This window comes from Schistocerca piceifrons, chromosome 1 (genome assembly GCF_021461385.2).
Source record: "Schistocerca piceifrons isolate TAMUIC-IGC-003096 chromosome 1, iqSchPice1.1, whole genome shotgun sequence".
Classification (NCBI taxonomy): Eukaryota; Metazoa; Arthropoda; class Insecta; order Orthoptera; family Acrididae; genus Schistocerca; species Schistocerca piceifrons.
The window spans coordinates 855,087,348-855,231,526 of NC_060138.1; the positions used below are offsets into that span (position 1 = coordinate 855,087,348).

The window sequence follows — 144,179 nt, forward strand, 5'->3', positions numbered from 1 at the left end:
ATTCACCTTTGGAGCTTCTGGAGGGGGCGCTAGCCAGCGCTTCGAAAAGGCAGAATGTTGTTAGATCCGTTCTTTTGCTGTTCTTGCAACAGGAAAGAGATGTTTTGTTCCAAGAGTATATTACTCGCCCATACACAGACCGCGAAACTCAACGTGCTCCGCAAGACGTGCTGCAATTTTCCTTGCCAACACGATCTCTTGCTGTCTCCATTCCAGAACGTGTGGGATATCATAGAACGAGAAGTGCCTTGTGTCACTCGTCAGCCAACAACTCTTACAGAACTACTTGAACACGTCTAGCAGGCGTGGCATGACGTTTACCAGGACAGTATTCACCATCTGTACGATCGACTGGATCGCAGGGTCAGCAGCTGCATTGCCGCCCATGGAGATTACACCACGTACTAATATGAGTGTTTCAGCGTGGGCCAACACCTGGTACCTCAGAACCGCTTGCGCTGTTAGTTTGTAAATAAAATCATTTCATGCACTCCATATGCACTGTTGCAACAATAAATCTTGACTGAATTGGAAACCTCTAAAAGGTGCAATAATCTTTTTCCCGAAGTGTATAAGTCAAATCATCTATTTAAATACGATTCTTCTATAGCAGACCCTTCTCGCTATCAAGAGAATTTGGGTGTAGACTGTTGAGTTACGTTCGTGGGAAATGTTTGCGATATAGTGAAACAAACGAAGACTCCATGCATGGATCTTCCAACAACACGATAATCTCTGGTGTAATGTCCTCTTTCATACACTTTTATAACGAAAGTATTTAACGACATGTCTTTTCTTCAGTACGTAAGCGTTTGATTAGCTCAATTCAAGTTATATCATTAGCTGCAGGTCGTTATTAGAATTTCAATATCAGTGTTTTCGTCAGCTATGAATTGCAATCAGAGATAACACACTTATTAGTATTCATAATAATTTGTAAAAAAATATCACTATACCGAGCGAGGTAGCGCAATGGCTGGCACACTGGACTCACATTCGGGAGGACGACGGTTCAATCCCGCGTCTGGCCATCCTGTTTTAGGTTTTCCACGATTTCCCTAAATCGATCCAGGCAAATGCCGGGATGGTCCCTTTGAAAGGGCACGGCCGACTTCCTTTCCTGTCCTTCCCTAATCCTATGAGACAGATGATCTCGCAGTCTGGCCCCCTCCTCCAAACAGCCCAACCCCAAAATATCACCCCTATATTAATTATAACAAGCGTGCAAGACACCAGTAAACTACAAACTCACAAATAGATCGTAAGAGTTCTTCAACAAAGCCTAAGCGACGTTGATAATTATGTTCAGCTCATTCGGCGCATCTTACACGCACATAATTCACAACCGTTGTAATACACGGTTCATTGATTTCTATTTAACTGTCTACCCCTGTGACGCTCGTTAATCGAGCATTAACAGCTCAGGAAGTTCCGTAAACAATGATTTATGGAATGCAAAATAATCATTCTAAATCTTCACATATTGACTATCAGTGATATACTCACACTTCTGATGATATACCACGCGTAAGAACATTTATTGTCATTTAAACTACAATTTAGACTTCTATTCACTTCCTCTGAGCTATAAGAATCTCCATTTAAAGTTGCTTGGCTAATGTACCTCTCACAGTTAAAAATTGTCGTATTAAATAATTCTCACAACTGAGATATCTTAACTCGTCTTCTGAACTCTTGTTACGTACATCACAAACAGACACATATCTGTTAGTACACAACTTTTAACGTTCACAGTGAGACATCAAGTAGAATAGTGAATAGAATTCATCATTACATTCATTAGTAAGACATTTTTAATAATAAAATTTCAGTCTCGACAATGTTATCCAGGACTTCAATAACACCCGGTACACCCGCTGCCGCGTCGTCAAAACAGCGTTGGAACATCATACCGAACTCGTTTGTAGGTCACGAAACAAATACAAAACGAATATTTTTAGTACATCAATTCATATAAAATCTATAATACAAACTACAACAGTTAATTAGATTGAGGTGACAAAAGACGTCGGATACCTCCCAACATCGTATCGGACCTCATTTTGCCCTGCGTACTGCAGCAACTCGACGTGGTATGGAGTCAACAAATCGTAGGAACTCCCCTGCAGGAATACTGTGCCATGCTGCCTCTTTAGCCGTCCATAATTGCGAATTTGTTACTGGTGCAGGATGTTAAGCACGAACTAACTCTCGATTATGTTCCATAAATATTCGATGGGGTTCTTGTCTGGCGATACGGATGGCCAAATCATTCGCTCGAACTGTCCAGAATGTTCTTCAAACCAATCACGAATAATTGTGGCCCAGTGACACGGCACACTGTCATCCAAGACAAATCCATTGTTGTTTGGGAGCGTGAAGTCCATGAATGGTTGCAAATGTTCTCCAAGTAGCCGAACATAACCATTTCTAGTCAATGATCGGTCTAGTTGGACCAGAGGACCCAGTCCATTCCGTGTTAACACCATTATGGAGCCATCACCAGCTTGCAAAGTGCCTTGTTGACAACTTGGATCCATGGCTTCCTGGAGTCTGCGTCACACTCAAACCTACTATCAGCTCTTGCCAATTGAAACTGGCCTGGGTTTTCCAGTCGTCTAGGATCCAACTGATATGGTCATGAGCCCAGGAGAAGCTCTGCAGGTGATGTCGTGCCGTTAGCAATGGCACTCGCTTTGGTCGTCTGCTGCCATAGCGCATTAATGCCAAATTTCGCCGCACTGTCCTAACGGATACGGTCGTAGTATGTCTCACATTGATTTCAGCGGTTATTTCACGCAGTGTTGATTGTCTGTCAGCACTGACAAATGTACGTAAATGCCGCTGCTCTCGGTCGTTAAGTGAAGGCCGTCGGCCACTGTGTTGTCCTTGGTGAGAGGGGATGCATGAAAAGTGGTATTCTCGCTCCACTCTTGACACTGTGGATCTCGGACTACTGTATTCCTTGACAATTTCCGAAATCAAATATTCCATGCTTGTAGCTCCAACTACCATTCTGCTTTCAACGTCTGTTAAATCCCGTCATGTGGCCATAATCACGTCGGACACCTTTTCACATGAAGCACCTGAGTACAAATGACAGCTCCGCCAATGCACTGGCCGTTTATACCTTCTGTGTGCGATATTAGCGCCATCTGTATATGTGCATATCACTATCTCTAAGTTTGCACTTGCCTGGCGTAGCTCAGCGGGACCTATCAGTTTTTGCCACTGATTATGATAAACACTACACAGTGAAATAAATATGAAAGTGGAATACTCTAAGGGTAGACAAAGATTAAAATCTGTGGCATAGATTACTGAATGTGCTGGTGACAGCAGGTGCACAGGAAGAGTTTAGCCAAAACAAGAGACGGTGCACGTCATCGCACCAATAAAGAGACGTAATGACCGTCCCCCGTCACCCACGCAATTGAAGGAAAAACATGTGAGTATCTGGTAGCTTATTTGTGTTGGTAGCAACTTTTGTTGCTTCTTGCAACCCTCCCCTCCGCTACTTGGGGACGGGCACAGGAAAGTGATGTGTTAGGAGGAAGTCTGCAGAGATCAGTGAGCTACCCAAGGACGTGCCAAGGACGGCGAGCAGTGGGGAAAGCAGCCGCGTTACACTTTGGACCGGTCCTGTGGGAGGCTGGCGGTAGCGGTGGCGGTGTGCTGTCTCCCAAGGACGCGCTGGTAAAACATGCAGGCGACGAGAACGTACTTCAAGAGTTCACAAGAGTACCAACGGGCAAACCAGTGAGGCCGTACTTTGAGTAACATATAAGCAGTTGATCTTACAGCAGTGTCAAAGGGGAGAGTCCCTAGTTCTTTGACACCAGATTCTATCGTTGTTCGCCCCCCACGCAATGTCATAGGCCGTCCAGACGCAGACTCTGGACATGAAGATTATTTTTAATTACTAGTCTTCTGACTGGTTTCATGTGGCCCGCCACGCACTACTCTCCTGTGTCAACCGCTTCATCTCAGACTAGCACTTCCAACCTACGTTCTGTATTATTTGCTGGATATATTCGAATCTCTGTCTTCCTCCACGGGTTTTGCCCTCTACAGCTCTGTCTAGTACCATGGAAGTTATTCCCTGATGCCTTAACTGATGACCTACTACCCTGTCCCTTCTTCTTGTCCGTGTTCTCCACAGCTTCCTTTCCTCTCAGATTCTGCGCAGCACCTCCTCATTCCTTACTTTATCTGTCCACCTAATTTTCAACATTCGTCTGTAGCACCACATCTCGAGTACTTCGATTCTCTTCTGTTCCGCTTTTCCCACAATCCATGTTTCACAACCATACATTTCTGTGCTCCAAACGTATATTCTGACATTTCTTTGACAAATTAAGGCCTATGTTTGATACTAGTAGACTTCTCTTGCCCAGGAACGCCCTCTTTGCCAGCGCTAGTCTGCTGTTGATGTCCTCCTTGATTTGTCTGTCATTGGTTATTTTGCTGCCTGCATAGTTAAATTCCTTAACTTCATCTACTTCGTGACTATCAATCCTGATGTTAAGTTTCTCGCTGTTCTCATTACAGCTACTTCTTATTACTTCCGTCTTTCTTTGATTTACTCTCATCATTATTCTTTCCTCGTTAGAAAGTTCCTTCCATTCAGCAGATAATGTAATTCTTCTTCACTTTCTCTGAGGATAGCAGTGTCGTTAGCGAAACGTATCATTGATATCCTTTCACCTTGAATTTTAATTCCACTCTTGAACCTTTCTTTTATTACCATCATTACTTATGCGATGTATACATTGAAAAGTAGGGGCGAAAGACTTACACCCTTTTTAATCCGAGCACTTCGTTCCTAGTCTTCCACTCTTATTATTCCCTCTTGGCTGTTGCACATGTTGTATATTACCCGTCTCTCCCTATAGCTTACATCCAACATTCTACATAACACCTTCACATGTTTTTTCCCTTCTTTTTTCCTTTCTAGAAATATTTACCCCCTAGCTATGCATAGCACAGTATTAACACCTTTTCCTCCTTCTGAGCTCAACATCTGACTCATTATGGAGGGATGCTGGCTCAGTTTTTCAGGATAGCAAATGGGAAGCAGCGGTACAAAAAATGGCCCAGAGATCACTAGTGTGTGTGTGTGTGTGTGTGTGTGTGTGTGTGTGTGTGTGAGTCTGTCTGTCTGTATGTGTAGAGAGTGAAGTGTTATGAAACAATGTGTGTATAGTGTGTGCAGTGACTGATACTGAGATATGAGTGAACAGGGTGGCATTACATTATTTAATAAGTTACTTGTAAAAAAAAGGAACTGTATACCAGGAGTAAATCTAATGATTGTCTCTAACTGGAAGTCTGTAAATATATGTGTATACGAAATAGCTTCTTTTAAATTGATGTAAACTTATAAATACTTCCTATATCCTAGTAAAAAGAGATCTACGGGTGAATAAAGCTTCTACTACTACCTATTTTCCTCAGTATTTCGAAAATCTAACACCACCTCACATTGTCGAACACCTTTTCCAGGTCGACACATCCTATGAATGTATCTTGATTTTTCTTTAGTCTTGCTTCTATTATCAACCGAAACGTCAGGACTGCCTTTTGGTGCCTTTGCCTTTCCTAGAGCCAAACTGATCGTCATCTAACACATCCACGAAGAATCTTAAGTAATAGTAACTCATCCATGAGGGAAGCGGCTTACAAGGCGCTTATTCGACGGATTCTTCAGTACCGTTCATCAGTCTGAGTCCCTTAACAGATGAGACTGATAGAAGAGTTATAGCAGGTCCTACGAACAGCGGCATGTTTCGTCACGGGTTCGTTCCGTTGGCGCGGGAGCGTTACAGAGGTGCTCAACAAACTCCAGTGGAAGACATTACAAAAGAGGCGTTGTGCATCACAGACAGGTTTAGTATTGAAATTTCGAATGGTAACTTTCCGGGAAGAGTCAGACAACACACTACTTTTTCCCACATGTACCTCACGAAATGAGCACGAATAGAAAATTCGAGAAATGTGAGACAATACAGAGGTTTCCCACGCGTCATTCGCGAGTGGAAGAGAGAAGGGAGATCAGTTATTAGTACCGGAAGTACCCTCCACCACAAACCGTTGGGTGGCTTGTGGAGTATGGTGTAGATATGAATGTCCAACCTGCGACCCGTAGGCTGCATACGGCCCAAACCAAATATAAAACTAGCCCAAGAAGTGAACACATACCACATGACCGACAAAATTAAAAATAATTCCACATAATTACATTTATGTGAAGGTACGATACCGAATGTTTTCAACTCGAAACTGTCACCAAACGATGCTATTCTCTCACTGGCTCATCCCCTTCACTTTTTGTTAAGTGCATATTACGTGTGGCCCAAAAATACTCGTCTTATTTCAATGTTGCCCATGTAAGCTAAGAGACTGGACAAATCTGATATACAGTAGATGTAGATGTAGCTGTAGCCTCGTTTCGTCCAAGCCCTCTGACGTTCGTCTTGAACCGTATTCTCTATGGCTCTCCTAATGCATCTTCTCAGTTCTTACAATGCCTTGTCGTATTTGTTAGATGCTTCTCACCATGCATGGTGTGATACGACTGATCGAAGTGGGCAGTAGAAATGATACAATCGTATAGGAGCCACCTAGTAGTTTTACGTGCCCTCCATGAGATGGGTACTAACCAGACTGTACACAGTGCGACTCTTCGCTTCAATCTGGTCTTCTCGAATAAATGTCGCTAATATCTCCAAGATCGATGGATCAGGTGGGGCAAGCTCTCCCTGTTGTTGTGATGTTTGGAGCTGAGCTTTAATGTACATAACTGCTGAGTCAGTTTGTAATATCTCTAACTCTCTAATAAATGAATAACCTGCTTCAAGGAAGCTGTGATTATTGGTGAGTGAGAAAGCAATACACATTCGTAATTGCATTTCAAAAAATATTTTAATTGGTTTGTTTTACTCGATCTTGTAACACCTCCAAAGAATGAGCAAATTTGAGAGGATGTGATGTGCTCTTTGATATTGCGGTATTTGAATTCTACTAAATTAGTTGTATTCCATGAATCCAGGAGACAGGGTTTTTTCGGGGTGTGTAAAGAAGTCGAAGGTGAGCATGTTATTTATGTGTAACAGACTTAGTCCACAGCTCGTGGTCGTGCGGTAGCGTTCTCGCTTCCCACGCCCGGGTTCCCGGGTTCGATTCCCGGCGAGTTCAGGGATTTTCTCTGCCTCGTGATGACTGGGTGTTGTGTGATGTTCTTAGGTTAAATAGGTTTAAGTAGTTCTAAGTTCTAGGGGACTGATGACCATAGATGTTAAGTTCCATAGTGCTCAGAGCCATTTGAACCATTTTTTGTAATAGACTTAAAAGTAAATGATATTATTGTATTACAGTGCTAGTATCAATTTAAATAGAACCTACAAAATTTACAAATTTATATTGACCTAGCCTTGATGCAAGTAATACGTAGACAACTTGTGTGAGCTGACATGACTACACCCAAAGTAATGCAACTGACTTAACTTTAATTTAATCGGTTTGGAAGCGTATGGGGCAGAACGTAGTGGCAGTTACGATATGCCAATGGTGAGCTTAGGCTGGGAGACGCTAACATAGTTCAAATGGTTCAAATGGCTCTGAGCGCTATGGGACTTAACATCTATGGTCATCAGTCCCCTAGAACTTAGAACTACTTAAACCTAACTAACCTAAGGACAGCACACAACACCCAGTCATCGCGAGGCAGAGAAAATCCCTGACCCCGCCGGGAATCGAACCCGGGAGCTAACATAGTTGACTTAATTTAGAATTTCCTGTGGTATTAATTTGTAGTGATTGGGTTGAAGGTGAAGGAGCAGGACATTCGCGTGAAATCGTAAGTTGTGATAGGGAGAACCTAATACAGTTGACTTACCGTTAACTTAGAAATGCCGCCATCTGAATTTAAAGTAATTGGTTCGTCGACTATTTTCATGTGGACATGACGAAAACAAAAAATGGCTCAGAGCACTATGGGACTTAACATCTGTGGTCATCAGTCCCCTAGAACTTAGAACTACTTAAACCTAACGAACCTAAGGACATCACACACATCCATGCCCGAGGCAGGATTCGAACCTGCGACCGTAGCAGTTGCGCGGTTCCGGACTGAGCGCCTAGAACCGCTAGACCACCGCGGCCGGCCTGAGGAAAACAGCATTAACATGTTGTTACATCATGTCATGCGAATTGAAATGGCTTCATTGATGAACTGTCCTCACCACAACCTGAAGTCAGGGCCATCAGACAGAAAGTCGGGTACAGAGACGTACAAGTACATAACACTGCTCTTTTACTCTCTGCCCAGCAAGACATTAGGTTCCAAATTACATACTTCATGTGCTAAAATAAAGACAGGGTGTCCCAGAAGGAATGTTCGATATTCAGGTATATGACAGAGGGGTCCCCAGGATCTCGGTGTCCTCAAATGTCTGTGTAAGAGCTTTGTAGATTATTGTGGCGGACGTAGCGTACAGTGGACTGTGGGGCACAGCAAGGTAATTAAAAACATTACCAAGAGCTGTCGTTAAGGCTCCATGAGTGGTCCATTGTTCTGTTATCTTAGTATTGAATTCTTATTACATCTGTTAGACGTGGCAGGCGCTATTGAAGGGTTTGTTGCATGCGACTGCTGACTATAAGTTACGAGAGATTACTGGTCATTCTTGGGATACGTGCGATGGATATCGTGGTACGTTACAGGGAAGCGCTGTTTTGGTTGGGGCGTGGACGATATGATCATGGTTACGATCACAGGAAATCATATTAGTGATAAAAGACGCTCACGATCCTGGAAGTTAGATGACTGGCAGCGTGACAGGAACATTAGAAACACTGCAAGGCGGATTTACTATGTATCCCTTAGCATCAGATACAGGCTCAAATTGTGCGACATTGCCCCTACTCGGGGTATGGCGCTCCTATTAACAGGTCACGGCCCATACCCCAAACATTTGCGTCGAGTGGGGTGCAGTAACACCTATCTGTGAATGTGAAGAGGGAGGCTCCGCTGATCAGGTCATTCAGTTGTCCCCTTTTTCAGCTAGAGACAGACTGTAGACAGTTTGGTAGCGATCTGCAAACAGTTGTAAGTGACGAGAAGTTGTGAACAACGGTAAATATAATTGTGCATAGAATAGCTAAAAGCAGCTGCTTAACTTTCAATCTACAAGAGAAATTGGACGATCTGAATATCAAAGTAACGTCAACAGGTCACAAGCAACAATTCCTCCATTATAGATAATTAATAAATTTAATTAAGAGAAATTTTAAAGTATAGATATACATAAATAAAAAAGAAACATTTTTAAAAAAGAAAGAAAATACTGTTATGACTGTCCACACAGGTTTGCGTAGACTCGAGGATTGCTGAGGCACACACGTACTGTGGGGCGGCGGGTGGAATAATAGTTAAATGTTCCTATTATTTATTTAATGCTGTTGTTTGCCGTTCTCAACAATGACTCTCTAACTACAATATTGGCAACCAGAAAGTGATTAGCAAAACGTGAAGCCTGTAATTAGAATTTCTAGTGCCCACTTCATCTGAGAAATACATTTATAGCTACAGCTTATGGCTCTGAGGAATTAGGAGATTGTCTGGGATTCATAATCAAAAATCATTCTCTCTAAAATGTTCACTATATTCTGAAAGTCACAGACCAAAAAGAATCCACACAATCCAACAACCAGAGCAGTTCAGAGTCTAATGCGCTGATGCAATTATAACTGTTCAAATTAAATGTTTAAGTGAATGCTCGCCATAATTTGATGATAATGTTCATCAAACGCCACGCTATTAATGGTAGAATGTCTGTCCTGCGGCGGCATGTGAAAATACGACATACGCAAACTAAAGATAAATCATTAACGTCATCCCAAAATTAACACTTCACTCGAAAACGATTTCATGGTTACACATATCCCGAGTAACTTATTACTGCATCCGAGGCTGTTTATATCAACGATACCGACGCGACGTGTGACTCCCGGCACAGGTGGTGGGCTAATCAGTGTCTGGAGAGAACTGGGGCCTTCCTCTCCTTTTTTCACGCAACTTTCTTACATATAAAGCCGCGGTGCGGACGGCTAAGGGAACGCCTGATCAAATCTGCTCTTCCAACTAGCCGCTGGGCTAGTAATGCACCACTTTAAGTTATCGAATAAATCATTGCTTCCTTTGCTGATGGCCGATGAAGCTCTCAATTTAAATGTGCAATCAGCACACAGGTAAGTAATCATAATAAAAGTCTGACGTGGTTAAGTCAAATATTTTGGGTGAGATAATTAATTTAATTACACTACACGCAGTAGATGAGCTCTGAACTTGCCCTTTGGAGATACGCTATCGCTATAGTTTTATAGTTATCCAGTTGAAACTTCTCACATCTTTATGATTATAACGGATCTCCCTTCTACTTAAATTTATACATCCTAGCTTTATTTATTCGCCTACTTAATCTATCTTGCTTCCTTAATTTTTAAGATAAAAACCAGTAAAATCATGAATTTCAACTAAAATTTTAATTTGTGAGATCCAGAATACTGTTTCTACTAAATTATTATGCAAAAGAATCTAAATATAAATTTTTAAGTTTCTAGCTCTTTTCTGTCGCGCCAATGATTTTTACAGAAAAACGTCCAAATTTCGAAAATGGTTAAAGTTATTGAATTGATATTCAACACAGATTGATTTAGTATTACACCGGACATGTTAGAAACGTTTCAGGTTATTTACTTGATTTTTAAAGTATTGCACAACATTTATGATGTCAGAGCTAGTTACAGCGGACTGGCTGGCACACAATGGAAATACTGATGTGAATTTTATAAGGCGTGAGTAGGCTGCTTCCCTACAGTACCTGTGTGGGCAATGTGGAATAGTGTAACAGCAATAGGTTTTTAAGTATGTATAATTGTAGTTAGTCGGGAAATGAGCTATTCCGAAGCTGCCAGTAACATATCTAATAATGTAACCTGTAAGTTATTCGCTTGGAACTTGAGTAAATTCCTTTCACTTGATGTTGTTTAACTGATTCTTATTTTTGATTTTCTGTTTTATTTATACATTAATATTACCAATGGTCGCTATTAACATAATGTATTACGATGCACAAAATATAAATCATTCAATGTTACCATTATTAGGGACTGGGTGTTGTGTTGTCCTAATCATCATCATTTCATCCCCATCGACGCGCAGGTCGCCGAAGTGGCGTCAAATCGAAAGACCTGCACCAGGCGAACGGTCTACCCGACGGGAGGCCCTAGCCACACGACATTTCCATTTCCATTTACTGAATATGTACAACCTGTTTAGATAAAAAATGCAAAAATTGAAATTAAGGCTGGAATTGAATGGATATGACAGGAATGATCATTCGAACCAAAAAATTCTAGTACACATGGACTCTAAAATGTATATTTTAAGATTTATGGGCACTTCATCTTCGATACTGTGAAACAAACCTCTTCTACGGCAAGCTCTTTGCTTTCCATACTTTGAGAAGAGGTTTTATAGACCAAAAGAAGAAAAAATTTTCTAGTGACTATGGGCTCGAAAGAGAATACCTTAAGAGCTATTAGCACTTGATGAGTCGTAAGGACCGGCGGCGGTGGCCGAGCGGTTCTAGGCGCTTCAGTCCGGAACCGCGCGACTGTTACGGACGCAGATTCGAATCCTGCCTTGTGCATGGATGTGTGTGATGTCCTTAGGTTAGTTAGGTTTAAGTAGTTCTAAGTTATAGGGGATTGATGACCTCAGATGTTAAGTCCCATAGTGCTCAGAGCCATTTGAACCATTTGAGTCGTAAGGAGAGTCCCCGAAGCCGACGAAAAACACGTGAAATTTACACCACTCTCTACGGAGAATGGAGTAAACTTTCGGGCGCCGTGCTATTCAAACCCCAGAAGAAACAGTGCAAAAGTCCCCCGTAGTCAGCGTACGAAGGGCGTTCAATAAGTAATGCAACACTTTTTTGATCTGCCAATATCGGTTGAAAAAATGTGGAATTTGTTGTGGACATTACGGAATATTCGCGCTTCATCCTTTATAGTTTCATGAAATTCCAGTAAGTGGCGACGCTATATGTAGTCTTCAAAATGGTGTCCGTAGCTCATTTGCGTTCCAAGCAGAGAGCTGTCACTGAGTTTCTTTTGGCGCAAAGTCAGAGCATCGCAGATATTCATAGGCCCTTGCAGAATGTCCACGGAGACCTGGCAGCGAACAAAATCACGGTGAGTCGTTGGGCGAGGGGTCTGTCATCATCGAAACGAGGTCGCGCAGTCCTGTCCGATATCCTGCGTGCCGGCTGGCACCCATCGCCACAAAAATGCAAACGAACTTCTTCTTCTCCCTGACAACGAAAGGCCTTACACAACTCTGAGCATCCGAGAGGAGCTCACAAAACTTCTTTGTGTTGTTCTTCCTCGTCCACCCTACAGCCCGGATCTCGCACCTACCGACTTACATCTGTTTGGCCCGATGAAGGATGCACTCCGCGGGAAGCAGTACTACACGTGCAAACAGAGTTGACACTCGGCGCGGTGGCTGATGGGAACGATAGTAAAGGCAATTCTCATTTGCAGTCGCTCCCGTCAGCCACCGCGTTGAGTGCCAACTTTGTTTCCGCGAATATTACGTGGATGATGACGAGGAGGTTATTGAAACAGCAAGACCTTGGCTCCGACGTCTACCAGTAGAGTGGGACCATGCAGGTATATACAGGCCCTCTCAGTAAGGTTGCGTAAGGCCGTTGCATTGAACGGAGATTATGCTGAGAAATAGAATTTTGTAGCCAAAAGTGTGGGGAATAATATGTTGTATTGGAATCGTGAATAAAACCAACATGCTTTCAGAAAAAAAATGTGTTGCATTACTTACTGAACGCCCCTCGTATTATTACTGCGAAATAAATCTACAAAATATTTACAAAACTGAACTGTTTTTTGTTCTGCTATTCTGACACAAAAAGTAATGTACAACCATTATAAAAAATACTAATTTTTCGTTGTATTTTTGGGAATCGGTCTCTCAAATGATTTCCTCTAGCGTAATCAAATAGTTAAGAACCAAATATCCTTTGCGTGAACCATTTTGCCATCCGTTGTGGCCGAGCTGTTCTAGGCGCTGCAGTTTGGAACAGCGCGACCGCTACGGTCGCATGTTCAAATCCTGCCTCGGGCATGGATGTGTGTGATGTCCTTAGGTTAGTTAGGTTTAAGTAGTTTTAAGTTCTAGGGGACTGATGACCTCAAAAGTTAAGTCCCATAGTGCTACAGCTACATCTACATCTCCACCTACATTTATACTCCGAAAGCCACCCAACAGTGTGTGGCGGGGGGCACTTTACGTGCCACTGTCATTACCTCCCTTTCCTGTTCCAGTCGCGTATGGTTCGCGGGAAGAACGACTGCCGGAAAGCCTCCGTGCGCGCTCGAATCTCTCTAATTTTACATTCGTGATCTCCTCGGGATGTATAAGTAGGGGGAAGCAATATATTCGATACCTCTTCCAGAAACCCACCCTAGCCGCGTGGGATTAGCCGAGCGGTCTTGGGTGCTTCAGTCATGGACTGTGCGGCTGGTCCCGGCGGAGGTTCGAGTCCTCCCTCGGGCATGGGTGTGTGTGTTTGTCCTTAGGATAATTTAGGGACCTTAGCAGTTAAGTCCCATAAGATTTCACACACATTTGAACATTTTTTTGAAACGCACCCTCTCGAAACCTGGACAGCAAGCTACACCGCGATGCAGAGCGCCTCTCTTGCAGAGTCTGCCACTTGAGTTTACTAAACATCTCCATAACGCTATCACGCTTACCAAATAACCCTGTGACGAAACGTGACGCTCTTCTTTGGATCTTCTCTATCTCCCCTGTCAACCCGACCTGGTACGGATCCCACACTGATGATCAATACTCAATACAGGTCGAACGAGTGGCTCAGAGCCATTTGAACCATTTTGTGAACCATTTTCTTGTACATCAAATTTAATATAGATTTTGCAAATACCAGAGTTAGTGGGCGCATCCTGCATATCGGGAATACTGAAGTCCTGTAACGCTCCCTAAGGTAACGCCCGAAGCTACTTTTCTGTACGTCAGTTTCGTCCCATTACGAACGGGTTTGAGTCCTTTCTGGTAGCAAGTCCTGAAACCATTCGCAAAGCGTATACCATTCGCGGTAAGCTCGCGTTTTGTCTACTATGCAACAGCCTGGATCTATATCGAATGCCTTCCCGCAGCCAAAGAACACTGTATAATAAGCTGCTACCTACAGCCCTGTGAGTCTAAAGGACGAACAGGGCGATCTGAGTTCCACAAGATCTCTCTCTGTTTGCAGGATCCACACTGCTTCCTTTACGGAAGATCTGTGTTCTTCCAAAAATTCATAATACGAGAGCATAAAAGATCATAATTCTACAACAGGCTGACGTCAGTGATTAAGGCCTGTAATTATTTGCATCTATCTGACGTTCCTTCTTGGAAACGGGAATAACCCGCGCCTTTTCCCCAATTACTTGTTATTCTTCGTTGCTCCTGCGACCTACGAGAAACTGCTGCTATAGTGGGACCAAGTTCTTGCACCAAATTTGTATAGAATCGTACAGTACCTCTTCAGGACCAAATGTCTTTCCTCTATTGAGCAATTTTAGATGATTTCAGTCCCGCAATCGCTTTTCCCAGTATCTGTCGTTTCGCGTTTCATGCGATGATTGAAAGGACATACCACACTCCCCTTTGCCTCATAAAACAGTTTCGAAACCCATAATTCAGTATTCCGGCTTTGTTCCAATATAATCTTTGAGCTACTGGATAAACGATTTTAATCCTTTCACTAAATTTAAATTACGCCAAAACTTCTTGTGATTTTTCATCAGTTAAGATTTGCTTTCGAATTCATTGGGCGCACCTCACATTACTCTTTAAACGCTCATTTTACCTTTATTCAGCTTTTGATGAGATCGGTAATAAAGCTCTCTGTAATTTTGTTCGAACTTCTTAATAAAACCTCTGAATCATCCGCTACAACCTTGTTCGGCATATACCGGAAAATGTCTAAAGCATAATGTACAAAACCTCTAAATTTTTCCCTGTTGACGTTCCATATCTTCGTCCCTAGGGATAAATGTTTGTTACTAACGCTCAGACAATCGGCACTGACTTCCTATCACACCTGCTAAGCAAAAACATTTTGCAATATTCACAGCTATAATTTCTTTTTTTCTTTATTCGGTCTAAAATAGTTCTACGGGTAAAGCCTCGTTAATAAGCGCCTTGCATAAAAAGTATGTAAAAAGTAAATTCCAGTTAAACTTAAAGACGCACGATTGTGAGAAAATAATTAAACTAAAGCACTTATTTCGTGTCATATAGTCGTATAGGTATAGAGAACACGAAATATGAAACGAAGGCAAAATTATTTCTGGAGCACATATTTATTTTGACTTCTGTGGTCATTGATGCTGCAATAGGCATTGTCATTGATTCCCTTCTCAATGTTAGTTGATTCGAAATGTTATTTAGGACATTACCATAATTTATAGTCAAGTGGCGGTCGAGTAGCACACTTGCATTCATGTTCACCCAAGTGTTCGAAAACTTTTAGCGTAAAGTGATAACTAGCTTTGTAAAGATGATAAGCTGCAACCCAAAAATAGCGTCTCCCCTTCCCCCTCTGGTGCAATGTGCTCCTATTGGTCCTTTCCCCACCATCAATCCCCTTAGTGATCCCAGCATTCTGAGAGGGAACTAGGCATTTTCAGTCCGTACCTCTCTCAAGCAACAGCAGCTGTAAATTTAGGTGATATTCGCGAATTTCCGGCAGAATATGGTACTAGCTTAGTTTCCGGAAATGTTTTAAAGAGCATCGCATCCAACGCTGTTTCCTGCAACATGCGACACTATTCACGGTTTCGCAGAAAATTTTACCGATTTTTAAGAAAACACTCGTAAATACAGGTTTCGTTGCCAGTTTATCAGTTTGTCTCCAGCTCTTAAGAACATATATGTAAAGATAGTTTTCGTTTCTGTTTCCCTCTGGTTTTTAAGAAACATGGGTTCCATGGTAATTTTACCGACTTTTTTTAGAAGACGCATCAAATACAGCCTTCGTGGACATTTTACTGATTTTCCAAAAAGCTGAATGTGAATTTGAGTTTATAAACACCACCACTATACATGCCCAGCAGGTACCTTAATGTATGGCGCTATTTACGGTTTTGGGGTAATTTTTTCCGATTTTTGAAGACGACATACGTAAATACTTTACTGTGAATGTTTAAAAAAAATTCACAATCTACTTTCTGCAAGCACACCGTAGTTCAATTTACATTGATCAGCCAGAACGTTATGAACACCAGCCTAATAGCTGGTATGTCCACCTTTGCTACAGATAACAGCGGCGATGCGTCGTGGCATGGAGCCAGTGAGGTCTTGATAGATCGCTGGAGGGAGTTGGCACCACATCTGCACACTCACGTCACCTAATTCCCAATGAGCTCTGATGTCACGTTCAGTCACATCCCAGATGTGTTCGATCAGGTTATGCAGTCAGCAAATCAGCTGGAACTCACCACAGTGTTCCTCAAACAACTCCATTACTCTCCTGGCCTTGTGATATGGTGCATTATCTTGTCAAAAATGTCATTTCCGTTGGAAAACATGATCCTCATGAAGGGTCTGCAACAAGGGTTGGATACCTGTTGGCCATCTTGATGCCATGCACAAGCTCCACTGGACCCTCTGATGCCCACGTGAATGTTGCCCAGAGCATAATTCAGCTGCCACCACCTTGTCTCCATCCTGCAGTACAGGTGTCAAGAAGCTGTTCCCCTGGATGACGACAGATTCGCGCCCTCCAATCGGTATGATGAAGAACATATCAAGACCATCTGACCATGCAATGCTCTCCCACTGCACGAACGTCCAGTGCTGATGATCAAGTGTCCATTTCAGTCATAGTTGCTGACATCATGGTTTTAACATTGGCACATGCATTGGTCATCGGCTGCAGAGGCCCAGCGTTAGGAGTGTTCGGAGCATGGTGTGTTCAGACACACATGTACACTGCCCACCATTAAAGTCTGAAGTTAGTTCCATCACAGTTCGCCACCTGTCCTGTTTTATCAGTCTACCCATCCTAAGACATCCAACACTTGTAATGAGGGACGACTGCCTAAACTCATGACATCTGCACATGGTGTCACATTGGTTTTGCCACATGTTGAAGACATTCACCACAGCACTCCTCAAACACCTGGTAAGTCATGCAGTTCCCAAGGTGCTCATGCCAAGCCTCTGAGTCATCACAATCTGCCCTAGGTCAAACTCAAACAGATTACGAACCTTCCCATTCTCCACATGGATAGCAGACTTACTGATCTTACATACACCATGCCTGTGTCTGACTAGCAGCGATTCCTCACCAGGTGAGGCTGCTATCATCTGGATGGATTTGTATCGATAGTAAGTCAGTGGTCATAATGCTCTGGCTGATCAGTATAGTTATACAAATTTATTTCACAGTAGTCCACAAAAGCCACATTTTTTGACACATGTAAAAAATCAGGCGTTAAGCAATCACCTTTAAGAAATTATGCAGATCTACTAAAAATCCTCCCTTCATCCACTGGACAGACGTGTGGGACAGCGCTGTCGACAACAGTCCTCTGTGCACTATAACCAGTCCCCACCCCGCCACCCACACACTCACCACATGCAGACCTGTCTCTGCAGGCTACAGGTTGCAGTGGCATCATTTCTTCAAACAAACTTTGAAAGTAATTAGGAAATTAATTCAGCCATAGCGCGAACCTGCAACATGCAATTTGTATTCTACAGACTCTCTCTGGTCAAACGTTTCTCGAGACCTAATGATAATAACAACAATAGTAACTCCTAAGAGTAATGCATGTTATTATTATTAACAAGAGGAGCAAACATTTTCCATTAACTCATGGCTCTGAGCACTACGGTGCTTAACATCTGATGTCATCAGTCCCCTAGAACTTTGAACTATTTAAACCTAACTAACCTAAGGACGTCACACCCATCCATGCCTGAGGCAGGATTCGAACCTGCGACCGTAACGGTCGCGCAGTTCCTGACTGAAGCACCTACATTAACTTACGTTATTTGCTATTTTCAGCAGTAAAGACGACCTAATAATCTTTGCTGCTACGAGGGCTATCCACAAAGTACATTACGTTTTGGAATTAAAAATAAATAAAGTGTTGGAAATTTTTTTATTATATACAGATGAAAGCCACACTTAAATACTACTTTTCTACATAGTTGCCATTTAAATTAAGGCACTTATCGTAGCGATGGACGAGCTTAGAAATTCCTTTGCCGTAAAATTCGCCGGTCGGACCTTCAACCACGTGGTTACCTCTTCTTGAAGCTGTGCGTCGTCATCAAAACGCTGCATAGCCAACCACTTCTTCATTGCTGGGAATAAGTGGAAGTCGCTCAGTGCCAGGTCGGGACTGTACGGCGGATGAGGAAACAACTCCCACTTAAAAGATTCGAGAACTTCACGAGTGGCATTTGCCGTGTGGGCCCGGGCGTTGTCGTGAATCAGCAAGATCTTTGAGCCCAACTTTCCCCTGCACTTGTTTTGTATTGCTCTTCTGAGGTTGTGCAGAGTTTGGCAATACCTTTGAGAGTTTATTGTAGTGCCTCTTTCCAGGAAATCGTCAAAAATCACACCTTTTCTGTCCCAAAAGACAGTCGCCATCACCTTCCTTGCCGACATTGTCTGCATGCATTTCTTGGGTTTTTGGGGGGAATTTGTGTTCCCCCACTGCATTGACTGCAATTTTGTCTCGCAGTTCACATTCTTAACCCATGTTTCGTGACCAGTAACGATGCGATCGAGTAATGAGTCGCCATCTTTCTTGTAAGCGTCCAAAAACGTTAACGCTGCAGCCATTCGCTGATTTTTGTGAATCTCTGTCAAGATTTATGGTATCCATCTTGTACAAAACTTGTGGTAACCAAGCTTTTCTGTAATGATTTCGTACAACAAACTTCGTGAAATTTGTGGAAAACTCATAGAGAGTTCCGTCATTGTGAAATTACGGTTTTCACGGACCGCGGCATCGACTTTTTCGACAAGTCCGGCAGTCACTATGCCAGGTCTTCAACTTCGCTCTTCGTTGTAAACGTTAGTTCGGTCATTTTTAAATTTTATGACCCATTGACGCACTCCACCTTCAGTGATTATGTTGTCCCCATACACTTCACAAAGCTGCCGATAGATTTCTATCGGTGTACAGTTTTTTGCAGTCAGAAACCTTATTACAGTACGCACTTCACACTTCACGGCATTTTCAATTAACGCTGACATTTCAAACTGTCACAGTAACTCAACGGAGTACAACACGAACCTCTCACTAACGCGGCAGGATGCCGACTGAGCGGCGGAATGCCATGACACCAAGATGGCCGCGCTAGCCCCGCCCCTAACGGACACAAACGAAAACATAATGTACTTTGTGGATAGTCCTCGTACATGAATGTCGTGAACGATCTCTCTGTCTATTTATATGCAGCAGGTTACAGTATGTTCTGACCAGTTACCAGTCCTCACGTAATTTTTATGGTGTTAAGGTATCTGGCAATGGTGCAGAGGATGTCTAGCCATTTTGTGGTGCAAGACTTATATTTATTTACATTCGGGTAACTACTAGACCGTGGGCTGATCCCCCAGAGGTCTTCTTGCAGTTCACAGCAGCGTTCTTCCTTTATCTAATTAGAGATGACTGTCTCAAGGAGTATGACTAAATGTAAGTTTTTCAAATTTATTTAACTTCAGTGCAATGGTCAAACCATAGTCGCATCAAATTTTACATGGCTACTTTTGGTGAACCTCTGTTGTCACTGTCAAATGTAACAAGTATGAAGTAAGCCTGCTATTAATTACGAGAATACGAAATATAAGAAACATCTAACCACAATACCTTAGTCATAGGAAGCAACACTATGAATTTATCATGTTAAATTAAATCTCATTATGCAGTAATGCCCAAAGTAGCAACATTATTGCAATTGATTGCTGTGGAGCCTTTACCTATACAGAACATTAAAATCCTACAGCCCGCATCACATAGCATGGCACTTCTGAGCATAGAGGCACAGCGATAAGGAAGCGTGAAGGTATGAGAACTGCGCATGCATGGCAGCGAGGAGTGGGTGGACAAAGTCCAAGTTGGTGAACTGTGTTGTTGCAGACAACAGCCAGGCTCATATTTTGCCTGTGGCACGTAGTATCATATGTTCAAATCTATGAGGGGAATAGGATCTTTCAAATTCTCACTTGAAATGCTGTAAATGATCCCCCTTGCCTGTTTGTGAAGCACCTCACATCTATTGCTGTCATGTGACCTTTTTTTAATCTCACTTAAACATTTACAGATATGCATTCACAGCTATACTACTACAAGAAAAAAAAAGGAAACAAAAAACTGGCAGTTGAATGAATAATTCGGTTGTCGCGAAGTACGGCAACAGGGCAACATTTAGGGGCGAGATTCTCGCTGTCTAGCTGTAACTCGCTGTTAGTCACTCGGAAAGAGAATGAATGCCAGTGGCGAGTGCAGGGGGATGCGCAGAACGGCTGAAAATTGGGCCGCCTTACTATAAGACGCGGACTTTTAACATCGTATATGTTGGATTAGGATCGACGTTGTCCAACTACTTACATAACGAACATGACAAGTGAAAATTCATGCCTTATTAATCTTAGCAGCTCTGGTGGATTTCTGAAATATATATTTCCCAAGTATGAGACCGAAACTGTTAACTGAAGTATCAGATGAAATTAATGAAATAACAACATCCATGCATGAATACTGTATATTACTATCTGTATATATTGTCTGCAAACCAATTGGTCAAATCTGAGAAAAAAATCTCGACATCTCAAAGTCTTAAAGCTGAAAATACAGGGCTATTACAAATGATTGAAGCGATTTCATAAATTCACTGTAGCTTCATTGACTGACATATGGTCACGACACACTACAGATACGTAGAAAAACTCATAAAGTTTAGTTTGGCTGAAGCCGCACTTCAGGTTTCTGCCGCCAGAGCGCTCGAGAGCGCAGTGAGACAAAATGGCGACAAGAGCCGAGAATGCGTATGTCGTGCTCGAAATGCACTCACATCAGTCAGTCATAACAGTGCAACGACACTTCAGGACGAACAAAGATCCACCAACTGCTAACTCCATTCGGCGATGGTATGCGTAGTTTAAAGCTTCTGGATGCCTCTGTAAGGGGAAATCAATGGGTCGGCCTGCAGTGAGCGAAGAAACGGTTGAACACGTGTGGGCAAGTTTTACGCGTAGCCCACGCAAGTTGACGAATAAAGCAAGCAGGGAGCTAAAGCAGAAGCCTTACCGTTTACAATTGCTACAAGCCCTGACACCCGATGACAAAGTCAAACGCTTTGAATTTTCGGCGCGGTTGCAACAGCTCATGGAAGAGGATGCGTTCAGTGCGAAACTTGTTTTCAGTGATGAAGCAACATTTTTTCTTAATGGTGAAGTAAACAGACACAGTGTGCGAATCTGGACGGTAGAGAATCCTCACACATTCGTGCAGCAAATTCGCAATTCACCAAAAGTTAACGTGTCTTGTGCAATCTCACGGTTTAAAGTTTACGGCCTCTTTTTCTTCTGCAAAAAATACGTTACAGGACACGTGTATCTGGACATGCTGGAAAATTGGCTCATGCCACAACTGGAGACCGACAGCGCCGACTTCATCTTTCAACAGGATGGTGCTCCACCGCACTTCCATCATGATGTTCGGCATTTCTTAAACAGGAGATTGGGAAACCGATGGATCGGTCGTGGTGGGGATCATGATCAGCAATTCATGTCATGGCCTCCACGCTCTCCCGACTTAACCCCATGCAATTTCTTTCTGTGGGGTTATGTGAAAGATTCAGTGTTTAAACCTCCTCTACAAAGAAACGTGCCAGAACTGCGAGCTCGCATCAACGATGCTTTCGAACTCATTGATGGGGACATGCTGCGCCGAGTGTGGAAGGAACTTGATTAGCGGCTTGCTGTCTGCCGAATCACTAAAGGGGCACATATCGAATATTTGTGAATGCCTAAAAAAACTTTTTGAGTTTTTGTATGTGTGTGCAAAGCATTGTGAAAATATCTCAAACAATAAAGTTATTGTAGAACTGTGAAATCGCCTGAATCATTTGTAATAACCCTGTACATCCCTTGTAACCTTGAACACAGCACTCAATATCACTATCTCCAAGATACAACTGTTTGCTTGCACGACACGTATACAGTCAAGGTTGACAAATAATTGATTAATACGATGGATGCAGCTCTCACTGCGCTCAGTAGCACTGTATCCAAGAAATAACTGTTTCCTTGGACGACACATATACAGCCAAGATTACCATATGAGTCAAGGCTACGATATGATAACCTAATACAGACACACTTTGCTACTAAACTTTGAGAACAGTAGACTTCTTCACAATGAAGACTTGGGAACTATGACGCCCACTGCTTAGGTCATGAGTCTCTAAAAGAAGTATTTGCTGACTTTACCCCACTGATTAAACAATTTTTTACTACCCCTCTCACCAAACGTTGTAGAGAAAAGAATTATTTTGTTGCGGAAGAAAACTAAAAATTTCTAGTTACAGTCATTTCGTGAGATGTATGTGGTAGCGAGTAATATCTTGCTCACAACACAAGAACAACTACTCCTTACAGCAGTCATAGATCACATGCATGTCTTCCTATAAATCGCTGCTGGTGCTGCAACCATCCTGTATAGACAAAAACCTACATCTAAGCCCACATTCCACAAGCCACTGTACAATGCAATTTGGGTCTATGCGATAGCAATATTACCGATCGCTATTTAACGAATTGTAGGTCGGATGTGTACTTTGTTTGGCCGGCCACGGTGGCCGTGCGGTTCTAGGCGCTGCAGTCCGGAGCCGCGGGACTGCTACAGTCGCAGGTTCGAATCATGCCTCGGGCATGGATGTGTGTGATGTCCTTAGGTTAGTTAGGTTTAAGTAGTTCTAAGTTCTAGGCGACTGATGACCTAAGATGTTAAGTCCCATAGTGCTCAGAGCCATTTGAACCATTTTGTACTTTGTTTACCTGGTATACATGCAGTCCACCACAGATTTATTAGAATATTCACACACTATTTGATCAAATCCCGTAGCCCTGGGAGTAGACAACATTCCATTAGAACTACTGACAGCCTTGGGAGAGCCAGTTCTGCCGAAACTTTACCATCTGGTGAGCAAGATGTATGAGACAGGCGACATACCCTCAGACTTCAAGAAGAATATAATAATTCCAATCCCAAAGAAAGCAGGCGTTGACAGATGTTAAAATTACCGAACTATCAGTTTAATAAGTCACAGCTGCAAAATACTAACGCGAATTCTTTACAGACGAATGAAAAAAGTGGTAGAAACCGACCTCGGGGAAGATCCGTTTGGATTCCGTAGAAATGTTGGAATACGTGAGGCAATACTGCCCCTACGACTTATCTTAGAAAATAGATTAAGGAAAGGCAAACCTATGTTTCTAGCATTGTAGTCTTCGAGAAAGCTTTTGACAATGTTGACTGGAATACTCTCTTTCAAATTCTGAAGGTGGCAGGGGTAAAATACAGGGAGCGAAAGGCTATTTACAATTTGTACAGAAACCAGGTGGCAGTTTAAGAGTCGAGAGACATGAAAGGGAAGCAGTGGTTGGGAAGACAGTGAGACAGGGTTGTGGCCTAAAATGGTTCAAATGGCTCTGAGCACTATGGGACTTAACATCTATGGTCATCAGTCCCCTAGAACTTAGAACTACTTAAACCTAACTAACCTAAGGACATCACACAACACCCAGTCATCACGAGGCAGAGAAAATCCCTGACCCCACCGGGAATCGAACCCGGGAACCCGGGTGCGGGGTTTGTAGCCTCTCCCTGATGTTATTCGGTATGTATATTGAGCAGGCAGTAAAGGAAACAAAAGAAAAATTTGGAGGAGGAATTAAAATCCACGAAGAAGAAATAAAAACTTTGATGTTCGCCGATGACATTGCAACTCTGTCAGAGACAGCAAAGGACTTGGAAGAGCAGCTGAACGGAATGAACATGGTCTTGAAAGGAGGATATAAGGTGAACATCAACAAAAGCAAAACGAGAATAATGGAATGTAGTCGAATTAAATAGGGTGATGCTGCGGGAATTAGATAAGGAAATGAGACGCTTAAAGTAGTAAATGAGTATTGCTAGTTGGGAAGCAAAATAACTGATGATGGTAGAAGTAAAGAGGATATAAAATGTAGACTGGAGATGGAAAGGAAAGCATTTCTGAAGAAGAGAAATTTATTAACATCGACTATAGATTTAAGTGTAAGGAAGTCGTTTCTTAAAGTATTTGTATGGAGCGTAGCCATGTATGGAAGTGAAACATGGGCGATAAATAGTTTAGACAAGAAGAGAATAGAAGCTTTCGAAATGTAGTGCTACAGAAGAATGCTGAAGATTAGATGGGTAGATCACATAACTAATGAGGAGGTACTGAATAGGATTGGAGAGAAGAGAAATTTGTGGCACAACTTGACTAGAAGAAGGGATCGGTTGGTAGGACATGTTCTGACGCATCAAGGGATCACCAATTTAATATTGGAGGCCAGCGTGCAGGGTAAAAATCGCAGAGGGAGACCAAGAGATGAATACACTACACAGATTCAGAAGGATGTAGGTTCCAGTAGGTACTGGGAGATGAAGAACCTTACACAGAATAGAGTAGCATGGAGAGCTGCATCAAACCAGTCTCTGGACTGAAGACGACAACAACAACAACATGCGATCAAAAGTATCCGGACAGTCCCAAAAAACATTCGTTTTTCATATTAGATGCTTTGTGCTGCCACCTACTGACAGGTCCACCGTACAAGCGCTCTCAGTAGTCATCAGACATCGTGTGAGAGCAGAATGGGACGCTCCGCGGAACTCACGGACTTCGAACGTGGTCAGATGATTGGGTGTCACTTGTGTCATACGTCTGTACGCGAGATTTCCACACTCCTAAACATCCCTAGGTCCACTGTTTCCGATGTGATATTGAAGTGGAAACGTGAAGGGACACACCCAGTGTACAGGCCGACCTCATCTGTTGACTGGCTGAGACCGCCAACAGTTGAAGAGGATCGTACTGTGTAATAGGCACACACCCATCCAGACCATCACACAGGAATTCCAAACTGCTTCAGGATCCACTGCAAGTACTATGACAGTTAGGTGGGAGGTGAGAAAACTTGGATTTCATGGTCAAACGGCTGCTCATAAGCCACGCTTCACGCTGGTAAATGCTAAACGATGCCTCGCTTGGTGTAAAAAGCGTAAACATTGGGCTATTGCACAATGGAAAAAGTTGTGTGGAGTGACGAATCACGGTACACAATGTGGCGATCCGATGGCACGGTGTGGGTACGGTGAATGCCCGGTGAACGTCATCTACCAGCGTGTCTAGTGCCAACAATAAAATTCGGAGGCGGCGGTGTTATAGTGTGTTAGCGTTTTTCATGTTGCTGTTTTGCGAGGCACTATCAGAGCACAGGCCTACACATTTGTTTTAAGCACCTTATTGCTTCCCACTGTTGAACAGCAATTCAGGGAAGGCGATTGCATCTTTCAACACGATCGAGCACCTGTTCATAACGCACAGCCTATGGCGGAGTGGTTACTCGACAATAACATCCCTGTAATGGACTGACCTGCACAGACTGCTGATCTGACTCCTAAAGAACACCTTTGGAATGTTTGGAACGCCGACTTCGTGTCAGGCCTCACCGACCGACTTCGATACCTCTCCTCGGTGCAGCACTCCGTGAAGAATGGGCGGCCATTCCCCAAGAAACCTTCCAGCACCTGACTGAACATATGCCTGCGAGAGAGGAAGCTGTCATCAAGGCTAAGGGTGGGCCAAAACAATATTGAATTCCAGCATTACCGATGAAGATCGCCACGAAAGTTTAAGTAATTTTCAGCCAGGTATCCGGATAGTTTTGATCACATAATGTATGTTACCTGGGGGTGACACATCAAGCGAAAGTTGCTTTCGTCCTTAACTTTTGCTCACCAGTGAATTTCTGGGGTGAGCGTACCCTGCTGAGTACATCATCAACATCATGCTGTAGTAGTTACATGACTTCGGCATAGTGTGATATGTCTACACTTGATGTAATATTTAAACTACATATTATATGCATCTCTCCTGTATTAGCATTTGTTTGTTTGTAACTGCTATGGTGAACTACTGTTTCTGTGACTTTTCATAGTAAGGTATTGCAAAGGATTGGTCGTAGGTATAATACCAATTAGTGGGCTTTTATATGTTGAAATACATCGAGACACAGTGAAATAAGACGCAGTATCAAAGGGCTTATTGTTGTGTTTTTATGACCCTGAATTTATTATTCGAGAGACAGATTCGTGCGAGAGAGAGAGTCACTTAGTGATTTACGTACATAATTCGATTCGCGGTACTAACAGAAATTAGACAAGAACATTACACATACTGCGAGATCATTTTAGAGCTTTGGTGTATCGTTCGTTCAGATTATTGTCTTCACCTTTTGATTAATATGTTAGTAAATAAGATACCATCTAACTCTTAAATAAGCTTCATTTTGCTCATTCTCCTCTGTTTTTGTCACATTGACCTTTTCTTTGGCGGATGACACTGTAGGACCGTAATAAATTTTTATGTTATATGGCTTTATAATGCATATAATCAATGATAAACAGCTCATCTTAAAATGTTGAATATTACTGTTTGCTTGACCAAAAAATCGAGATGAATGAATAAAGAAAAATAAAAAAAATGGGCAAGCATATTGCATAAATTATAAAATTTTTGTACGCCTTAACTCCAAATTCGTTTTTTCTAGGGACCCTTTCAGCTGCAGCGGCGTATCTGGAAGCTATTTCACAGTACCGCCGCAGCATAACTTACTAGAGCAGGGACGCAGAAATATGATCAAGAGCAAAACAAAGCAAAAAAATAGAAATCGCAGTAACAGCAACATTCGCGCTGTGAAAGTCGTCGCAAACAAACGAAATGCGCTTTAATTTCGCTCTTAAAGTCTTTATCTAAGTGTATTCCAGATACAAAATTCAAATTATTAAAATGCTTATGAAATGACGTGTACAAAATACGCAATAGAGCTAAGCAGGGTTATCAGCAAATGAATGACGTTTAAAAACAGCAGAGTGCTTACGGACAAACGTTCCGACACATTGAAGTCAGGTGACTGGGAGACAGTACCATGGAGGTAAAAAAAGGAGGGAGGTGGCATTACCTCACAAACTGTAAACCGATATCCGCCACCTTAGTTAGCCGAAAACATTAGGTTCACCGCCTTTACAACCCCATAGTTCACCGCGGTGATACTTCCCTGTGACGTCACTCTGTCTCTGCCGTATTACTAGCACAAATACACATTCAACAACAGAGGATCTTTTGAAAGTGCCTTCCTGACACTATGTTATTCATGTAAGCCCTATAAATTTTAGAGTATAAAACAGAATTTAAAACAGCACTCAACAGAAATAATGAACAAGAAGAACTCGTAAACAATAGTCTTCTAATGTTTTGGGCTACTTAAAATGGCGGCAGGCCCACCCACTCTGGCTTCAAAACAACGTTCAGTGGAAGTCTGTAGTGCCACCTTCCTTTATTTTTTACCTCCTTGGGCAACACGTATGTTGACAAAAATCCAATTCTGCTAATCTAAGTTTACTCCAGAGGTACAGCTACTCCATGACGTTAACGAGACGACAAAAGCCTATGAGTAATGTTATATTCGGTGACTCAGCGCTGTTCTTAGAGCTTTCCAATGAAACGGATACGTATTAGCCGATTCATAGGAAGATTTTTTCATATCTATCTCTGATACCGTCTATATTTGAAAATGGGAAACAAAATAACTGCTTTCTTCCAGCGAGTGTGTGATTATCCGATAAAGAGGAAGCCCATATGTTTCCTGAGACAGGAAGATTACTCCTCAACAGGTAAGCATCGACCGCTTGCATTTCTTCACTAACAACACAAAATGCTTTTAGTCGTTTCGAACATTTGTGTAGGTGTACACTTGACAACAAAGAAGGTTTTCTTCTTTCGATGTGTATAATCTCTCATAAAATTTTGGTATAAAATTTTTGTTCACGGTGCTTACAAATACAGGGTGAACCAGAACACTGCGGACAAAATTTCGGAGATTTTTTAGGGATATGTTCTGAATATTTTGATACAACGGATCCGTGGTCTGTTACAAATTAATTGCATTTTTTACACACATACTTAGCTGTTTATTTCTCAATTAGCCCGATTTATAAGGATAAGATTAAGCTGGAACTTTAGAGCAATAGTTAAATTTCTGCAAGTGAAGCGATTAGTAATTATAAAAATAATGTTGTTTCCTACAATTTTTTGGCTGTTTTTGTAATGTGGCAAGCTTTTTCAGGATGAAGTTAGCGAGGTGGGTAAGTCCGTTGCTTATATGGTCGTGAGTAAAATGAGCTGTTATGCTATTCATAATTTTGGTTTTTGCTATAATTTGCTTTTCTTCAAAGGTGACGTTGTTGAGTCGCTGCGTATTTAAAATCGATTGTTATATTACATGGAGTGTTGTTGTTAGCAGCGGCTCACTCTTGTAGCTGGTGTTTTCTTGATGATATGGTTCATAGTAATGACTTAGTTAAGTCGTTGAGCTTTTAGTATACATTGCTTACTTTTTTCTTTATGGTTATTGAGTTGTTAATTTTCGTTTGTATTGCGATTTCAAGTTTTACATGTATTTTGTTTCTTTTTATTGAGGAGGAAATTTTTTTGTGTCTCTGATTAAGTAGTTGTTTTCTAGTGGTGTGTATGGTATCCCTTTTTTCCTTTCAGCTATACGTCAAGCCAAGAATGCATTGCAACTGTGCGATTTTTTCCGTTTTATTTTAGAGGCATTCGTTGGTTCAGTTTCTCGTTTACATAGCTTTTTTGTTGGAGGGGGGGGGGGGGGGGGAGAAGCTGACGGACCTCTACCGCTGTCTCCGACAGACATACACTGTATATAGATCTATATAGGTCAAGAGAAATATTTTATTTTAGTAGTTTGTTTATTGCATTTTTTTCGGTATTTATTCTGAAGGAATTTGCGCATTTTTTTCGATCTTATAATGCCTTTGCTGTGTAGATGTCTGGTAGCGTTGTCGTCATTTGATTTACGTAGGTCCAGAGTACCCTGCGGTTCCAATTTTTTGTTCCATATTTCGGAGTTTTATTATGGAGGAATCACTTTGTGTTGTTATGCGATTAAGTCGTGTCTGGTGCTCGTGGGTCCTAGAGCTGTCTTCGTTTGACTGTATAGGTCTGCACAAAATTATTCGATTCCAATTGTGTATTATCTCTATATTTTCTTTCCGTTTACATTCACATGCCCTATTTTTGATGTCTTGGTTGCTCTGAAATTATCTTTATTAACCTTTTCTTTAAGTTTGCCCCCGCCCACAACTCCCTCATTTCTTCGGTTGTCCCGTTAATTTTATTTTCTTTGCTGGTTGATAAAATGTGTATTTTCTACGTTTGTTTACGAACAGAATGGTCTGGGTCAATTCTAGTCTGTCTTGTCACCGCCGTTTTGAAGAATGTAGTTGGCCTGTTACTACATGTTGTCTGTGGTTGCCTCAGTAACTAAAGCAAACTATCCTCTTTACGCGTAGTATGACGTCATTGATCAAAGGAGACGAATGTAACAGGACTTGACCATGGAGTTAAAAAAAGAAGGGAGATGGTGCTACAGACTTACGCTGTACTTCATTTTGAAGACAGTGTGCGGGTGTGGTGGGAAGGGGGGGGAGGGGGAGGGGAAGGTCTGGCACCAACTTATACAGCCCAAAACATTAGCAGACTACTGTTTACAATTGCTTCTTATTCATTATTTCTCAACAACTGTTTTAAACACTAAAGATTACGACTTTTACATGAAGTACACAGTGTCAGAAAGGTAATTTCGAACGTTTTCCTGCTCTTGAATGTGTATGTGCTCTAGTAATCCGCCACATTTGACCTCGTAATGTAATTTGTTTTCTGTTGATATATTTTGAATAAGAGAAGGAAGTGATGCGAAAAGCATGCTTTCGTAATCCATTTAATTCAACTTTTACTATATTTGTATCGATCGCAAATGAAGCTGGAACTCCGAAACTAACCATATTGACCTGCTTCTTGTTAGTTTCATTTTTCAGCTCTCGTCTCATACACACAACATTTTTGATGTTCACGTTTGCAAAAGAAACTTACCTACGTGTTCTCTGCTAATCCATAAGCGTGGTAATGATGAAATATCGTATCATGTGCATGTCAGCAAAGTAAGCAATTACTTAAATGTCAAAGAAACAGAACTGCATAGTGGTATACCTTCATACGGAACAGAGTTCTTGTGCATTAATTTCACTGTGCGTCTTCTCACTTCAAAATCTTACCTATCTGCGTCATTCCGCGTGTGACCAATAATAGCAATTTACAAGGTAAAAACACGATATAATTCTTTAAAATATGTTCCAGCACTGCGTAATGCTGTAAATGTGATTGAGGAAATGCACTAAAGCGCTTAGATCGCCTAAAATGGATGTTTTGTTTTAAGATGTACGTAAGTCAATTTTTAGTAAAGATAGCCTAACCTGCGTACCACGTAGGCCTACCTTTTCAACAGGCTTATTCGCTTCTATTCTCGGAATATTTCTCGTCAGTAACTCTGCCAGTTTTTCAAGAATAACCAAACATATCACTATTGGATTCTACATGTACTTTCATCATACGCTTCTTTTTACTTCTAAATTTAATTTTGAGACTTTCAAAGTATGTAAGTCTGTACCACGCTTTGTGATGTACCAATAGTTAGTTAGTTTCATATTCAGCGTATCATTTGAATGATAAATCGTAATGCTGCGGAACGAGTCATTTTATATTAAGATCACCTTTTTGTAAATATGCCTCCATGCTGAGCATTATCATTTTTTTGTTTATAAATTAAAGACAGATGTTAGTAATTCCTACTCGACACCATCCACACGTTACAGTAATAGATTTCTGCGGAATAGAACGAGTTATCAAAGAGAAATGTTTTCAGTTTAGTTTCAAATTTTTCTTTCATGTCTTTCAGGCAATTTGTGTCACTGGGTAAGTGATCAAAACTTTTCGCAGCAGAATTGCGAATCCCTGTTTGTGCTACAGATGGCCATAATGTGGCATAACGAATGGCACTTTTTTCTTCTGGTGCTGTAATTCTGTACATCATTGTGCCTGTTGAAGGGCAGTGGATTCTTTACAAGCTTCATGAGGCAATAACTATACTGTGAAGTGGATGGAATGCTACTCACTCGCCGAGCTGCAGGCAGGCACGGCGAAAAGATTGTTCACATAAGTTTTCGGCCGAAGCCTCCTTCAAAAAGGAACCAGACAACACACAAACACACACACACACACACACACACACACACACACATATATATATATATATATATATATATATATATATATATATATATATATATATATATATATATATAGTGTGCTACAAAAAGGTACGGCCAAACTTTCAGGAAACATTCCTCACACACAAAGAAAGAAAATATGTTACTTGGACATGTGTCCGGAAACGCTTAGTTCCCATGTTAGAGCTCATTTTACTACTTCTCTTCAAATCACATTAATCATGGAATGGAAACACAAAGCAACAGAACGTACCAGCGTGACTTCAAACACTTTGTTACAAGAAATGTTCAAAATGTCCTCCGTTAGCGAGGATACATGCATCCACCCTCGTCGCATGGAATTGCTGATGCGCTGATGCAACCCTGGAGAATGGCGCTTGTATCACAGCCGTCCACAATACGAGCACGAAGAGTCTCTACATATGGTGCCTGGGCTGCGTAGACAAGAGCTTTCAAATGCCCCCATAAATGAAAGTCAAGAGGGTTGAGGTCAGGAGAGGTGGAGGCCATGGAATTGGTCCGCCTCTACCAATCCATCGGTCACCGAATCTGTTGTTGAGAAGCGTATGAACACTCCGACTGAAATATGCAGGAGCTCCATCGTGCATGAACCACATGTTGTGTCGTACATGTAAAGGCACATGTTCTAGCAGCACAGGTAGAGTATCCCGTATGAAATCATGATAACGAACGTGCTCCATTGAGTGTAGGTGGAAGTACATACTGACGAAACTAAAATGAGCTCTAACATGAAAATTGAACGTTTCCGGACACATGTCCACATAACATCTTTTCTTGATTTGTGTATGAGGAATGTTTCCTGAAAGTTTGGCCGTACCTTTTTGTAACACCCTATTATTATTATTATAACGATTGTTCCCCTTTAGGAGAGCGATTGAACTTGAATTCATAATTTCATCTTCGGATGTTTTTCTTCTTTGCTTCCCAAAACCTCCTCATCGTCTCAGAATGCTCCTTCTTCCGTTCCTCTGTCCATTTTTTACCAGGCTGACGCGATGTTCTTTCCCCAAACTTCACACTTGTGATTTTATGCCGGCACTCGGTGCGATCTTCGAGATTTTTTATGTTGATCTGCTGTAGATCCCTCTGGACTTCTTTCAACCATTCCGTGCCACATTTACTCCTTGTTATAATATTGAATAATTTCTTTGCTGTTCTGGAGTCTTCCATCCTGTAGATGTGTGTATAAAATTTGGCTCGGCGCTTTCTGATTTCATCTGTTACTTTGCTGATCTTTCTATAGAGTTCGTTTTGTGGTCTCTTCATCCAAATGCCATTTTTGTTGATTGGACCGTAAATCTTCCTGAGAATTTTTCTTTCCTGCTTTTCTATTTCCTTAATTTTAGAATGACCATCAATCACCATTGTTTCAGCTGCATAGATTGCTTCTGGAAGAATCACTGTTGTATAATGCCTTAATTTTGCGTCTGTCGAAATGCACTTCTTGTTGTAATGCGTCCATGTTAGCTTGTAGGCTTTCTGGAGCTTGGTGATTCTTTGTTCATTGGCAATTCGCTTTAATCCTGAGGACTGTATAGTTTCACCGAGATATTTAAAATGGCAGACTTGTGCAATTTTACCATATTTTGTTATTAAAGGGGATTTATTTTCTGACTGCCTTTCCATATATTGGGTTTTTTCATAAGATATCTGTAGTCCGGTTTTTTGTGAAATTTCATGTAGTTTTTCCACTGCGTGAATCGCTTCTGTTCTGTTATTGGTGATAATTGCAATATCGTCAGCGAAAGCAAGGCACTTGACTTTAATTCGGTTCTCTTTCTTGATACCAATTTGGATACCCTTTACGTGAGGTTCCCATTCCCTGATTATCTTTTCTAGAACAATATTGAAAAGGATTGGGGATAGTCCGTCCCCCTGTCGGACTCCAGAGTTGATTTCGAAGGGTTCTCATACTTCGCCCATGAATTTCACTTTGGCCGTTGTTCCTGTAAGTGTCTGTTCTGTGATTTTTCGTGTCTTTCGGTCGATCCCAAATTCTTCCATGATTTTAAACAGGGTTCCACGGTCCACTGAATCATATGCTTTCCTGAAGTCGATGAATGTAACTACTGTGTTTCTGCATTTCCTCATTTGTAATATTGTCTTTAAGCACCAGATCTGTTCCGCACATGACCGTCCTTTTCTGAATCCGGCCTGGTATTCACCAATTAGTGTATCTGCTTGGGATTCTATCCTGTTTAAAAGCGCTTTGGAAAGGATTTTGTAAGCGACTGGGAGCAGGGAAATTCCTCTGTAATTGTTCATGTCTGTCTTGTCGCCCTTTTTGTGTAGCGGGTGAATTAGAGCGCATTTCCAGTCCTCTGGTATCTGCTCCGTTATCCATATGTCCGATATTATACGGTGTAATTTCTGCATAAGTATAGGATCGTTTAGTTTCCAGAACTCAGCAATGATCCCATCTTCTCCTGGTGCTTTGTTATTTTTCAACCGCTTGACTATCTCCATAATTTCTTCAAGATCCGGGGCATGTGAGTCTGGGTGTGTGAATACTAGAGAAGAGAAGACAAGTTTTTCTTGGGGTGGTTCGCAGTTGAGGATGGAACTGAAATATTGGGCTAAGATTTTGCAGTTATTTTTCGTGTTGGTTTCCAAAGAGCCATCGGGTTTCTTGAAGCACAAGTTAGGCGCTTGATATCCCTGTAAGTTTTCTCTGAAAGTCTTATAAAAATTTCTTGTATTATTTTTGATGAAATCCTGCTGGATTTCAGAGAGTCTGTTGTTGTCATATCCCCGTTTTTCTTTTCTAATTATTTTTGAGGTCTGTTTTTGGGTTTTAAGAAAGTTCTCCCAGTTTTCTTCAGTTTTGTGACTGCTAAATTATTTCCATGCAGTTATTCGGTTGTCAGCAGCCTCATCACAGGTTGCATTCCACCAGCGATGTTTCCTGTTGCGAGGGGCTTATCCTAATTTGAGGGCTTCCTGAATTTTCTCTGTTAGTTTCTTCCAGTCTGTTGATTTTTCCTGATTAATTTGCATGATGATTTTTTCTTTGTTCAGTTGCAGATATTCCGGATCTGGTTTGGTACTTTTGGGTGGCCTTTTTAGCGTTCTGTTGGGTTGAAATTTTGTTTTTATTTGGAGAAGATGATAATCTGATTCAAAGACACCTTTGCGGGTTTTGATGTTTTGAATTTCTTTTATGTTTTCTTTGGAAATTGCGACATGGTCTATTTGGTATCCACCCTGTCTAAGACTGGGTGATCTCCATGTGGTTAATTTATGTGCAGGTTTTTGAAACTGGGTACTCATTATTTTAAGTCCAAAGTTTCTGCAGAAGTCGATTAGTTTTTCACCATTCTTGTTGGTACGTTTGCGTTTTGTGTGGGGTCCAGTGGTATCTCTGAATTTTTTTTCCGTCCCTAATTGTGCATTAAAATCGCCTACTAAGATTTTCACATGGTGCTTAGGTACTATATTTGTTGTTTCTTCTAGTGTTTCCCAGAAATTGTCCACTGTTTCAGGGTAGATTTTATTGTGGTGATTTGTGGGGGCGTGCACATTGATAAGAGTGTATGCTTTATTAGCTGATTTTACTGATAACAGGGAGACTCTTTCATTGGGAGACGTGAAGTCAATAACTGAGTCGAGTACGGAAGTGTGTACGGCAAATCCTGTTCCGAAAAGTGGTAGTTTGTCTCTTACTTTTATGGCAGGTTTGCCCTTGTAGATCCTGTAATTCTCTGTGTTAAAGTGTCCTTCATCTGTGAATCTTGTGTCTTGCAGTGCAGTGATTTTCAGGTTAAATTTTCCCATTGCGTTGGTGAGTTGCTTTAACTTGCCTGTTTTAGTGAGGGTGTTCACATTAATTGTTTTGAGAGTGTGACGAGTTTTTGAGAAGCTCCGATTCTTCTTCGCATGGTGTCCCTGATCCCCCAGAATCCGATGATCAGGTGAATCCAGTCTATCGGCTGGTGCCTGGGGTAGTGACTCTGTGGTCGTCTTTTCCATCACGCGTTCAAGTTGAATTTTAGTTTTTGTGGTGATCTCTGTTGAGACCACAGGTATACGACTCGATTTTTGAGTTCGAGAAGATTTTGTGCAGCCGCCTCAACTAGAGGAACAGACGCTGACCACTGGCCGCCAGATGCTGAACAGACACCACTGGGTTTATTGGTTTTTGGTCCGCCCTGGGTATTTCATTTCCCCAGTACCACCTATATATATATATATATATATATATATATATGGTGTTACAAAAAGGTACGGCCAAACTTTCAGGAAACATTCTTCACACACAAATAAAGAAAAGATGATATGTGGACATGTGTCCGGAAACGCTTAATTTCCATGTTAGAGCTCATTTTAGTTTCGTCACTATGTACTGTACTTCCTCGATTCACTGCCGGTTGGCCAAATTGAAGGAAGGTAATGTTGACTTCGGTGCTCGTGTTGACATGCGACTCATTGCTCTACAGTACTAGCATCAAGCACATCAGTACGTAGCATCAACAGGTTAGTGTTCATCACGAATGTGGTTTTGCAGTCAGTGCAATGTTTACAAATGCGGAGTTGGCAGATGCCCATTTGATGTATGGATTAGCACGGGGCAATATCCGTGGCGCGGTACGTTTGTATCGAGACAGATTTCCAGAACGAAGGTGTCTTGACAGGAAGACGTTCGAAGCAATAGATCGGCGTCTTAGGATGCACGGAACATTCCAGCCTATGACTCACGACTGGGGAAGACCTAGAACGACGAGGACACCTGCAATGGACGAGGCAATTCTTCGTGCAGTTGACGATAACCCTAATGTCAGCGTCAGAGAAGTTGCTCTTATACAAGGTAACGTTGACCACGTCACAGTATGGAGAGTGCTACGGGAGAACCAGTTGTTTCCGTACCATGTACAGCGTGTGCAGGCACTATCAGCAGCTGGTTGGCCTCCACGGGTACACTTCTGCGAATGGTTCATCCAACAATGTGTCAATCCTCATTTCAGTGCAAATGTTCTCTTTACGGATGAGGCTTCATTCCAACGTGGTCAAATTGTAAATTTTCACAATCAACATGTGTGGGCTGACGAGAATCCGCACGCAATTGTGCAATCACGTCATCAACACAGATTTTCTGTGAACGTTTGGGCAGGCATTGTTGGTGATGTCTTCATTGGGCCCCATGTTCTTCCACCTACGCTCAATGGAGCACGTTATTATGATTTCATACGGGATAATCTACCTGTGCTGCTAGAACATGTGCCTTTACAAGTACGACATACTTAACAAGTCGGACATTTTGAACAATTCCTGTAATAAAGTGTTTGAAGTCACGCTGGTACGTTCTGTTGTTGTGTGTTGCCATTCCATGATTAATGTGATTTGAAGAGAAGTAATAAAATGAGCTCTAACATGGAAAGTAAGCGTTTCCGGACACATGTTCACATAACATATTTTCTTTCTTTGTGTGTGAGGAATGTTTCCTGAAAGTTTGGCCGTACCTTTTTGTAACACCCTATATATATATATATATATATATAACTCACTAACATATGACCGCTGTCTCTGGCTCTTCTAGCCAGAATCTTTTTTAAACGAAGGAAATGTGAAAAATGAATAATTACACTGATTTCATTGCATGGAACTTCTGAACGTTTTTAGGGTGAAATTTAGAATCCAGATTTGAACTCATGTTTCCTCAGAAATTACAATTTATGGATTTCAGTTACGTACAGTTTTCCGAAAACCCTTGTTTTCAATACTTGCAAATTTATGTTATTTTTAAGTCTAATTTTGTGTGTTATTTTGCTTTGAGATTTGCCAACGTTGTACGACCTTGAAGCAGTTGAGTTCCAGTGATTAATTCAAAATGTCGCATTGTGGGTGTAAAAACAGTCCTGACAATTTTTGTTATGTGTGCGGACAGTTTACTCCTACGAAGCAGCGACGGAACGTAACTACATTTTTGAAGAAAGCATATTATACTTATTTTGGCGTACAGGTTGGCGGCCAGAACTAACTGCGGTTGCTGCTGCTTGACCTCAGTCCGTTGTGGATGGAGGCTAAGCCCGGACTGCTATTCCTCCTAATTGCTTGCTGGTCGATTTGTAAGGCACCTCTCGTTATGGACTGGCTTAAAACTGGAACTGGAACATAAGATACAGGACTGCTATCAAGCTAGCGATTAAAAAGCCGAAAGGGAGCTGGAAAGGCCTCTTCCTTACCGTCTGGTATTCCTTCTTCAGCCGGCCGCGGTGGTCTTGCGGTTCTAGGCGCTACAGTCCGGAACCGCGGGACTGCTACGGTCGCAGGTTCGAATCCTGCCTCGGGCATGGATGTGTGTGATGTCCTTAGGTTAGTTAGGTTTAAGTAGTTCTAAGTTCTAGGGGACTGATGACCTAAGATGTTAAGTCCCATAGTGCTCAGAGCCATTTTTCCTTCTTCACCAACTTGACGGAGACCTCGATGATATAATCCCAGTCGGCGTGGGTGAAGACAAGATGGGCGTTGATAATCCTGAGTTCCTTCCTGGAGATGACGTCACGCATGACCCCATAATTTCTGGTGAGATTGTATGACTTCTGGGTAGCGGTACGCTCGGAAACGTCACGAGGGGTAACGCAGCGTTTCCACTACAGTGGAAAATTTCCCTTTTTAGGGAAATTGCGAGGTTCAAAGGGGAAAAAAGGGAAATAGTTCATGGAGACAGAAAAAATGCCGTGCAACAGCATACAATCTAATCCAATATTTATTTATTTCTTAACCTAAAAATTATCAATCTACTTAATTGAAAAGAGATATGACAGTGGAAGCTAAAGTACATGTCAAAACTATATGTATTGTAGTCGACAATGCAGTTCCCAGTTATGTTATAGAATAGTAGAGCGGTCTGCGTAGTTGATAATGAATTCATCAACATAGTACCGCTCGGTAGTAATCGCTGTACGTCATAATCGTTCCTTCCTCCACTGTCGCCAATCTTTGCGATGTACAGAGATTGATACCAAGTATTTCAGTTTTCGCTCGAACTCTGTAGCATGAAAAGTAAGTTTCCGCTTCTGTACACGGTGCTTCTGAGGCATCGCCACTTAGCCTTGAAAGACAGGATGCTTCTTCCTTCCTCCTCTCAAAACCTCTTGAGGTGACCTATTATTGTGGGCGCAGTGGTATCACCTGTTCGAACTTTATTGCAGCATTGTCAAATAATGCCAGCTATAGTTTACCCCTCTCTAAATATACCATATCGTGCTGTTTCGGCACAAGTTGGAACACTAAGGGTTGTCTGTCATCTGTTTCCGATTGCTGACAGCATTAACGTTCTGTAGGCAGTGGCCAACACACACACACACACACACACACACACACACACATCTGCTGAGAATAGACCGGGAGGGCTTTCTTCCCCGTACTAACAATAGTAACAACCTCTGAGGCCCTCCACAGATATTGGAAACGCAAAACAAAGTGCCTCGTTCTCAAAAGCTCTCGGATGACGTCGGACCTTGTCGGAAACGTTCGAGCACAAAAGTGTCAATGATCACTTAACAATTTACATATGATAATAAAACTAAAATGGATACCGGAATGTTTCCTCTCAAGCCACAGCCTGGCGATATTAATATTTAATGGAACGAATTTTAATTAGAGAATTTAATATACGGGAGACTGCAGAGTACATTGACACACTCCCTTAGTTCTCTAGTGCTCCTCTGCAAGAATGAGTACTGCTGTACATAATTGTCAAATCTTCTGTGGAGATAGAGTTGGTGGCGGTGCAGTTGTCGTATACACTATGTGATCAATTATCGGGATACGCCCAAAAACATGTGTTTTTCATATTAGGTGCTTTTTACTGCCACCCACTGACAGGTACTACTCCATACCAGCGACCTCAGTAGTCATTAGACATCGTGAGACAGCATAATGGGGCGTTCCGCGGAACTCTCGGACTTTGAACGTGGTCAGGTGATTGCGTGTCAATTGTGTCATACGTCTGTACGCGAGATTTCCACACTCCTAAACATCCCTAGGTCCACTGTTTCCGATGTGATAGTGAAGTGGAAACGTAAAGGGACACGTACAGTACAAAAGCGTACATGCCGACCTCGTATTTTGACTAACAGAGTCCGCCGACAGTTGAAGAGGGTCGTAATGTGCAATAGGCAGACATCTATCCAGACCATCACACAGGAATTCCAAACAGCATCAAGGTCCACTGCAAGAACTACGACAGTTAGGCGGGAGGTGAGAAAACTTGGATTTCATGGTCGAGCGGCTGCTCATAATCCACACATCAGTCCAGTAAATACCAAACGACGCCTCGCTTGGTATAAGGAGCATAAACATTGGACGATTGATTAGTGGGAAAACGTTGTACGGGGCGACAATCACGGTACACAATGTGGCGATCCGATGACATGGTGTGAGTACGGGGAATGCCCTGTGAACGTCATCTGCCAGCGTGTGTAATAGAAACAGTAAAATTCGGAGGCGGTAGTGTTATGGTGTGGTCGTGTTTTTGATGGAGAATGGATTGTATCCCTTGTTGTTTGCGTGGAACTATCGCAGCACGGGCCTACACTGATGTTTTAAGCACCTTCTTGCTTCCCACTGTTGAAGAGCAATTCGGGGATGGCGATTGCATCTTTCAACACTACCGAGCACCTGTTCATAATCGTGGACTGTGGCGGAGTAGTTACACGACAATACCATCACTGTAATCGACTGGCCTGCACAGAGTGCTGACCTGAATTCTATAGAACACCTTTGGGATGTTTTGGAACGGCAACTTCGTGACAGGTCTCAACGACCGACATCGATACCTCTCCTCAGTGCGGTACTCCGTGAAGAATGGGCTGCCATTCCCCAAGAAACCATCCAACACCTGATTGAACGTATGCCTGCGAGAGTGGAAGCTGTTACGGCTGTAGGTGAGCCAACTCCATATTGAATTCCAACTCTACCGATGGAGGGCGCCACGAACTTGTAAGGCATTTCAGCCAGGTGTCCGGATACTTTTGATCACATAGTCTATGACTGCTTCTTTTGTGAATTAGACGGATGCTGTGAAAGTTTAATGCGGCGTCTGGATTTTACTTCTTTACAAGGTAGGCCTATACACATGGTAAATTTTTGTAATTACATCTAACTCCTTAGCAGGTGGTTAAAAATAGAAAGGACCTGCCAAGTTCCATTACACGGACTGCAATAAGTGCATTTTCATGACAGGTAAAATTCAATTTCTAGAAACATTTACAAATTAAAAGCCTGATATAATTATATGTAATTTAGCGTACATGGAGCCCGCCCCTCCCCCCCCCCCCCCCAAATAATCAAGTGCACGTGACGCCCGTGGATGCAGAATTAGTTTGTTGATCGACAAGAAACAGTAAATAGCCTGCTAGACACTGTGAAGTTCTTTTTTTTTTTTTTGTCTGCCATATTACTCCGAAGCTAGGCGTTTAATCATAAACGATAAACTGTCAGCGAAGTAGAGCCTTAAGCTCTGTGTCTATTCAAACCAATAATTTCCATTATTGATCAAGCGATCATACTATAAAACTATTTCAGAGAACCTCAGTTTCTACAGTTTTCGAAAACTCTCGGTAATCGTTTGCTATACGTGTACATTTCGTACCAGACAAGTAGCCCCATGCTCTCTAGTGCCAAATGGCACGATTTCGAACATTTCGTGCCGATTCTCTTCTGTTTGCAATGTCTGTCACCCTGAACAACCTAACGGAAATAGCTCCTTAGTAATCATTGTTGCCATACTCATTGCACCGCATTGAAACACTCTTAATCTAATTTCATAACCTGTGTTAGAAATAAATACCGCATATCTAGACAACGTTTCTATAATGTGCTTCCACGAGCCTTGTTAAATCTGTGTTTAAGGTCTACTACATCTGCTTGTCTCCTGCCTCAAGTGAACCGTCGTAGCATCCTGGGCTGTGATTTAAAGGCACAAGCAAAAAACGGTGTTCAGCTTGGCGGGACTGCTGTGTGCATTCACTCACGTTAACCTGAGAATCAACAACGCTGAGTTCCAACGGCCCGCTCAAACAATGGAATGATTTAAAGACTGATCTTGAAAGCAATGCGTCTCAAAATATCATAACTGCAGTGTTTAAGTGACAAGACCCAGCTAAAACATAAATGAGTCAAATTCGCCAAATATGACAAAGAACATTGAATAATAAGAACAATGCATGGTATAAGCCAAAATAAATGTAAGGATAATGATTAGTACCTAATATTAAGTATTTTCTTTCACTGTATGCAGTTCTTCTTGTAATATTATGTATATAGAAAGTAAGTTACAGTTTTCAACTGGGCAAACACGCAGCTCTCAGGAGAAGGAAAGTGAAATAGATCTCTCACACCCTTTCCTGTCCTCTGGTCTTAAAATGAAAGGTACTTCCTTGGACCACATACATATATTACTCATAGAAAATACCTATATTTTCAAAACTGTAATTTTTATAATCACGGTAACAACTACTACTGTCTGCTGTCATAAGCAAGAACTGAAGCATGTACTTCCAGCAGACAGGGATGGCAAATGTGATGTTACTTAGTAGATGAAAAAAATTTTGTGGCAAAAAATAACCGTTCTAATAATTTGTGAAAGAAGTAGGAATTTATTCGAGAAACATTACTGCGACTTTATGTAATAAATACAGTGTGAGTACTGGTACTATCCGAGAATCATTACTGGAGAAGAAAAAGTGAATCATTACTATTTTTGTTACCTTTTTAAGATAGTCTCATCTCTTGTTCTCACGAATGTGATAGCTGTGCAAACATCTTGATTTGTATGGGAAGATGAAGCAGTATTTTTTTTGTAATCTACGTGCTAACTATACAGTATAAAATATACAAATGTTAGTGAATTAATCCCTCATAGAATATTGCAACCAGAGTCAGTCTTAAACCAAAAAGCCTTAGCAACATTAATGTCGGATTCGTCACCATTACAGCTAACATGGTAATGACTATTAAAAGGAGTGGCGACATAATAGACCTTAACAAAGAACACAACAAACAAAAAAGGTAAAAAGTCGAACTTCATAATATTTATGAACACTGCACTGCGTGACCCCGTCGAAGAACTGATACACGGAGCTTCTTAAGAGAACCGAGCGAGGTGGCGCAGTGGTTAGCACACTGGACTCGCATTCGGGAGGGCGACGGTTCAATCCCGTCTCCGGCCGTCCTTATTTAGGTTTTCCGTGATTTCCCTAAATCGTTTCAGGCAAATGCCGGGATGGTTCCTTTGAAAGGGCACGGCCGATTTCCTTCCCAATCCTTCCCTAACCCGAGCTGTCGCTCCTTCTCTAATGACCCCGTTGTCGACGGGACGTTAAACACTACCCACCACCACTTCTCAAGAGAGACGACTCACCATGGTCTCATAATATTACATAAAAATAACATTTCAACTAATAGCCTACGATTTAAAGTTATAAATATAAATATTTTCCTTGCAAGGTTGTCCACAACCATCTCTATTATTTTATTAATTTAACATTTATGTTACATACTGACTTGCACTTTAACACAAACCTAATTAGTATTCTTACGATGTACGGGTTAATACACATGTGGCACCACGTAGGAAGTAACAGTGTAACTCATATCATTATCTCAAAAGATGTTTTCTTCCGTTACTGGTATTATTTGCACCTCTCAACTAAAAATGTAAATGTCGTGTGACTAGCGCCTCCCGTCAGGTAGACCGTTCGCCGGGTGCAGGTCTTTCGATTTGACACCATTTCGGCGACTTGCACGTCGATGGGGATGAAATGATAATGATTAGGACAACACAACACCCAGTCCCTGAGCGAAGAAAATCTCCGACCCAGCCGGGAATCGAACCCGGGCCGTTAGCATTGACATTCTGTCGCGCTCACCACTCAGCTACCGGGGGTGGACACCTCTCAACTTAAATATTTTTACGAGGTGTTAATATATGATGCTCATGTAATGGTTTTATTTATCTTTTATTAATTATTCTTATAACAAAGAATATTCATCTCGCTTGTTCTTCTTCCTTATGTCATGAGTACTAATGCATTGATTTCAAATATGTGCAATACAGAGTATTTTATTTCATATCTGTGTTGTAATACTTAAAATGTAATTTTGCATAAGCATTTGACAATCTACTAGTAGTCCCATCTGCTAAGCTTTTGTGAAATGTTGATGACTACATCAGTTATGGGAGAAAACATGAAGGTTAACCATTTCTTTGCTGCGAAATGCGTTACTATAATCAGCGAAAGCGTAAGTTGTCAAACGTTGAGTAGCCAGATGCTTCAGTTATTCATACGCAACTCACTGCAGATGTGTCAGAACTAGTATGTTTTCCTACAGTATGTTCTTAACTATTTTCATATTCACAGTAATGAGCGTTCATGGATTTTTCAGTGCTTTGCATATAATTTGTCATCACACACACTGACACATTCATACATAATTATATTCTCTACAAATGGAATCCTCACATTGCCTACCACTCTATACATAAATTCTCTTCTATCATCTGGGCCGTCCACTGGCATCATTACCATGTAACTAATACTATATAAACTATTTAGTTGCTCAGTTACCCATAGTATAGCCAGCTCGTCACCCATACCTAAGCACAACATTTGTAGAGTAATTAAAGAGCGCACTGTTCTCCATTTTTGCGAAACATTATTCTTATGTCTTGTACAGTCCATAAGTACTAAATCTGAGTCCATTCAGACGAGATTCTGGCTAGGGAAGATACGTACTTGTCTTTCGTGTGTTAGCAACCTGGTGTTGCAACACGTTGCATTACCAGACAGTAAAAAACCAGCCTTTTAAGCATTTCAAGCCTTTTAAGGATGAGGGCTTACGTAAAACTTAATTTAATGTTTATCTCCTGAAAATCGCATTTATTTCTTCCCACTTTAGTCGTAGCGCTTAGTCATATTACCTTTTATTGATCGCAGTTACTCACTGTTGTTGTTAGTGTAAATATTGTAAACAATAAACTTTTAGATAGGTAGTGGTGTAGTGTAGTTCCTCTTTTGTACGTATTTGTTATCTTCTTTCTTTCTCTGTGGTTTACTGCCTTATCCTAAGTCTAAAAATTAATATTTAAGATGTGCAGGTTTTTACTTTCTTTTTGTAATTTCTAACTATTATTTGAACCTGGCAATAGGATATTTTATCCTACCCCTGTCGACTTTAGCACACAAACTTCTTTATGTCTCTAGGTGGGTATAATCCGCGTATTTTTCCTGAATAGGGTTGACCCGTAAGACAACATCCAGAGTGTAGGATGTTGACTACCGTGCATGGCCCTGCATAGAGTACTTGCCGCTTACAGTTCAGTTCCTTTAGTTTGCTGGATTTAGAGTATCTCCTCTTCGACTAGAAAAATACTCATACGCCCTAATCTTTAATCAGGCTTTTGTTTTCTCTTTTCTGGCAGTGCATTAACGGTTGTTAATGCCTGCCAGGCCTTTTCTTCTAAAAACATTACATTTTGGGGCATTCGCGGTAGTGATTTAACCCCCTCATCAGTTACAGTCTCTCCACTCATCAACTATGTCGGTGTGAATCCCGTGGAGGCGTGTGTAGGATTATTTACTATTTTCTGAAATGCGGCCAGATATTCTATCCATTTAGTTTATTTATGAGACGCATATGTCCTAATGACCCTGTTAAACTCTTTGAATACCATCTCTATCGAACTTGCTTCTGTGTGGAAGTGTGAAACCAGAATGTGTTTCATCTCATGTTCTTTCAAAAAATCTCTCCGCTTGTAAAGTTGGAAGCGTTATGTGTTAATATTGCGAACGGTTTAACCAACTCTCGGTAAATAATCATTTGCAGTTCTCCTGATAACAGATGCGGAAGTCCTGTTTTAACAGCATACATGTGAAAGTAGGTAGTGAAAACATCATTTAACTCAATTATATATTTTAACCCGAGCCTTGCTCGTGATAGGGACCAGCTGCGGCTAGGGACACTAACTCCAGTGGTTTAGTAAGAATAATTGGACGTTGTTCCGTTAAACTAGATCGACTTTGGTGTTTCAGCTTTCGAAAAATGACACATTTTCTTATGAATCGCTGTACCTTTCATCGGACATTAGGAAAATAACAGTGGAAAACGATTTGGTTTGAGAAGCTTGATACCCCATAGTGCCTCCAGACGCAGTGGGTGTATTTGATAAAGTCATCGCATCAACTACACATACGTACCGCTGGGACGACTCTGGCGTGTGACAATGAAACAGCACTCTTTGGAGCCGAGTATAGTACTCACGCAGTTTTTAACTATTATATTCTTGTAGTCTCCGCTTTACATTCCGCCTATGTAGATATTCCTCCTGTGACTTACTCATATTTTGACATATCCTCAAAAATATGATTGATAAGTGCCATCGTAGATAAGAAATATGCGAAAATCGGAAATTTGTTCTGTGAATTCGCAGAATTCGTGTGAAGCTTGTGGCAATCGTGAAAGCGCATTTGGTATAATATTCTGCACTCCTTTTACGTATTCTACCTCAAAACTGAATTCTTCATAGAAAAAACACCAGAGGACAATATGCCTGTGTAACAACTTGCAGGGTAGTTAACAGGACAGGGCTTGATGATCGCAAAACACGTGTGTGTGTTTAGGGCTTGATGATCGCAAAACACGTGTGTGTGTTTATCTCATAAATTTCCTGGATATCCAAACGTTGGCCAAGGCTTCAAGTTCTGTTACCGAATTTTCTTTCATATTCTGTCATGGTTCTGCTTGCGAAACTAACCACACATCTGGTAGATTTTCCGTCAAATTTTCTGGTGGGCATGCACCCACTCCCTGTAATGGTGCATGTGTGCGTAGACTGGCTCATACCAGGATCTTGTATCAGGCTCGCGTTGACTAAGGCTTCTTTAACTGCTTCATAATCTTTCTGGCAGTGCACTGTCCTCAATCAGGCTTAATAGAGCGTCACTGTTAAGCAACTGATTTGGCACTGATTTTCTGGAAAAAGACATTAATCCTAAGAATGTTTGAATTATCGCCTATTTCGGGATGCTAGAAAAATTTTTTACTGTATCGATCTTTCTTTGTCTGGCACTGTTTTTCTGAGGTAATAATGTGACTTAAAATTTATTCTGACGTCCAAATCCAGACTTTTGTAAGTTTATTGTGACATATTCTCTTACAATCTTTCTAACTCTTTGCTTAGCAATCGCAGGTGTTTATTTCCAATAGGTCATCCACATACGTGGTCAGTCTACTTAGCATCGCTGGCCGAAAACTGTATCCAGAGCTGCTATAAATACTCCCACACTAACATCTGTTTGCAAGGGAAGTATATGGAACTGATAATTCTGCCTGTACAAACGAATGCTGTATGCACTATCAGGATAAAGGGCTATCCTGTAGTATAAGGGAGGCAAAATATATGCTAGCTAAGTATTTTACATTTTGAAGTTTGAGAAATTGCTCACATAAATTTTCCGGCTTTGTCCCAACTGGGATAGTAATTTTGTTTATTTCTCTGATGTCTTGAAGTAGGCAGACACTGCCGTTCAGTTTCGTAACTGCCAGAAGAGGGCAACATGGTAACTGTGAAGGCTCAATAACTTCCCAAGTTATAATTTTCTGTATTTCTTTATGTATTGTTCCCCTTTTTAACCATTGTGCTGCAAACGAAAAGAGACAAAAGGTTTGGTGGGGATACATCTCCATCTTATACACCTAACCTTTAATGATACCAGGACGTTTTTCAAATACTTGTTTGTACTGTAGTTCACATAATTCATTTCTTTGGGTTAAAGATGGGTAATAAGACTCCTGCCTCTTGTAATGTGTGATTCGCACATCGGTAGTTGTATCTGATGAATTGGTTAGCGTACGTACCATTTAAAATATATGGGAGAACGGCTTGTAAATCTACTTCATGTTGACTGATATCTTGAATTGTTGTCGTCTCGACGAAATCAAGATCTTCAACTTAAAAATTTCACTTACCTTTACCTAAGCCCATTTTCGCTTCATACTGGCAAAAAGAATTCGTACTACGAATGCAGTTGACTACTAATTTTTCGAAGATAAGAAATTTACACATTATTATAGTATCGTTTATCGTAAAAGGTATATATGATTGCATTTTCACTACCTACGATTTGTTACTCGCCGCTGTTAGAATTCTGCATTTTTGCGCAGGTATTGTAGGTACATAATATTTCTTTTGATTTCTTTGGTTAACTGACTGACATTACACCCATCGAAGTGCCCATGTCAAGATTAATGTGTACAGGTAGGTAAAACGCCTACTTTAGTGATTACCTGTATCACTACATCTGCCTCTCTGCCATCATATGTCTCATCAGAATACAACTCATCTCCTATACCTTTATCCTGGTCGTATCTTAAAAAATGTATATGTTCGTTGTCAGGGGGCTTACCGTGACAGATCGGTGTTTTCTGTCAGTGGCGGTGAAACAGTGTTACTATTGTCAACAACCTCGACTAAATGCACCACGTGTTCTGTATTGCACCGGTTTGTGTCTTGATTGCTACGAAAACCTTGATCCGTTCGCCTAACGGTAACCTCTCTGCTTTGCATGGTTCCAGAATTAATTTGCCTATACTCATTATGTGTTTCATTATTTCTTCGCCTTGTATCTATATTACCTTGCCACTGATTGTACGGATTTCTGTTTTCGTGATTGGGTGAATGTTAGTATCCAGGATAATATCTTCGACCTCATTTTCTCTTGTAATGATTATTTCCGTAATGGTAATTGTTTCTCTACCTATAGTCTTGTGGCAGCGCATACGGGTACTAAGCCTGACCATTATTATTGTTGTTATTGTGCGTTTCCTTTACTTTGGAATTTCGGCTGCGCAAACGCGTTATTCGCTACACCTCAACCGTCCTTGTAAATCAAATCAACATAGTCCGCTGCCTCCAGTAGCGACACAAGGTTGCCTCGAATATGAAGTGGTTATCGATCTTTCAAAATTTTCAGTGCATCGAAATGATATATAGGTGTGGTCAGTTATCTTGCTTTGTTAGTATATTTTTCAAAACATTTGCTTGATCCACCCAGTTTGCCATTGAATGGTCGTGCGTCAAGTATTTTCCGCCACAATAGTCCTTGAACAGCTGCCCACCAAAATTTTTCCAAGAAGACGTGCTCGAATTGGTCATACATTTGACATCGCTCTGATTTATCTGTAGCCCAGGTCAAGGCGTCTGAGTAAATCCCACCACGCAGCGTGTTTCCTGTTGTTCTGACCAGCTACATGGTAGTACGTTACGAAACACTCCTGTGATATTACTGGGTGTAGTTTTGTCGATTTAATTATAAACACTTGAAATTGTCTGTTTTTCAAAAGGCTTTCATCAGCTAACATCGATAATGATAAGAATCTGCTCCTAGTGTATGTAACACTGACATGTGGTTGTGTGTGGTTACTTGTTTGGTTCGTCATTTTAACTGCGGCAACTGATTATAAGTGGCAGAATTTCTCTCGTTAATACCGTGAATCTGCAAGGGTGGCTTATCAAACCGTCTGGCTTGGTTCCTCCGTTAACTTTGATTCGTTCGAACTGATCCTGTCAGTGTTCAATTCCGAACGAATTTGTGAACTGCTGTTTTGTTCTCTCTCACTAATTTAGCAGCAATTTTCCTTTCTTTCTCACAGATCAACTTTTCTATCTCATCTACGTACGTTCCGCGTTGTATTACAAATTTTGTGCACTTGTGGTATCACAGTCAAATACGACTAATCCTACACGGTCGTTACGTTCGTTTACATCGGTACTAACACGCTTTTGTTCAAGCTTTATAAACCCGACCTCCACCGGCAGTTTCTGTACTTTGTCACAAACTGCAGTTCAGAAACTTCTGTCTGAACTTCCGTTATGGTTTCTGTTAATTCATTGTGCTCAGTTTGCAAATAATCTTCTTTCGCAGTTAGCCCATCTAATTCAGTTGCGGTTTTCTTTTCTTCATCTAACATTTTCGAAGAATTGCCGCTCGAATTCTTTATCAAGATTTGTAAATTTTTGATCGAATTTTTCATCAAGATTTGTAATTTTGTGATCGAGTTTTTCAAACATACCCTTCAGAAATCGCATCCTCCATTCTCGCTGCTCGTATCAGTTGCTGCAGTGTGCCCTAATGTCTGTGATGCTGTTCGCACGACATCGTACTACTTGAAATTTCCTGCTCTGAGAAGAAAGGCTGTCGGGTCTTGACTGTGGTGGTTATTTCGTCCACTGCATTGAAATATTACCTAACAAAATTCTCTCAGTCATGTTTTCCACCAAGTCCTTATCACGACTGCCATAATGGTGCCGTATCATACCTGTTGTTTGTATCTGCACATCAACACTATTTCTTGAATTTGGTTATTTAAAATATTTATTAATTTGCTCACTGTTGGTTCCATTTTAAGTGGCTAAACAAGTGTACACACGTACAAATGTTACTGTGAGTCGCATGTATTCTTTATGTACTGGAAAACTTTTAGTACAGCATTCGTGAGCATCGAGATGGCTCCTACTTTGTATGAGAATGTTCTGTGCAGCACAAAATTGCTAACATAGAATGCTATGTTCTACTGAAACTTACTACTAGAAAAATTACAAAGAGAAAGCTTATTCTCGCAGTTGGATCTAATTGCACAGCGTTTGACTGACTACAGGGTGATAAATATCAAGCCTTACCCTGAATGAAGGTGTCATTGATTTGTCATTTCACGTATTACTTATTATTTGTATTATAATTTTGGAAAAGCGTCGGTTCCTGTCTCTTTCTTCCTTCATAAACCTACTCGTTTCTCCTTATTTCTATTATTCTACTTCTCTTTTTAGCACGTAAAGAGAAAGAAAGTTTGAATGCATTACTACGTGAATACCTTTTACAAACGTGTATAAGTACGTGACTGTTGTTACAGACACTGCCCCTGTGAGGTCGTCACGACACTGCAGAGACTAAGTCCGAATCATTCACTTAAGGCTGCCAATAAAACCGACCGCATCTCAGTATTCTTTGACCAGACATATGCACGATTCGGCAACATTGCAGGATGCGAAAATGTATGGAGGAGGTGTTGTCTCCTGCTCGAGGTCTTACAGTGGTGTATGAGCTCGAGGCGTACAGCACTGGCATGGTAGCTCAGCGTGTTTGGCCAGAGGGCTGCATGCCCTCTGGGAAAAAAAAAGAACCGAGTGAGGTAATCAACGATGAATATGAAGTGCTCTTCTCATGTGAAGTCAAACCAGACCAAATGCCGAGAACAGAGCGACGAACAAAATGACGTAAAAGTAGTTAACGTCACGGAATGTAGACAAGAAGTTGCGAATTAGGGTTCACATGTTTCCTCATTTTTTAAATTACATATCTGCTGTCTGCTGTGTCCATCAGTCAGATGGAACCTCAGAGATAACGCTCTTCACTTTAACCTACCAGTAACAGTAAGAATTTCCAGAAAGTATTCCGCAAAACAGCTCGTGTCTGTGTCGAGATAGAATAGCATATGGTACAGAGTTTCTTCGACTACCGCATCCACCGGCTACCAGCCATTTAACCGTCGTGCGACATTTCCATTCGATGGGCAAGGTTCAGAACTTGTTTTAGAAATACTGCGCGCTCTAATTCCGAGCAAAAAAAAAAAAAAAAAAAAAAAAAAAAAACTAAACAGGTGAACATTGCTGCATATTTTCTTGTATGTAGCCAGCTCGCTCATTGAGCATTCTTATGGAATGTTGTTAGTGGTGATGTGTTATGATGCATTTATGTTAACTTCTTAGCAGAAATGAACAGAAGACATATACTCAAGCAAAGGGCAGTGTCAACATAATAGTTTTTACCTGGTGGTTCGAAGACGGTGTTGTCCCTATGAATTACTCCCAACATTTGTGTCCGTTGCAGCTCCTATTTGTTGCCAACAACTGAGACACCTTTTGGTCGCAGAATAAGAGATACGACTGACAAAACTGTATCGTGTGTTGCCACTACACAAGATAAGGCATTCTGCTGATGTCACAAACAAAACTCTCCATGAGTTTGTTTAGGAAGTCTTTCAAGTACCTATTCTCAAATATGTCTTTCCCACTCCTCATCTGACAACCGTCAAGAAAATTTCTTTCCAGACGAAAATGCAGTTCAAACATGGTTTTACAACATCCTTAACTCAGAACCAATAGGTTTCTCCAGGCATGGAATCTGTAAACTACCTGACTTTTGTCAAACTGTTTTAAATAACGTGAAAGAATATACGGGGTTTTCCAGGAGGAACAGTCAATATTCAGAGATGTGACGGGAACGATCATTCGAAACAAAAAGTCTAGTAAACATGGACTCTAAGATGCACATTAAGAGCTATGAGTATTTCTTCATCTTCGATACAAAACAAATCCTTTCAGCTACACAGTCTTTGGATTCCATATATTGGGACGTGACAGTATGGACAAAACTTCCTTCAAACATTCTGGTCACACCTATCTGTGTTCTCACAATGTGTTTTGTTATTTGAGCATCGAATAACTGATGATGGTCGATGTAGAGAAGGTAAAGTGGTACGTCTAGAAAGTAAGCACTATTTGTATTTCTTTCTGTGACACTGCTAATATTGCAGTTCAGTGCACGCACAGTAGTTACTTTGAGTCAAGGATAATGAAATGACATTATTTTGTGTCCTCGGTGCGTTGCTTATGCTGTAGAACGCTTCTTTAGATTAGATTAAATTAATACTTGTTCCATAGATCATGAATACGACACTTCGTAATGATGTGGAACGTGTCAGGTTAATAAAAGATGTCTGTACAAGATATTACATTACACAAAATATTGCATGACACTAATGTTTAAGTTGGTTTTTTTTCCCTCCCTTAATTTATATCTAAAAATTCAGCCAATGAGTAGAAGGAGTTGTCATCTAGAAATTCTTTTAATTTATTTTTAAATGTTGGTTGGCTATCTGTCAGGCTTTTGATGCTGTTTGGTAGGTGACCAAAGACTTTTGTGGCAGCATAATTTACCCCTTTCTGTGCCAAAGTCAGATTTAACCCTGCATAGTGAAGATCATCCTTTCTCCTGGTGTTATAGCTATGCACACTGCTGTTACTTTTGAACTGGGTTGGATTATTAACAACAAATTTCATAAGTGAATATATATACTGTGAGGATACTGTGAGGATCCCTAGATCCTTAGATAGATGTCTGCAGGATGACCGTGGGTGGGCACCAGCAATGATTCTGATTACACGTTTTTGAGCAATGAATACTTTTCTACTCAACGATGAATTACCCCAGAATATGATGCCATACGAAAGCAGTGAATGAAAGTAGGCACAGTAAGCTAATTTACTGAGATTCTTATCACTAAAATTTGCAATAACCCTAATAGCATATGTAGCTGAACTGAGACGTTTCAGCAGACCATCAATGTGTTTCTTCCAGTTTAACCTCTCATCAATGGACACACCTAAAAATTTTGAAAATTCTACCTTAGCTACAGACTTCTGTTCAAAGTCTATTTTTATTACTGGAGTTGTGCCATTTACTGTACAGAACTGTATATACTGTGTTTTATCAAAATTTAAAGAGAGTCCGTTTGCTGAGAACCACTTAATAATTTTGTGAAAATCATCATTTACAATTACATCACTTAGTTCTTGGTTTTTGGATGTTATTACAATACTTGTATCATCAGCAAAAAGAACTAACTTTGCATCTTCATCAATGTGTAATGGTAAGTCATTAATGTATATCAAGAACAGTAAAGGACCTAAGACCGAACCCTGTGGGACCCCGTACCTGATAGCCTCCCAGTTTGAGGAATCAGCTGTTGTTTTAACATTACATGAACGGCGAAGTTGATTGAAAAGGCACTACTTGTGAGATTAGATCTGTAATTCCTCTTCTGAGCGTGAATAACACTAAACCAGTCAATATCCATTGGCAGATTTGTGAGGTTTACACAGGAACGGATCCAAGGAGGAAGATGGAGGTCATTGGGGTCCTGACCCCCCCCCCCCCCCCCCCCAAAAAAAAAAAATACATTGCAGTAGAAGTATTCATATTTTTACATAATCTCTACGGACAAAAGATTGGTCACCGCAATGTGTCATGAGCATAAGGAAGCAGCGATCAGTGAAACATTTATGTTTCAAGCGGACATTGTACCTAAACAGGGGTAAATGTAAGGATATGACCGAATGGAAAAAAGGGACAATCGTGTTTGGCTGTGCCTATGGCCGCACAGTGAGTGAAATTGCTTGATTTGTTGGTGTTTCGCCTCGTACTATTTAACGTGTCTACAAGCAGTGGTGTAACACGCCTGGCCACGACAAGCGATGTCGGAATTGTGGTCGAAAAAAGATCTGAGCGAGTGGGACTGTATATGCGTTTAACGGCTTGTGTTCAAAATTGCTTCCAAACCCGTCAGTATTGCTGCAGGCAGTGAATGAACGGAGGTTCCTCCCAATCTGTTAGTGAGAGAACGTTGCGACTGGAACTGCATACAACGAACACTTGGAGTTGGTGACCTCACAAGAGGCCATTGCCCAAACAAGCACACAAAGTTGCATGTCTTCATTGGGCTAGAAATCAGTGAACGTGGACAGTAGTTGACTGTCGGAATGTAACATGGTCTGACAAATCACGTTTTTGGCTATATTCAAATAATGCACATCGCTGAGTGCTCTGAAGGCCAAATGAAGCATTTCATCCTGAATGTGTGCAAGGTTAGGTTCAAGGCAGAGGTGGATCTGTGGTATTTTGGGGGGTGTTTATCTTACCAATTGTGTCCACTCACTGAGGTGGCCTAACATAGAAAAGTATGTTTATTTAAACATTCTGAATGATCAGATGTTGCCGTTCGGTCAACATCTGCTCGATGAGTATGCCATTGGTATCCCTATTTTGCGTCCTGGTTAGCTAAGTTATACCTGGATCAATGTAATAAATTGATTCACATTTAGGTATGGAAAGGTGTGCTGTTGTCAGTTTATCATTACCCACATGACCACAGCAGCAGTAGCTGTTCAGTTCACTATTAAATTATTTAATATGTTTTCAGTTAGTGAAAAAGTGCTCATAGCTCCTTAAGATACGCTCTATAGAGCCCACGCTCACTGGATGTTGTTTTTCTTGTTCTGGTCCATACTACAACCTCCCAAAATGTGTAATACAAAGAGCATGGAGTAGAAGAGATTTGTTTCACAGTATCTAGGATGAAGAAATGATAATAGCTCTTAAGATGTGCATTTTAGAGCTCATGTTTACTTGATTTTTTGCTTCGAGTGATCTTTCCTGTCAAACCCCTTTTGGGGTACCTTGTAGAAGAATGTTGAAAATTAGGTAAAATACTAAATAATAACGAAGTTCGTTGCAGAATCGATGTGGAAAACGTGACAAGAAGAAGAAACAGGCTGCTAGGACATGTGTTAAGATATCAAGGAATAACTTCTGTGTTACTTGAGGGAGCTGTAAAGGGTAAAAACTGTAGGGACAGACAGAGTCTAGGTCATATCCGTCAAATAACTGAGGATTTACGTTGTAAGTGCCACTTGAGATGAAGAAATTGGCACTGGGCAGGAATTATTGCTGGTCCGCATGAAACCAGTGAGAAGATTGATGACAAAAAGGTGTACTGTCTTTCTCTTTTTTATCTTCCCTCACTTCCACCAGTTTGATGGTTCTACTTGTGGACTTATGATCCATGTTGGATTTGTTATTGACGACAGTTAACGTCAGCTTAGGAATGTCTGCTTTTACTTGGCTAGAATGTTAGCGGTCAGGGCATTAGCCCATCCACATGGCCAAGCCCTCGCAAAATACAGTGTGTTAATTATAGTGTGTAATCCATATAATTCCTTCCCATACTCGAAAATCTTTCATTTCAAGCAACGTTATTCTCTGAAAGGTAGTTATGAAATTGGAAAATGGAGGTAAGCCCAAAAGACAGAAAATTAGTCACTCCTCGAGAAATCATTAGGCCCTACATGCATCATGTAGTACTATGTAATTCTGCCCATGGACTGGATAGCCACCTGGATTTGGTGAGGAAGTGAGTCCACAAGGCTTTGCAGGTACATCGCATCCAGGTTAAGCCACTTGCTTAGTTTTTGATAGTGCAATTCCACCACACTGCGGGGATGTTGATGTCGGTGTTTTACCTGCTGTTCCAACATGCCCCAGAGATTTTCTATGGGCTTCAAGTCGGGTGATTTTGTAGGCCAGTCAAGATATAACAGGGTGGGGAAGCGTTTATAAAACCGGTCTACCTTGTTAACATCGAGTATAGATTTAAGTGTCAGGAAGTCGTTTCTGAAAGTATTTGTATGGAGTGTAGCCCTGTATGGAAGTGAAACATGGACGATAACCAGTTTGGACAAGAAGAGAATAAAAGCTTTCGAAATGTGGCGCTACAGAAGAATGCTGAAGATAGAGTGGGTAGATCACGTAACTAATGAGGAGGTATTGAATAGGATTGGGGAGAAGAGAAGTTTGTGGCAAAACTTGACTAGAAGAAGGGATCGGTTGGTAGGACATGTTTTGAGGCATCAAGGGATCACAAATTTAGCATTGGAGGGCAGCGTGGAGGGTAAAAATCGTAGAGGGAGACCAAGAGATCAATACACTAAGCAGATGCAGAAGGATGTAGGTTGCAGTAGGTACTGGGAGATGAAGAAGCTTGCACAGGATAGAGTAGCATGGAGAGCTGCATCAAACCAGTCTCAGGACTGAAGACAACAACAACAACAACAACCTTGCTTATTTTCATTCGGTTATGTCATATGGTCTTATAATCTGGGGTAACTCTTCCCATTCTAAAACGGTATATCTGTGGCTCATAAACAGGCAGTTCGGGAAATAAGTGGTGTAAGTTCGCGAACCTCTTATCAACCCCTGTTCACTGGTCTGGGTATTTTGACATTGCCCTCCCAATGTATATTCTTTACTGTCGTTCCTTGCTAACAATATCAGCTTATTCCCAAGAATTAGCAGCTTTCATTCAGTTAATACTCAGCAGAAATCCAATCTACATTTGGATCGCACTTCCTTAACTCTTCTGCAGAAAGGTGTGCAGTGTACAGCGTCATCCATTTTCAATAAAGTACCACAAGAATTCAAAAATATTAGCAGAAATTATGCTCTTTCAAATTGAAACTGAAGAGTTTCCTCATGGGTCACTCCTACTCTGTTGAGGAGTTCCTTGAAAAATTAAGCTGTTTCTTATGTTATATTGCTGATTGCGTTGTCTTAAACTCATGACTTGACTGTTTTTGGGTTCATAAACATTTTATTTTGTCTGTTGTTACTTTTATGTTGTAATTTCATGTAGTGACACGTTCCATGACCTTGGAGATTCGCTCCTCAATTTGGTCCTAACAGAACTAGACGTGGAAATAAAATAAAGGGTGAATCACCTAAAACTTGCACCGTAAATATTGCGGAAATGGAAAGCGCTATTGATGTGCGGTTTTCACAGGATGGGTTAGTATTCAGGAGCTCATATTTTTAGCCAGTAAACAGATTGTTATAATACCTAGAAAGCGTATTTTCTGTGCAAACACACACTTCTGTAAACGGAATTAATGCCGAGTGATATTAGCAGACTAAAATTAGGGTAAATTAGAATGTCAGTGGTTTTTGTTGCAGGATTCTAGTGCGAGTCGTTTACAAGATTTCGTATTTTGAAAAGTTCCTACGTTGACACTTGTACAATACACATGGTAGCACACACTAAAGAACAACACAAGTGCATGCACTAGTCATGTGGATTGGGTCAAGGAACGAGACTATTGACCACCATAGGTTGTGTTCAAAATGACGACCAGCAGCTGCAATACACGCTTCCAGTCGGGTACGGAATGACTGTTGCACATGTTTTAGCATTTCAGAGGTCATGTTGATGCAGGATGCAATAATACGTCATTGCATATCATCTGGTATAGTTGGCATGTCCTTGTAGATAACGTCTTTCAGCTTTCCCCATAGAAAAAAGTCTACAGACATCAAATTCCAGGAATGGGCCGCCCAATGTACAGGTCCTCTGTGTCCAGTTCAATGATTTGGAAACAATACATGAAGACATGCTGTAGTACCTCATGCTCTGTGCCCTGGACAACTTTAAAGTTGATACCACAGTTTCCTCCTAGTCTGCAGAGCAACGTCTTCTAGCCTCTATGGAAGATGGTCTGCTATGATGCAGCAATTCTTGTGTGCATTCAGTGTTCCATCTTTGAAGAAAGGACCTATGAGCTGACAGTTCACTGTCCCACACCACACATGTACCCTCCATGAGCGCTGATGTTCCACATGATGAAGCCAATGGGGATTGTCAACAGACCAATAGTGCATGTTTCAGCGGTTTACCTGGCCATGATTGGTAAATGTGGCTTCACCACTAAATGAGATACATGATACATCGGGTATGTAGGCCCATGTATGGAAGTTAACACGATTCTCATAATGATTTCCATGTACACTACTGGCCATTAAAATTGCTACACCAAGAAGAAATGCAGATGATAAACGGGTATTCATTGGACAAATATATTATACTAGAAATGACATGTGATTACATTTTCACGCAATTTGGGTTCAGAGATCCTGAGAAATCAGTACCCGGAACAACCACCTCTGTTCATAATAACGGCCTTGATACGCCTGGGCATTGAGTCCAACAGAGCTTGGATGGCGTGTACAGGTACAGCTGCACATGCAGCTTCAACACAATACCACAGTTCATCAAGAGTAGTGACTGGCGTATTATGACGAGCCAGTTGCTCGGCCACCATTGACCAGACGTTTTCAGTTGGTGAGAGATGTGGAGAATGTGCTGGCCAGGGCAGCAGTTGAACATTTTCAGTATCCAGAAAAGCCTGTACAGGACATGCACCACGCGGTCGTGCATTACCCTGCTGAAATGTAGGGTTTCGCAGGTATCAAATGAAGGGTAGAGCCACGGGTCGTAACACACCTGAAATGTAACGTCCACTGTTCAAAGTGCCGTCAATGCGAACAAGAGCTGACAGAAACGTGTAACCAATGGCACCCCATACCATCACGCCAGATGATACGCCAGTGTGGAGATGACGAAAACACGCTTCCAATGTGCGTTCACCGCGATGTCGCCAAAAACGGATGCAACCATCATGATGCTGTAAACAGAACCTGGATTCATCCGAAAAAATGACGTTTTGCCATTCGTGCACCCAGGTTCGTCGTTGAGTACACCATCGCAGGCGCTCCTGTCTGTGATGCAGCGTCAAGGGTAACCGCAGCGATGATCTCCGAGCTGATAGTCCATGCTGCTGCAAACGTCATCGAACTGTTCGTGCAGATGGTTGTTGTCTTGCAGATGGTTGTTGTCTGTTGACTCAGGGATCAAGACGTGGCTGCACGATCCGTTACAGCCATGCGGATGAAATGCCTGTCATCTCGGCTTTTAGTGACATGAGGCCATTGGGATCCAGCACTGCGTTCCATATTACCCTCCTGAACCCACCAATTCCATATTCTGCTAACAGTCATTGGATCTCGACCAACGCGAGCAGCAATGTTGCGATGTGATAAACCGCAGTCACGATAGGCTACGATCCGACCCTTATCAAAGTCGGAAACGTGATGGTACGCATTTCTTCTCCTTACAGGAGGCATCACAACAAGGTTTCGCCAGGCAACGCCAGTCAACTGCTGTTTGTGTATGAGAAATTGGTTGGAAACTTTCCTCATGTCAGCACATTGTAGGTGTCGCCACCGGCGCCAACCTTGTATGAATGCTCCGAAAAGCTAGTCGTTTGCATATCACAGCATCTTCTTACTGTCGATTAAATTTCGCGTCTGGAGCACGTCACCTTCGTGGTGTAGCAGTTTTAATGTCCGGTAGTGTAGCTCTTCATGAAGAGATATGTGATAAGGATGGAACCTATGTTGATGGAGAGTGAGTAGGTCATTTGCCTCACTCATGCCACTTCCTTGTGTAATTGTGGGGAACTAAAATGCAGATCAACTGCAACAGCAGCAAGAACATTAGTTTCCTCCTCTTGCTTCTCGCTTGTTTCCTTCTGCTACATTGTCTAAGTGTTACACTACCACTGTAACGTAAATAGCTGAAGAGTTTTATAAATAATGGCCATTGTCTATTGAAATATCTTGTCACATACACCATACAAAAACATGCTGATGAAGCCAATGGGGATTATCACCTGACCAATAGTGCATGTTTCAGTGGTTACCTGGCCATGATTGGTAAATGTGGCTTCATCACTAAACGAGATACAGTGGTGAAAGTATTTATTGCATCACCATGAATTACTTCGTCTTTATGTCTTTTGCAGCAGTTTGCCTCAGGTTATAGTAGTCCCATTGTTGCTAAACTTTGTTGTCATATTCTTGCCTTAATAATCTGACTTCTTCACGTATGTTTCCCAACAATACATAACTCTTTGTTGTTGTTTGATTTTACAATGAAACCAGTGTTTATACTGCCATTTTGAGTTGAGACTTTGCAGGTCAGTTGAATTAACGCCAGAAAAGAAAGCTGCTATACTTGCTTATTCGTCTGTTGATCTCAGCACCAGAGAGATAGCCTCTAAGACAGAATTTAATCAGTCTAGGATTTCAAGGTTACTGAAAACATACAGGGAAAAAGGAAATGTTGATCGTGAGAAAGGAAGAGGTCGGAAGAAGGGCGTCTACTGCCAGACAGGACAGGGTATTGAAAAGGCTTTCTCTCAACGATCGTCGCCTGTCATCAATTGAACTAAAGCGAGACTGGGAAGAAATGTGCGACATCTCAGTAACCAGTAGAACTGTAAGAGATAGACTACTGGAGGCTGGACTCTCAGCCTGTCGTCCTAGAAGGAAGCCTTTATTGACCAAGATAATGCGACAGCAGTGACTACAATGGGCAAAGGCACATGCTACATGGACACCAGAGATGTGGAACAAAGTTATCTTTTCAGACGAGTCCAAAGTTAATCAGCATGGCTTAGATGGAAAAGTGCCCGTACGTCAAAAAAAGGTGAAGAATTGTTGACATCATGCATAACACATACAGTCAAACACCCACAAGGACAGATGGTCTGGGGGTGCATTTCCAGTCACAGAGTAGGTCGTCTGGACTTCATCAATGACACTGTCAATGCAGATGCCTACATAAGCATCCTTGAATGGAAGCTTATGCCAACCATTAGAACCCAGTTTGGAGATGTTTCCAATTGTATTTTTCAGGATGACTCTGCCCCTTGCCATAGATCTTTGAAGGTGAGTCATATGACTAATATTTGTACTAAACATGAAGCAGATTACTTCCTTGGTTAATTATCACGTACGTCTACATTTCAGGTAAAAATCTTTCCTTCGACAAAATGGGGTTCGATTATCAGAGTGGTCTGGAAACAGCCCTGATCTCAATCCTATTGAGAACTGTTGGAAGGTTATGGGAAATGATATCACCAAAAAGAAGCCACGGAATAAATGGGAGCTGTTGGAGACCATTGTGCATGTGTGGTTTCATGAACTGAGTGAGTATATTAAAAAGTTAATTCTTTCAATGCCTTTACGATGTCAAGCAGTGATTAAGGCACATGGTGGAGCAACAAAGTATTAAATGCAACAGTGTGTTCATATGAGGCAATACAAACACTAAAATCCATCAGTGTTATGTTACAACAGTAATATGCAGGGTATTTTTCAATATTAGTATTCATATTTCAGAATAGCAAACAGAATAGCTGGCACATCCACTTACATTCATTTTTCAAGAAAGTGTTAAATTATAAAAAACAAACATTTTATAGAAACAAAACTTAAGAATAAAAACGAATTGACAAAAATTGTTGTGTATATTCATTTCTGATAGAAATCAAGAGAAATCAGGCAAATTTAGCCCAGTTATTCAATGGTTGTAACAAAAATTGTTAATTGTAACAGGTAATGCAATAAACATTTCCACCACTGCACATGATACATTTGGTGTATCCTATCTTAAGGCCCTTGTATGGAAGTTAACTTGATTCTCATAATGATTTCCATACAGCTCTTGATGAAGAGATATGTGGTAAGGATGGAACCTATGTCGATGGAGAATCTAGGACTCTTGCCTGATTCATGCCACTTCCTTGTGCAAACTAACATGGAGATCAACTGCAACAGAAGCAAGAACATTAATTTCCTCCTCTTCTTTCTCACTTGTTTCCTTCTGCTACGTTGTCTAAGTGTTACTCTACCACTGTAATGTAACTAGTTGAAGAGTTTGATAAATAATGGGCAATGTCTATTGGAATATTTGTCACATACACCATACAAATACATACTGCATTCTTCCTATATTCTTCGTACACCATGAGCATGTCAGCTTTTTCTGTATTGGTAAATCACATTGACTGCTCATGACCTGCTGCTTGGACTGTACAACACTAATTATCTAGCAAGTTGCAATGCACTCAATCAACTACAAGTACAGTGTAAGAAAATATAACAACATCGTAACTAGTAACTACTCCAGATGAATGGCACAAACATGTGTCGGTGTGGAAACTTTTCACAATACAATATCTGGTAAGTGACTTGCACTAGACTCCTGCAACAAACACCACTGCAATTCTTATTTGCTCTACTTTCGGTTTGTTAATGTCAACAGGCATTGTCCCATCTAAAATAGAGTGTATGCTTACACAAAAATACACTAAGTATTATTACAATCTGTTTATTGACTAGCAATATGAGAGCCTGACTACCAATCCATTCTGTGAAAACTGCATATCAATAGCACTCACTTCAACATTTGTGGTGCACATTTTAAGTGATTCACCCTGTGTGTGTGTGTGTGTGTGTGTGTGTGTGTGTGTGTGTGTGTGTGTCACCATGCAGAGAGCATTAACATACCACCCAGAAGAGAAAAGTAAGTTTTTCCTCAGTATTCATACACATGTGTGTATGGAGAAGACATCACTCCATGATGTACATGCCTTTTCCAAAACATACAATTATTTTTTAAAAAGTATTTGTAAGGTCTCAAGTAATGCTTGGTATGAAAAAGTCTATATTGATATGAAGATTGTTCTATGGCATGGACAGAGTAAGGTTTCACAGAATGCGCAGTAAATTGACCAGGAAGAAATTGAGCAGAACAAGTATGATATTGAAGTTGTATCTGCACAACTGGCCTTGGATAACTTCATGCACATGCATCCTGCTTTTGATTCATTATAGATCATGGCATTGTTCATACTGGGTGAGGAATATTTTAAATTTTTACTCGACCTGCTACTTCCACTCATTGTTTTTTTATCCTGTTTGCCTTGTACATTTCCACACACATCACTTACTCTTACTGGTAGGTTATGTAAAGTGCACAAAATTTATCAATAATGTAACAGCAACTAATTACTGATTTTTGTTTTTAGCCTTAAGAGAGCTTACAGTACCATAAACTGGACCAATTTTGTCCTACTTTAGCTGGTTTTTCGAGATTATAGTTTATTATGTCTGTTGGAACTACTTATTTCTGAGATAGCAAATAATATATCGAACATGATGAACTTGGATATTTATTTGATGCACAGTTACACACACAACTTACTGGGAAGAATGGATATGTACAATAACAATACAAAGATACTGGACTGCAAAGAAACTGCACACAGCAAAAAGTTGTAGAGCCAAAGAAAATAAATCACTGAGATTCTAAGAAAAATATAACAAATGCATTTGTCCTCCTTTTACACATTTTCAACACTCCCACTTAAAGAGGACTCAAGTTTATTATTAAGTGTTTAGATGTTTCTCATATATATCCTGCATGCTCTGGATGTTGAGCATATTCATCTGCATCTGAAGTGTCACCTTTGGTAATGGCTTGGTTAGTAAATCAGCCTGTTGGTCCTTGGATGAACATGCTCTAGTACAAACTCATTCTCCTTGTACTTATTGTGCACAAAGTGATAATGTACATCAATATGCTTACTTCTTTGATGAAACTCTGGGTTTTTAATAAGTTTCACTGCACTTAAATTGTCAATGTTCAAAGTTGTTTTTATTTTGCTGAACAAAGCCAACTCATTGAGCAAACTTCTCACCCAATTTCTCTCACTATCTGACTGGCTGAAATGTAGCCAGCCTCAGTTGTAGAAAGTTCTACTACTCTCTGCTTTGTTGAGGCCCAAGTAATAGTGGATTCAATGAGCCTTAACAACATACCAGTTGTGGATCTCCTAGTTTCCTCATCACCAGCATAGTTTGCGACACTGTAGGCATGAAGGTGATTCTCCTGCCTTGAGGGAAAATAAAGTCCATAGTGCCTTTAACATGTTTCAGGATCCTTTTCACAGCACTCCAATGTATTTTCATTGGTTTCTCGAGATGCTGACTGGCACTGTTGACTGTGAAAGTGATGTCTGGGTGTGTTCCTATTGACAAATACGTCAGACTACCCACAGCTTGCCTATATGGAACATTGGACATGTCCTTCTCTCCCTTTTATGCAGGCCAGCACACATCTGATGATGATGGTTTGCAGGTACTGTTACAGGGTTAGCATCCTCCATCCTCAAGCAGCATAAAACCTTCATGGCATAAGCCCCTTGATGCAGAAAAATAGAGCCATCTGCTAATTGTTCTACCTGCAGGCCCAAGTACGTATCCAATTTTCTGAATGTGATGTCAAATTCTCTTTGTAGTTCACTAAGAAAAAGGTTAATGGTAGAAGGATCTTCAGCAGCTATCAGACCATCATGTACATGTTCTGTCCAGATTAATGGATTTTTTGTGTCCTGATTGGTGAATAAACATGGATCTTCATTTGTTGGCTGAAGTCCAAGCTTGCATAAAACTGTTGTGAAATGTTAATTCCAGTACCAGGAAACTTGTTTTAGGCCATACAAGCTTCAGTTTAGCTTACACACATGGTCAGTCCCATCTTTGAAACCTTCTGGTTGGTTCATATAAATGTTCTCTGCTAAATTTCCATAAAGAAAAGCAGTTTGGACATCAAATTGTTCAAGACATATGTTTCTGGATGCTGCAATGGATAATACTATACAGATTGAGTCAGATCTAGTCACTGGACTGTAAGTTTCCAGATACTCTATACCTGCAACTTGCTTGAAACCTCTAGCCACAAGTCTAGCCTTGAAATATGGAGCATCATCACTATTAGAATACTTGACTTTGTACACCCAACGTTTATCAATGACTTGGTTATGTGCAGGTGGATCCACTAATGTCCAGGTTTGGTTAGCTTTCAAGGAATTAATTTCATCATTCATAGCATCTTTCCACTTTTCCGCCTCATTACGTGTAGCTGCTTCATCATATGTTTCTGGTTCACCAATACCTAAAATGGATACATGATTCTCATATCTTGCTGGCAATCTTAATGATCTGCGACCTCTTAATCGATATTTCCTATCAGACTGAACAGCTTCATCAGCCACTGCTTCTCATTCATTGATAGCATCAGAATGTGCATCATTGTCTCTTTCTTCACATGCTTCTGTAGAATCATGCACCACAGGAATAGTTTGAAGGTTGGCTTCTACAAATGATAAACAATTTTCAGGTAAGAAAAAGTTCACTGTTCTTGCTGTTGATGTTTCACGTTTGCTGCAGTTGTCCTTAAACAGTTTCCCTGTAAAAGTAATGTCTCTGTAGACTTTTACTTGTCGCAGGTCTGGAAACCACATATGATAAACTTTCGTGTTTTGGTCATAGCCAACAAAATACCCCTTTTTAGCCTTAGCATCCCATTTTTGCCTCTTCTCTTTAGGAAGATGGACATAAAGTTCTTCACCAAAAGTTCTGAGGATTTTTAAGCTTGGTTCCTTCCCTAGCCACAGCTCACATGGCACAACTCCCCTTTCTTTACTTGTTCCAGTCCAGTTGAGTGTGAATACTGCATAATTCACAGCTTCTGCCCACATTTCAGTTGGCAGTCCACCTGCATGCATACATGTCCTGGCTAACTCAACAACAGTTCTGTTTTCCCTTTCAATGATTCCATTCTGTTGTGGACTGTTTGGCACTGTTTTCTGATGGAAGATACCATGCTGGTTAATGAAACTGGCAACCACTTCATTACAAAATTCTGATCCCTTATCTGTTCTTAATGTCTTTATATCTCTGCATAAATGTTTCTCACTCACTTTAAGGAAATTTTCCAAACATTCAGCTGTATCCAATTTATTCTTGATATAGCACACCATTGTCCAGTGACTACAGTCACCTTTCAACATCAAGAAATATTTTGAACCACCCAAAGAGACTTCTTGCATTTTACCACACAAATCTGTATGTACAAGCTCACCTATTTCTTTTGATTTTGTATCACTGGATGGAAATGGCAGTTTGCACATTTTACTAATAGTTCAGTCTTGACACTGAAACTTCTGACCTTGGAAATTTATGTTAGCACTTGATAAAACTTACTTAACTTGCATGATATTCTGATGTTCCATCCTCTTGTGCCACAGAAAAAGAGGTTTAACACTGCAACATTTGCACAATACGATTTGTAACAACCCTAAATTTCATTTTAAACAGCTTGTCATGTCTCTCTCTCAATGCAACAACACTTTTATTTCTTAAAAATTTACACATTCTATTGTCAGACTGATATGTTGTACCTTTATCGAGGGCAGCACCCAAAGAGAGCAGATTGTAGGTCAATGTTGGAACATAAAAAACCTTGCTAATGTGCTTCTCCTTCCATTCCTTTCCATTGTAAGCCAGATTAATGTTTCCAGATCCAAGAGCAGGAATTTATTTTCCATCACCAATACGAACAGGTCTTGCCTCTGGAAATTCTTCATAGGTGGTGAACCAAGAATGTTGATTTAACATGTGGTCAGTTGCTCCTGAATCCATTTACCATGCTTCTCCAGTTGTATCTGAATCACTTGCACTAAACATTACTTCTCCAATGAGAGCTTCTCCATTGGGTAAAGACTGGTTTGCAATTGTGTCCTTTCGCTTTTTGCTGTCAAGGATCCAGTGTCCTGGCTTATGACAACAGTGACACAGTCCTGATTTTCCAAAATGGCTGTGTTTTTTACCACCTTTTTTATGAGAGCTGTTGCTTGCTGCATTTGTTGCACTTTCACCTTGATCACTTACATTTATTCTATTTTCCTCAATGGCAAGTCTGGAGATCAGATTACTAGGTGTTCGTTCACTTGCCTGCACAGATTCCCATGCACTCACAAAATATTTGTGTGCCACTGGTAAAGTCTTCAAAATTTTTGTAACAACCATTTGCTCTGGTATTTTCTCACCAATAACCTGCAAGCGATGTGCAAGATCTTCAGTTCTAGCAATATGAGTCACTATGTCATCTGTTAGTTTCTTTTGCAAACTATACCACTGTTGCAGAGGCATGTACACACTGGTTCCAGATTTTTGTTCGTAAATAGACACTAGCTTGTCCCACATTTATTTCGATGTATTGCGGTTCATAATATGCAGCATTGGTTTTTTTTTTTTTTTTCCCAGCTGACATGGTAATAATTCGTTGAGCTGCTGTGTCACACTTCATCAAGGCTGCAACCAACTTGTTGTATGCAGCATTATTGGATGTTTCTTCAGGCAAATTGTACGAACCATTGACAACAGTCCAAGCATTGTGTGATTTCAACACTATGCACACTTGAAATTTCCAGACAATCTAATGTCTGACACCTCTGAACTTGTTTACGTGAATGATTTCACTTTCCATCTTGAGGTTAAGTTATTTTTCTTTTCGCTTGTGGCCAGAAAACTAACCTCACATGGCACGATCATATTTAAATTATTATTTTGCATCTGATACTAACTTTTTACATAATATTATCTGTCTTGCGTTCCTTGGCCTATAAACTGTAGGAACTACTTATTTCTGACATAACAAATAATACATTGAATGTGATGAAATTGGATGTTTATTTGATGCACAGTTACACACACAACTTACTGGGAAGGATGGATATGTACAATAACAATACAAAGATACTGGTCTGCAAAGAAAATGCACACAACAGAAAGTTGTGAGAATGAAATAAAATAAATCACTGAGATTCTAACATAAATATAACAAATAAATTTGTCCTTCTTTTACACATTTTCAATGATGTCCTCCAGTTTACCTTCAAAAAACCCAAAAATATTCTGGGATAAAATTAATAGTTTTCTGACTACATTTTGATACAAGGATGCATAATTTGGCATTATTGTTTGGAAAAAAGCTTGTTTTCCTAAATGGGCTAATGTTACTCCATTATGGAATATTTTTGATGAGTTGGGCAATATTGTACATAAATTATGAAGAAATAATGTTAATATAGGTTCTGTAAGATAGAGTAAGGCAGAAAAAAAGCAGATAAAATTATGTACTGGCACTATGCTGAATATTTTATTGAATGGAAATGTTATACATGGCAGTGTAACACTAACAGGGCAACTGTATTTATGGGATCAGAATAGAATGAAGTTTGCCAATTCCAAACCAGAGTGCCATCCTGTCATAATTAGTATGGGCTCATTTATTCTCATTTTTTGCATGAAAAATCATGTGTCATTATGTCTTCTTTCCCTTCTGCAGACCACTTCCAAAACTTGACTGTTTTCTCCATGCACACCATTCTAACATTCTTGGTTCCATCTTCTGTGATGAAACCAACAATTTTGCCTGGATAGAGTTGTCTGTTGTAGCTGATTCAGTATAGTCCTTTTCTTTCAGGCCTTTTTTTCATGATTTATTCTCTTTTGAGTAGAGTTCTCATTAGTGTCACAGTCCTCCTTCCCACACTCCAGGTCATCACTTGTAGAATCATCAAATCTGAAGTCAGACTCCTCATTGTGGGAGCTGATACATCTGTAAACTTTTCTCTTCTTCTCATTTACAGGTGAGTCAAGCACCTGCACTTCCAAGTCTGCAGGGAAGACTCCTTTTCCAGTTCAACATTTACCTGTTTCCTTTTCTTTCTTACAAGCTACAAGCAGTGTAGCCTCTGCTCTCTTACTAATTCCCATTTCAGGTAATGCTTCATTGACATTTTCAACATTCACAGACCTTTCAGCACCAGGCAGCCTTTTCAAAACTACATCTGCATAAAGAGGATATATGCCACAACCTGTAAAACCTGAAACCATGTTTTCTTCTTTGCCTTGAAGAGATTCTATCAGAAACGTCTTGAGCTATATTTGAAACAAATCCTTATGCAGTCTTTAATTTGTTGTTTTGCACCATGAGTTAGTGTATTTAATTGGAATTGGGGCAACTTTGGCCCTTGAGAAAGTTGTCCTAGATAACCTTTATAGCAACACAAAGTGTAATTTCCAAATGTTTTAAGGAAGTACACAGATATTAAGCTTTATTAAAGGGGTAATGTTATTTTATATTAAACAAGTAAAAACACTGGCACTTAATTGAATTTTATGGGGAAATTAAGACCCAAAGACAAGAAAGTTTTCATGTTACTTTACCATGACCAAAGAGGGAAATCCCTTGTAATAATGCTTCCAACATAAAAACAGAGTTGGAAACGAATGTGACCAATTTAAACTGAGATTATACATGGTAACAAAGAGTATGCCATTGTGAAGCCCCTGTACAAAAAGGGCGATAAAGCTGAACTAACTAACTATCGGCCTATCTCTTTGCTGACAGCTTTCTCCAAAATTCTAGAAAAGCTAGTACATGTAAGAATTACTGATCATCTCATGAAGAATGGAGTTCTCAGCAAGAGCCAATTTGGCTTTCAAAAGGGCCATTTGACAGAAGATGCAGTCTATGCACTTGCAAATGAAGTCCTAGAAACCCTTAATGAAAAAATGCTAGCACTTGGTGTCTTCTGTGATTTATCCAAAGCATTTGACTGTGTTGATCACCAGATTCTCTTGCAAAAAGCAAAATTAGTAGAAATAAGTGGTGTTGCAGGCAATTGACTACAGTCATACCTCCAAGACAGAAAACAAAAACTTGTCTTGAATAGCTCGTGTGGAGTATGTGACGTTTCCTCACATTCTGAACGGAGTTCCATTACATGTGGAGTGCCTCAGGGCTCAATTCTTGGCCCACTGTTATTCCTGATTTTTATAAATGATCTACCATCATGTACAAGCATGCCATGTAAATTTACATTATTTGCTGATGATACCACAATTTTTATGAGCAGTAGAGCAGACAGTAATCTTGAGGAACTCATTAATCCATTAATCACATACTCTCAGATGTGGTTAATTGGTTCAAGGTAAATGGTCTCTCATTAAATTCCAATAAGGCCAGCTTTATTCAGTTCTGTACAAAAACAAAAAAGAGACATGTGGTAATTAGCCAATAGAAAGAATGGAAACAACAAAATTTCTTGGAGTGTATATTGACAAGAAAATGAACTGATCTTCACATGTTTTAGATCTCTGTAAGAGGTTCAGTTCTGCTACATATGCTTTACGGGTTGTACTACATGTGTTGAACCTAACACTGCAAAAGTGGCATACTATGGCTATTTTCACTCACTCATGGAATACAGCATTATTTTTTGGGGCAACCAGCCATTAGCAAGGAAAGTGTTCATTGCACAGAAGCAAGCTTTAAGAATTGCGCACAAGAGACTTGTGTAGAAACAGCTTTCAAAAACTTAAAATATACACAACTACATGCCAATATATTTTTTCTCTCATGTGTTTTGTTTATAAACATATAGAGATATTTCAACCAAACAGTAATTATCATGAGCATAACACATGGAGGAAGAATGACATACACGGCAAGCATAGAAATTTGAGCTTGGTGCAAAAGGGTGTCCACTACACTGGAACAAAAGTCTTCAATGCTCTTCCTTCTGAAATAAAGACAGAGATTCATAACAAGAGTAAGTTTAAGAAAGCACTAAAAATATTTCTGCTAGAAAAAGATTTTTACAGTCTAGATGAATTTTTAACTAAATAAATTGTAAAATTTTAATATTATATAACACGTGTTGACATAATGCCACTAAGAATGTTATTTAACTTGAGCTCTGTATCTTTGTGTGCTCTGTATCAGTTTTCTTAGTGCTTTAATGTATTTTATTTTTACTGTATTGCTGCTCAAAGATTTCACTGTATAAATTTTTATATAATTATGTACTCAAATGTCTGTATATGCTATAAGATTATCATATTGTATTTGTTAAAACTGACTCGTTCCATGTCCTTGTGAACCCAACACAGTTGGACCTATGGAACATGAAATAAATCAAATCAATTCAAATAAAATCAAGTACAGAACGCTTGGATTTCCAATATCTTTGGCAGAATTTCTGGTGGAACATTACTTACCTTTTTCCAGTATGTGGAACAAAGCTTCATTTACGGTAGTGGCGTGACACTTTTTTGTTTCAAGTTTCTTCTATTTCACATGCTATAAAAATTTGTTTCTGAATAGAAGCAGTGATATAATAAGAATACCTATAGGTTTTTAGTAATATGTGAGAGTGATGAAACAATTTTTATCTTATGTGGAAGATGGTTGTAAATTTTTATGACACTATTTGTTGTGGAAATCTTAAAAGCTGATGACTTTACTGACTGGATATATATCTTTTCTTCTTGCTTTATATCATTTTCGTGAATTTCAAAATTTTTATGTTTGTCTTATTATTTATTTCTAAAATAGTTATAAGATATAAGATCTAGTAATGGTAGGTTTAATGATTTTTCTTTTTGCTTTATATCATTTCCGTGAATTTCAAAATTTTTATGTTTGTCTTTTTAATTATTTCTAAAATAGTTATAAAATATAAGATCTAGTAATGGTAGGTTTAGTGATTTTTTTAAAGAGGTGCTGGCAATAAATCTATTTGTTGAGCATGTTGCTCTTTTCTTAAAGTTCTTTTCTGGATTAAGTTGATGACTGAACTTGACGTATTACCCCAGAGTATAATTTATGCTGAATGATGCTATGGAACTGTGCAAAGTAGACAATTATGATAGTATGAAAACTTGTTGTAACAGAAAGTAAACCAAGACTGTAACATTTCTTATTTGGTGATGCTTGGATTTTGCATATATGTGTGTGTCATCTGAAGACATTTCGAAGAAATATAACTAAGAATTTTGTTTTTTTGGGGTGGGAGGGAGGGGGTGGGTGTAATCTGTTGGGATGTATTGTCACAATGGTGTTGCAAGCATCATATTTTTTGATTTGATTTGATTTTTATCTATTCCTGTAATCTTGCTGTGTTATTATATGTAAATACAGGGCAAGTTAAAAAAACATTTAAGTTACATAAATGTATAAATATATACATTGTAGTATTTGGCTTTATAAAATACAAATAAGTTACATACTTGCATAAATATACCAGTACGCATTTTTAGGTATTCATTTATGTAAGGCACACACTGTTTGTTGATAGTTTTTTCTCTTATAATATATTTCTGTGTAAAGCTATCAGATACAGATCACAATGTGATACATGTATACTCTAATTACAGTATGCTATCATATTTGTAAATAACGCATAGAAAAGAACCAACCGCTACATTCATCAAATGAACAAAGTCAGGTGAAAGATTTTGACTAGCACTCACAAATTGCTCCACAAAATAACAAAAGCGTTTCTTTAGCACAAATATTTGGCTGTTTATTCTTGAATATGTGAGTATTTCTGAGGGTGTGCTTAGGCAGGAACCTAAGAGCACAGCTGAATTGCTGCAAGCAAAACTTCCATAAAACTTGATGTGATTGCGAAACTCAATAGCATTCGACAAAAGTGCTAGACATGTGCACATCATTTAGGCATCGCTTCCCAGAAAGATTCAGGTGAAACTAGCTCCTTCCACGCCTATATCTACATCCATACTCAGCAAACCACTATGAAGTATATGGCAGAGTAAATTTCCATGTGTACCAGTCATTAGCACTTTCTCCTTTTCCTTTCATGTATGGGGTGTGGGAAGAATGATTGCTCAAATCCCTCTGCACACACTGTAATTAGTCTAATCTTGTCTTCACAATTTTTAAGGGAGCAATAAATAGGGGGTTGTATAGCCATCCTAGATTCATCACTTGTAATTTGTTCTAGATACTTTCCAAGTACGAGAGGCATTCAATATGTGAGGCATTCCTTTTTTTCTGAAAGCTGGTTGGTTTTGTTCAGAATTTCAATACATCTTATTACTCCCCACTCTTTTGGCTACAAAATCCTATTTTTTAACTTAATCTCCATTCAATGTGACTGCCTTACACTACCTTACTGGGAGGGTCTGTATGCTCATGTTGTACCACTCTATGGATTGATGACAGAGCCAACACATCTTGCAACATCAATAACCTCCCCATCATGCATGTACTGCTTTTCAGGGAGTGCATCCTTCACTGGGCCACACATATGCACTTCATGGTCTTCTTCTGCTAAGTAATAATAATAATAATAATAATAATGTTAACCTTACAGTCTTGGAAATGATCATTTTTTGTACAATTATATCAATATCATGTCATTCCAAGGATGAATATATGCATCAAGTAGCACACTGTATATCATTCAACCCAGGAGGCACATACATTTGTGTACCACAAGTGGTGGACGAGTGTGTCAGCACTACCAGCAAGGTGTTCAATTGTGACTCATTGATCACCTCTAGTGAGAGTGTTCGCACATTCCAACACTATAGCAGTTTCAGCTGTGTGCATCTGACCAGCATGCAGGAGATCAGACAGCTTTGTGTGACCTTGTTGGAGTGATGACCCATGCTTCACCCAATGACTCACTGTGCTTTTGTTCACTGCCAGGTCTCTGTAGACATTCTGCAAGCACCAAGAAATATCTAGTTTTCCTCCAAAAGAAGTCCAGTGACCGCTCTCTGCTTGGAATGCACCTCTGTTACAGAAGCCATTTTGAAGGCTACACATAGTGTCATCATCTATCCAAACTATAGGAGCTGAAGCAGGAATATTCCATAGTGTTCCAAAACAAATTCCACTTTTTTTTCAACTGAAATTGGCCAAGGAAAAAAAAATGTATCACTTTACTTATTGAACACTCCTCATAGGTTTTTTTGGGGTAGTTTGTACCTATCTTCAAGCATCTGCCAGTTCAGTTCTTTTAGTATCTTTGAGACATTCTCCCATAGGTTGAAGAAACCTGTGCTCTTCATTTTATTCATTTATTTTGGACAATTTGTTGTTTTGTGTAAACCAAATTGTAGAAATGGCTTCAAAATCAGGAGAATGCACGTTTATTTTAGAATTATTGGAGATATGTCCAGCCTTCTGGCGTGTAAAATCAAATCAGTACAGTAACTGTCAGAATAAAACTGAGAAATACAATCAGTTGTTGTCGAAATATAAGAAAATGTACCTGGAAGCAGTTAAGCTTCAGTTAGAAAAGAAATTAAATTCATTGTAGATGAAACATAGGAAGAAAACTGAAAAGAATATAAAAAAATATGAACTTGAGCAGACAAGCTACTGGCGCCAACACTTCAGTGCTCTGATGCTGTGAAGTTTTTGCCAGCAAGAAATCCATTTTGATTCAAATATAGCCACAATTTCCACTTTAAATACTTATATACTGGTATTCCTTTATTTATCTATCTATAATGTTTAAAGCATTCTTTCATATGTGTGCACATTTCCATCATGATTAAGCTCCTAGATTGTGATGCCATATTAGGTCTTAATATGAGTTTCCTGTAGCCAAATGATGTAAGGTACATGACAAGTGTTGATGTGCAGGAATAACCTCTCATAAAATGAGTGCCCTCCTTGTTTAACTTTAGGTGTAACCATTAGCAAACATACATCAAATGTATGAGCGTCCATCCTCAGAAAATTTCAGATAATCATTGGCTCACTTATCCTCAAGTCAGTGGTAAATTTGCATGGATTCATCTTCCTCTCTTCTGATACCACTTTTTCTTTTCTTTCCATGAGCACAGTACCTGTCGAAGGGCCAAATAACAGCTGACGTTCACATCTAAAATGTCTGGCTTGAAGTTTGCACAATATTGCTTTGCTCTCTGGAGTCAGAAGGCAACATATTGTATAATATTACTTCACAGTTTCATTGGCAGTCTAGGAGCAGCTTTAGCTGTGGCATGCTTCTCCAAGATATCCAACTGTTCAGCAACTGGTGAAATTTGCAGATGTTTCATACTGTAGCATCTGTTATTAATGTCCATTCACAATGTCATGAAGAACACTTTAAACACTGGCATTATTGAGGACTTCATATCATTTTTGAAGGAATATTAGTCTTGTCGCTTGATAAATTTCTGCAGGTATTGCATTTCCATACAATCATAGGTTTTTTTGTCCACTTTCAATGACAGATCCACATTTCCACATCAAAAGTGAAATTTTGTTTCTCACTCAACTCAGGTCATGCTGCTTTTTGAAATTTTCCTGCACTTTCCACAAACATAAGTACTAAAACTTTTGATTTCATGAATTCAGAAATCTTTAGAACAGTGCACAAGTTGTATTTGCTACTTTTTCATACTGACTGCTGTGTTATTGGAATTCATCATTTCTATATCTTATAGCACAAACCTTGTTTTAAAAAAAGTGTAATAATTTTATCTTTGATTTTCATTTTGTTGTAGTTTAAGTCTAATTCGTCTTTGTGGCACTTCTTCCAAAACCATATAGTCTTTTTTTTATTTTTAGGATTGAAATTTACATGTGAGCACATGAGTAATGACATTCAGTTTTATATATGAAACTCACTATATCATTTACAGCCCGCTCTCTGCAATAGCATGTAGCTTCCAAATTCACAGTTTCCTTTGACTTGCAAAACAGAGTGCTGAGTGTTTATAATTAAAGTGCACATACACAAAGTGTTTCCATGTGGGCTGTAATTATCATATGGCAGCATACTTGGTAGATATGCTAGTGTATTAATGCAGAGCTGATTTGTACTGAAAAAAAAAATTACTTTCAGTTTTGGCAAATGTGTTGCTGTGAATGCAAGAAAATTGTATAGAGATATTTTCATATGACATGGGTTAGGAACATGACAAAGACAGTAAAGGTCAAACAAGTGAGAAAGGCAGAATGTTGATTTTTATTATTAAGTATCGCGTACATAATTCAAGTTACCTTCCATTCGGAAAGTGGATGCACTCAGCGACTGTATGTGACATAAATTATAGAGTGCAGCAATGAGTCATCCTTTTTAGATTTGATTATGCAAATCCAAATTTCAGCTAGTAGCTAGCCATTCTCAATGCATGTAAGTCCCTGTTGTTCGGGCATCAGTTACAGTTCTTTGAATACCCAAAATCCCCACTTCATCGCTACCTCGGAGATGCTGTTACCTATCACTCTTTTGTTGAGTATAACATCATGTTCAAACTCACTTATATCTTGATAACCTGTTATTGTAGCAGCATTAATCAATCTAACAACAGTGCCAGACGTTAGTTGTCCTCTATAGGCATTGCCAACTGCAGTGCCATCTTCTGCCTGTTTACATGTCTCTGAATTTGAATATGCATGCCTATACCAGTTTCTTTAGTGCTTCAATGTGCAACTTCATGAAAATAACCATAAAATAACTGACTACATAGTAGTGGCTAGTACATTTAACAATTACATTTCAGCCATGCATTCTGAAGCAGCTTGTCACGGTCAGTGCGGCTCCCCCCGTCAGAGGTTCGAGTCCTCCCTTGGGCATGGGTGTGTGTGTTGTCTTTAACATAAGTTAGTTTAAGTTAAATTAAGTAGTGCATAAGCTTAGGGACTGATGATCTCAGCGGTTTGGTCCCATAAGACATTACCACAAATACCCAAATTTACATTTGAAATATAGCATAACATCTGACTATCAAACATCATAACTCACAACCAGACAGCAATATACTACATTCAGATTCAAAAATTTATACAGGAACTCTCTTCATGACTTCTGCAACATCTGAGGATTTATCTGTGATTGTAGAAAGATTACCCAATAAATATTCAGTAGGTGCTGATGAAATACCAGATACTGTCATTAAAGCTAGTGTAATATATGTCATAGAACCATTAACAGATATTTTCAATTCATCTTTCATGAGTGGTATATTCTCAACAAAAAAAGAAAAACAGAAAATGACAAAAGTAAAACCACTGTATGTGAAAGTAGACAAATGTGAGACTGCAAACTATAGGCTTGTATCATTATTGTCAGGCTTTGACAAAATTCTTGGGAAACTGTTTCTTAGGAGACTAACAGGCTTCCTAAACAAAGAAATGATAATAAGAGATTCACAACATGGATTTAGAACTGGCTGATCAACATAGTCAGCTATTTTTACCTTCATAGATGTAATTCTAAGTACAGTAGGTAATACACAACATGTTTCTCCCATATACCTCAACTTGAGTAAAGTTTTTGGTGTAACTGGTCATGACATTCCATTTCAGAAGCAAAGTAATTGTGGAATAAGAGCCTTACCAAACAAGTCAGTCCACTCTTACCTCCATGATCATCAACAGACCACTCAAATAAAATATAAAAATATGAAAACAAATAACATTTCTAATTTGTATAATAACTCGCGAAAAAACAATCCATATGAAGTTCCTCAAGGATCAATTCTTGGGTCCACTCTTTTCATTCTCCGTGTTATTGACCTATCAGAAAAATCAACTAAAGGAACAACAGTACTTTCTGCAGATGACACAAATACCCTAATTAAATTATGCAATAAAAACAGCCTACAAAAGCAGCTGCAGATGTAATACAAAATTTAGCACATTGGCTCAGAAAAAGAAGCTGATAATAAATTCTGCAAAAGCAATGACAGTCCATTTCCATACATCACAGGGACTTAACATACAACACTAATTTTCAACATGATGGAGAAACTGTCTCATCTGAGAGTACAACGTAATATTTAAGTATATATATTCAGCACAACCTGAAGTGGAAGACACACCTGAATAATGCAAACAAAAAGTTAAATAGGCTTACATATAATGTAAGAATCCCCTCACAAAATACAAGCCATGCATCAGTGGTCAGAATGCACCATGACAGTACTCATTCACTGTGTGGAATTATCTTTTGGAAGTACTCAATAAGCAGCAGAAAAACTTAGGCTACAAAAAAGATTGTTAGAATAATAACACATGCTAAATACAGAAGTCTCAATATACTGCTCCTTCCTTGTTCATATATCTATGGAGTACTAATATTCTTAATGGAAGCATCTTAAAACAAGAAGATGTATTCGAGCATAATTGTGATTTCTGCACTCAGGAGTACCTGCATGTCAATACAGTAAGTATAAATATTTGTGAGGAATGATTGTATGATATTGTTATTATGTTTTATAACTGCATGCCATCCTTTCTGAAACATACATACAATTTATGTAAGTTTAAAGTGAAACTGAAAGAATACGTGCTTGACCACTGCTTCTATTCTTTTTCTGAGTTTTTGGTGTGCCAAGAAAATATAATGTAATTGGTCACATATTCTTAGCCATACTATGATTTCAATCATCTTATTGTTTTGATAATTATCATACCAATATTCAACATGCATTGAATGATTTTTCAGAATCACAATATGTATAAACTTGTATGTGCTATGTCAAACCTGACTTGCCCTATATTGTTTGTACAAACTATATACTAAATCATGATTTACTGGACAAATTAAGAAATACACATACAAATTCAAACACATTTAATCAAAATAAAGGACCTGTTGACAGGCTGATCATACCTGCAGCTAACAACAAATCGGGCCTTGTTCTTGAGTCTAATGACAATCCACAATATATTGAGGGAGATGAGATGGAAATGGAGAGGCCCTCCACTAAGGGCAAAAAATAGCAGAAATATTAAATTTCCTGACAGTAGATGGAAACAAATGGAGAAAAGCAGCCATCCTGTCATTTACCCTAACGTGACAAAAGTCAGGGGATAGTAATATACACATATAAAGATGGCAGTAGTATCACACACACAAGGTAAAAAGGGTAAACCACTGGTATAACTATCATTTGTACTCAGGTGATTCATGTGAAAAGGTTTCCAATGTGATTATGACCTCACAACTGGAATTAACAGGCTTTGAACATGGAATGTTAGTCGAGGCTTGATGCAAGGGATGTTCCATTTCAGGAATCATTAGAGAATTCAATATTCTGAAGTCCACAGTGTCAAGAGCGTGCTGTGAATACCAAATTTCAGGCGTTACCTCTTAGCGTATACAACACAGTGTCTAATGGCCTTCACTAATGAACAAGAGCAGTGATGTTTACATAGAGTTGTCAGTGTTAACAGACAAGCAACAACATGTGAAATAAGCACAGAAATCAAGGTGAGATGTGTGATGAATGTGTCTGTTAGGATATTGTGGTGAAATTTGGTATTAATGGGCTGCGACAGTAGGTGACCAATGTATGTACCTTTGCTCACAGTATGACATCACGTGCAGCACCTCTCCTGGGCTCATGAACATATCTATTGGACAACAGATGCCTGAAAAAACCATGGCCTGGTCAGATGAGTCCCAGTTCCAGTTGGTAAGAGCTGATGGTACAGTTTAAGTGCATTTCAGGCCCCATGAAGTCATGGACCGTAGTTGTCAACAAGGCACTGTGCAAACTGGTGGTGGCTCCATAATGGTGTGGGCCATGTTTACATGGAATAGACTGGATCCTCTGGTCCAACAGACCTGATCATTGACTGTTAATGGATACATTCAGCTACTTGTAGACTATTTGCAGCCATTCATGGGCTTCATGCTCCCCAACAATGATGGAATTTTTACGAGTGACAATGGACCATTTCACTGGGCTGTAATTGTTCATGATTGGTTGAAGAACTTAAGCAAATGATTTGGCCACCCAGATCCCCAGATATGAATCCCATCAGGTGTTTATGGGACATGACTGACACGTCAGTTTGTGCACTAAATTCTGCCCCAGCAACACTTTTGCAATTATGGGTGGCTATAGGGGCAGCATGGCTCGATGTTTCTGAAGGGGACCTCCAGCAACTTGTTGAGTCCATGCCATGTCAAGTTGCTTCACTATGCTGGGCAAAAGGCAGTCCAAGACAATATTAAGAAGTATCCCATTACCTTACCATCCCAGTGTACATGCTCATATAACCATTATCTGCAGAGCTGTGTTCATAGTCATAGTACTAACAACAAGTGAAATACAGATAGTTCTGAATGCACATTTCAGTTTTTAATCACGTAAATTATTATTACTGTAATTCTTGCTAAAGCAATTTCCTAAGCATTAAAGTAGGCAAATTATTATTATTATTATTATTATTGTATCAAAACATTTATATATGTTATTGTTGGTATTACTAATACTAGGGAAATTTTGGTTAGATGTGAGAGTGAAAGCAAACTATATTCAGGAGAGGGAGGGGGAGGAGAAATTAAAAAACTCCCACAAAACTTAACCCTTTATCTGCACCAGGGCCCATATCAAACATGTTTACATCTTCATCTACCTTGCAGACAACTGTGAAGTATATTCCAGTGGGTACCACTCACTGAATCATATGTTAAGGTTTCTCCATGTTTCTTTTGTATATGGGGTGCAGGGAAAATAACTGCTTGTACGGTTCTGTGCACACCATAATTAGTCTTTGTGGTGGTCTCTATGGAACCTAGAATCCTCACTTAAAGTTTGTTCTTGAAATTTTGTACATAGACTGTCATGAGAAAACTGGCATCAAGTCTTCAAGCATATGGCAGTTCAGATATTTCTTCAGCGTCTCCCTTACATTCACCTGTGGCTGAAACAAATCTCTGATCATTTGTGCTTCTCTTCTTGATATACATTTAATATTCCCTTTTTATCCTATTTAGTGTGATTCTCAGTGCTTGAACAATAATTCTAGGACTGATTGCATGAGTGTTGTGTGTAAACAATTTATCGGACATTGTGAATTCAATCTTGTTCATAGACAAAAATACTGTAAAATGTGTTCTACAAAATTTGAATCCTGATTCCATAAAAATGAACCAAAACTGAATGTCACAATGACCCAGATAATGTAGTTTTTCTCTAAATCATTAGCAATGTGACCTGCAAAAATAGCTCGTAATAATTAGTTGTTATTTCAAATACATAATTCAGTATGGGATAATTTTCTGTGGAAATTCTACAAAGAGCACAAGGCTATTAATTCCTGGCGGAGTCAGGGATTTTCACTTGCCCCAAGATGACTGGGTGTTGTTGTTGTTGTGTCGACTTCATCATCATGCACCCAGATTACAGTCAGAGGAAGACAATGGCAAACCGTCTCCATTAGGACCTTGCATAGTATGGCGGTGCGGGTCTTCCATATCATTCCCCACACTCTGTCAAGAAGCAAGGGACTTCATTTCTATTTTTCCAACAATTCTTTCATTGTACATTTTTGAAAATTTTGATTTTTATATGCAGTAAGTAAGATGAACTTGAAGAACAAACCCCACTTTAATAATGGCTGCAGTACTTATCACAAGGAGAACTTCAGATCCCATAACGTCACTTACAGCTTTACACTCGGACACCACGATACATGGGGCCAAAAATATAACAAACTGCAAGGCAGGAACATTTTGAACATGGACCTTGGCTCTTTAAAAAGATTACTCTATAACAGTGTATCAGAAAAATGTCACTGTACCATTGAAGCATTCATGGAAAACAATTTGAAACTTTGAACAACAGAAGTATGTAGACTATTAATCTGTAAACTGATAGTATGTAATAAATATTGTAGTGTTACATATATTTCTATTAGATACACTTGCATAACTTTTAATTTATAATGCATGTTTCAAAAAGCAATGTAAAAAGATCTTTTGTAAATAATTATATTCTTCTCAAACTTGATGTCTCTCCAGTACAGCAGATCACATAAACTGTACAAGGTACATAATGGGGCTAATAAATCAAATTTCACATTGTTCTGTATGTAGTCTCATTTGTTGATTGAGTATATTTTCCCATCATCCTACCAACAAAGCAAAGTTTGCCACCTGCTTCACCTACAACTGAGCTTACCTGTCATTCAATATTCACAGAAATTGCTACACTCAGATATAAGTGCGAATTTACCATTTCCAATGGTGATTAATTGATACTATAATCATAGGATACTATGTTTTTGCATTTAGTGATGTGCGCAGGTTTAAAATTTTAAACATAAGAAAGAAGTTACCAATCTGTGTTCACTTTCAGATCTTATAATCTGACTGAATTTTAATAAATTTTTAGACAGTACTCGATAGTGGGTAACTACATCATCTGCAAAAAGTCTGAGGTTACTGTTAAAATTGTGTGACACCTAATTAAAATACAACATGAACAGCAGGGGTCCCAACACACTTTGCTGGGGCACACTTGAAACTACTTATTCATTGGTCGATTTCTCTCCATTTGAGATCACGAATGGCATCCTCCCTACTAATAAATCCTCAATCAGCTCACAAATTTCATTTTATGGACCAAATGATCATATTTTCATTAATAAGTGTTCTCATTGTGATGAGTCAAATACTTTTTGTAAGTCAAGAAATGTAGCATCTATCTGAATGCCTTGATTCATAACTTTCAAGATGTCATGTGAGAGACTTCTGAGTTGGGTTTTACATGAGTGGTGTTTTCATAAACCATATTGGGTGGTATGTAGGAAGTCATTTTGTTTGAGGTAATTCACTACATTTGGGCTCAGGGTATGTTCTAGAATTCTGCAACAGGGGGATGTCAGTTATTTGGGTCATAGTTTTCTGCTACTCTCGTTGTAGATGACTGCGACATATGATTTCTTCCAACTGCTCACCAAAGGGTTTTTTTCTGTATAGAATCTGATTCTCTGGAGCCTTGATCAGTTTTAGTGAGTGTAAATGTTTCTCAGTGCTACTAACACTAATATCTGTATAACTCACCACTGCAGTGGTGCAAGAATTAAGCTGGGACAACATTCCAATGTCCTTCTTTGTAAGGGAACATTTAAAACAAAAGGATTAAGAACTTCTGGTTTCCCTTTGTTACCTTTAGTTTGAGTTCCTATGTCTTCCATGAGTGTCTGGAAACAGATTTTGCTGCCACCAACAACCTTCACGTATGACCAGAATTTCTTTTGGTGTTCCATGATCTTTCAATAATATTTTGCTGTGCTAGTCACTGCAGGCTTCATTAATTACCCCTTCTGCATTTCATTCAGCATCTTGCAATCTGGAGCCCTATACTTCATTTTGTGCATATTTATTGTGGATTAGTGACTATTTATTTTGAAGTTAATTTGCACAGACTGCAAGCCAGGAGGTTCCCTCCCATGATTAAGTTTTCTACTGTTTGTGTATCTATACATTGCATGATCAATTCTTCTTATAAACTAGAGGCTCAGTGGATACACATCCAGCTTGAAATTTCATGAGGTTTATATTATTTTGTAAATATGCACAGATGAAGGGGCTCCTTCTACTTCTTTTAATCTCTATTACTGTTGGGAAGCACTTCATTTATATTGGGTGATCATGTAACTTTATATATCTTTTAAGTCCCAAAACTTTTTCAAATTATAAGATAAATTTTATCTTGCAGTCCTAACTTTGAACTCACCTGGATATTTATTCTCTACTTTTTTGAGTTTTTTCCAAACATTTATACTTACTAGCCTACAGATAAAATATTGTGTTTTACAGGGCAACGTTTGCGACATGATGAAGCTCCCCTACGAGGTCCACCAACAGAATATGACAAGCTAGTTGAGGATTTCTATGCAAAACTTCAGGCTCACCGTAAAGAGGCCAAGCATAAGTTGGATGAGCGCCAGCAATCTGGAGCAACAAGACTGGTTTCACGGTTTCCTGGCTGGAATGAAATGACAATCACCAACCTACACAACATGTTCCTTCTCTTTGACAGCAGTAACCTTGGAATGCTCAACTTTGATGACTTGTAATGAACAGAATAGTAAATATGATCAAAACAGCTTTTGTTCTTAGAATATCTGTGTCCATTTTAGCCATTTCTGTGTCAGCTGTGCCATTCTGGGATGCCTTGGTGATGAAAGTCCCTATGACGTACGTAAACTTCATCATGATACAGCAGACAAGGACATGGATGGTTGTATCAGTTATGAAGAGTTCCTTTCGGTATGTACACTCATCACGCAAAGCTTTAGACTTATTCTGTAGCACAGGTTCTAGTATTGAAAGCTGTAACTCTTGTCCAGTAAACCACATACGTATTTCATTCTCCATCTTCTTCTCCTTTAGCTTAATACATCTTTATCATGATGATCGTTAAACAGAGAACATTAGTTCTTAGTACATGAGCTTTTGGGAAGTAACTGTCACTGATCTTACAGAAAAAATTCCCCAGGTATATCTGGCGCACTCAGAGTTCAGTAATCATCAATGCTGGCAATCATTTAGCACTGTAAACTTAGGACTTCCCACCATGTTTGGATGGACAGTGGAGCTTCATATGTGTTGGAGAGCAGGTGCATTGATAGAACCATTTGGATCTTGAAGATAATACAAACCTCTAAAAAAATTTATAAAATGTCAACCTCAACGTTTTTGCACACTAATGGGATAACTGACTGTTGAGACATAGCACTTATTAACAGGTAATTCAGTTACATCTGCTGCACCATAGTTGTATTAGCCTCTACCTTTATCAATGATTATTTTGCCTAGCTGTCCATGGGAACTCTTAGACAATCATAAGATACAAAATAGTGTATTCCTGCCAAAGAGAGAAAAAGAAAGGATGATCAGAATTTGACATCCTATCAATGACGGGAACAAACCACAAAGTCAGATCAGGAAAAATGGAATTGGCTGTGCTCTTTCAAAGGAACCAAACTGTCATTTACCTTAAGTGATTCAAGGAAGTCATAATAAATCTAAATTTGGATGGCAGGGCAGGTATTTGAACCACCATCCTTCCCAATACAAGTCCAATATCTGACAATGGTGCTATCTTTATTGGTAAAGACAGCAAGAGCTGACCAAGAAAACTACATCTTAAATATAAAGGCACTTGAGGTCTATGCTACCATATGTGACATAGTATTGAATTATAATAAAAGTGGACATATTCTAAACATCAAAAAATCCACTTTAAATGGTGTGTAAGCTACAACTGACAAACTCGAAGATGGCAGCAAAGGCTGTCAAAACCAGTTGTTTTAAATAAAGCAATATTTATGTGATGTAGGCTGTTGAATGTTTTTGGTAAGTAAAAGAGATCACTCCTACAGTCTTCTCAAAATGAGAAAATTCAGTCTGTAAAATTAAACATGTTCTTACAACAATTAAAGAATACCTGCACCATTTATAGAAATTAGTGCTTTGAAAATTAAATTAAGTGGATGGAAGCTAACCTGGAGATCTAAACTGACTCAGGACCAAGGGAAATTAGTTTTCAAAATCAAATTACTTTTAAGTTTATTGAATTTTGCTGTTAATTTCTGTCAGGTTCATTTCTCTATTCAACCAGACTAATAATCCACAGGCACTTTTTCACAATCACGTAAAATCATTAGTACAAAAAATATTAATGACAAATTCACATTATATGGGAGGTAAGCAAATAAACATCCTGAAAACAAATTTGCAACTGTATGAACCTTAAGAACTGTTGAATAACTATTTCATTCTGTATTTTCAAATATGTTTTTTAAATGTTTAATATTACCATTATATTTCTGAAAATTTTGGATAACTGTAACCAGAGAGCCATAATGTTTACACAAATCCTTAAAAAGTTGCCTTCAGTCATATAAATGTTCTTTCACAACAAATTTTAGCTCTCTTACACAATAGTAGCTTAACATTTACCACTATGTGTTGTCCAAGTTATTGATTTACCTATTTCTCAGTTACATTACTCTTACAGTCTGGAAAAACAGAGTGAAACAAAAGATGAGGAAAGGATTCACCCTGTTGAGGAAGCACTGTTTGCCGGACACTGTATTCACTAGAGATCAGTGAGATTTCTCATTATTCATTTTATACACTCCAGACAGAGTTCCAACCCTGTTTACAAAATTAATTTCCCCTAACTTCAGAAATGGTTCACCGTCTTTGTGCTTCACTTTGAAACGTTTTGTAAGAGCAACATATGGTTTTAACTCAATAATCTTTCTCAAAGCGTGGAATTCATTAGATTCCAAATAAACCAGCTCATGTGCATCATTGTGGTCAATCCTGGTAACTTAAATGGACCATGACATACATGTAGAAATTTACACAACTCCCCATTCACTTACTACATTTTTCTTTGACTTGCCTAAGATTGAATTTCCTAATTTGTGGTTAGTTGGCTTCCCTTTACTGCCATGCTTTCCTTTTCAGGAGATCCCACCATAGAGTATTGCTCAAATGTGTGGGATCTGTACTGAGTAGGACTAGGAGATACTGAACATATACAGAGAAGGGTGGCATGATTGGTCTCACGTTTGTTTGGTCCATAAGAGAGTGTCACAGAGAAAGAAACTGAACTGTGAGATGCTTGAAGATAGATGTAAACTATCCAAAGAAAGCTTACTTATAAAGTTTCATAAACTGGCTTTAAATGATGACTCTAAGAATAGACTACAGCCTCCTATGTATCTCTCCCTTATGGATAGAGAGAACAAAATTAGATTAATTGTGGCAAACAGGTAGGAAATACTCATTTTTTGTGCACTATGTACTTGAATGGAATGGATAAAAATTAGTAATGGTACATGCCATGCACATAACAGTGGTTTGCAGAGTATAGATGTAGATGAAGATTCTAATTTTTTCCTCTAGATATTTCACATAAAATCAGAAATTCTCTTTCTTCCTCAGTAATAATAGTAGGCTTTTCTACAAACATCAATTCACAAGGAGCAAAACCAGAACATTCATTCTGTAAGTTGCTTATTATGTTTTCAAAGTTTTGTATGTAATTTTCTCAGGCAGTGAGTTTCTTGCTACAACAGATATGACACAACCAGTCAATTTTTTTCAATACTCTCTGACTCATACTTCTTCATGGTAGTAGACTGAAATACTTATATGTTTAATTTTATACATCCTCCTACATTGCATAAACCTTGCTAAAATCAATTGGGGTCCACTATCTGAATGCTCAGGACCTCTACCTTGTGAAAATAGTCTTATTTTAATCTTTCCACAACAATTCCTGTGTTCTGCCCATTTTGTTGGATATAATTTTACATGTTTAGAGAAGGTAACCAATATAACAAATATAATTTTTCAACCCCTCCAGTAGAAGTAGATAATGATGCTAATAATTCATCTGTAACAAATTCCTTCAGCGTATTGAGAATAACAGAGTGCATTAAATTTTTTTGATGAGACTGTGTTTGTTTTCAATCTCATTTGTGATATCCAGACAGACTGTCCTTGACTCTTCTCTATAAATTATTAACTCTCATTGTTTGCTGTAATTTTGCTATCATTTTCTAATTATATAATGACCATAACTATGTAATCAATAAATTTTTCAACATGCTGTTCAGGGACACACAATTTCCTTTCCTGATTATTTAAAGATATCTTTGAAAAAATATCTGAGTTGTAATATTGTTTAATTTCTCTAAAATTTTCATCCTCATTCTGTTCCCTGCACATGTGTTTACAAATTTTACAAATCAATTTTTCGTCTTTTTATCACCTCCAAGTAATATAATGTTAGATCATCCCTATTTGGATTCTGATCATTCCCTTTCCTCTTTCCCATAGACTTTCTTGACAACGTATCTGCTATTCATTATATTGTCTTTACCCTGTGGTGTCAATAGTTCGTATCGACCATGAAACTTAATATCTGTGAACTCTCAAGCTTCCATCTTAACTTTACTTTAGTCAGTTCTTTGTTATACTTCATTCTGTATGGACACAGTGTCAAGTTTAAATATATATGAGCTACGGCATATATGGGAATTAAGTTTTCTATATCCTGATTACCAATCCCATTCCTATAGTGGTGACCCCACAGTTCATACATGTTTTGCATCTTCCGCACCAGTGTTTATGCAACAGGTTATATGCACTACACAATTACCATGCCAAACAATGCCTTGTTTGAAGATGTGGAAGCACAACTCCGCTCACTGAGTTTCATTGTTTCTTCACCAACGGTGTATTCATCATTTACGCACAGTGATTCGCATTCTCAGCCAGCACCGTGTGCTAACCTCATTAGTTTTCAAGAGTCGAAAACTACGACATTAGAGTGAACAATGGGCTCAGGCTTCACATTACTGTATTATGCCCATCTGACAGTGAAATGTGAACTGAACAATATTTCAGATTGTGTCTCTTCAAATCGAGTGTTTCAAGAACAATGTGATCTCCATTCGAACATGTGTTTAGCCACCCACCAGCATGCTACACCAGTTACTGTCAGGTCGTGTGCAATGCCACCATTATTACAAACCATGCCCGATCCATTCCACACACGTGGTGTTCCAGTTGTGTCTGTTTCGCCTAACATGGACTCCTTACCTCACCTCAGTGGCCCACCACATGCACTACAGGCATGTTATGCATCAGATAGTTTCCACACGGGTGGTGTTCTCAAGTTCTCAACCTCCACCCCCCGCCCCCCACCCCCCACTTGCAGGGGGCTCCGTTTCCGATCACTCAACCGCCTGCCGCTCCCACAGCACTGCCTGTGTCTGCTGCGCTGGTCTCTCGCCCTGTTCTGGAAGTGGGTCATTTCCATCCAGCACTTGTCACTCATGGTCCAATTTCCAGGCCCCCCTCGTGTGCCGTCCATCCGCCCATTTCCACGGTACTGTCTGTGCCTGCCATGCTGTCTTTTCATGACACACAGTCAACTATGCCAGCTGCCGCTACTATGGATTCGCTCGTCTGGTTTTAATCTGGACCTACCATGCCGGCCTCTGACTTAACCTCAGTTCAGCCGCTACCCCAGGAGACACCAAAGCCGCTGTCATCACCACCTCCTGACTGCCTGCCGAAGATACCGCTTTTATATGAGGACAACCCAGCATCGTAGTTCGCACTCGTCAAGCGTCTGTTCAAGTTACATCACGTGTCTGATGACAACTCAAAGTTTCTCTGCCTCGTCACACACCTCCACAACCACTCAGATTTTATTTGTGACCTGCTCCTCTCGCTGCTGCCTGCACCAAAATATGAGTTTGCAAAGAAGACTATAATGGAACGACTTGCCTGCTCGCCACAAGAGTTAATAATCAAGATTCTCTACAAGAAGCACCTGGGGGAATGCACCGCCTCACAACTCTGGCACCGCCTTCCATTGGTCGTGTACAAGCACACCATGCCTAATGCCACACTATGGGCTGTGTGGTCTGCCAAACTACTTACTGATCTACAGATCCATCTGTTACCACACTCGTTTGAGTCCATCGGCTCCCGCTTATGCATCGCTGACCAGTTGTTTTAGCTGCTGCGGCTACATCAGCCGGTTCATTCCACACGGTTCATCAGCACAGCCACCCCCACGTACCAACCTTCAGCTGGCAGAGGCAGGGCTTGCTTCGCCGTCACCTTGTCTACTTCTCCTGGCAGCATCAGCTCACTCTCTCTGCTGTCCGAGCACTCAAGGATCGCCCACACACCTTACATACCGGTCTATTTACCGGAACAAATCAAAGAGGACAAGCTGCCCCTGCTGTCTCAGTCTTCACCTCCTACTCACCCTGCTCACCCTTTCTGCTGGTACCACAAAGTGTTCAGTGACGATGCCAAGAAGTGCAAGTTGCCATGCCAATGCCCAAAGCCGACTGCAGGAACTAAGAGACACCGAGTCCTGCAGGGAACCTAACAGGCATCTTCTTACATTACACTCCGTTCACTCATCCGCTTGGCCGAGTGGTTGTCTCTATGGGCCTGACATTGCATCAGGTCTAGTTTTTCTGGTTGGCACTAGTGCTGACGTGTCAATCATACCTATTTCAATGGCTCCACCCGCTTCTTCACATACGAAGTCACTTCTACAAGCTGTCAACGCATCAACATTACCTACCTCAGGCTCAGTAAAAATTATGGTGACCCCATCTCCTTCTCTATGTTTTCCGTGGATGTTCTACATTGCCGACATCAATGAACTGGTCCTTGGTACAGATTTTTTTGTCTCATTACAAACTATCTCGGAACGTCATACAGGGTTCAGTGCTCCACCATCCTACGAACACTCACATACTGTGCACCCGCACCCATGTCCAACGCTCTGTTTCCAACACAAAATACAATATCATACACGAGTGCTCTGCTCTTGCGGGCAGCATTGTGACCTCTGTTACTGACCTACTGTCAGAATATGACTCGGCAACACAACTCCTCCAGGACAACGAGAAACTGAAACAATGCATCACATCCACTTACAGCGAGCTCGTCACAGCTCATACCTCACTTCTGCAACTGCAGTCCATGGCGCTGCCACCTAAACAAGATTGCCCAGCCGAGCCTAGCTCAAATTCTCAGCAGGTTAGTCCACAAGCTTTATTTTCATGTGAAGTTGCAACCCCCTCCCGTCGTGCTTGCCTCATCCAGTACCATGTGTTTCAAACAGTGCTGCTAATGACAGTCATGAGTGCATTGTGACCATGGCCACCTCTCAGACAGCTACCGCACATGTTGATAAACATTCCCCCTCTCTCACTCACCAGCTACATGACCCAGAGGACATTGTGGCCCCACATGCGACGCCATTGCTGATTTCACCCATGCCGGTTGTCCAGTGCAAGGTTAACAGTGGACAGTCGCCGCCCGTTCCCCTTCGCTCGGCGCTGCGTGCACACCCACCCCCTCCACACAAGCACATGTTACACTCCCATAAGAGCCTTACTTTTGTGCTACCTTTCCCCATTTGCACTAATGGCTGCGCCTCATCTGAGGACTTGGCACCAGAACGTTAACCAATTTCATGTGCAGTTCTCAGTTTTTCTGTCACTGATGGAATGACACACAAGATAGTTACCACTGCCAGCCCTCCTATTAGGCATAAGGTCCGACGCCTAAACCCTATCAAGTTGCACGTGGCCTAAGCAGATTAATGAACTTTTGGTGGCAGGTATTCTGCAACCTTCAGGCAGCAACTAGTCTTCACCAATCCGCCTCGTCCCCAAACACAATGGATCTTTTCGAATGTGCGGCGATTATAGACACTTAAATGCTTGTACTGTCATGGACAATTACCCAATGCTGAACATCAGTGACTTCACTCATATGATATCTGGCGCCACAATTTTTCAGTGTTATTGACTGTAAACGCACCTACCACCAGATTCCCATGGCACCAAAAGACATTCCTAAGATGGCTGTTATCATGCCACTCAGTTTATTCCAATACCATTTCATGCCGTTCAGCCTGAAAAATGCAGCACAAACATGGCAACATTTCATTGACTCTATCTTGCAACAATTCGAGTTTTACTTTACTTATCTGGATGATATTCTTATTTTCAGCAGCTCAGTGGAGCAACATGAATATCATCTGTCTACGGTCCTCCAGACCTTGAACTCCAGTGGTGTCGAGGTCAACAAAGCCAAGTTTCAGTTGCGCCAGGCATCAGTCTCCTTCCTTGGTTACACCGTCTCCACTGACGGAATACAGCCTTCCAAATCTCGTGTGCAGGCTATCATGTCTCTGCCAACCCTGGCTGCTTACAAAGAGCTATGCTGCTTCCTCAGCACCATCAATTACTATCATCACCATCTGCCTTCCCCCACTGCTGTTCAGGCACCCCTGATGGACACGCTATCAGGTAAACAAACTTCCGGTATCAAACCCATCTCTTGGACTGCTCTGATGCTAGAGGCCTTCAAGGCTCCGAAGACTTCTTTAGCTCATGCTGTGACACTTGCCCACCCCAACCCCTCGGCCAAGTTATTTATCACTACAGACGCCAGCGACATCGCGGTGGGGGCAGTGTTGCAACAATGCAAGGGTGACACAGTTTCTCCCCTTCATTTCTTCTCCAAGAAACTATCTACGGCTCAGAGAAAATATTCTGCATTTGATAGAGGGCTCCTTGCTGTTTATGAGGCAATCAAACATTTATGCCCTGATGTTGAGGGATGTTCGTTTTTCATGCTCACCAACCACAAACCACTGGCAGAAGCATTCTGCAACCCACCTGAGGACCCACCCCCATGACATTACCACCACTTTGACCAGTTTTCTCAATTCACAACAGACATCCATTACATCAAGGGTGTGGATAATGTTGCTGCGGATTTATTCTCATGAATCAGTGCTGTTTTTGCATCGTTGATCTTTCTGATCTGGCCTCCCTCCAGCTTCTCATGAAGATTCTCAGGCTCTCCTATGAGACCCACAAACATCACTTGTTTTCACAAAGGCTAAATTTCCTGGCGTTTCCGACAAAGTGTGGTGTGATTCTTCGACCGGAACCCTACACCCTTTGCTCCCACCCAGGCTGTGCCAACAGGTTTTCAACGTCCTGCATAACCTAGCCCACCCGGGCATTTGAGCCACCACACATCTTGTGTCAGAATGTTTTGTTTGGAAGAATATCAAGTGGGACTGTCGAACCTGGGCATGCAGCTGTGTCACTTGCCAGTGCAACAAGATCAGCCACCACACTTCACTGCCTCTGGGCAAGTTCGACACTCCCGCAGGACAATTCTGTCACGTACATATTAAAATACACACTACCGCCTATCACCCACAGAACAATGGGTTGATGGAGAGATGGCACAACACCCTCAAGACGGCTCTTCGATGCCATGATTGTCTCTGGTCGGAAGCTCTCCCGTGGGTGCTTCTTGGTCTATATAAACTTGACCTACAGGGAACTACATCCGAATTTGTTTTTGGTGAGAATCTGGTCCTACCGAGGGAACTTATTCTTCCCCAGGTTAGCAAGAATCTTCCCCCCTCGCCCCTCGCAGTGTCGATAGTAAATATATATGAGCTACGACATACATGGGAATTCAAATTTTCTATCTCCTGATTACCGATCCCATTCCCATAACCCTTTATGTATCATATTTGAATTTCAAATTGTTGTAAAATAATGTCCACGTAACCAGTCTTGGGTGCTTTGGTCATCAATGTTGCAAGGAACTGAAAGGTTTGTGACCAATATTTAATATCACTTTATGTCCCAATAAATACCCTCCAAATTTCTCAAATCGTACACTATGGAAAGTGTCTCTGACACATAGTAATGTTTTTCATGTTCATGCAAAGCTCTAGTTCCAAATGCAATTGTTTTATGAACTATTCCTTCTTCTGTCCTACCCACTGGAACAATCATGAACTTAAATCTGTACTCATACACAATGACAGGGAGAGATCTGGATGATGTAGAAAATTACTGTTAATCAATTAATTTCCTATAACTTTTGGAAATCCTTTTCATATTCCTCTATATTACATTCCATATTACATTTTTCTTCAATAAAATACTCAAACATGGGACATTAAAAAATTGATCAATAATGAATTTTCAATAAAATTTAAGAAACCAAACCTTGCTATTAACTATTTTTTAGCCTTAGATGGAGGAAAAGCTTCTATAGCTTTTAATTTTCCAAGGTCTGGTTATGTTTCCTTTTTGGTTACTGTGACCCAGAAGTGAAATTTCATATTCACTAATTCTGACTTGGTTAATCTTAATTTCATCCCCTCCATTTGAAATGCACTTGACTTCATTTAAAGTTTTGCAGTGATCTTGCTGACTAGGACTAGCTATTAAAATCCCATCCATATACACTGTTACTTCATTAAGTATGGTAGTCAGTAGTTCTGTTCCCTGTAAATAGCCCTTAAAAAACACACAGAAACAGATTTTGTACAAGGTACCACACAGTTTTGGTAATCCTTTCCTTCATCAGAAATGCAGTATATGGGCTTACTTCCTTAGTTAATCTGATATTTCGAGAACCACAAGCTACATCACAATATGATAGAGAAATTTAGAACCATGAAATTTTTGTAAGGTTTTGTCAGTGCTGGCAGGTTTATCGTTTCTCTTTTTACTACTGCATTTAACTTTCTAGCATTCAATACCACTCTGTCACCTCTATTCTTTTTACCAACTACTGTTAACAGGTTATTGTATCTACTGTTAGATATCTCAGTTATTCCTCATACTAAAATTTCTCTCTCTCCTTTCTCATAGCTTCTTTCTTAGAAAAGAGAATTGCAAATGACTCTATCAGGCTTTATTTCAAATTTACGCTAAGAATCATTTAATAGACTTATTTCATCTGAAATTACAGAACTAGTGTCTCGTAAATCCTGTCTTTTGTTGTTTGATATGCCTTCAGTGTCCCTTGTTGTTTCTTTATTTCTGTTTGAATTTTATTCTCTTCACAGTTGTCAATAACTCTTGCTATATATCTCAAAGGTATATTCATTTCATTATTTTCTTTCATACACATTTTCTCTAGTAAGGGTACATGATTTAATTTTCCATCACAAACAAAACTAAATTTTCCCTCAGTAAACGCAGTTTTCATATCCCATGTACATAAAAAGCTCATTCCAGCATCACATATATACTCAGATCTGCTGTTATGAAAAATTTATATTCCAAGTATTGATTTGCAAATTCAGTCTGTAGGAATGCTTCTTGTCTGATACTTTCCATACTTTTTCCATGGCTTCTATTATTCTAATTTCTGATTGTGGAATTACAAACATATTCTCTCTATTTGCTATAGATTCAAAACATACTTGGAACATTCCATTAAAATCACTTCCAGTATCCAGTAAACATTTAAGTGGGATTCCCTGTATAATTATGAAAACTGTAGGATACTGTACTTCTTTAATATTCAACCTCATTCCTCCCTCGTACAACATATCCTCATCAGTTTCCTCACTTGAAAAACTGTCATCTAAATTACCAAAATTTTTGTCTTCTCTTGTAAGTAAGTGACACACTACACAGTTTTTCACCCCACATGCTTCCTCTTTCTCTACTGCTTCTTACTCACTTTTACTCAGAATATTACCCTCACTATCGTTCTCTGCTGTGTATAAATCTTGTTTCTCCTTCTCCTCCTCCTCCTCTTTCTCCTTGCTATTTAAGCCTTCACTGTTTTCATTACTGCTATGGCTACTTGTTGTGTCACTATGGTTGTCAATCCCGCCATCTGAAATGAAACAAACAAACAGAGTAGCAATAGTAGTTTTCTTGAATCTGTGCATATGCCTTGTGGCAGTCGATAATACTGAAAACTCTTGCTCCTGCTACAGTGTTGTTGCAGTGTGTCACCTGAGGTAATGCATATTTATTGGGAATAATGCAGGAATTTAGGATTCTATAATCCCCAAACATGCACCAATTTCTGTCCTTTTTTTGACTATGTGGATAAGTGACGCCTGCCAACTGTCAGACAGAAACAATACCTTTATTAATCTCTCTGACCATGTCATCCTTAGATGTGGTGAACTTTTATGGCACAAGACTGCACTACTGGAGGACTGGGTGATGTCCAAATGTAGTGCTGAGTGTCGTGCTTGCAAGCCATTCCCATTTTCCTGATATCTGTAATCTCTGGAAATACTTGCAGTATCGCATCACATTTGTTGCAAACTTGTGCCAGTTGAGCCACTTCTAGTACTCATTTAAAAGACAAGTCTGAAGCCAGTCAGAAGAATTGCAAAAATCAGCTCCCAAAATCAGTTCCATCATGTACATTATGAGGAATGGGCATGTAATGTACATTGTAGCCCAAGATCAAGGGCGAAAACCTTTTTTCTTGTGATCTCAGTTCTGGAATTATTTGCCACTATTAAAGTTATTGAAACCTTGGAATCATCACTGTGAAACTTACAGCCAATAACACATTACAATCAGGACCTGCATTTACCAAAAGCATTGTTCCGGACTTGTTGTCCCTCACAAAAAACCAGGGGGACTGCTTCTCAGTTGCACATGCAAGGACAATCTGTTTTGTCAGTTGCCTCCTATCTGCCCACTGGACCTCCTCAAAACTACAGTTTTCGAATCCCTCTTTAAATGAAGAGTACAGGAAAAGAATGTGTTTTGTCCACTTTTTTTCCAATATGAGTTTTGTATGCTATAAGGTGCAGGATTCAATGTTGTTTAATATTGTTAATCAACCAGTGTGATAACACAAATCATTCTATAACCAATTTTAGAGAAGGCATGCAGGGAAAGAATGTGCTAATGTCTCTCACTACAGTGAATAAACGTGCTTTGTTAAATGCTGTGAAATAAGTTTTAGATTCCTTGTGGGTTGGCAAACAATACTAAAGCAAGGATCAGAGAATTTTCATTTGTTGTACATTCTTAGCACTGTTTAAAAATCACTGCTTTAGTTTGAGACATCTTGTTTAGTAATGCAGGAGTTCTATATGATTCATTTCCTTTTTAATAGTTTATTATTTATACTGGATGATGAATACATGATCTGAGGAAGAAAGACAGAGAAAGGAGAAGTATGTGAGCAAATGAGTACAATCATGAAGAGATTAGGACTTCAGTCACATGAACTAGCAGAAGTTAGAGTGCTTTGCAGAAATAAGTGCTGAAGGAAGATTGAATATTATAAGAAAAATGTGAGTGTGGCTAATGCCTTCCATTGGGTAGACTGGTCACCTGGTGCAATTCTCTTTAGTTGATGCCACTTTGGCAACTTGTTTGGGCTCAAATGGAGAAAATCTCGGACCTGGGGAATGAAATCTGGGTCCCTCATAAGACATTCATCAATGCTGACCGCTCATCTATGGAGATGGACATTGTAAGAAAATTTAATGATATGAAAGACTGAAATGAATGATCATTGCATCTACCAGACCTCATTGCAATACTTCCAGTTCACAGAAGGTGATCAAGGAAGAATGAAGATAAAGCACAGTTTTGAGAGCATAATTTCAGTTCCATCATGTTCATCATGAGGAATGACCATGTAATGTATGTTGTAGCCCAAGATCAAGGGCCAAAATCTTTTTTCCTGTGATCTCAGTTCTGGAATTATTTGCCACCATTAAAGTTATTGAAACCTTGGAATCATCACTGTGAAACTTACAGCCAATAACACGTTACAATCAGGACCTGCATTTACCAAAAGCATTGTTCTGGAGTTAGAGTAAAATATGACAACATTGTAGATGAAATTCTATATAAGGAAGAGATTTCGTGACAGTACATGGAATAACAAGGTGACAAGTAATCACAGTTCAGAAATTTATGATGCTAGGCAAGTTTCCTCATGATGGAGGGGTAGGCCATGGAAAATTAAGGAGGAAGTAGGAAGGGCAGTATATAATCACACTGATTCATTTAAGGATACATCAAGTCAATATAGCAATGACAAGTTCATAAAGTTGAATCTTCCAAAGGAACGTTTGGTGGAAAAAATGCATGTAGTGTTCCGCAAAAAATTTTTGAATGAAGCATTGGCAAGACTTGGCATCACCAGGAGCACCTCCAAAGATGGTGAGTACAACCCTGGACAAAATGGCAGGAACCAAAATGTTTCTTTAACCCCAACCATACAGCCCAGAAGACTTAAAAGTACTAGAACAGTATTCAACACCAAATTTCACATAGCTTTTAGGCATCCAAGGAGTGACACATTCTTTGCATGCGATAAGCTCACTGTTGAGATGAAAGTGCTGAATACAAAATTATGTGAAAAATATATTTAAAAACAAAGATGATGTGACTTACCATACGAAAGCGCTGGCAGGTCGATAGAAACACATACATACACACAAAATTCTAGCTTTTGCAACCAATGGTTGCTTCGTCAGGAAAGAGGACTCCTTCCCTCCTTCCCTCTTTCCTGACGAAGCAACCATTGGTTGCGAAAGCTAGAATTTTGTGTGTATGTATGTGTTTGTTTGTGTTTCTATCGACCTGCCAGCACTTTCGTATGGTAAGTCACATCATCTTTGCTTTTAAATATATTTTTCCCGCGTGGAATGTTTCCCTATTATATTCAAATTATGTGAAAATTTAGATGGTGACATGAAAAAAAGATCTTGAGAGAAATTAATAAGATCTTCACTGGCCACAAGGTACACAAAGCTGTAAACTTTTATTCAACAAAGAAAAATGCTTCTTTAAGAAACTGAAAGTCTAATGAAACAGAAGCAATCTGTGTGGATTTCCCTTTTAATGTTCATCAGATTTGAAATGCGATTACAGTGTTCAGGTCTTAAACTGACAATACTGGAAGACAAAAGGGCCAATGAAGTTGTTTCCTTTCAAATCAGTTTATTGCAGAATTATTGGACAAGAAGGTGAAACACTTTGAGATTTTTTTGGTGATTTGTGTTCAGGTCAGAAGAAGAATTATGATATCCTAGGGTGCCTTAATTATCCTGTGAGTGAACTGAAACTTTTGGAGACAGTGAAAGAAACTTTCCCTACTAGAGGATACTCTTCTGTGGAGTGTGATAAGAATACAGGTCTGACTGATACAAAAGTATTAGCAGAAGTTCCAATGGATTAGGTGCAGATCAGGGTTGTAACTTGATGAAAACCTAAGCCTTTTGATGTTGTGATGGCCAGTCAAGATATGATACAAAATTGGCAGTCATTTCTGGAGAAGGAATATTTGAGTAAACATCCAATCCTCTCAAGGAAATGAGAAAGGTAGTCATCACAAAAAGCATCCGCATCTCATTCAACATTGATAAACCTATAACAGAGGTTGGATTTCATTGGTGGTGACATCTTCATAACAACTTCTAGAGCAGCCGTCTGAAGAAACCCATTTCTTGCTTACAGAGGTAAAATATAAAAATATAATAAAATATTATTTTGCAATAATTTTACATAAAGCTAATAATAATAATAATAACTTGTCTTCATAGGTCCTGTGGCAATATCGAAAAAAAAAATATTGTGGACAAGAACTAGAGTCTTTTACACTAACCTTTTACACTAGGTTGAGAAGTGCATGTTGGGATGAAGTGATATTATTATTATTATTATTATTATTATTATTATTATTATTATTATTACCACTTTATCACATGAAGTTAAAATAGCAAAGAGAAATTGTTTAACAAATAGTATCTCTGTTGTTTCCAACAGCGTTTTCCATTACAAAATATTTGGTACATAATGTTTAACAAAAAATACAGTTTTACTTGTTATATTTTCTGTTCTGCTACATACAAGTAGCAGGTTTTACTCTTGTAACATATGATGTTAATTTCAATACTATGCCAACAGAACTGAAATTTAAATGTTTAGGTTTGAGTTTATACTAAATTTAATGTATATAACATGTCCTTCCAGATGACTTCGGTATTCATTAATTTTATCCATTAGTACCCATGAAATTTGGTTTAAAACTTCAAAATTGCTCTCGAGAACATTTGGTAATGCAGGCAAAGCATGTTCTTTTCCTGTGCTCTTAAAACATTATGCACAGTCTTATCGGAGAGCTCTGAGTTCCATAATAGTCAACACATTCTGTTGGTATAAAAACAGTCCCATGCATCCCATTACATGTCAGAAGTACTTGACCTGTTGATTGATGCTCGTTGAATGGTGATACCATGAAAATCTTCTCATGTGACATACCTGTGTATGTTCCACAGAGAGCAGATTAGATTAGATTAATACTTGTTCCATAGATCATGAATACGACACTTCGTAATGATGTGGAACGTGTCAGGTTAATAAAAGATGTCTGTACAAGATATTACATTACACAAAAATTTTTTTTCACCTATGTCCTTCTGGGCTCATCTAATTAGCTTGGAAAATTGCATGGGCAGTTGCATTTGCTTGCATTTCTGCTGAAACACCAATGAGATCAACACTACAAAGTCTGAACTGATTGTTTTTGTTTATCTGTGTCTACTTTTATTCCCAGAGAGGTTATTCACTCACATTTTAGAGCCCCCACCATGCCTTATAAATCCCTCACACACTCTGTCAGCTGTTCTAGTTTGCTTAGGGATATGTTGGCACTGCACCTGAGTTGTGGCTGCCTTGCCTGGTAATGCTTGGTTCAGGGCCTTCAGCCAGCTGGTCTGTTTGATGGTGTTACAACCTTTACACTCTGAATATCCAGCCCTCATCTCAGCTGTGTCAGCTAAGACTGCCAAGGATAATTCAGTTTGTGCTGTTAAGACAGCACTGACTGTTGGTGGTAGTTGCCTAAGTCATAATAACAGAAGGGAAGCCTCAGGCAACAAATCATTTCTAGCCAGTGATTTCAGTTGTGCCAGCATTTGTTTCAGTTACTTGTTCCTAGTTGGCATCTTATGTAACAGATTATGCAAACAGCTTTGTTAAAGAATACTCTTTGATTAATCCTGCTTTTAGAATCTCATAACTCTGCGAACTTAACAAGTTCTCAGCTTGTGTAATTTGTGCCTCATCCAAATGTGCCAGCACACAATGAAACCTGCTGGGTGAAGCTAGGATACCATGTTGTGAAAATATGCTCTCTATCTGCCTGAACCACAGGTCTGGTCATTTCATCCAGAAGGTGGGAAGTTCAACATTTCCAAAGTTCCTATCTTGAACTGTAAGAGACTGTAGGTTCATTTAAAAAGCTTGCCTCTGCTGTGGTGTTGTGTGTAATTGCATTTTGAGGTTGCTGCTGTGGCTTCAATTTGATTGTAGTGCCATCAGAATTGTTAATCATGGTTCTAATTCTTCATTGGGGTCACCAGTTTAGCTATCTACCTTGTATGAATAGAATTGATGGTAAGAAAGAATAAGCTCCACACTTGCAAGATAACTTAATATATTTACACTGAAGCACAAATTACAAAAATGTGAGTTATTGCCAAGACATACATACACATGGAAACGTGTCACTGCCATCTATGTCCACTGGTTGATATCACTTGCCACCATAAGCTCAAGTTGTGTGAAACATTAGAGCATGTCTAGTACATCTGGCCAATTAGAATCTTGAGAAGGCTTGTCTGATGTACAACTTGATTTGGAACGCAGTATCTGAAGGTTCTTAGGAGGGATAGGTATGGGAACACTAGCACCATGTGGTACAAATCTTCTAGTAGATTCCAAATCACAATAAATCATTCCTTTTTTTCTTTTTCATATTGAAGCCTTTTACTTTGCAAATACAAAAGTAACATTCAACTAAGTGATTCTTTGGTAAACACCAAACCATTAGAACTCCAGAATTTTCCTTTTGGCCAGCTTTCTTAACTCCACTACACAAAAGACACTCTACACTATGTGAGGGCTCCATGAATTGTCCTCATCCCCAAGCTTCACTCCAAAATAAGCAAAATAAACTCTCTTACAAAACAAAATTGTTCTGCCTCTACATGGTGATCATAAAGCATCCACAAATATAGCAAAACATATCTGAATTGTTCAAAAACTTTCTCGTCTATATGGTTACAGCCCAACAAATAAAACAAAACAAAACAGTCCACTTAAACACACTTCTGGGTACTCTTAGTCAGCGCTAGTTGAGTAATTTGTAACTGGCTTCTGCCATCTAGCAGTAGAAAGTGATGCTATCTGCTGACAAGACTCTTAAAATACTTTTATCTGTGAACACACAGTAATGCAAAATTAATTTCTTCGAATGAACTTTTTACTTTGAAATAAATATTTGTACTTCTGGTTCATTCTGGTTATTGCACTTTTAATGATCTATAATTGCAAACACTAAAATTTTAACAAAAACTGCATGTGGTAGGATAAATATAATGTTACTTTTGAATTCACGTGAACAAAGTCAATATAAATCAAGTGATATGCTCAAAAAAGGAAAACCAGTGTTGTCCTGAGAAATTATTTGGCCTACTGTTTATTCATACACCTTTACCCTACACTTATTCCATTATCTATCTAGGGATTCTGAGTCATTGGTGGCCCTTTAAGGGTCCTTGATTGTTTTTGCTCTTTCAGCAAAAACATTCATACAACTTATAGGAGAGGTAAACATGTAATAATAATAATTTTTCAGAGAGAAAACAAACCAAAACTCCAACTGAAGATAACACATAAAGTGCTGAAATATGTCTGGGTAACAGTAAAACTGTAAAATGGTGTCTTGCTAAGGCAGGATTTCTCAACAGTTTTTCTCAGCAAGCATGGAAAATACAGAGAAGTACAACATCCTGTGGTGATGCGCTACAGAGTGTGTGTGTTTGCCACCCCATCTGTATCAACAGATGACAACAGAGATGATGTGGATTGGCCATGAGTAAAAGAAGCCAAAGTAGTGGAATCTCTCTCCACCATGCACTGCGTTGATGCAGCTCCAGGGTTATTCCAGAGAGAAGCATGCAATGAGAAGAGCTCTCTGACTGCCACTTCCTGCACCAATGGTTAACAATTGACATGATCATCCAAGCAAAAGCATCTTTTGTGCTGTGTGGACTTGAAGATGTGACTGCCACAAGGTGCAGTGATGATATACTGAACACGTATGGTTGCAGAAAAGACAATGAAAGTGAGTCTGTAGTGCATGCTTCAGGTGAAAAATGATTGCAGGCACCTGCAAAACCCTTACTGAGTGCAATTGTCAGAGCATTTGAATTTTATTCATATGGAATAATTTGAGATTGATGTTTTTCACATCACTGTTGGCAGTTTAACAGGATCAGTAGGCTACTTCCACATCACATAACTCTCAGTAATATTTGTATCACAGCAAATACTGTGCCACATGTCACCTGATGGCCATGGTCCAGCACATACAAACCTGCAATTTTTTATTTCTTGCATTTGCTAGATATGGAATAGCTGCGTGTAATTTTCGACATAAATGATTCGTTACTTGCTACCTTCAGTTCTGTGAGGCTACTATATGCTGCAGGAATTACTTCCACTGTGTCCATTTTTATTGCTATATAATTTTACTGTGTTAATGTCCCATCCTAATTTTTATGTAATTGTATCTTTTCCGATAAAGAAACTGAAAAATCAAGAGTACTTTCCATCTCCCATTCACCTTTGTTTCCCACTAAGACCTGTACATACTAGTGTACCACCTGTACTGTGTTTGGAAAATCAGTGAGGAATGAATTTCTCACAGTCCAAAAGTTTTATTGCAATGTGTTACATATTTAAAATTATTTATGGTATTGAATTATTTTTACTGTAATTCTCCACATGTTTAAAACAACTATTTGATGAAATGAATGCTTAAAAACAAATAGCATAGGTAAGAATAATTTAATAACTGGTTAGAGATAATTATATAGCATATAATTTCATACACACATTTAGGAAATCTTCTACAATGCATTTTCATTAATATGAGCCAAGTTTCTTTTCCTGTGACTATTAGGCACAAGAATTCTGCTCATGGCAGTGTGTCTTTAATGCTATATGCTCGGTGCAGGAGATTTATATGTTTTAATGCTCATATGACATTTATCACCAAGACCCGTCATTTAGGTGGTTTTCCACATCCCCCTAGGTGAATACCAGGCTAGTCCCCACATCCTGCCTCAGTTACACAACTCACAAACCTCTGAACATGTTCACACTATTCCATGGATTACACTAGACACAAACAGCTGGGGTACACTAATTCTGTCCCAGGGGGTACAGAGTGGTGGCAGGAAGGGCAGTTGGCCACCCCTTAACATTAACCTTGCCAAATCCAATTCTAACAATGCCAACCCTGCGAAACCCTGGGATAAAGGCACAAGCAAAAGAAAGAAGAAAGATGACATTCATCACCTGACACGTTATGAGGAAGTAGACATTGCTTGAATGAAAAGCATTATTTGTTTTTTTCAAAAACTAAGCCCTTGTGATCTAAACTCTTTCATGACAGTCACTTTTGAATAGCCCCTTGTCAGTAAGTTAAAGCCCATTCTGATCAGTGATTTTTTGCGAACCGCCTCCCCTTTGCTAGAATTCAGTAATAAAAAATGTTTCCAAGAGACCTTTATAGGTTCACAAATTCATACAGATTTATTTATATGACTTACAGACCTACTTCAGTGTCATATTTTAGAAAAATACATCACGTTTTTTACATTATAGCTAAAAGCATAAATTTGGCTTTCATTGGTTATGTGACACATGTGCCACTTGAAGCCAATATCTTGCCACACCCCACACCCACTGTAGAGTATCAGGCATAGCTTGCTCAACAGTGGTATTGATTCTTGCTCTCAACTTTGTTAGAAAAGGAGGGAAGGATGGTGCAAATACATATCTCTGATGAATTCCCACAAGAAATAAATGTAGAGGTGTCAGGTCTGGTGAATGTGAGAGCCATATAATCACCGCACCCTGACCAAGCTGACTGCAAAGCTGTTATTGAGGAAATCCTGGACATCAGCAATGCAGTGCAGCAGTGTGTCATTTTATATGAAGTGCAAGCTGCCCTCTTGGTCAGTCTCAACAGTCAGTGAGATTAAAAAGTTCTCCAGCATACTGGATGTTTTCTCTTGAAAAAAGAAAGAGCTCTTAACTTTCCTCTAGCTCAGGGCACTAAAGAGAAAACTTTTGGACTCTTGTGCTATGACATACAGTCTACTATTCAAGCATGGATATTTATACTTCAAATATGACCAATAATGAACATTCAAACCAGCATTTATCACTATGAGTAATTTCTGTAGACTGGAATACTCATCTCACATTTGGTACTTCTCTGTGTAGAATCAAGAGTGTAAATTTGTCTTCACAGTGTGAGTAATCACAATTTATGGTATCTGGATTTTCTGAAAACTCAACACTGCTTTACATCTCCTTGGCATTTATTGTGAATTTCCTCCACTCCACTCACAACCACCTCTAACCTCACAACAACCACTGACTTCTAATCCCTGCAGCTCATCAACATACATACGAAGCGGATTCAAAAATTTTTGGGACTGGTGCTGCCATCTGGAAAGTAGGAGTAGTAGATCGTTGCACTGCTAGGTGGCAAAAGGTGCATATCTGATGAGAGGATTCAAGAAGCATTGCTGGTGGTGATAAACACCCTCAAAGAACAGGACTTCCAGAAAATGTTTGACCAGTGGCAGAAACACTGGGATTGGTGTGTACATGCAGATGGGAACTACTTTGAGGGTGATGGTGGCCATTAGTCCAAAGGTAAGGTTTTCAACAGATGACAGCACCAGTCCAGAAAATTTTGGATAGCACCTCGTATATGTTTTTGACAATCAAGTAAACAAAACAGTAATTATTTAAATTGCCAAATACATGGCTTACAATTGAAAATGTTAGTTACAAAAGTTCTTGCTGCATTAGTTTGTCATGAGGTAGTAAATATAACTGTAAATTTTGTAATTTATTGTCCAAAATAATCTTTTATTCTGATCCAGTAAAGCAAAATATAAAATATAAATTTTCTTCTTAATTATATTTTGAGTTTTGTAGCTAACAGTTCCTTAATTACTAAATATATTGCTTGATAAGATCATTAAGTTTTTTTTTTTTTTTTTTTTTTTTTTTTAATGCACAGATTTTATCAAAATACTGTTTGTTTACAGCTCATTTCAAGAAATTACTTTTGAAATACTATTCTGTTATTTGATTAGCTTCTCAATGCCTTACAGATATCATTAACATTGCATCCTGCCACATAGTTTGTGGCAATATGCATTCACAGAGGTGTGAAACATTTGGTATCGGATTGTATACTAATACATAGTGCTCTAATATTCAGCTGAACTACCCAGTTTGTCCCATTCAATGGCCGGGTTGCAAGGTTTGCTATGGGTTTTGAATGGCCTAAATCCTAGAGTTATGTTTATTACCTTCATAAGTGAAAAGCTGACTCATCGCTAAAGATAATGTATCATGTGAAACATTTGTCTTTATCCAATCAATGGACATTTCCTCACAAAAGTCCACATGATCAATCCTATCAGAATTTTTTAGTTGTCATTGGTAATTTGTATGGTTTGAGGTGCATATATTTTCTTAACATACACAACATAAAGTAATCATATGTGAGATGCCAGCTTGCAAGAAGCATGCAACATCAGTTTTTGGACACTGTTAACAAAGCTTCCCATCACTTGCTCTACTACATGATTAGGTGCATATATTTGACCTCATCATGGCATAACATCTCTGATGGGGGAATAAAGGAAGATCAATACCTTTTTATTGCTCTGGACACTTGTAATGATTACACAAGTTATGTATAGTGTACTTAGTAAATAAATAGTATGGAAAATGTGTATCTATGGTATGTCACTATTCTGCTAGCACACCTCTGGTACCCCATTTCCCACAGTGGTGGCCCTGAATTTCTGTGTTGTCCCATGGTTTTACTGTTAAGTCAAAAATCTACCGCATCAGTTACACCATCGAAAAAGCTGCTGTTACAAATGGTACAACGTCACTGTTTCTTTGGCAATGTTGACAACATCTGTCAACAAGTACTAATGAATTCCACAAACATTCTGTGTGAAAAATTGTAAATATCTGCTAAGGCTTGGACAGTACTACAGTGCTGAATGACATAGTGACAATGTCTCCATTGTTTGCCATATCTTCAGATCTGCCTCACATCACCGCCAATGTCAAGCAGCAAACTGTGCCACAATGACTGTTGAATTTACCCAGTGACTTCACGATAAACATTCCAGATTTGACACCAAGTGAATCTATTCCTGGTACTTCACATAGTGCTGCAGAGAATCACAATAAACAATGGTCGCCCGCCTCTGTAACAAATGTTAATCTAAGTATCTCCAAACATTGCACAAGACAAAACATTGTGTGTTCCATTGTGTTATGACACTCACATTAATGACATGAACCATATCGATGCCTCCCACAGTGCCATTACGTTTGGACAACAATGACCCACACCATACCACTCAGTTGTTCTGTTTCATCGTATATGTGCCAATGGACCATGGGATCAAGGTTTTCATCATATTTCAGTACATGTGCATTCTAATTTTCCAAATCCTGTTCCAACAATTGTGACTAAATGCCAGTTCCATGAGACAAACCATGACATCACTTGTATCCCAGCCTCACCAGGCATCACAAGACAACTCATTTCTGGTCCATTGCAGTACTTTGTATTTGCATCATCTACATCCAGCATGAAAACCAACTACAGACTCTGAGAACACATTTTTCATGACCTTGCCTTGGAAAGGATAGATACCGCCTCCCGGTTTGAGCGACAGCACACCCACATCAGCCATGTCGCAAACGACTGCACATCTGCATGAATGCCATGAGACATGGACTGTGCTGCTGGATGCTAAATAAGTGGACCATGTCTTCCTTCTCTGTGCACTCTCACATACATTTTCCACTGTGTCAGACAACTGGCATTGGGAAAGTCATACCTACCAAGTTCAGCCCAGAAATTCACTTACATGCTTGGCCACTCGAGTTCTACACACACTGGATCGGGACACCAATGCCACCCACACTGTGACATGACTCACCTCATCACATGCTTCCCTACGTCGACTAACATTCCCTGCCTGTCTTGCATATCTCCCGCATTTCTCATGCTGTGCCATGCCCTCTTCGTAATGGCACCTTACAATCAAACCACTGATGGCGATCATACCATCCACCACCATTTGAAACTACTGATGTTCTAAGCAGATTCTCCCACAATGTGGTTTGCCCTCAGCAAATGTTAGATGTTAAGCCAGCAGCATCATTGAGGACAACGAGAAGTTCGCCACTCTCCTTAACCACCTTGGAGAGAGTGCAGACCCTATTAGTGACTTACTTTTGAATGTTCCAGCTTCTCACAAATATGAAACTGCCAAGATACTGCTGCTACACTGACTAAGACACACGCTTGAGCAGCAGCTACATCTCACCATTAATGAGACTACTTTGAGTAACAGCACACCGTCTTTGCTCTGGTGCTGCCTGCGAGTTCTAATCGACCCAACAGTCCTGCTTGATCATGTGCTATTGATACTTTGACCACTAAAACTGCCAGAGGACATGCAGGCAGCGATGATAGTACAAGAGTTGGCACCACTGGAGTTTAAACTTTGACTCATCGACAGAATGCAGGCACTATCACAACACCCCATTCTAATCAACAGTGTTATGCTGCAGTCAACGCCCAGTATGCCTGCACTGAGGTCAATTTTACATGATCCCAGTTGAGCTGCCCCAACACTCTCTGCAGCCATGTACTGACCAGACAATGACCGTGTCAACCCAAATTGGGCCATGCCCACTGCCTCTACCACCCCAGCACCTTCCACAGCTCTGATGGACAATAGTCACAGTCACATTCCATGACAGACGAGGTTGTTGCTCTCCTACCACACTGCCCACTGCCCTGATTCTGTAAAACACAAGCCTATCAAGTGCATTGCTTGCTTCCGCACTCAATGTACAGCAACACTACTCCTGGTTACACACCAGAGTTTGGCAGGACATACTGTGCTGCAGACAACCCTGTGCCTACCCAAACTAGAACAGCGACTTGACATAGTTGCATTACACCACTTTTCATTAACAATACACCTCTGCACACCAAAACAAAACAGCACCGATTCAACATTTCAAAGGGCAGACAGTTCCTGACTATTCATCCATGACACGTGCCTGCACACATTGCCTCATTGATACTGGGGTCGATGTGACCCCTCTACCACCTGCTCTCATGCTTGCTACATTGTCACCATCACCACTGCAACTGTGCACAGCCAACAACACTGTACTCACAGTTGCTGGAACTGTACACTTCACGCTTGACATCGCCACAGATACACAACTACCTTGGACATTCCTAGTGGCAGAGTCAATTGAATCAGTGCTGGGAGCCAGTTTCCTCTGGCACTACCAACTACTGTCAGATTTAAATCATGCCCTTTTATTACAATGAGATGGCCAGCAGTCGATCCATGGTGTGGTCAGCGATACACTACCTGCTGGTTCTGTAATACTTCCTGTCACACGGCCACTGCTCAACACACCACTCAAGTTGAAGCTCCAAAGTGAAGCATGTGTCAACCAGCTACAATTAAAGGCAGCCGAGTACTCATCATTACATCATGACAATGAGGTCACATGTGCACCAATGAACAACTATGGAGATAAATCAAGGATCCCACTGCATCACTACATGTAGGACAACAGCATCTCAATGGTCTTTATCATCTTGATACCGATTGCTACCACTGTGCTGCTGCTATGAATACTTCTCAGGTTAGTGAAGTGTCAAAATACCCCACTCAAGTGTCCTTCCAAGACAGTGCAGTGTGTCGTTAACAGTGATGGTGAATCACATCATGCACTGCCAGCTAGATTCACTTTCTTTGCCATTTTGTTACACCTATCTAGGTGATGAGATAATCTTTTTGCAAAAAGAGTAAGACCATAATGACCACCTGTGCATCATCCTTGATAAGCTGACCTCTCATGTGGTCATGATAACTGATGACATTCACAAGTGCCAACTCCAGCAACCCTATGTGACTTTTGCCAGACACTACTTCAACATGTTTGGCGAGTTTCCCACTCCTGAGAAAACTGAACAGAGGCACCCCCTCCAACCTCCCAACACAGGTTTCTGAGGTAACAAATTTCTACAGGAACCAATTGCCACACACTGCTGAGACTTTACTACCTCTCACATAAGCATTGCATGGCAAGAATATATATGGTAAACCATTACTCGACTGGACACTGCAAATAGCAGATGGCCTTTGACAAAATGAAAGAACACCTGTTACATACCACAACATACATCACCCAACGCACATCTAATTATCAACTTCAATGCTGGTTTTTTGTGCAATAGTCATGCACCAAAAGAGATGAATGTATGGATGAATTATCATAATGCAAGAGCCATGAATTGTCTCACCATATTTCAGGCTGTTTCCTTCTCACATTTTCTCGCTGGCATCGCAATGCATCCCAATAGTACCAATGATTCACATTTTGTTCCTGTGGCATGAATTCATGATTAACTAATCCTTCAAATTCACAGAAAACTATCAGCATGGCTTTGATATTTGACCTGATCTAATGAGCTTTTTTTGGTCTTGGAGAAACTTTTCCGACTCACTGTGCAGATTGAACCTTGGTGTCAACATTACAACCATAGACCCCATAGACCCATGACTCATCACCAGTTATGATTCTCTTAAGGAATATCTCATTATTATTTGTGCAATCAAAAGATCTTCACACATTGTGAGGCTAAGGTCTTTCCAGTCACCTTTAAATTTTGTGAACCATTTGTAACACCAAATACAGTTCAAGCACATATATCACCGTAGGCTTCCTACATCATTTGGTGTGTCTCTGCAAAGGTTTTCTTCAGTTTCACACAAAATTTAATGCAGATGTGCTGCTCCTCTTAACTCCACCATCTTGAAATTCGGAAACTGTGCAACATGGCACTGGACAATAACCAACAGACATACAACAATGAAACTTCTGGCAGTTACACATTAAACACAGGCATGTGCAGGAATGCCAACTGAATTATGCTCCAACACACCATTGGTGCGAAATTATGAATGTTATGGAATTTTTTGAACAGATATTGTATTATAATCTTTTTTTAACATAAAGTATTTCACTTTTCAATTAAAGTGAACTTTTATTGTTTTGTAATTCTGTGGATATCTCTCTAAGCAGTGCCTAGTCACAAGCAAACAAATCTGAATTAGTGTTTTCACTCTTTGCAGCTTGTGTACAATTTTGATCCTCCTGAGGACAATGAGATTAGAGGACTGGCCAAACTCTGCCTTAAAATGGCTGACGATATTAAGTTTGTTGGTGGACTCTCACTTGGAGAGCAGTTGGAATACGGACTGTTTTAGTATAAGATTGTGTGTATTACGATATTCCTACTCAATTAGTCACAAAAAGCTGTGACTCTGTGATGTGAAAATATGATCTTTTGCTGATATGTATGTAGTATGTAATGAAGGTATCTACCCATTAAATTATTTTAAAAGAAAGAAAACCAGTTAATGTTAATAACATGTCAGATCTGCTAACATTAGTGGTACATGTTTGCCCAAAAATTTTTCAAGATAATTTTTTCTTGGATTAGAAACATCTGTGTGGAAAGACATTACTGTCTTCCTCTGTCAACTGTTGAGCCCAGTGGTCTATAAAATGTTCATCATAAGAATAAACCTGATGTAAACAAACACAAATGCAATGATTGGTCTGAAGCCATAGTACACATATACTGCTGTTGTTACGCTCTTGGAAGTAGGTTCTACTTATGTATTAGATATCTTATGACTAAGTTACATTAAATAAAACTTTAAGATATTCAAATGTATTAACTGCCATCAACATTTTTCTTAATCACGCTTTAGCCACGTAATCTTTATTTAAAAAATTGTGTACAGTCACAGCCTCTGCAACATTGCACTCTGATTGTCACACTTTTAATGCGCAGTATGAAAATGACTGAGACTATTTTCTGTTCTGAAATGAAACACGTGCGTGGAACACGATTAAAAAGTTCCAAGAAATAGGCTGTTCTTAATGTTTTTCATAAATTTACTGATATAATCAGCTTTGAAGTTTTCCCAGCATTGTATATAATACAGTTGATAAACAAACTTATATTGAAAGTGCAGTGCAGTCAGTAGCATAATGGAATGTAAAGCAAATGTGGTTATTCATGCATTTGTTCAAATTTCCCCAGTATCACTTTTTTCTTCTCATTCAATTTGAAATACCTACATCTTGTATTTATGAAATTCATCATCATTTTTTGTGAATAATGCACGTCTTCTTATTTATAATTACATGTTGGACGCAAAATGCCTTTTTCCATTTCAAATACAAATTCTTAATTATCGATGTTTTATGAAAGACTGTTCATAAAAGTTGTTTAAATTAAGAAAACATAACAATTTAATTTTTAAGGCAAAAATGAAAAACCAAATCCTCTTTATTTGTACTATGTTCATCATTTTATAATACAGAGGTAGATAAGTATCGTAGAAATATAAAAACAATCATTTTCACAGCATCGAGGACATCATAAAAATGCTGCATTTGCTTCTGTACCAATACAATATCAACCCAACAGAACTGATCTGGAGCCAACGTGTGAGAGTAACAAGACTGTTAAGCTGCCAGACGTACGATACTGGAACTAGCGCACGCAGACTTTTCAAACGTCACTGCCAAATGCTGGCGGGATATAGAGTAGCTGGTCATAAAATAAGAAGACAAAACACTGCTACTGGTTGACTTCATGGATTCTGTTGTTGAGAGGCTCATCATCCACATAGCAGGTGACACTTCCAGAATTGAAATGTATTTCTCAAATTCGAATAAAGAAATAGCTAAGAGATTACCATACGACTGACTGTAAGTAATAGCTTTAGTGGCTTCAATATTTAACTATACGGCAAAATCCTTTACTTTACACACAGATTATGAGGAGAAATTACCCTGTGGTTAAGTCAGGAATTTTCATCATTCTTGCTTTTAGTCACTGCTGTCTTTCTGGGGGAATGCTGGGGGATGTGTACCCCTAAACTTGGAAGAGTGCCAAAGATTTATTTCATGGATGTAAATTTTTTATTTCATTTTTTCGTGTTGGTAATTGCAGTATGAATTATATCAGTGCAGTTTCTGGTGGGAAAAGTGTTGTCATTGACTGTTTTAAGCATTTCGAAGCTGCGGCAACCGTTCTTGACAACTGAATTGCTGGATTCATTTGAGGTGATGTAAACTGAAGTGTTCGATACCACAGTCTTTTGTATGTTTGGGTGTTTCTCGGTATTGACTGCTTCATTTGAGCTGTAGTAAAGTCAACTGAAGAGTCCGACACCATTTTTTTATAGTTCGACATGTTGATGACGTCATGGCTAAAAGCAGACGGGTGGTATCCCATGCTTCAGTTATAAGTAATTTCGCTGCATTTTATCCAATGTTGGAGTACCCTCAAACTTTTTTTTAGGAAAAAAGCACTGTTTTTAGTTACAATAGTACGTTAGCTATAAACTATAACATGTTGCGGTTTTTGTCTAGTCATCTAAGGAGCATATTGTGGGAGATTGGCTATGTATTATTTCATGCTGCTTGAAAATTAAATGTCATTCAAAGTTGTATTGCTCCACTGCTCATCTCATTTTACATGTGAACTGCAACTGGCCACATCACTGCAGGCTAGCTGTATCAGCTGATCGGCTAGTGAGAAGTTAAATGCAACGGTACAGCTGTTGTCCCGTATTATTGCTAAGTCGATGTGCGTGTAATGCACAGCTCAAAACATATCCTAATTATCGTACTTGACAGTACATGAGACAGTTTGGTTGCAGTCCCACATGAAACTGAAATCCAATGAGGTCCCAGCAAATGTGGAAGAATACATAGTGCAATGTTTACATCTTCTTATGATGAACGGATTATAATGGAAAAGTACATATCTGGAAAATGAGATGTTGTGGGACTGAATCCTGGATGGAAAATGCAAATTTTCAGTTGGCCTTTAATCTAGACTTCTCCTCTCAACAATGTGATCTGTCACCATGAATGATGTGGTTCAGATTTCACATTTCAAAAGATTTCCACCCAGCCACTGGGTCACATAATTTACAAACTTTCAGCACACTGGAATAATTATGGGTCAGCAACTTCAGTTAATCAGTACAATGAAAAACTAGCCAAAGTTGCAAATTTCACTTTTTTTATTCACTAGATGACTAGTTTTGAGCTGGGACCCATTTGCAAATCATCGTAACAGACAGTCGAACTGGTATTTCCGAAAATGCAAAAACCATGGCAACAGTGCTGTAACATTTACAGTGCTGTAACTGTTCATTTCCACATTTTTGACATGGTTTTTGCATTTTCAGAAATACCATTTTGATTATCTGTTAAAATGATTTGAAAATGGGTCCCAGTCCAAAACTATTCATCAAGTGAATGGAAAAAGTGAAATTTGTGAGTTTGGCTGCTTTCTCATTGTACTTATTATTAACTGCTAATTACTATTCACATAACATAAAAACTGTCAATTCAAATGTGTACTATGTTAAAACAGATGTTTCACTGTGAATGTATGGGATAATTACTTAATGCTATACACCTTAGACTAAATTAAGCTGAACTAGTAACTGTAATTGTGGTGACTAAATATATCTCACAGAATGATGGAAAATATAAGCAAATGATTGAACCATACTGGTATACCCATTGTATCTGAAAGAAGCATTCTTGAACAAAGACTACTTCCAGAAAGAGAAAATTGTGGTGACTAAATATATCTCAATGAATGATGGCAAATATAAACAAATGATTGAACCATACTGGTATAGCCAGTCGACAGGCAGTAGACTGCTCCATTCACACCATCAACAGAATGGGCTCTGCTAACAGTACACTACGCCTTCAACATTGCTGACAATGGGCTCTACACAACGCAGGTGACTACTTTGAAGGACAGTAACTGGTGCAAACATGTAACTCTTTTGTATCAGCTGTGAATAAATAGTTGCTGCTATTTAAGTTCCAACCCTAATATCTTGATGAAAAATCCAGCATGGAATGTAATGTAGATATGAGGATAGATAAGTATGCAAGAAGGTACAGTGATCAGTGTACATGCATACAGGAAAAGCAGAAAATTTTTAACTTCACACCCTTCCTTCCTGTGCTTTCTATTTCCCACTCCTTTACCCCTTCTATGCTACTTGCATTTCTCCACCACCCAGTTCAACAAAGATTATTAGTTATCAGCAGCAGCATCTGGACACAAGGGTCACAGTGTGTTTGTTCAGGTTTGTTAACTTGGAATGGCTTTGTCTAAAAGCTACACATTTTCCTGGTTCTTCTTCTTGCCTGTACACAGTTCAGAACACCTTATATTTGGCGAGCACTGATTTATCCTCTCATATATATTTGGAGTTACCAGCAAGCAAGACTTTTGATACATACATAGGAAACTTTTTGCCTGAGATAAGTTGGAACACAACAACACAGTATACCTTCAGCAAGAGGAAGGCAGGAAAGGAAGGAGAAATATTGGAGTTTTTTTTCCCATTGCAATTGACCCAATTACAGATCAAGCAATAGCACATTTGGAGAAGGTTAAGGAAAGGAAATAGGTGCAACATATTCACCAAATTTACCTGTAATGACCAGGAAATCCATGACAGCCCTAAGTCACAATGGCAAAAAGAGTACATGAGACAAATGTTTTAAATCCTGTGTCAACTTACTTGGTATAAGAGGAGTACTCATCTATAAATGTCATTTAGATGAGCTAATAAATGAGAAATTACTCAAGTATTAGTCCCAGAATTGTGATTTACTGAATTACGTTATGTGGCATGTTATCAATAAGATGTTCACCCACTGTCATTAAAATGTCACAAGTGGGAGGTAATTTTTGGAGATCAAGAAGAGATTGGATGTTAACAATAACAGCAGTAAGTGACCATTATCATTTGCTCAAAGTCAACTGGCATAGGAGGCAGAATGCTAGTCAATTGTGCGAAGCCATGCTTAGAGCCTTTATACGAAGGTAACCTCTGGAGTCAGCATCCCCCCTCCATTCTCAGCCCCTGCCACACGAGACAGTATCACCTGATGCTTTACATTCAGTGGAGGATGATTTTGAATTGAATTATACTGAATCAATCAATCCTTATTTTCTTAGTAAATCATGATTTAGTGTTGAACATGATGGCATTAATGTCTCAAGTGAGCCTGACTTCTGAAACAGTCAAACATTTATGGGTAAAAACTCCCATCTCATTATGACTGACTTATGGTGCAGGCAGGAATCAGCACTTGTAAATGTTCAGACTACCAATTATCCAAAATGGTGCATTGAAAGCTCAGAAGTAAGTAATCATGTAACCTTTCATTATATCATATTCACTTGTAACTGTCAATAATTTCTCTATTTTATAACACTCTGTGCTCTTGTAGAGCTAACTTACAGAACATCACTTGGTTGCCTTGGCTAGTGTGCTGCTCCCTATCCTATTGGATCTGTTTGGCATTCACTTAGAAGACACGTTACAGCAATGTCCCCAACTGTCGAAACAATTTCATTGAAGCAGATAGCTTCTCTTGAGCAATGGCTAAATGTTTCATTGACTCCATAACATAAGCTGGCATTACAGTTACCTCATACAATATTGGAATAGTAACTATAATCACTGCAGCTACATCTACATCCACATCCATACTCCACAAGCCACCTGATGGTGTGTGGCGGAGGGTACCTTGAGTACCTCTATCGGTTCTCCCTTCCATTCCAGTCTCGTATTGTTCGTGGAAAGAAGGATTGTCGGTATGCCTCTGTGTGGTCTCTAATCTCTCTGATTTTATCCTCATGGTCTCTTTGCGAGATATACGTAGGAGCGAGCAATATACTGCTTGACTCCTCGGTGAAGGTATGTTCTCGAAACTTCAACAAAAGCCCGTACTGAGCTACTGAGTGTCTCTCCTGCAGAGTCTCTCCACTGGAGTTTATCTATCATCTCTGTAATGCTTTTGCGATTACTAAATGATCCTGTAATGAAGCGCACTGCTCTCCGTTGAATCTTCTCTATTCCTTCTATCAACCCTATCTGGTACGGATCCCACACTGGTGAGCAGTATTCAAGCAGTGGGCGAACAAGTGTACTGTAACCTACTTCCTTTGTTTTTGGATTGCATTGCCTCAGGATTCTTCCAATGAATCTCAGTCTGGCATCTACTTTACCAACGATCAACTTTATATGATCATTCCATTTTAAATCACTCCTATTGCCTACTCCCAGATAATTTATGGAATTAACTGCTTCCAGTTGCTGACCTGCTATATTGTAGCTAAATGATAAGGGATCTTTCTTTCTGTGTATTTGCAGCACATTACACTTGTCTACATTGAGATTCAATTGCCATTCCCTGCACCATAAGTCAATTTGCTGCAGATCCTCCTGCATTTCAGTACAATTTTCCATTGTTACAACCTCTCGATATACCACAGCATCAGCCGCAAAAAGCCTCAGTGAACTTCCGATGTTATCCACAAGGTCATTTATGTATATTGTGAATAGCAATGATCCTACGACACTCTCCTGTGGCACACCTGAAATCACTCTTACTTCGGAAGACTTCTCTCCGTTGAGAATGACATGCTGCATTTTGCTACCTAGGAACTCTTCAATCCAATCACACAATTGGTCTGATAGTCCATATGCTCTTACTTTGTTCAATAAACAACTGTGGGGAACTGTATGAAACGCCCTGCGGAAGTCAAGAAACATGGCATCTACCTGGGAACCCATGTCTATGGCCCTCTGAGTCTCATGGATGAATAGCATGAGCTGGGTTTCACATGATCATCTTTTTTGAAAGCCATGCTGATTCCTACAGAATAGATTTCTAGTCTCCAGAAAAGTCATTATACTCGAACATAATACATGTTCCAAAATTCTACAACTGATCGACGTTAGAGATATAGGTCTATAGTTCTGCACATCTGTTTGACGTCCCTTCTTGAAAACAGCGATGACCTGTGCCCTTTTCCAATCCTTTGGAATGCTACGCTCTTCTAGAGATCTACGGTACACCACTGCAAGAAGGGGGGCTAGTTCCTTCGCGTACTCTGTGTAAAATCGAACTGGTATCCCATCATGTCCAGCAGCCTTTCCTCTTTTGAGCGATTTTAATTGTTTCTCTATCCCTCTGGAGTCTATTTTGATATCTACCATTTTGTCATCTGTGCGACAATCTAGAGAAGGAACTACAGTGCAGTCTTCCTCTGTGAAACAGCTTTGGAAAAAGACATTTAGTATTTCGGCCTTTAGTCTGTCATCCTCTGTTTCAATACCATTTTGGTCACAGAGTGTCTGGACATTTTATTTTGATCCACCTACCGCTTTGACATAAGACCAAAATTTCTTAGGATTTTCTGCCAAGTCAGTACATAAAGCTTTACTTTCGAATTCATTGAATGCCTCTCACATAGCCCTCCTCACACTACATTCTGCTTCGCAGAATTTTTGTTTGTCTGCAAGGCTTTGGCCATATTTATTTTTGCTGTGAAGTTCCCTTTGCTTCTGCAGCAGTTTTCTAACTCGGTTGTTGAACCACGGTGGCTCTTTTCCATCTCTTGTGATCTTGCTTGGCACATACTCATCTATTGCACTGCACCACATTCTGAGCTATTCCACTAATGCCCAGTACATTATTCCACATCTGAAAATATGTTTCAACTACAGCATTGGAGTAAATTAGGAGCTCACCTTCAGAAGATCCTTGACATCTCATATGACACCGTAATTGTCTTGGCCATTGTAGCTCACCAAAATCTAAATGATGGAAAATTACCTTTTGAAGTATTTTGATATCATATTAGCTTTTTGAACTCAACACATGTTAGCATCATAGTTTTCAGGCCTTTCCTTGCTGCTTTTCTTTACATTCTTCTGTATGTTACTATTACTGCAGCATTGATTAACTATATCCTCATTGAATATACTTTGTGTTCACCTTAATTTTAGCTGATTACTTTGGCCTCATTTTTGTAGTATTTCCTTAGTCTTTCTTTGTAATGTTTTGTTGACACCATTCTTCCTGTAGGTACATGTACATTTTTTTGTTTGGTTAGTAATGTGTGTGATTTAACTACACCATGTTAATTTTTTTTCTTTTATGTGAAATTACTATACACAGAATTTCCTTGTAAGTTTAACAGCATTATACTGATGTAAAATATCACCGGAATATTAAATTAATGTCAGTGTGAAGTAACCACTGGTGAAGTTAGTTTATGGATTATTACAAATGCAAACTAGTGAAAGGTGAGAGGTATTTGTGCAGTCAGATATCACTTGGCTTTCTGAAAGAATTTCTGAACTATGTGAGCAGCCATAATTAATTCTTTGGAAGTAAGTCTCTTGATGATGGAATATTGTAATAAGTACTGATTTGGATGGACCCAGAGGAGAATATGATAGACAGACCATTTATTTCTAACTGTGACAGTGTGGTGGGAATTTCTTCACTGTGAAGTTTGAATTTATGGGGCAGAGATCATAAATGGATCAGAAATGATCTTAAAATATTGACTGGCACAGAAGAATATGGTGCTTCAAAGAGCCAAAACATTACTACCACTGCCCACCATGAGGTTGAATGCCTCCTGGCGGTGTTGCAGGCATGTGATGCAGTAAGGAAAGAATGTAAGCAGAAGAGAGAGGACTGTACAGTCATTATAGCAATGATGTAGGCTGCAAATGTGGAAATTCACTTGTATAAGAAGTTTAGACAGAGGGCACATTATTGTGACACTGTGGCTGGAAACAAGAATCTCTGAAACAGTGAAGCTGGTTACCTGTTGGCGTATTACTCTCATGAGTACCTTTGGAAAATGGTTGAATGATGGTGAAATAACAAATACACCATATGGTGTTGGATGACCATTATTCATCACGAAACACAGAGATCATATGATCGCCACTGTGTAATCTGCAACAGATCTGATGACACAGTGAAGTACAGGCACAAGTACTTGAGAGCACACTGTTAAAAGACCATTGTTCAACATGGAACTCCACTTCACATGACTCCTACTCATTCCTGTGTTGACCTAACAACTTCATCAGTTATGACTGCAGTGGGCACAGCATCACTGAGCTTTCACTGTGGATCAATATAAACATATTGTCTGTCGAAAGAATCACATTCCTTGTTACACCAGGTTGATGACTGGATCCTTACATGACTTCATCCAGGCAAATAGCTGCACAAAACATGCACCGTGCCACAGATGCCAGCCAGTGAGGGCAGAATTATTTTGTGGGGTACATTGAGTTCAGCTTCCATGGGATCTGTGTGGTGGTAATCGAAGGCATCATGACAGCAGTGAACTATGTGAACATTATTGTGGACCACCTGTGTTGCTTCATGCTTGAAGTCTCCCCCTACAGTGATGACATCTTCCAGCAGGATAACTGTCCATGTTGCAAGGTCAGAATCGTGCTGCATTGGTTTGAGATGCATTATAGTGAACTCACACTGATGTCTTGGCCAGCAAATGTGCCTGATCTGTAGCCATTGGAACACGTACCAGGCACCAACTGCATGCCCCTAAACCACCATCCCATAATTTGTGAGAACTGCTTGGCCTGAGCCTAGACATCTGGTGCCACATACTTCTGAGATCCTGCCAGGAACTTATTGAATCAATGCCAAATCTCTCTTTTACTGTGTTTGAAAAGTGGAACAACGTGCTGTTAAATGGGTGGTCATAATATTTTGGTTCATTGGTGTATATCAGCTTGCTGAATGTAACCTACAAGGTACCTGTTAGCTCTTCAAGTTTAACATATATATTTTGGAACGACACAACAACACATATAAGTCACAGAGTAAGTTGACAAGTAAGACATGTGTACACATTAGCATTCGAATGAGCACTGAGTCCCAGTCTAACGGCCACTGCTCGGCTGGCCGCATAGGTGGCGCAGCTGCTGCATGGCTGGCAGACAGCGCCGCTCATAGAGGACGCGCGTAATTGCGCGACGGCACTTTGAATGATTGGCGAGTCACAACACTTTTCCCCCCTTTGAAATTGTTGCACTGGTCTTGATGGAGGTGTCCTGGAGATGGCTAACGTCAATAGGCATTGTTTGACTCACCGTAAAGTCTCGAGGAGGAGGCTTCCCGTACAGACGGAAGTGTCCCCGATGATATCGGGTCGAGATGACAGGAGACGTAGGGGTCGAATCTGCTGGGGCCCCATGCACCAATCCGCCCATTGCGGCAAGTCCAGTTGATATGATAGGAGACATGGGCGATGTGTCAGAGTCCATTGGAGGAGGAGGCGAGTAGATTTGCTCTGACAGAGGATGGTCATCTGGTTCCTGCATGGGCACGTCTCCTGGTGGCGTCTGTTCTTGTGCCGGCGTTGCAATGATGGTTAGAGGGCTGCGTTGTGAGTATTGAGAGATGCCAAGATCCCGAGCATCAGGTAGAGCTAAAGGTGGTGTGGCGGCATTCGGAACAGGCATTGCTGGCACCCGAGGCCGAAGCTGGTCCGAATGATGCACTGCAACACCCGTGACCGTCTGGATTTCATACAGGTGTCTGCCACGGTGTCTTAAGATGCGGCCCGGGCTCCATTTTGGCCACCTGCCATATCCCCATACCCAGACGAGGTCGTCGCCGATGAACCGGCCAAGTGAAGGCACCCGCGGCCGTGAAGTGGAAGGCCGCAGAAGATGAAGTAGCGTGCGGGGCTGTCGGCCATGTAAGAGCTCAGGTGGTGCAGCTGCTGCATTGCTGGCAGACAGCGCCGCACATAGAGGATGCGCTTAATTGCGCGGCGGCACTTTGAATGATCGGCGAGTCACAACAGTACCATCCAACATAGGTAAAGGAAAATGGAGGAGGAGGAAGAATGAGTGAATCAGTGGACAAAGTGTTTAGCCCATATGCCAGAAGAAAGATAGGTGGAGAAGCCATTCGAGGGGAAACCAAACACACTTGCCCCATGGAACAACAAAGGCACTGCTGGATGGATGACCTGGTGAAGTACCTGGCAGCCCTGGGGTCGAAGACACCTGGGGGAACAAAATACAAATCTGAAAGGAATGGAGGCAGTTTGTGGAAGCAGCATGTGGTCTGCAGGACCTGTGATCACTAGATATGTATATGTGTACATATATTCAAATTAGAGTTATCTGCATTATTCAATGGTCTATGCACAATTTCAGTGGAGTGTGGTGACTTTAACAGTGCACTTCACTTTCCATAATTTTGGTGTTTGCTTTTTATATTATTGCGTCATGATTCTATCTCAACTGAAATTAATCCACCATGTTTTGGATAATTAATTAATTATGCTACACTTTTCACCTTTTCATCTCAGTTTCAGCATTCATATAAAAACAAGATTGTTATTATACTTTGCATACATTCATTCAATTCTGTTGTATGGCATAATCTTATGGGGCATTGCAGCTAAGTGAAAAAGTCTTAGCATGCAATAAGGATGTTGTATAAATTTTATAACCAAACACCTTGCAGAAGCCTTTTCAGGCACCCTCAAGATTCTTACACTTGCATACTAGTACATTTACCCTCTAATTATATTTGTGGTTAATTAAGGTAGTCAATCTTGGATGTACTCAGCAATTCACAACCACTATACTGGAAGTAGAAATAATTTCCATACAGACTATGTAACCTGCTCTATGGTTCTGAATGAAGTTTTGTATCTAGTGCAGATGTCTGTAAAAAGTTACCATAGGACATCAGGCAAGAAACTGAAAGTCTCAAAACATTTAAAAAGAAAGTGAAAGATTTACCTTGTAACCTGATTGTCCTACTTTTGGGCTCCTTGGTAGTCTTCTTCTGACTAACATTCATATTCATATTAAAAAGTATTTCAAATAGTGATTAAACAAATTTTGCACTTCGTTATAGGATTAGTTTGTCGACTTTTTATATATATATATATATATATATATATATATATATATATATATATATATATACCCAGGATGATAATCACCTGTAGATTAGTGTTTATATGTTTCATTTAATAGGTCAGGAAACTTATGTACAAGTGGCAACAGCATTCTAGTTTTCACACAATGATCCATGAACCAACTGACACAGAATTTTACATAATGATTCTAAATACCGACTGACTTTAAGCTGTTGAGTAACAGAGTTTTTGCAGTGTTTGAATGTTAGTTATGGACTAACTGATGCAGACGTTTACATAATGAGCACTAATGCAGACTTAATGGCTTTGTGCATGATGTCTACTCAATGGCACACACAGAACATTCATCACGCAGTGTTAGAACATAACGCTATTACACTTTAGATATTAACATAAAAGAAAATGTATAGGATACAGAAATTCATTAGACAGATAAATCACATTGATTAACAATTAGCTCAGTGTTCTTAAATAGTTGCAAATGATGGTTCAGTTTTATGTTGTGAAAGTTTTGGCTTGAACTGGAATTTACAAAGTCTATCAAGAATTTTCTAGAAACTCAAATTTTCTAACTGAAATATTTTATAAACTAACATCATATTCTATGAAAATTATACATTTCTGGAAACAGAAAAATAAGGAGTACAGAATAAAAACAGTGGATGATATGTCAATCCTAAAGCAACTATGTGTTGGATTGAATTTTAACAGTGCAAGTGGTTTTCAAGAATTAAATTCTGAATATGTTTCTAAGTAAAATGTTTCTATATGAACTGTCTACATTATTGTTATCAGCAGACCGTTTTGAAAACTAACCAATAAGAATTTGAAGATTTCATGTATTCACATTGTCTGTGCTACATGTGGAATAGAGAGCAGAAGAGAAAAAAAATATTTAAGGAGTGGGATCGTAGCAAGCATTTTGCTGCTTTTCAACCCTACAATGTAGCAGAGTACTGCAGCCCTGTGGAAGATTCAGGTGCAGGATCTGCACAATCCACCCACCCAGAACTTCTCTTTCCAGTCCGGTCACAGGCTTGTCTTTACTTGTCAGGGGCCAGGTCACCTGTGACAGCAGCCACATCATATACCAGCTCTGCTGCAATGATTAAACAGCTTTTTATATTGGTTTGACTACTAACCAGCTGTCCACCAAGATGAATGGCCACCACCAAACTGTAGCCGAGAGCAAAGTGGAGCATGCTTGATTTCAATGGCTTCTTCACAATCTGGGCTGTCCGAAATCTCTCCTCCACTACCAGATTTTCTGAATTTTTCAGATGGGAGTTATAGTTGCAACACATTCTCTACTTCCAAAATCATCCCATCCTCAACCTACAGTGAAATACTCTTCCCACTCCTTCAACCCACAATTTAAGCCCCCTCTGTTCCAAACTTCTTCCCAGTTCATATCCCCTCACCCTGATTTTGCGTCATTCTCTGTCAACACACCCACCAGTCTTTTCCCCTTCTCTGCCCCTCTCCTTCTCTTCTTTCTGTTCTCTGTCATCCTCCTCCTTTCTCCCCACACAACCTTGCAATGCTGCACCTGGCAGCCTAGCTCTGCTGCAATCTAGTCCCTGCATGCCCCCACACAGTGCTCTTGTCTCCTCCCACCCATACCCCTGTCACTCCCTCTTCCGCATCCCACTCTGGATTGCTACTATCGTCCAACATGACAGTTGCATTCTGGCTCAAGCAGCTGGTGATGGCAGTCTTATACCCATGAAGTGTGCTTGCTTGTGTGAACTTAAGATGGCCTTGGCCAAAATCTAAATAGTAACAGTCTATTTGTTGTACATGTCACAACTCAGTGTGTCACATCTTTACAGTGAGTACTAATCTATCCTTATTGTTGATATTCTAATCTGGACTTTCCATTGTTTGAACTTACCTTTCTGGCAATCTTGTTGATTATCGGAACTCAGACCTCAGTTGCTGTTGGAGATCCTTTTCTGTTGATAATGGAGGTATGTTTGTAAGCCATCAGTGACTTTGTGAACTACATACATATTTTATCCTTTTTATAGCTGAAAATCTTTCCCCAACTGGGAAACTGAGTGCAGGAATAGCCAAAATATGTTCAAAATGTTTTACAATTTTACAGCATGCAGTCTGGAGTCTGTTTGACAATAAACTGCAATAAATCACCAACACTTTTGTGATGCATTCCTCCAAAAATGTACTCAACCACCACCAGCTTTGATCTTCAACAGGAAAATATAGATCTACATCAATCTGTTAGTGAGTGTATGCAAGTCCTGGGTAACACTTTTTGTACTGATCAAAGCCACATTCATTCAAAAGTTTCAAAAATAACAGTCCAATTTACTGAATTTGCATCCAAATTGAATGCAGCATCATGCCTAGACAGTTTAGTTACTTGTTCATAGATATGTTGGCCATGAATATTCTATATTTTTTTCAAATCTGTCACATTTTGTTTTCAACATTTCTTGGACTTCATTAATTTTTGCTACACATTAACTAATATCATAAACTCTGGCTTCCAGTATATCAAATAAGTTGTCAATGAGAGGGAAAATATCTGCAAAAGCATTTAGTATCAAATTTATTTGCAATTAGATTTCAAATTCATGACCAGAATTAGAGGCTTTTTGGCATATTTATCTTGACTGTTATCTTTTTGAAAAGAGGAACTAGCTGATTGTAATATAAGGTTTTCACCAAACCACACTATATGCAGAACTCCACTATGTGACAACTTTAGGCAGCCTTTTCTTTACTTCACCAACTAGAACCCATTATTTTTATGCTGACTTTGAACTAAAACAGCAAGACCAAAGTGAGAGAAAAATTCTATATTTTCTATCCTTGACATGATTTGTGATAACACTGAATTCAGCCAACAAGAGAAAGGATGAACGAACTTTGCAATCCATTCAAATGTGCAGTCATAATTACATCTCCATCATAAATCTGGCCATGGTAACATGTTTTAAAAATCTTCCATTGGCTTGACCAACTGCTGTGACTGAAACAACCTACGAGCAATTACATGTATCAGTTACTTCATTCACAATAACTGAGATAAAATGTGGTTCACTTATCCCTTATCTTACATTATTCATAAGCAGTCAAGTCATTCTGTACTAGGCTTTAAGCTCCTGTAAACGTAAAATAATGTTGTAAGTGATGTTTTAGCTTTCTGTTACACTCACTGAGATGATATACAAGTCTGATAAGATTGCATTTATTGGGATTTTGCATATTAGGCCATCTGACAGCCAGTTGTTTTTATTGTAATTATGCACATTAAAACATTATTTGCATGATTTCTAGTTATGCTGTATGACTGGGTTGAAGATCTACCCAGCTGCATGCTTATTCTTTTAGAACTATGGGCAGTAAAATTGTGCTAGGGAGTCACGCATTTACACTGCTTGGATTTCCATGATTTCACCACTCAGTGATATGATATGCAAAGAGCTTTGTTGCTTACCTTCCTACCAACAGCAGCATTCCTCTCTAATATATTACAAACTGTTAAGGCTATTTATGGCATTGAGATAACATTAAATTATGTACTACATGTATAATTAGTTGTGTACCTTAACCACAAGTATGTTTTCCATATCGCTAGGAAATAAATGACAACGTTTAATCCTTCTAACCTCAAATTATGTACTACATGTATAATCAGTCATTTACCTTAATCACAAGTATGTTTTACATAGCTCTAGGAAAGAAGTTACAACTTAATATCCTTCTAACTTCAGACCTAAGCCTGCAGTTGGCTGACGGTGGGACCTGGTGGCTCAGGTTGGCAGGAAGCAAAACTAATCTGAAAATATCATATAATATCACTTTTGTCAATCCATGTAAGGAATTCAATGAAACTTCAGTGTTTCCATTTGCTTCACCTTTCTTTCCAGCTTAAGCTGGGTAAGTGGTGTTTACCTAACATACACTGAATACACGCTACTGGCTAGTTCCTTCTTTATGTTTCTAATTACCTCTTCTGTTAAAAAAGAAATAATGAGATGATGAATCTTTATTGCTATATGCTATACATGTGGTATTGTACTAGACTATAGACAAAAAGAAATAATTCTATTATTTACAGCATGTGCTAATTGAAATAATTACTTTTTATGATCACCTGCATTGTATCTTTCAAATATAAATTTGTATTGGATGATTCCCCCCCACCCCCTCTCACAGGTATATTTGAATTCACACATGAATTCACATAACAGAGAACAATATTTAGTATATATGTGGTGTGCAGGCTATTAATTCAAATCAATGGGAAAAGTTGGAAATTTGTGCCAGACCATGATTCAAACCCAGGTTTCCTGCTTACTAGGCAGGTCATTGCAACTGCATGGACTACCCTAGCCCCATGTCCATTATCTTCATTGCTCACACCGTTTCACTGATTCATGTAAGAGTTTGAGCATGGTGTGCATCTGCACTGGAGAGATCATGGGCCATGTGTCCAGGTGGCTTAGTGACCAGAGCATCTGCCTAGTAAGGAGACCCGGATTAACAAAAACTAGGAGACTCTACAGTCTTACGGCAAAGATAAAAAAACAACACATGACCAAAAAAAAAAAACTCTCGCACAGTTTTGATATCAGTTTGCACCAGGCATGAAAAATATCACTACCACACAGCCCCCCCCCCCCCCCCTTAAAGTGCGGAGCCCCAGGCATATCTTGATACTTGAATTTTATTCGACATGCAGCTCTGGTGTGCGTCGGGTGTCTCGGGGGCAGTGATGTTGTTGTTTGTGGTGGTGATTCACCTGTCTCGGACGATGTACTGAGTGGTGTTTTGGTATGCTCTGCGTCCATCATGTGTTGATGCACAGGCGTGGTGTCAGAGGTCGGAGAGGGTAAAACCCATGCTGGCTTGACATGTTCAATCGATACCTTTGTCGGAACACCATTGTACATTATGTCCACGGTATGCTTATTTCTACTCAGCACCTGAAATGGGCCTGTATATGGTGGTTGTAAAGGCAATTTGACTGAGTCTGTTCGCAACATTACGTGAGAGCAATTGTATAAGTCTTTGTGTACAAACACCTTACGGTTGCCATGGCGAGAAGGTGGCGGGCAACATATATTTGTGCACTGACGTTTTAGCTGCTGCACCCAGTGTGTGAGGCCCTCTGATCCAGGTAGTGAGGTTGGTACTAAATAATCTGCAGGAATCCGTAGCGGCTCGCCGAAAACCATCTCGGCAACTGATGCACCAATATTGGGTTTGTGAGCTGTCCGCAGGCCTAACAACACTAATGGTAATGCTTCCATCCATCTCTCTTGATGAGACATCAATGCTGCTTTGAGTGTTCTGTGCCATCGTTTGACCATACCATTACTGGCGAACTGACATCCTTGGTCAGTTGTGACATGAAGGGGGTATCCAAAACGGGCAACCCACGTACACAGAAATGTCTTCGCAGTAGTTTCAGCTGAAGTATCGACTATTGGAGTTGCTTCTGCCCATCTTGTGCACTTGTCTATGGCCGTAAACAAATATCTGTAACCCTCAGACTGTGGGAGAGGTCCAACCAGGTCCACGTGAACGTGTGCGAATCTAACAGAGGTACCCTGAAAATCTCCAATATCAGCACACACATGTCGTCCTACTTTACTTTGTTGACAAGGAATGCAGGAACGTATCCAAAGGCACGCATCTCTTTTCATAGAAGGCCACACATAGCAGTCTGTCAGCAGCTTGATTGTAGCGTTGGCTCCTGGGTGCGATAGTGTGTGGACACTGTCGAATGCCATCTTGCGCAATATTTCTGAAATGAATGGTCTTGGTCTGCCTTGAGAAAAGTCGCACCACAGCTTCCACTTGGAGTTAGGCACCAGGATTTGCTCGAACTTCAGACCTGTAGACGGGTCGTTTAACAGCTGTCGTAGCTCTGCATCCTTGGTCTGTTCCACTGCAAGTTTATCATAGTCTATAATTTCTGAAATCCCGCAAATACATGAAAAATAGTCAGCCACTAAATTTTCTGTGCCTCTTAAATGGCATATATCTGTCGTGAACTGACTTATGAACTCAATATAATGGAACTGTCTTGGTGAGCTCTTATCAGTGGTGTTTTTAAAAGCCCATGTTATGGGTTTGTGGTCTGTAAACACAGTCACTGGTCTAGCCTCTATTTGTGGGCAGAAGTATCAAATTGCTTCGTAGATCACGAACAATTCTCTGTCATACGTGCTCCACCTCTATTGTGCAGTCTGTAACTTTTTAGAGAAAAACCGTAGTGGTTGCCATTGCCCCTATTGCTGACTGGCTCGCGTCTACAGCAATAGCTAGCTGTGCGTAGTGAACTGGGTGAGCGAGCAATACTGCTTTGCTGAGGCTTGCTTGAAGATCATTAAATGCTTTGTCCATTTCTTGTGTCCACTTAATTATTCATCGACCTTTGGCATCGCGTCCCTTGAGTGCATCAGTGAGTGTTGCTTGCACCGTAGCCGTTGCTGGCAGATGACGTCTATAAAAATTTGTTACTCCCATGTATCGTCGTAGCTCTTGGTAGTTTGTCGGTTTTGGAAGGACCTGTATTGCTGCGATCTTCTCTGGCAGAGGCAATATACATTCTGATGACACAGTATGGCCGAGGAAAGTAACTGGTTCTTGTGCATGATGCATTTATTTTCGTTTAAAACAACTCCGTAGTCAGATAGACACTTGCAAAGTTGACACAGGTGCTGCTCATGTGTTTGACTATCCGGAGAGAAAACCAAGATGTCATCAAGATAAGCAAAGCAAAATGTTAATCTCTTTATCACCTCATCGATAAAATGCTGCCAAGTCTGTGCTGCATTCTTAAGGCCAAAAGGCATAAATAAAAACTCGAATAATCCAAATGGTGTAATCACTGCTGTCTTCTGAACATCTCTTGGAGCCACTGGTATCTGGTTGTATGCTTTCTTGCAATCAAGGACACTACAAATTTTCGCGCCGGCCAAACCACATGTGAAGTCCTGTATATTAGGTACTGGGTATCTATCTGGAATGGTTCTTGAGTTTAATGCTCGGTAATCCCCACACGGTCTCCATGATCCATCTTTCTTACGTACTAAGTGTAGGGGTGAATACCTCGGACTGTCTGACCAGCGAATTATTCCTGACTGTAACATTTCCTCGAATATTGCCTCTGTTTCTGTCAATCTCTCTGATGCGATTCTATGTGCTCGTCATGAAACTGGTTGTCCTGGTATGGTATGAATATAGTGAATCGTACTATGTTTAACTTCTTTTGTCTGTCTGTCTGTCAGAACATCTCCGATTCTTCTCTTCATCATGTAGCTCTTCGGCTACAGAGTTGCCAATTGCCTGTAGCTTCTCACAAGTTGTATGCCCTTTAGTGCTTGATATTGCACTGTTGTCTGTCAGATTTAACAAACGTTTTCCTTGTAAGTTGACCGCCAACTCGAAACGTGCCAGAAAATCAGCACCCTAAATAGGTTCTGATATACCAACTATCACAAAAGACCAAGTAAACTGTTTGGAAAAACCCACATCAATCTTGCACACTTTACATCCGTACGTGTTAATCACCGAGTTATTCACTGCCTTCAAACGTGGCTGTAAGTCTTTTTCGCTGTATGGCGCATGGCTGACAGGAAGCGAACTAATGTCTGACCCGGTATCCACCAAAAACCTTGTACCTGTAAGTATGTCTGATACTTGCGTTGGTAGCTGTTGTTGCCATACGTGGAGTAACAGTCTATCAGAGACTGTCGAACTATCTACCAGGCTGCGTAAATGACGCCAGTATTCTGACGGGGTCCTATCTCCTCGTTTCTCTTGGTACAGTACTTGTTTGACTCTGATGTCGACTGACTTCACACACCAAGAAATTAATTAATCTTTCAGTCTACAGTATGCTCATTCTGTAGACGGGTTCACTATAATGTCGGATATCAAAGCCGAGGTCTGATGATCCAAATTAGTTATCACCAAGGTGAACTTCTCATGATCACTGACTATTCTTTGTTGTAGAAATATATTTTCCACTATGTGAACCATGTGTGTGGCTTAGAAGGCATGAATGGGGGCGCTCGTAATTGCAACCGTTGAGTTGGTGAAGTGTTGAAACCAGCAGGTAGTTCCATTGCTGTTACTTGCTGTGGTTGTGCTGCAGTAGTCCCAGTTTCCGATGATGATGCCTTGCTGGTGTGTGCCATGATTATTGAACCAATGTCATTCCTTTGGTCTAGTATATGCTTGAAGTTCATATCTTTCAAAATATGCAACTGTAAAGTTTTTATCTCATTCTGAAGCCTATGAATTTCTTCCGTTATCGAACCGTATCGTTGGGCCCAACATCTTTGCCTTTACATATGTCTGCCTGTGTCTGTATAAGTGTGGATGGATATGTGTGTGTGTGTGAGTGTATACCTGTCCTTTTTTTCCCCTAAGGTAAGTCTTTCCGCTCCCGGGATTGGAATGACTCCTTACCCTCTCCCTTAAAACCCACATCCTTTCATCTTTCCCTCTCCTTCCCTCTTTCCTGATGAAGCAACCTTGGGTTGTGGAAGCTTGAAATTTGTGTGTGTGTTTGTGTGTTTTTTATTGTGTCTATCTACCACCGCTTTCTCATTTGGTAAGTCACAGAATCACTGTAATATTATTATTACCAAGATGGGCGCCTATTGTAGAGCACATTACTTTCTCTAAAAGATTAGAAAATTATGTTGTCAGTTAAACACACTGATAATTATTGTCATGTATTCTATTACTTTTCTTATAATGGGGTTTAACAATCAGATATTTCAATGTCTCTGGAAAAATGCCCTCTTTTAGTCATGCATTACGTATTACAGAGCAGATGGCACTTATTGTATGACAACAACTTTCAATATTTTGCTTGTTTCTTCTGTTAAACTCCTTGACCTTATTGCCCTTATTACATTTCAGAAATACTACAGGACAGTTACCATTTACAATGTTTTCATTCAAATCAATAGAGATACGATATGTTATTCTGTCTCTAGTGTTAACTATGTTCCACGTAAGTTTGCTTCAGTTAGGCATATTATTAATTTCAGACATAATGTGCATACTTATAAGTGTTTTAATAACTTTTATTAATAACAAAGAGAAATTTTTGTCATTTGTAACTAAGGCAGGACCTTCACTTCTTCTTGTTAACATTCCCTTTTTCCATTTACAAGATGTGTGAATTCCATTAATGATTCACGGTTTTATGCACGACAGAATCTTAATTAATTTATTGGAAAAGACGTTTTCAGATGAGATGAGCTATGATATGTTAAATTTGATTTTGGTATTTTTCACTGCATAGATTTAATTCTAATCCACCTCCTTAATTTACTTTTAAAATGTTCTGTCCTGGAGCCATTAATTATGTGAACTGGTTCCCATAGTAGTGTCTCATTACTGTATGGCAATATGTTGTTTATCTTAATTACTTACACATAAATACCTGTGAGAGCATTAATTAACACACACTGGCTACCATGAGGCTACTGCTGACCACAGCAGAGCCTCACACCTGATGTTTCTGGCAGCCTGGCTGTGAAATATCCATCACTATGAGTGCAGAACCTGTTAATAGAAACACATTTACTTGGATGGTTTGACCTTTGTGTATACAGGCATTATCAATCAGTGTTTGTTTATATTGGTCCAAATGCATTACAAAATTAATTACTGAAATCAAATTATACGATCCAAATGATCTTTCTAGGTCACTTTTTCTTGAAGAATCCTTTATAAAATCTACACTGAAATCATCACACATAATTATTAGTTTCTGTTGTCTGACAGACAACACAATAAAAGTCTCAAAACACCTAATAAACTATTCAGTGGTTTTCCAGTGAGTGTCTGTATACAGTTGCAATTACAAATGACATATTTTTAGTATCAGCTCAAAAGTGCATGCTTCAGTTTTCCAAGCTCTGCAAAATTTACTTGTTTTAACTTTTCCAAGCTTGTGACCAGATTTTACATATATCTCAACTTCCCCCTATCCATATTGATCCTACAATAGGAAGGTACTGATGTGTAACCATTTATACTTCTCTATCCCTATGGTTACAAAGCATTCAGAGAGGACATCAACATTTTCATGAGTTTTTAAGCCTTCCAAACAAACAAGAAGTTCATTTACCTTATTTTTTTAATGCCCTTATATTCTGATGAAATATGTTTATACTACCTTTCACTGGTTTCTTACACAATATTTGTAAGTCTTCTGCCATTGTAATTTCCTTCAAAACTGCCTGCTTTAATCCTAATTCTAACCTAAAAACAGTGCCTCTCTGACACTAGTAATCAGATGGATTTTTGTGATTGTGCCTCCCCCCCTCCCCCCCCCCCCCCCCACCTCCCCACTCCCCGCCATATACACTGATCAAAAGAATTTGGGAAACACTTGTATCAATGTCCAGGGTGTCAAATCTATTTTGATACAGCCAGTACTTTTGGTCTTATTGCATGACTTGAGATCTTTGCTTTCAGTGTAGGCAACAATTGAAATCATTCATCATCTATTGGCTGTGTTATTCAGTAAGGTGTCAGGTGACCTCTAATAAGTGTTTTATATTGAGGGACATGAATGGCAGTTGTCATTTGTTGACAACTTGTTGCCTACATTCAAAGCAAAGATCTCAAGCCCGTATCAAAATAGATTTCACATACTGAACATGGAGAGGAATGTTCCCCTAATTCTTTTAAACCATTTATATGAGGGGTGGGGAGCACAATCTCAAATTCAACCAAGCACATACAATATGACACCTTAAAGAAGGTCAAGTTGCAAAGCTGGTCTGTTTGATCCAAAAAGGGTGGACTTTTGTTCATGTTGCTGCAGATGCCACTTCTCTCCATGGGCCATCCATAGGTTGTGCATGCACTACAAGGAGACAAGTCAGTATACAAGGTGAGTTGCAAAAGGTCGCTGAAGCATTACAACCCCATGTGAGGACCGATATCTGGCCATCTCTGCATTTCGGTCTGGTAAGGATACTGCCAGAGCACTACAAGATGATCTCAGAAATGGCACTGGAGCCACTGTGTTGAATCAAACTGTAAAGAATAGGTTGTGAAAAAGGACTTTAAAACCCATACATCCTGTTCAAGTACCGTGTTTGACATGAAAATATCTTGCATCTCACCTTCAGTTCTGCCATTCCCATGTCAACTGACAACTTTGTCACAGGCAAAACATGTCATACACAGGTGATGCCAGATATTCTCTAGTGCAAGGTGATGGCTGTGTCCATGTGCAGAGACCCATGGTGGATGGTACCAGCCGGATATTGTCCAAGAAATTGACAGATTTCCAAGGTTCAGTGGTGTTGTGGGGAAGCTTCAGTATTGGCAGTCATATGAATCTTATCATTGTCCATGGTTGCCTTACTGCCAAGCAGTACATTGAATGGATCCTGTAGGACCACATGATGGCTGCTGCCTATGGTGGTGGCCCTGAATTCCTTCTAATGCCAGGGCCTATGTTGCAGCCACCAGCAGGGATATCTTGCAAAGCCTGGACAATGAAGTAATGGAATAGCTGTCAGTGAGTTCCACGTAACAGTTGCATGGACTACAAAACACTGACGCCATTGACTGACTTGTGTCGGTGCTGGTAAAGCTATTACAGGTGGCACCTATGGTGTGTATCTCCTGTCATCTGTCCTCTGTCCACTGACTCATTTATGATGGGATGTACGGAATCAGTAGCAAGCCAGTGGGTGTGTTGGACCTTCCATTGAGCTACGGACCCCCTTGAAGATGTCTCCTGGAGTCGGAGGCAAAACGTTGGGAATCGACACAGAATTCATCAACCGACCATGGCATAACAGCCCGGATAATTATAATGGACATGGTATACGGAATGATGTGGCTGCTCCTGGGTGAGCTGTTCCAAGAACTGTAGTGTAACTAAACTGGGATATGGAAGACTAATTTTTTAAATTGTTAAATTGTTTATCTATCTCTTTCTCATGATTTATAGGAAGAAAAACCTAAAAAGATTATACAACAAGTGGTATAGAATCAATGATCTCTCAGTAATTTCAATATATTTAAATATTCATTTGTTAACAGTTTTCTTTTATTAATCACTTCTCTTGCTTTGGACGCCCCCATGGCAGGACGTTTTATGGAGATGCTCCATCTGTTGTGTGAAGTGTAAACTTATATCTCAATGCAGCGTTTATAACGAGTTTGGAGTGGGGTTTTATTTAGTAGGAGGAAAAACCTACATCCATTACAATTCCTCCTACAAAAGTTTTATATCAGAAAACGATGCCTTATTGACATGACACGGCCAGAAGAAATTTATTGAGCTAGTAAGAGGAAAGCCGCCGAAGAAGATTCCAGAGCTGCTGCTGTCAAAAAGAAACAAGGTAAAGTGATAACTTCTGCAGACATTTCTTTAGAAGACATTAATGAGAATTGGTGTTACAGATGAGCACAACAACAGCATCTGTTCGATCTGCTGCTGCCCCACGTGTCTTTAGAGACTTATTATTTATACAAATTGTAAAAAACTGGAAACAAGAAATAACTAAATCACGTTGCCACCACTTCTGCTGACTACCAGTGACCGGTCAGTGCTGAATTAACCTATACAGTAAGTGAGCAGACAAAAGTATTCTATTGTATACAGTTTAAACGTGCTAATTGTACTTAATTTCTGTGTCTCGTGTTTGCAGCTATTATGGATGAATGAGACAATTAGCAAAAGCGAGGATGTAAAAGAAGCTACAGAGGAAAATTATCCTAATAACATACAGAAGGTAAACTGTGAAAAACGTGCAGACAACCATTTTGCAACAAAGGTAGGAACCATCCAATTATTAAGCCGGCCAAGCCGGCATGATTACGAATGGTAGCGTCTATATCAGAACTAATCCCATATCCTATCCTGTCCTAAAAACTGTGGGACTGTGGTTATTATTATCAGTGACAGTATAATTGATATAAAAAATTGCTCAATATCACATAGACCATAACATAGGCAACAATTAGTCGCCATTTAGGCACAGTGTAAATTGCACATAAAGTTTTTAAAACTCTCGAAATATATGGTAACAAAGATTATTATTTTAATTTTCCACAGAGATTTTTTAATTTGTCAGTATGGAACCAGTCAGTAACGTTGGTCAGAACAGTGAAGGAAATTAAGGTGTAGAAAATGTCGCTGCCCATGGCCAGACAACAAATGCTAGTGAACCACAAGATGTTGGATAGAAGTGGAATAGTCATGAATTTTTTTGTAAACTCAGCTACTATTGTGGAGGAAAATGTATTGAGGGATGATGTAACATAATTCACAGTAGATGAAAGAAGCTCACAAGTGATTGTAGGGAGCACTTTTTCCTGAGATAATAGCAGAAGACTCACTAGTGTGGATTCCAAAAAATCTATTTGTTCGATGTTACGTGAACAGAACCCAATCAAAAGTGAACAAAATCTGAAATATATACAAGATGTTAACATGTCATCCAAGTCCAAAGTGCGAGTAACATTAGAAGCTATTTGTGACCTAAATTTGAACATGTGAAATTTCCGGACAAACTTGTATAATGACTTAGAGAAGTTATACGATTTGAGCACAAAGTTACGCGTGCACCAGTGCAGAGCTTTGGTGAGAGACTTATTGTCCACAGACATAAATAAGCTAGATCAGAAGTTTTCTTTCATAATTCAAGATCAAATATAACCAAAGTTCACAATAATTTACAAACCGCACAGACCAAAATTACAGAAACTGTGAACTTTGTGCAAGGCAACGTCACGGAATTGCAGTCAGTTTGCAAAGATTTACCGGATGAAATACAAGAACTGTCAGGAGAGGTTGAACACTTGAAACTAGGTCACGAATTCGTGAAAAAACTACCAAGATCATATGGACAAGGATATGAAGAAACTACTTGAAAGGACCGAGGTTGCGATATTAGATAGCACTGCTACACTTGCACAAAAGTTCGTGCAAGAGCATGAAACGTACCAGTATGTAGATGTCGTGGAAGAATTAATGGCACAGAAAGAAAGCAAAATAATTGCTAAAATCATAAAATCGACTCAGATATTAAAGCAGCAGAAGAGCAGATACGTAAAGAGCTCGTGAATGGCATCGGTAGCTCAAAGGAGCCGACCACAGCCAACAATCAAAGCCAAATAGATAGCCTCCCCCTAGTGTCATAAAGTGGGAATGCTTACATGCATTCACCTGCGACTATACCTGGCATTGAAGAAATGGAATATAATTTACAACTAATACCAATGAAGGCGCCGTCACATGTTGGGTACAATCACATGCAGCCAGAGACGGTGCCACAGCCTGTGAACACAGCACCTTGTTTATCAACTAATTCTGCAGGTGAAGGCCTAATTAGGCATAGGCGATCTCCAGTATATTCGACTGAGGGCGAGGAAACAATCCCTGTTGTATTCATAAGGGCATTTCGGAATGTGCTGCCACGTAATTTGGCTACAGCACTGAAGATCAGATTCATAGTAGGCTATACGCCAGGTGACGCTTTGCTTTGGGTTACCGATGTGGCTAAGTGTTACCACACGTAGGAACAATTTGAGCAAGCGTTTCTTGGCAAATTACAGTCAATCGCTGTACAAGAGAGGCTGCGTCGTGAGCACCCTCAGCCCTTTAACAGCAAACAGGGAGGACTGTGTCAATGTTTTGTAAAATATCTTAATAAGATGCTTCACAGGACGAATCCAATCTTACATGTTGACATCTCAAAGATACTCGAGAGTCAGCTGCCACCACATAAGGAAAAATTGGTGGCAGTAAAAGAGAATGATCTCGAGAACTTCCTCTGTTCTTTACTGGATCGATCTCATTTATGAAGAGGGGCGATCTCCAGCTGAGATCAGGAATATACAGCCTGATATATTGCATAATGGAAACCACTTTGACAATAACAGTGTAAACAATGGGCACGGTTGGCTTCCATATGTGACTCAGCAAAGTAACAAAAATAAGAACTGCTGTAGTAGAGGAAACTATGGGCATCAAAAAAGGGGTAGGAGAGAGCATGATCCATAGAACAAAGAGGTCCAGATACCAGATTTCAAAGTCCACACCCAGTAGACAACAAAAATCGATATGATAATTGGCCAGGACATACCGGCAATAGGAGGCACCCTAACGTAAATAATAATGATGACAGACAAGGAAAAGTGAGAATACGCACAAGAGAGAGCACAAGGGCAAAGGGAAACTGATTCATGGTCTGGGCACGATACAAATTGGAGAAACACTGATCATACTGTGCATTTAGTAGAAGTAACGCAAAGCGGCAAAATTAGTCCATTATTCCCACAGGAAAACAGAAGGCAGTCGCGATAAGCCCTCAATCATAGACTGAGGAAAGGAGTGGGGGCACTCACTTATTTACATACTGTTTTATACACTATGATCAGGACAGTGATATTAAGGAACAATTATGTATGGAAGACGAAAGTGATATTAAAAAAGCAGAAGAAATAATACAGGCCATGATACCGACTAAAATAGGCAATATGACAGTTCCCATTGATCTACATGGACGTCGACTAACATTATTTCATGAAGTTTGTTCAATAAAATTAAGAAGGATAGGCCTATAGACGTACTAACTTTACCAGTAGAAAATAGCTGTATTTTGACAGCAGTTTGGAACAGATCAAAGGGAATAAAATTACAGGCTTGTATAACAATAACATTCAAAAACATCACCATAGAATTTACGTTTTTGGTAGTAGAAAAGCTGATTGTCAATTGTTTAATGGGGATGGATGCGTTCAGACCATTCAAAGTACAGATTGATGTAAGTAATGGTAAGTGTTATTTTACAGTGGATGAGCAAGAGATATCGGTGGATTTAGTGAGGTTAAGAACAACCTGTAACACCTGCAGAGGAGATGGTAGTGTAAAAATACAGTTGTTACATCCTCAGATATTGTTACTTGATGAACAAAAACACTATCACTTTGAAACTTCCTGGCAGATTAAAACTGTGTGCCAGACCAAGACTCGAACTCAGGACCTTGCCCGCGAAGGCAAAGGTCCCGAGTTCGAGTCTCGGTCCGGCACACAGTTTTAATCTGCCAGGAAGTTTCATATCAGTGCACACTCCACTGCAGAGTGAAAATCTCATTCTGGAAACTATCACTTCAATAGACAGAACATGAATGTATTAGCAACACAAGCAAAAGTCAACGAATCTGCTTGTTTGTCTGAGGCACAAAGGGAGGAGTTAAGTGTACTCCTCCAACAATATACTCAGATGTTTGAGAAAAGACCAGGAGTAATAAAAGATAATGTCTACAAGATGGATGTCTGCCCCCATGAAACATTTTGTTGCTCATCTTGCCCCATATCACTGTCAAAAACAGAAGTGGTAAGGAAGGAAATAGAGCAGTAGTAGAACCTTCGCATGCACCCTACTGTAGTCCTGTATCAGCAATTGCAAAGCCAGATGGCAGTGTGAGATTAGCACTTGATGAAAGGAGCATAAACAAAATTATCACCCCAGTGAGGACACAAACAGAAAATTTGGATCAATAGCTGCTGAAGTTTCATGGAATTCGATTTCTTACAACGATCGATCTCAAAGAGTCCTACTGGCAAATAGCATTGCACCATGAGAGCAAAAGGCACACAGCATCTATATGTGGGGGAAGGAATTATGAATTTTGTGTGTTACCTTTTGGCTTAAATGTGAGTGCCAGCATCTTTAGTGCAGCCCTGGATAAGGTGTGGCTGGACATTGCTGCCCAGATGGATGGGAGATATGTCATCCAAGACAACAACCCCGTGTGCTCTCGGTCTCGTTTGGCAACTTGTTGCAATGCTTCATGGCTGTTCCCTGAGTGGGATGGAGCTGGCCATTGTTAAAAACTTTTCCACTCCATGTTGGCGGATTGGAACAGCAGCCATATTAGAAGTTTATTGTAAAAACAGTTATTTGTTGCAGATCAGTAATTTACACTGCTGAAAAAAATTAGTACACACTTTTCAAGGTTTCCAATTCATGCATGATTTATTGTTGCAACAATGCATATGGAGTACATGAAATGATTACATTTACAGATCAATATAACATCTGATTCTCACATGCTTAAACACCCATATTAGTGTGTAGTGTAGCCTCCATTGGCTGCAATGCAGGCACTGACTCTCGATTGTATAGATGGCAAGTAGGGAAGTGCTGTCCTGGAATATGCTATACCATGCCTGGTCAACCTGTTCAATTAGTTCTGTAGGAGTTGTTGGCTGATGAGTCACACAGGTCATTTCTTGTCCCATCATATCCCACATGTGCTCAGTTGGAGACAAGTGCAGAGATCATCCTAGCCATGGAAGCTGCTGCAAGTCTCAAAGAGGATGTTGAATTTCGCAAACAGTGTGTGGGCAACCATTCAAGCAACACACCACTTTCCAGTGGCAAGAATGACAAAATAACAGGTCTAACAACATTTTGCACGTTTCTAGCACTGGTAAGTGTCCCCTCCAGAAAGACCACAGGGGAGCGAGAATTGTAGCTTATTGCACCCCAGGCTATAAATCTTTGGATAAGGCCAGTGTGTCTTGGGCAAATGCACTCTATGAGACAGCACACGCCAGGTCTACATTTTACACACAAACAACCATCACTTACATGCAAGCACAATCTGCTTTCAATGCTGAAGACCACAGTACCCCATTCCATTTTCAAGTGGTCTTCAGACAGTACCAGTTGAGCCATATATGATGATGTGACATGAGTGGAAGACAAGCTAGAAGTGTGCATGCTCTTAGCCCCACTATTAATAATCAATTTGCAACAGTTTATATTGACATGTCTGGGCTCAGAAGCCCTCTTATCTGTGCTGTGGTAGCTGTAGTGTTTAACATCCCATTGACAGTGAGGTCATTAGAGATGGAGCACAAGCTCGGATTAAGGTAGGATGGGGAAGAAAATCAGCCATGCCCTTTTGAAGAAACAACCAACCTGGCATTTGCCTGAAGCGATTTAGGGGAAATCATGGAAAACCTAAACCTGGATGGCCAGATGCACGTTTGGACTGTCATCGTCCTGAATGTGTGCTAATTACTGCACCACACTGCGTACAATCTGCCACTGCTGCCCTTACAAAATGACTGTCCTAGTGGGCATCTGTGCTGCGTGGATGTCCAGCATTTCATCTATAGGTGTGAGAATGTCCTGTGAGCACTGATACCAGCATTGTTACGCAGCTGCCATGGCACAGCCAACTTGTGTGGCAGTTCTCTGAAAGGACCATCCCACTCCTCAGAAGTCCACAGTGTGACTCCTTTCAAACTCACTTGGTTTGCTGTAGGAAGCATGAGTCCATCTCCACAGCATCATTGGCTGCTTGCGTTACGTGATTGCACCACACTGAGCCTTCTGGATGTTAGCATTCCCTACTTAATAGTAGACACAGATGGTGCTCTGATAGCTATGCCACTGCGCTATATGCTGGCAGACAAAGTTGAAACCATTATCATCAATACATCTACTATCCCCCCGGTGGCATATGCCATCACCAGATCTAAATCGATATTGTCTTTCCAGGTACATGTCCTCCTAACACTTCTTCTCCCCCTCCCTCCTTCTTCTTACTGGCAGTGGATTCTTCTCCCCCTCCCTCCTTCTTCTTACTGGCAGCGTATTTATTATCTATTATGCATGTTGCATGGATAGGGCTTCATCAGATAATTTGAAAGTGCATAGGGAGGACAAAGTTATAAATAGCTAGTGTGGTCATATTCCAAACTACTAAGAAAATATAACAGAATGAATTCAGAAAAGAGATTAAGTATAAAATCTTGGGGACTTGCACTGATATTAATGCCAGGTGTGTAAGTCCCGTTAAAATTAATGCCAAGAGCATATGTCACATCCAAACGAACGCCAGAAGGGAATGTACTGGAAACGAAGAATAAATACGTATCACTTGGGCAATGAAGAGATAGAAGGAAACGTGTATGAAATGTAAAAGAGATGGAATTACTTTAGGTATGACTACAAAAGCGGTCATAGCAGTAGATAATACAACTATGTGTACATGAATATATGTGCCTCCTGTACAAGGCAGCATTGCCGCTCCTTCCACTCTTGTAGGTGACACATAAATAACATAGATGTAGCTGCATTGGTTACGAAGTTAATTAGCACAGAAGGTAGGGGAGAGCACTGCACAGCATTGCATGGTAAGCATAGTTAGTGATTAAGTTTTAACAGAGAAAAAAGAACTTAGTCAAAATAGTGTAAATCCTAATATCATAATGCCAAGGAAACTAAATATACAAACATATTAAATCAAAATAAAACAAATAAGTTATCTAACAGATACAGCAACTTGGAAAAGGGCAAACTGTGAGAGAATAATTACTTTTGAATACATTATGGGAGTGGCAGTGATCAATGTGTTACAAATATTTACTATTAAAAACAGTCTTGATCACAATTTATTTATCAAGGTGACCAGTTTTGACCACTGCTGTGGTCATCTTCAGACCATTGAGTAGGAACTTCTTTCTGTTGGAGAATCACTACTCCAACAGAAAGAGGTTCGTACTCAATGGTCTGAAGATGACCACAGCAGTGGTCGAAGCCGGTCACCTTGATAAATAAATTGTGATCAAGACTGTTTTTAATAGTAAATATGTGAGACAATAAGATTAAGGCATGGAAAAAACACAAATAAAGATAAGGTGTAGTCAAGCTACATGCAAGGAAAAGTGAAAGAAAAAAATCACTAAAACAAGGTGAACAGAAGTACAAAGAAATTAATGACATCTGAAAGAATGGGATCAGCCGATGGTAAAAACTAGACTCAGAAAGTTGGAGAACAGGTGTAAGGTTCTAAATATATAACAATGGCAATGACATCCAATACTGCTACATTTATAACATTAAATGCCTTGACTGTCAAACTGCATACATAGGACAGAACCTATAAAATTAGATTTTGTGAACAGTTGCTGACAAAAAAGAACAGGTAAAAAATGGATCTACTTCTGCTGAACATCTTAAAGTTAGCAGTCATTCACCACTCACACATGCTAACCTCGAGGTCCTACACCACATTCCATAGGGGAAGGACTTAACCTCCTAGAAGAGATTGAAATTGCCAAACATGCCTTCTTGAAAAAAAGATAATTTACTCAATGTTCAACTGGCCACCAAAAATCAAGTGCATTAAGATCAGATGATGTCCATTTCTAATAAATTTTAGTTCTTCCTCTGTCACTTTTTATGTTCTACCTTCACGGTAATGAAGGTCACTTTTAAATGCCTACACTTCAAGATGTAAAGATCACAGACTCATAGGTGCTTTATGCTCCATTAAATATTTTTTTAAATAGATTTTATATATTTAGAACCTTACACCTGTTCTCCACCTTTCTAGGTTTGTTGATCCCATTGTTTCAGAAGACCTTACATTCTTCGTACTTCTGTTCACCCTATTTTAGTGTTTTTTAGCTTTTCCTTGCATGTAGTTCGACTATACCTTTTCTTGTATTTTTTTCTATACCCCAGTATTAATCATATTGCCCCAGCATTTACCCTTTTCCAATTTACTGTATCTGTTGCACAACTTATCTGTTTTATTTAGATTTAATGCATTTATTCATTTTATATATTTAGTTTCCCCAGTTTTATAATATTTGGATTTACACTAGTTTGAGTATGTTCTTTTTTCTCTGTTCAACATTAATCACTAACTATGCTTACCATGCAATGCTGTGCAGTGCCCTCTGCTTCCTTCTGTGCAAAATAACTTCCTAAACAACACAGCTACGTCTATGTTATTTACATGTTGTCTACTAGGTTGGAAGGAGTGGCAACACTGCCTCGTATGGGGGCCACATGGTTGTATTCTCTACTGCTGTAACTGCTTTCGTTGTCGTACCTAAGGTAATTTCATATCTCTTATATTTCATACACACATTTCATTCTGTCTTTTCGTTGCCCAAATGACATTTATTTATTCTTCATTTCCAGTACATTCCATTCTGGTGTTCATTTGGATGTGACATATGCTTTTGGCATTACTTTTAACAGGACTTATATGCCTGTCATTAACACCAGTGCAAGCCACCAACATTTTGTGCTACAGCTCTTTTCTGAATGAAACTTCCTGGCAGATTAAAACTGTGTGCCCGACCGAGACTCGAACTCGGGACCTTTGCATTTCGCGGGCAAGTGCTCTACCATCTGAGCTGCCGAAGCACGACTCACGCCCGGTACTCACAGCTTTACTTCTGCCAGTATCTCGTCTCCTACCTTCCAAACTTTACAGAAGCTCTCCTGCGAACCATGCAGAACTAGCACTCCTGAAAGAAAGGATATAGCGGAGACATGGCTTAGCCACAGCCTGGGGGATGTTTCCAGAATGAGATTTTCACTCTGCAGCGGAGTGTGCGCTGATATGAAACTTCCTGGCAGATTAAAACTGTGTGCCCGACCGAGACTCGAACTCGGGACCTTTGCATTTCGCGGGCAAGTGCTCTACCATCTGAGCTACCGAAGCACGACTCACGCCCGGTACTCACAGCTTTACTTCTGCCAGTATCTCGTCTCCTACCTTCCAAACTTTACAGAAGCTCTCCTGCGAACCATGCAGAACTAGCACTCCTGAAAGAAAGGATATAGCGGAGACATGGCTTAGCCACAGCCTGGGGGATGTTTCCAGAATGAGATTTTCACTCTGCAGCGGAGTGTGCGCTGATATGAAACTTCCTGGCAGATTAAAACTGTGTGCCCGACCGAGACTCGAACTCGGGACCTTTGCATTTCGCGGGCAAGTGCTCTACCATCTGAGCTACCGAAGCACGACTCACGCCCGGTACTCACAGCTTTACTTCTGCCAGTATCTCGTCTCCTACCTTCCAAACTTTACAGAAGCTCTCCTGCGAACCATGCAGAACTAGCACTCCTGAAAGAAAGGATATAGCGGAGACATGGCTTAGCCACAGCCTGGGGGATGTTTCCAGAATGAGATTTTCACTCTGCAGCGGAGTGTGCGCTGATATGAAACTTCCTGGCAGATTAAAACTGTGTGCCCGACCGAGACTCGAACTCGGGACCTTTCTGAATTCTTGTTGTCATATAGTCTTGGTAGTGTGGAACATTACCATGCCAGCCATTTATAGCTGTGTTCTCCCTGTGCACTTTCAGATTAACCCATGATGCCATATCCTGGCAAATTTATAATAATTACAAATCTGCAACCTACAACTGTTTTCACAATCAACTGGCCATTGTCGTACAGTGAATTAATGCACTGTTGATGTAACACTGCGAAAAGTCTGCCAGTGGTTCATGCTCATTCGAAGTCACTGCTAGTTGTAGCTGAGAAGGTAATTTTATAGCACACAGTG

At 39.8% G+C, this 144,179-nt stretch overlaps 1 protein-coding gene across 1 annotated transcript; it reads left to right on the plus strand.

Annotated features, from left to right (window-relative positions):
- The first annotated feature begins 28,001 nt into the window (after positions 1-28,001).
- On the plus strand, positions 28,002-110,201 carry LOC124775963. Its single transcript, XM_047250807.1, has 4 exons — positions 28,002-28,101; positions 83,189-83,444; positions 83,527-83,641; positions 110,067-110,201. Exons 1-4 carry the CDS (start codon positions 28,002-28,004, stop codon positions 110,199-110,201), a joined length of 606 nt encoding a protein of 201 aa, XP_047106763.1.
- The last annotated feature ends 33,978 nt before the right edge of the window (positions 110,202-144,179 follow it).

Bases quoted from the DNA above. Each gene is read 5' to 3' on its own strand.
- LOC124775963 (XM_047250807.1), top strand. From the start codon at position 28,002: ATGGGAAACAAAATAACTGCTTTCTTCCAGCGAGTGTGTGATTATCCG. The intron at 83,445-83,526 runs GTAATGAACAGA...TTTCTGTGTCAG, and splicing joins ATGCTCAACTTTGATGACTT to CTGTGCCATTCTGGGATGCC. The intron at 83,642-110,066 runs GTATGTACACTC...CACTCTTTGCAG, and splicing joins GTTATGAAGAGTTCCTTTCG to CTTGTGTACAATTTTGATCC.